A 144179-nucleotide genomic window follows, 5' to 3' on the forward strand; every position below is an offset into this window, starting at 1 on the left:
TGTGTTACCAGAAAATTAAAGCTACATTCTGGGCGTATTATGGTCGCAGAATTTCGATTAGTTGGTACTCGTGGGTGCCAAACTTGTAAGTGAATAACGAACAATTCATAATTCGACACGAGTCGTGGCATACATGGACATTCTTGCTTTCCATATTCCTTTATTGTAGCTACGTATGCTTTCTCAATGCGTTATTCACTGTATTTTTATAATTATAAATTATGTAAGGGTTCACAAGGTTTCAACCAATTTCTGGTGACACACTGTGTGTCTTGGTATTTGGCAATGTGTTGGACAGCGACAACAGGAGAGCAAAGGACAGTGCCTGAAATTACGTTAGTGGCCAGGCAGAAAAATCCGCTGGTGCACTTGAATTGTAGGCAATCAATATAATTAATTCCACCGCATAGCGGCTAAATTTTAGCAATCAGACACTCGGTGTTGCTCACAGGAAAACCTCCCCAACAGCGCACCACCGAAAGGAACCACCCAACATGAATGGACGTGGCTTGGGTACTTGAAACCAGTACTCAACTTTGACGTCCTGGCTCGGTGAACCACGAAGCTCATAGCGATCGGACAGCTCCACACACACTCCGACACTGCGCAGGGACCGTCAGCGGACCCAGCCGACTGCACCACGCGGAGATAACTTCCCTGGTCCGCAGCAACTGACCGACTGCCTCAGAATGCCGACAACATCTAAAATCGTCGTGAGTGGAAATAACGCTAACTACACACACAACCTGACAAACACCTGCACGAAGACCTGAACGATACCCAACAATAACTAAGCACACACGAAGAAAAATCGGGAGTCGATGCACAGACAGACAGCTGACTCATGAACGATCGGCGAGCCAAAAAGCGTCGCCCGGTAGGACGACCGACAGACGGTCCACTAAGACCGTGGCCCGGCTCAAGTGATGCGTGGCGGCAGTGGTCGGGCGAGCCATGTCGACGCAGACCTCACAGCCCCAACCCGACTGCACTAGTGCCGCATTGCAGCTCCCCGACTGGCACGTCCGGACTGCGCTCCAGACGCGTTCCAATTGACTGGGAGCCCAAACTTCCGACCCGAACTCGCTTACGACAGACAACGACCGGGAAGTAATCGCAGTCAAGCAAAGATACTACGAGAGGGGATATACCGAAACGCGCTGCTAACGCCGCTCACAGTCAGGCAAAGCAGCAACTCAGTGATAGTAGTAATTTAAATTAACGTAGTGAGGAGGAAGTACGTTAAAAACAGGGTGTAAAATACATGATGGCGGGAACACTAGCCGCGCACGGCTCACTATGCTCTTGTCAGAGAGTATATTTAATGCAAAGTAAACCTTTAATAGTAGTTCATCAACTATCCGGAGAAGTTGAAATCGATAGACTATACTCCAGTAGGCTGTAGTTACACGGTTGTTGCACTTGGTCGATCAGTACAGCGACGGTTAATCCTGTCTGTGGATGACGCTGGAGTTGTCGTTTCATGATATCCCGTATGTGCCCAATTGGAAACAGTCCTGTTATCCTCTTAGAAAACACCCCCTGGAATGCTGTCCGTGAATGGCGGGATATCGGTTCGAATAACTAGACTGGATCTGCTGTCATACGAAATCGAACGCCGGACGATATAACTCCAGGTTGTAAGTCCAGTGTGTCTAGCACTTAGACAGGCTAGGTGCACGCCCTCAAATGACCTCCTTATAACCAACACTTAGCGATCACTGGCACCGTAGTAGAACCAGTTTTCATCACAAAACCCATCAGACCTTCACCATAACTTTCAGTGAACTCTCACTTGAAGTCTCAAATGGCGGTAGTTTGGGGTCGGTGGAATGCGCGCTACAGGGCATCTGCCCTTGAAGTAACCGATTTGTAATAGTTCATTGTGCCGCTGTGGTGCCAACTGCCGCTTATCTTGCTGCTGAAAATGCAGGATGACGCGCCAGACGCATACACCGAAAACGATGGTCCTCCCTCTCGGTAGTGCCATATGGCCGTCTGGAGCCCGGCCTTCTTACCATACATTCTCGTGACCACCGCTGTCAGCGATCATGTACAGTGGCTACATTCCTACCAAGTCTTTTTGCACTATCGCGAAGGAACATCCAGCTTCTCGTAGCCCTATTACACAACCTCGTTCAAACTCAGTGACTTATTGATAATGGCTTCGTTGTCGCCTTAAAGGCATTACTGACTAAGATTAACTCCAATTTCAAAGGTAATCAACGCTATCAAAGTCTTTCATTTGCTAACTATGCCTATCAGCATTTTGTGCCTTCAGCAGTTAGAACCTTTTATTTAGCTTGCAGTATTGGCGCTCTCTGTATTGCAGTAGTTCGAGTAACGAAGACTTTTGTGAGGTAAGTGATTCATGAAGTGTATAAGTTATTGTTAGTCAGGGCCATTCTTTTGTAGGGATTATTGAAAGTCAGATTGCGTTGCGCTAAAAATATTGTGTGTCACTTTATTGTTGATCAGAATAAGTAAAGAGAGAAATGTCTGAGTACGTTCAGTTTTGCTCAGCTGTTTGAAAATCAAATAACGTACAGTTTCAATCTGCCAGGAAGTTTCATTACGTTCATTTTCAAACCATCCTATAAAAGCAAAGTTAGAATAGATGTTACAGAAATTAGACGAAAGAGGCTTGAATACAAGTATTAGTTCCCGTTATATGAAAGGATAAATGGTAGGTTGTATACCATGTTCATAACTAATTACAATACAGTTAAATACGCATGCTTGGGAAGAGCCATGGGAGACAATCCAGAACGGCAAAACAGATAGTTCAACACACAGTAACAAACTATGCTGAACAGTAAAGGTGAACTATTGTCTAAAGACTCAGCAGTTACCAGCTAAAAGTGCCAGAGGCGGCTAGTAATGGTGCTTGCAAAAGACCAAACTGTTTATCTCAACAAATGTTCTTTTAGTTGTAATGATAACATTACATAAAATTGCACAATCACAAATAAATTAAATTAAACCACTCTTTGGTCTTAATTGGCTCAAACTCCAAAACACAATAATGTCAAATGTTTTTTATTCAAGTCTTTGATCACAATATCAATTCCTTTGATGATGACCGGTTTCAGTAAATAATGACCATATTCAGATCTGTTCTGCACCATGACCTAGATCTGAAGATAGTCATTATTGACTGAAACCGGTCATCGTCAAATGAATTGATATTGTCATCAAAGACTGGAATAAAAATCATTTGACAGTATTGGATCACTGTTCATATTCGCAGGTACATCGCAGGCTGGTGTAAAAGATAATGAACTAGAATTAGAATATAGAATTTAATAAAATACAGGTATCTCCATTTTCAAAATCTTGATGATGGACATGATTTTGTGCAATATTTCACTGTAACTACATGTTATATGTCTATAGAGTCTTTCATGAATCTGTGGGCATATTTGTATTTTGTTTTATTCTGTAATGTAATTTTTTTAATTGTTTTGCGTGCTGGAAATTTTCCACTGCATCATGGTTATGTAACTTGCAAATTACGCTGTGTGTGGGGCCATATTATCAAATGGTTCGTTGCTGTTTTAATGGAGTTTGTGTCGATTAAGACCAAAGATGGGTTTTAGTTTATTTCGTTTGTCAACGGTAATTAGTACCATTATCATACAATTAAGGAAAATTTGTTGAGATAAACAGTGTGGTCGTTTGATAGCATGGCTGCTAGGCGCTTCTGGCGCTTTTACCTGATAACCGCTGGTGACTTTGAGCAACAGTTCTGTCTGTACTATTCAGCGTACTCTGTTACTGTATGTTGAACGATCTTTATTGCCGTTCTCAATTGTTTGCTCCGGCGCTTTCCAAGCATGCCTATTTGACTGCATTTTAATTAGTTACTAGTACGATATGTAGCCTTTCAAGTAGTTTTTCATATAACAGGAACTAACGCCTGTATTCATGCCTCTTCCGTATAATTATTGTAACATGTACTTTATCTTTGCTTTTCTAGAATGCTTTGAAAATTGACATAATGTCCGAAACTAATCATCACCAATAAATATAACTTTATACGGACTTCCAAACCTTTTTTTCAATAAACGAAAAGCTGATTACCTATTTCGCCTGCAGCATACTGGAGGTTCGTTAACAAGTCTCTCCCTTTAATATTCCAGGCTATAATATTATTATTTACTGGATTACGTTACATTCTTGCCATCGATTACATAAGCATATTTGTAATTTGTGCCAGTACTTTTACATATCACTTACTTTACAGCCGTCACTGTTAAACCTGTATATGTATGTTTATTACCATTGTGACTTGTACTGATCTGACTTGAGTTATTCACTATCTTTTGTCGATCGATTTGCTTTACATGGACCAAATAATGAAGAATTGGCTAGACTCCCCACGGAAGCCTCTCCAGGTGGCGGATAGGGTATCACGGGCACTTGGGGAATAGGCTACCTCTGTCGGACCGAAACTATCTCAACATGAGCGCAGATCTTGAAGCTATAGAGAAGGTAGCCTGTCAAGGACAGATCAAGTCTGAAACGAAATCAGCTGGGACGCAAGCTTAAAGGTAGCTGCCCCTAAACTATCTCTACCCTGCGCAGCGTTTGAGAGGCGGCCAAAGGACGCTCAAATAAATGGAGTGTGAGAGGACTCAGAGATAAAGAAACAGAACTGGAACAAGAACTCGGTAAAGCTAAAATCGATACTGCTGCCACCACTGATACGAAAAAGAAACTACAGGAAACGATTGGAATTTCAGATTTGTGCGACTATCTGTTGCCGAGTATCACAAGAACAGATAGTTGCTGTTCTGGGTGCGGAAAGCGTTAAAGAACAGAATACTTTCCTACACTTTTATGAATGAAAGATTAATAGTGCTACGTCTTAAAGATGTGAAGGGATACGTCTCTACATGGTCTTTGTACGCGTCGGATGAGGGAAGATTTAAAGATAATAATGAGTTTTATTACCTTTTGCAGCAAACAACAGGAAAACAAATAAAAATATTATATCATTTGAAATGTATATTATTGACAATAGTTGGTTAATGAAAGCACTATAGAGTAGACAGCTTTTATTTTGCATTCCAAATTAATTTAGAGAATCATGCATTTTATTAATGACAGCAGTTACTTAACTTCGGCAGCATTATCTGGATGGTGATTTCTTTTGTTGACTTGATGTTAATAGTCGTCCTGGTTTTTATCAGTTGCTTCAATAAAACGCAAGCTCTCTTTCTCGCTGTTTATTAAATCCAAGAAAATAATCTCTTTGTGTACCTTTGACATAAGTGATACATTCTATTTTCATCATAGCAACAGTGAAATATAATTTTCTCCCGTATAATCCGAATAAGCAATAACTCTCTACAGCCAACAACCAGCTTGTCCCGAGTTACAAGCGCACTAATATGGTTTTTTTCTCGCACTTCGTTGCATACATGCCGATTCGACTAAACTTCCAAAATCAAACACACACGTGTTCTAAAGATTGTCTTCCAAGAAGTTGCATCGTGTGAAAATATAAAAAATAATACAAAATTTTGTACATGGAAAGGCAGAAATTTATAAGTTGTTTGTCTTAATACATGGTGTCCCAAGAGGAGTCGTCAGTATTGAGGGATATGACAGGAATGATCATTCGAAGCGAAAAATTCTAGTAAACATAGCTTCTAAAATGTATAGGTTAAGAGGTATGAGCACTTCTTCATCTTAGATTGTACGAAACCAATCTCCTCTACAGCAGGCTCTTTGCTTTCCGTATTTTGGGAGGAGCACTTGTTCAGTAGTAGAGATGTGTTTCACAGTACGGAAGATGACCGAGTGGTTATACCACTTACGGTACGCGCTGTAGAGCCCATTTTTACTACACATTTTTTTCTTTTTTTGGTCCATACCTCTCAAAATAAAAGCAAAGAGCTTGCAGTAGAAGAGATTTGTTTCACAGTATCGAAGTTGAACTAGTGCTTGTAACACCTACGTCTGGGCTCGATTATGTAATGTCTGTGTTTCCTATAGATACTGTACTACCTGTGTTACACAAATTCTTTTGACTTGAACCGAATAAAAATTACTTTTATCCTTTATGTAATAAGAAATATTTTTGTAAATGTCCTTTTTAAAGCTATGTCCTTTTATGGTATACATATTTACTAAATTATTATGTGTATAACTGGTTCATGCTTGGAACCTGTAGTATTGTATACCAAGTAAATGTTGGAAGGAAGACTCTCTGCAAAGAAAAGGCTTAACCGGAAATGTAAAAAATGGTTTGGTGCTAAGCGACGTGAGAAGACTTTGCAGTACTTACAGTTTGTGGACGGCATCTGACGAGCTAACATCCCGAGTACTTACCGAACTAAAGATTGCAGCAGAAGCGGAAAAAATATATGCCTCGCATGTGGATTATTATTTCTGTTATGTCATTTAATGGTTTCATCTGAAACGTGAAATTCCGATGCCAAGAAGATGTTTTACAGAGCATATGATTTCATCATACGACTTTATTCTGATGCCATAAATGAGCACCCTGCAGCCACCTGCAGGCTAAGGAGATATTAAATTTACATTTACATAGAGCGACCATAAGTTTCCCAGTGCTACAGAAAACAAGTGTTCAAGTTTATGTCGTGAATCCTGCTTTACCCTTAATCATTTACCTTGAATGGGTACTTTTCCTGTTGCTGAAATATTCCGAGCTTTTTTAAAGCTTATGAACTATACAGTCAATATTGATTAAAAGTCTTGCTAAATGTCGTGGACTAACAATTTTCTTAAATGGTTTGTTAACTTTTCCTTTGAAGTGCTCAGCGTGGTTATCAAAATGCTAAAAAAGAATAAGCTTGTAAAACTATATAATTGAAATGAATTTCAGTTATTATTAAAATTACTGCATACTACATATTTTCTGCAAAGTAAAACTTTGGTTACAAAAACCATTATTGTCCTTCAAAGGCCTACAACGCAACAGATTCTGCGTTCCTTTGTGTTGAGTTACTTGGTTAGTAATTTTACAATGAAAGTTTGTGCACGAAACATTAATTTTTTTAGAAACATTTATACATTTGAAAGTACAAGTGACCTTTTTTTTTTTTTGAGTTATCAGTCTTATGACTTGTTTGATGCGGCCCGCCACGAATACTTCTCCTGCGGCAACCTTTAACTCTTAAAGTAGCACTTGAAATCCTCGTCCTTAACTTATTGCTGAATGTATTCCAGTCTCTGTCTATCTCTACAGTTTTTAGCCTCTACAGGTCCCTCTACATCCATGGAAGTCATTCTCTGATGTCTTAACAGATGCCCTATCATCCTGTCCATTCTTCCATTCTTATTGTCAATGTTTTCCACATGTTCCTTTCCTCTCCTGCCGGCCGCGGTGGCCGTGCGGTTCTAGGCGCTGCAGTCCGGAACCGCGGGACTGCTACGGTCGCAGGTTCGAATCCTGCCTCGGGCATGGATGTGTGTGATGTCCTTAGGTTAGTTAGGTTTAAGTAGTTCTAAGTTCTAGGGGACTGATGACCTCAGAAGTTGAGTCCCATAGTGCTCAGAGCCATTTGAACCATTTTTTCCCTCTCCGATTCTGTGAACTTCTTCATTCCTTAGCTTATGAGTCCATCTAATTTTCAACATTCGTGTGTAGCACCACATCTCAAATGCTTCGAGTCTCTTCTGTTCCGGTTTTCTCACAGTCCTTGTTCCACTACCATACAATGCTGCGCTCGAAAATTACATTCTCAGAAATTAAGGCCTATTTTTGAGACTAGCAGACTTCTCTTGGCCAGAAATTCCCCTTTGTTAACCTGCTTTTGATGTCCTCCTTGCTCCGTCCGTTATTGGTTGTTTTTCTGCCTAGGTAGTAGAATTCCTTAACTTCATATACTTCATGACCATCAATCCTGACGTTAAGTTTCTCGCTGTTCTCATTTCTGCTACCTCTCATTACTTTCATCTTTCTTCGATTTACTCTCAACTCATATACTATACTCATTAGACTGTTCATTCCATTCAGGAGATCATGTAATTCTTCTTCTCTTTCACTGAAGACAGCAATGTCATCAGCGATTCGTATCGCCGTGCGAAGGTAGGACAATCATTAGTCTCTTAATTAGTGGCTGAATGAATAACTTGTCAAGAAATCAACCGTATCTTAATAAATTTTTGAATTTAACTTTTAATTCAAAAGGCAGGTGGTACTGTCGTTTATCGTCAGGTGAAGTCATCACAAGATCAAAACCAATTACAAAACGATTTAGAAAAGATATTTGTAGGGTGTGAAAATTGGAAATTGATCCTAAATAATGAAAAGTGTGAGGTCATCCACACGAGTGTTAAAAGGAATCCGTTAAACTTTGGTTACACGATAAATCAATCAAATCTAATGGTCGTAATTTCAACTAAGTGCCTAGGAATTACAATTACGAATAACTTGGAAAGAACATATAGAAAATTCTTGTGAGGAAGGCTAACCAAATACCGCGTTTTATTGGCAGAACACTTAGAAGATGCAACAGACCTACTAAAGAGACTATCTACATCACGCCTGTCCGTCCTCTTTTGGTGTACTGCTGGGTGGGGTAGAATCCTTACCAGATAGGATTAACGGAGTGCGTCGAGGAAATTCAAAGTTGGGAAAGACGTTTTATATTATAGAGAAATAAGGGAGAGAGTGTCACGGACGCGATACAGGATTTGATGTGGACATCACTATAAATACCCGTTTCTCGTTGCGGCGGAACCTTCTCACCAGATTTAAACCACCAATTTTCTGCTCCGAATGCGAAACTATCTTGATGACGTCGACCTACATAGGGAGAAACGATCATCATAATAAAGTACGGGAAATCAGAACTCGTACGGAGAGATATAGGTGTTCGTTTTTTTCCTCGCGCTATTCTAGAATGGAGTAATAGAGAATTAATGTGAAGCTGGTTCGATGGACCTTCTGCCAGTCCTGCCAGACATTTAAGTGTAATTTGCGGAATATCCATGTTCATGTAGACGTAGACTTACCAAACAGATTTCGAATTGAAGTGACATTTAACCCAGTAATTATTTTACTATGTTTTCTATATATTTACTTGAAATTAGTTTTGCCTAATTAGGTTGTAGACCGTATTTATTTGCATGAGACAGCTTTTACTTTTCACCTATAACACTGTTCGTTCGATTCGCGGTAGAATATCTGTTCCATGCTTTTCAAAACATAAACCTTCATTAGAAAAAAATTACAATCCGGTTACCTTTCCGTTAGTACTCACCATCACGATCAACATCAAATCCTACCAAAGGGGTACCATTTTAGGATGGAAATGCTATTACCGTAAAACCCACACAGTGTTATATGCTCATAGCTCTAAAGGCATGCGTTTTAGAGCCCATGGTTACTAGCCTTTTTTTCTTCGAATGATCGTTCCTGATATGTCCCTGACCATTACTTCTAGAATCCTCTGTACATTCAGTTATTGTTATTATTCAACTCCTTTTTGAAAACAAGTTGTAAAGAGCTTGAATGAGCTACAGCGTTACGTATTCTGAACATATAAAGAAAATGCGCAAACTTTAAAAAAGAAACGAGCCAGCATATAACCGAAAGTAAAGCGGAAGCAATGGGCTTCCCTGCCAAAACCCAACCACGTAAAGTTCGCAAAAAAAAGAAGCAAAATCTTCGCTTTAGGAATAAGGCGTCAACAGTTCAGTACCAATCACGGGTTATCAGCCTAGCATCTGTACAACTTCTGATGGGAGACTTAAACGCCCAAGTGGGTTAGAGATCTGTTAAGGATACGATATGTATAGAAATTGAAACAATGGTGAATAACAGTGGAAAGGAACTAGTAGAATTTGCCAAATGTAATGTACTATGAATAACAAACACGTTTTTTTAGACATCTTGACATCCATAAATTTACATTGGCACCTCGAGGTACAGCTTTAATGGTAGATTATACTATATTCCTGCAAATAAAAAGAGAAAGAATAAAAGACACAACTCTACAGAAGCTTGCATGTTTCGTTCGTCAGATCACTTTAGTAAGAACTGACAATTTATTAAAACAGATGGAAGAAACCTCCGTCACACACTCAGTTGAATGTAAGAACTTACAAGGTGCACCTAATCCAAGAATATAGTGTATAACCATTATATCAAAGGAGACTAAATGATAAATGATAAATGAAACCAGAAAATAACGACATAGATGCAGAATGGAATACTATTAAACAAAGTACAGCGCATGCAGCCCCTGTAACATCAGGAATGAGGAAAAAGAAATATTCTAAAACTGGAATAACGATAAGTAAACGGGAAAGTTGGGATCAATATGTGAGGGAAATAGAGCATTATACTCATGGAGGACAAAACAGACCATACAGACTAACGAAGCACTTGAAAAAATAAGAACGAGACACTTTGCAACGAAGTATAATATCAGAAAGAGAGCGGATAAAGTACTTTAAATGTTTATGGATTGATAACGAAGTAGAACCAGAAATAAACACCAGAACTATTGACTCTGCGGATCTGACAAGAATGGAAGAAAATCAACATGTGATCCAAGAAAGAAAAAACAAAAAGTCGCCGAGTACTCGTAATGTAAACGTGGACGTTATTAAGTATGCATCTGACCAATTATAGCATAGACTTTTAAACTTTATGAATATTTGCTGGCTGAGCGGTAATGTGCCAGACGAATCGAATGAAACTTTGGTATGCCCTATTTACAACAAAGTAGATAAATCACAGTGCGAAAGTTACCGAATAACTGCCAAATTCCTGTTACAAACCGTATGCTAAAACTTCCTGGCAGATTAAAGTTGTGTGCCCGAACGGAGCTTTTGCGTTTCATGGACAAATGCTCCACCAGCTGAGCTACCCGATCACGACTCACGACCCATCCTCACTCCTGTACTTTCGCCAGTATCTCATGTCCAACCTTCCAGACTTGCTGGAAGGATAGGTCGCGAGTCGTGCTCGGGGAGTTCATCGGATAGAGGACTTTCCTGCAAAAAGCAAAGATCCCGCCTTCGAGTCCCGGTCCGGCAAACAGGTTTACTCTGCCAGGAAATTTCATGTCAGCACACACTCCGCTGAAGAGTGAAACATTAGTTCTGTATTACTAGACGTCGGTCGTTTGTGACATGGTTGAATTTCCTTAGGCCCATGTCAGTTAACTGAACTGTGCGCAATGGATAGATCCATACTTACTATAAAAATGGGTCATGAATATGGATATACGTATGTATGTGTGTGCGTGTGTATGTTCCACATCTCGTCCTAAGCCACTGGAGCGATTTCACGTAAACTTGGTACGCATATCCTTTAATGACAGACAACAATCGGTTTGGGGGTAAGAACCACCTATCTAACATACACAGATCAGATATGACGTCATAAATACCGAGAAGTGTGAAACACTGCTACATTGTGGTTGACGTTTAAATTTATTTCTGCTTTTATACTAAGTTTATTCTTAGTATATTTTGCAGTTAGAATCAAAATATGCCGCTGAATGTACCTACGAAGTTATACCATTCTATGACACAAAGTTCAAGAGATATGATGACATAAACAATGAGATGCGAAAAAATTGCCGCGTCATGCATGATGTTTTGATTTTACTTCTAAGAAACGGGAACAGACGAGTAAATGTACGGATTTTTCATAATGTCATAGGTTTTTTCACGAATACGGGGAAATGAAATTTTTTCGATATTTCACCACAAAAACACTATTTTTTTGGTTAAAACGGGCAAAATCAATACCCGGGCAATGCCAGGTTTGCCAGCTAGTTTAATTAATAAAAGCGGCCCTAATGAGACACGTGAATGTGGCTGACCATTTAGTAATATATTTAATTAGTGCCAAGGAGGTTATCTAATTATCAAATGTAACAGAATTCCAAATCAAATTAATTTAATAAAAATGGTGGTCATAAAATATAGAGATGAATTCAATATGCGATCTGACGGAAGGTCAGAAATTGCCAGTACGGCGTTAAATGATTACTGAACATGAGTAATACAGAAGTTTCGGCAAAGGCCATAATAAAAGGGGTTGTGAAGGTTTATCACCTCATAAACAATCTGTAGAATTGATATTTGTGCAGTGATTGCATGACTACACTTAAAGGTTGGTTATCTAATACGATCATAGTACATCAAGAAATAAGCCTGAATGTGCCCCCGAACTCTCCATCAAATAATAAGGTCCGAAAGTTGATCAATCCTGAAATCATACCCACCATTAACTTCTGACTCTCCTCACTCATTTTCCTAACCTTGCGTCTCTTTACCGGCCTCTACACGTATTGGAACAGAAGTCGCGATCTGCTGTTAAGTGTTGCAAGGGGGGGAATAAGTAGACCCACTTTGGTTCTCGGTGGAGAAGTGTTCTACAGGGTTCTCGGCGGAGAAGTCATGTTCGCCTTGTTCTCCAGACCGACTTTCTATTCGGTGTCTATGTGCCTTCGGTGCGCCAGTCAAATGGTTTTATAAAACTCATTGCTAAGGTCGTAAATAAATCAATAGTTTCTGAGTTTGCAATGTTTTTCCATGGAAGGATTCAGTCCTGAAGAAGTCTTCCTTACTTCCCCATCCTGATATCGAATTCTCTCTCTGGTGAGCCTGCTGGCTCCACGTTTTGGACTTTCTTTAAGCCAGCGTACGGTTTCGTTCCTCTGCTACATTAACACTGTTAAGCAATAAGGAGTCTCGTTCTGAATGTACAACAAACTGACTGAACTGTCGCATGTGAAGACTCGGACCTTGCGTTTTGTCATGGTCCCACAAGGTGCCCACCACCTCACACCACTTGCTTCTGGGAGGACGTTGCAATTTGAAAACAAATTTCTTTTGTGAACCAGTTATGCTTCGCTGAGCCGACCTGCTAAGCTCATCGAGTCGTCCGATCTGAAGTGATCTCCCGCTATGTTGTCTGATCTACTGGAAATGCACCGAACTGCATGTGTACTGCGTTCATCATGAGAATAAACCTGATGTAAACATTACGCTGTGTATTCTTCCGCGTTTGCTAGAATCTTATTGGATTCCGTTTCACGTGGAGAGGCAGCCAAGCTTTCGCGAATACATTCAAGTGCGAAAATAAGGATATGTTTTATGCTATGAGTTACACGTACATCGACTCAGCGATAATACGGGATAATAGCTTATCAGTGCGTTTAACTTGGGCAACATTGGTGAGCCAGCTGTCCTAATAACCAGCAGTGATGTGAACAGTAGCAGTTAAGACGCAAGAAAGAGACGAGCAGGGAAATTATATAGCTTTGAATGTCATTCAGTTTGTTAACAGAACGAACTACTGTACGGCGCAACTCCGACAATATGCTTCTTAGGGCACTAGACTGAAAACATATCATGCTCTCATTCTTAGCTAACACAGTATTGTAATTACAGACAAGAGTGATGAAAATTCCTAACTTAAACACAGGGCAATTTTTCTGCGTGAGCCAAGTGTGACGTAAAAGCCTATTTTAGGGATTTCATCGTATAGTCAAATACTGTAGCCACTGGATTTCTTACAGGCAGTCGTCTAGTAATCTCCGAACTCCTGATGTATCCTAATCCGAGGAATAAAATTCAGTACCGGAACAGTCATCTGCTACGTTGATAACGAGGAGATCTCAGCAACAGAATCCACGAAGCCACCAGAGCGTCACATTTTCCCCTTTTATTTTAAGAAATGCTGTTGTGTACGTCGCCAGTGTTTGACAATGGCGCGTGACGAAGCTACGTGCATTACTTCTATTACGTGTTGCAGCTTAAATGTCCTGTTATTTCTCCCAACAAATCCATTAACTTGGGTCTACATCAGTTTAATTCGTTACTTTTGAATACATTATGGGAGTGGCAGTGATCAATGTCTTACAAATATTTACTATTAAAAACAGTCTTGATCACGATTTATTTATCAAGGTGACCGGTTTCGACCACTACTGTGGTCATCTTCAGACAATTGAGTAGGAACCTCTTTCTGTTGATTCTCCAACAGAAAGAGGTTCCTATTCAATGGTCTGAAGATGACCACAGTAGTGGTCGAAACCGGTCACCTTGATAAATAAAGTACACACAAATAGTGATTCTCCAACAGAAAGAGGTTCCTACTCAATGGTCTGAAGATGACCACAGTAGTGGTCGAAACCGGTCACCTTGATAAATAAATCGTGATCGTTTTTAATAGTAAACAATTTTATTCGGTTCAGATTGCAGTGGTGCAATGGCAACTGTAAAGATGCAGCATGTTTACATTGTGCTCGATGCCGTGAAAATGATTGTTTTCCATGTTTCTACGGTGATTATCACTCAGGCTCTTGTGAGACCACATCTGTGGTGTAAACAACGGAAACCATACAAATAAAGCATATTTGAGTTTCTATTTTTTTTCTCGAAAATATACGTGGTAATATCTTCTTAATCTGAATAACCTTTAGTAACAACCTTCTGTCAAATGTCGATAACTAGAAGTTCATATTTGCAATGAAAACTGGAAGTTTGTGTCTGGTATATTATTATAAATACGCATTTTCACAAAGAACGATTATTAGATACGTGCTAATTAGCATCTATTTGATGAATAATTATATTAAAATGATGTAGGGATTGTAACTGAACGAAAAAAACACATTGTAAACGAAGGAAACACCAGAGTCAGATTCGAATTAGAGATGCACAGAATACATGATTACCAATTTTCAGTGCTACCGATATTTTCTTTTTGTTGAGAGCTCATTTGGTTCGTTATTGTTTGTTGCACTTGTTCTTGACAAACATCCCATGATACCTGTTAAAGTTCATCGTAGATGCATTCACTCAGTTTTTTTTATCTTTTCATTTATTCTTTTACTATAGAGGGTAGCTAATCCTCTGATCGAACACGCTGAGCTACCGTGCCGGCATGAAACCATGCGTCTAGTCTAGAAAAAGCCGATTTTCTCAGTAGTCATGTGAAAAACGTCAAGAATAACCCGTTTCACTTCATTTTCTAACGGTGTTGCGCGAGTGCGTTTCACTACGGAGCCATTTTCCCAATACGTACGTACTAACAGCGTCACGATCAGAGTAGAACTAGAGTTTGCAGAGATCGCGACTGTACATTTTTTTTTCAAAGAAAAACTACGTAGCTTAACTACTATTAAGAAAAACTTTGATGGCTGTTAATGCAGTAGAATATCTTAAAACTTCATTTACAGTAACACAATAATAAGATATATAATACGTAAGTGGGACCCATTTCCAACACCGTAACATTACTGCTGTACGTGTGCTGCGGCTGCAAACCAATCATCGGATTTCTGTTTGTTTTCATCAGGTTTATTCTTATGAAAAACGAAGTATAGTCACAGTCCAACATATACAGTCGCGACACTCACTCCTGTGAAAATTGTTACCATCTGACAGTTGGTGCGACACTAACGCCCCAAGCGGCGAGAAGGCAGCCGTAAAATTAAAGTTTGTTTTTAATAATTTTCTAGTTAATTGGCGAAGTAATAATTAATTTTTTGTGTTCCAAGTGTTATTAAATTGTCAGACATGAATGATCATGAAATACATGTAAAAACAGCCGAATATCCTTGATTCAGTGACATAAGCTACAGTTTAATTATGAAGAAATACTTTCGAATATGTGTATAATTGAAGCTTACTACAGTGCAAACAGTGTTCAGATGCAGCAACAATTGTGGAATTGGTTTCTTATGTGTTGGGAAACAGCTTTATTGGATTTGTTCTTTTATTATCACGCCTGTGTGATTTTTTTCTTCAGCAACAGTTGTGGTAGCTTGTCTGATACATTAAATAATGTAGGCATTGCATTCTATACACGTTACCTAGTTCCACATTCTCTGATTTGACTGAAGTCTAACGAAGAAAACTTCGAGTTTTTGGATAGATACATGACGCCTTTTCGAAAAATGTCAGGCCTTCAGCTGTTTACTAGAAATTTTTCTGTTCTTAAAGAACACGACATTCTCTAGTAAATATCCGAAGGTTACAAGAAAATCGTAAATAAACTGTTGTGCAGTGAAGCGGTTCACACCTCCTTTGTTTGTTAAACCTAAAAAGAAGGCAAATGTGATGTCTCCTTCTTGTTGCAGCAATTTATTGCGTTTGTAAAAACAATTCTGCAGACTATTGTATACAATTACGATTCGCTTTCACAAGATCTCGCCGAACTCAACAGTATAACTTCCTTGTCGGTTAGCGCGCTGCAATCGCAGTGGGTGACAAAAAAGAGACGGAGAATCGCGACTGTTGTGTCAGACTGTGGTACATCGAGAAATACTACCCGACCTTAAGCCACGAAGCGTCGTCGCTCTTAAGGGCAGAACGAGACTTGTCTCAGTTGAGGAAAAACAAAATCCTCAGGTGGTGCTTAGGTATGCGGCCCCCCATTCAAGAAAGTTACCAAAAGATTTGCGTGCAACTATCAGTATATAGTTAGGTGGAAGTAAGATGCTAATTGACATCCTAATCTTTGCAATCACTGAATGTTGCTTCCTCTGTTCGTGAGCATACAAGAACCAGTTTCAATCAAACTCAAACCAAATGAATAAAAGAACATCATGGGAACAAAAGGACAATCTTGTCAGTCCAGCAATTAACTGCCGCGTATCACATGCTAAAATTGTAAACGAGAGATTGACACCGATAGAGGGAGCATGTATTTTAGAGGTATGACATGGTTTTTAAAAAAGTAGATCATGTTGTGATTGTCTTTCCACTTCCACACAAGTAACCGGAAAACGAAGACAATTTAGATTACCGCATTTTTATGTTTTTATCGATTATGAAAAGGCATTTGACAAAACGAAAAAAGAAAACTGCTTAGGAATCACTAAAAGAAATGGGTGTTCTAGCACGTCTGACTTCGACAATTCAGATGTTATGAAAAAATAACGATTCGTATTGTGTGGAGAGGGACCAAATCTGCCCATATTAATCAAGAAGTTGGACATGGCTGCCCACTGTCCCCTGTCCATTTCAATGTTTGTATTAACGATACAATTCATAGATCGTTGATTATACTAAACTGTACATTACGAAATCATGATTTTAATTTTATGACGATGTTGTTTGATGGAGATCAGTGTATAATAGGAGAAGAAGGAGTTCAAATTACAGAATATAATTAGAGTGAAATTAGCGCTAAATACGGAATGAGAATAACGACAGATAAAAGTAATGGCATTTCAATGATTGGAACCCAAAAGAGCCAAAAATGTTATTGAGGGACGAATAACTGAACAAGAAAGCGATGTTCAAATGTTTAGGGCGTATTTTTAAATCACCCAAGTCAAATGATGCATTGCTCAGATTCGGGTGTTTATGTGGAAATATGCAACGTACATTAAAATACAGAATGAAACATTAATTAAACTTTAAACAGCCTTGTTCTTTGCTGCTCATTGGAAGCGAATCTGATCACTGACGACAAATCGAGTCATCAGAGGTGAAGTTGCACCGCTATGTGGCTTGTGGTGGGATATTCATTATTGGACCACAAGAAAAAAAGAAAACCGAAATTTAAACAACAACTAATTTTGGAAACCATTACAAAAACAACTGAAAAATACCATCTGAACTGGAATGACCATGTCCAACGTGTCTAACAATAGGCTAACTAAAGCTGGAACACAATATAAGCAAATAGGAAAGAGAAACGTTGGACGTCCCCCACAGAGATGGGGTAGGTCAAAGGGCCTAATCCTTGAAGAAGTTGTTGATGATGATGATGATTCTAATGAAATAAAAACAATAAACTTTATTTTTATATGGTGGTAGTAGGATAGTGAGAAAAATACGTTAGGCACACTTGTAAATAGTCAACACGCAGGGTGATTAAAAAAACATTAATCCGGTTTCACAAGAACATATCTTCTACATTAATGAAGATGGAAACTTCGTGTGAATTTCGGTTTACACACAAGATTACCAAGTTTTTATTTACAAAAGAATCGTCGGGTTCTACTGGGTTATATCTTTTTACAGGGTGACAATTATTGAATTACATGAAATAAAATGGTCATAACTTCAGAACTGTTTGCGTTAGGACGTTCAAACCGCACGGTTGGCCGCGGGGCATGATGGGAAATAGTATGATGGTTCAGTGACGAAACCCACTTTTATTTGGATGAGTTCCTCAATAAGCAAAATTGGCGCGTTTGGGAGACTGAGAATCCGCATATCACGATCGAGAAGTCTCTTCACCCTCACTGGGTGACTATGTGGTGTGCAATATCCGGTAACGGAATAATCGGTGCGATATTCCTCGATGGCACGGTGACTAGCGAACGGTACGTGATGGTTTATGTTATCCAAAGTGACACTGACTTCGACAATATGTGGTTCTGAGCTCAATTCCAACGAATCAGGAGAGAGTTTGATGTCCTGGAGGAGCACTTTGGGGACCGCATTCTCTCTCTGGGGTAACCAGAGGCCACTGGCATGGGCCTCACTTGACCGCCATATTCTCCGGATCTCAACACATGCGACTCCTTTTTGCAGGCCTGTATTAAAGACAAGGTGTACAGCAAAAACCCCGAAACCATTGCTGAGCTGAAACAGCCATTCTGGATGTCATCGACAGCATCCATATTCCGACACTTCACCGGGTCATGCAGAATTTCGCTATTCGTCTGCGCCGCATGATCACCAATTACGGCAGGCATATCGAAAATGTCACAACCTAATGACGTTTACACGGTGAAACAATTGAGTTTACACCGTAATTTGTAACTAATTTACGTTTTTTTTTCATACAGTTCAATGAAATGGATTGTTAGACTGACTAATTTTTGGGAAATGACAAAAATAATCAGACAAAAAAAAAAAAACCAACAGGGGGCGTAAGAACTCTGCTTCATACTTACCAGCTTGGCTGAACCTGTAACTTCGAACACTAAAAGCTGTTGCTGGGAGCAGGAAGCAGATGCTTTATCGGCCGCATGTTTGTCGAGCACACAGTAGAATTAGGCAACAAAGATGGCCTTGGCACAGTGTGATACTATCATTTTAAAGATCTTAGTTTGCCAGTGTTCGATATGTCCAAGCACAATGAGTGAAAGAAGGTACCAAAACTAGAATCTTTGTGTGTGATAAAAAGACGAGAGAGGAAATTAGAGGGTATGAAACTGGTTGCTGTTACCCTTTGAGTCACAACAATTTGGAAAACAAATATAATTTTAAAATTTTTCACAAAATTAACCTTCATTATCATAACAAGAAGAAATTGGGAGAAAGTAAACATTCTCTTGCTTTAAGAAGCTGGTTTCAATTTGGAATCTAATTTTAATATTTTGGCGATGTTAACATGGTAGACAAAGAATACAGAGACAGAAGTGGCAAAATTTGTTTGAAGAGGTGATTTCACTTTGGAACCACTAGGAGATATAGTTTTCAACCACCCATCGTTTCACAAGATATATTTGAAAGCAAATTCGCATTTTCGTAGACACAATCCCACATCTCGAAACTTCCGTAAATTCATAAACCCTGATGCAAATTATAGTTCTAAATAACTAGCAAAAATGGGCCTATAATTTAACAAATTTATATGAAATCTACATGCTGCCTCAGTGGTTTCCTTTCCGAACCATTCATAAAATTCAAATTTTCGTTACAGTAACTTAAGATATACTTATTTTCGCTCTCAATGATCTCCTCAGTAGGCCCACTATAAAAAATGCCGCCTGTCACAACATCTTACAGTCACGTAGCACAATCTCCGCATCGACAGTTGCCTAGAATGCTGTTAGTCACTGCTTCAATGCACTACTTTCATAGAAGTACCACAACGTATCACTACTTGTCTCTTTCTTGCAACAGCATAAGGAGTTTCATGCTTAAGGCACTGATACTTCAACATAAAGTTTATACTAATAAAAAAGCGGTTTCAGACAGAAACAGGTTAAACAGCGAACAAAAAAGGAGATGAAAACTGCAGACAGCCAGCGAACGCTCTTGTTTGTGCTCTTGAAGAGCTTAGAATTTTCCTTCAGTTTGTCTGGTTGGTTAATATGCACTTTTTTGCACCAGATCAGTATTTTATATTAAGAACTGTATTACTAAACGTTATAAACTAAGATGAGATCTTGATTAAAGCAGTGGGATGGCTATTTCACTTATTTTTAGTAGTTTCCCTCACATATAAGAGAGTTTTTAAGCAGGGCCTAATTGACGAAATTAATCTGCATACTTACACGAAACTTAGTATATAAGTAGCTGAGGAAGAACACGTGACAAAATGGTAACATTATTTTCAGAATCCTTTGTCTACTCTCTGAAAAACATTCCTGGTAATTTTAATTACATGTATGCCTTTCAAACTTCGGCACTTTGTAATATACTGTAAACATACAAAAATTTTCAAATTTCGTCCATCGTCTGCAAATCACTGCAGAGCTTATTTTGTAGGTTTTCTGCTTTTCGAGATGTAACACTTTTGAAGTAAATCTTAATTTCGTTATGTTCGTTCACCAAGAGTCGCCTATAGAACAGCAGGTAAAAGATATAGCGAATATTACCAAGTTTGATGGTAATTTTTCAGGAAAAAAATTTTTTACCATTGACATCATGACTGAGCAACACTCACACGTCAGAAACAAAATTTGGAAGAGTAACGGTGGTGTAGCATATAGATTCATCATATTTTTTGAAAAATAAACACCTGAAAAACTGACCAGTCAGTTTCATCAAAACTGTTTTTGTTCTACGTTAATACGTGGAAGCAAGACATGGATACTAGAAGGGAGCGAAGAAAGTAAAATAAGGGCTGCGTTGTTGACCTTCTCGAGATGGCAAAGGATGCAATGGGCGAATACTGAGGCCAAGAGTACGCAGGACCTGAGAGAGGGACAGGGAGACGGGGTGGGGAGCAAGGGGCAGAGGTGGAGGAAGGGAAGCAAAGTGCCTTAAAAAATTAAATTCGAAGGTATTTAAAAACTGTGTTCATTAATAACGAAATATACCAATACTGCCACTACATAAATTTCTGGCCAATAGTTGCGGTAAAGATTGTCCGGTTTGAACGTGGAATGATAACTGGCGCAGGATACATGGTTCACAGCATATCGGAGACTATTGAAGGATTGTTTCAGAAGTCATCAGAGACTGGGGTGGATCTTCAACATCTACGGAAAATTCTCCACATTCGTAAACCACCTGAAAGGACGACCATAAATGTTTTACAAACCTTCACCGAACCATTAGTGGCAATTAGCGGTCAGCTGTGAGTGGCATCGTCGCAGATTTGGATGTGAGACGCCAGGAACCCATTCCTAACAGTTCAGAGACAAATGCACCGTTTAGGTTTCAGCATACGACGATTGAATTGCAGCCGTTGGTTTTCATGAGACAATGTAGAGTATTTAACTGAGGAGAGTATACTCGTAGTTTTTATTCGTATTAGTAACGTAATATTCACATTCATAAGAATACATTCTATGTTCACATATTCAGTAGGTTTTGACGTCGGCTGGTAAAGTGAGTCAAAGGTGTCGACCACAGCTGGCCCACGGCGCGTCGCTCACAGCTAGGCGAGAGAGGTCACTTTCACACAGTCAAGTGATATTAATGTGACCGCCTGTCAGAAGCCTGAATAACCACCTTTTGCAAAACAGACCACGGCGAGATGTGCAGGAAGAGAGTCAGCTGGGTTCAGAAGGGACCAACAGGGATGTGGAGACATGCCGCCTGCAATACCCTGGCCAGCTGCGCTGGATTTCTCAGTTGAGGATCGATGGCGCGAACAGCCAGACCGATGTGGTCCCATATATTCTCAACTGGGGAGTTTTGTGCATAAGGGAACACGTTAGAGTCATCCTGGTACTCTCCGAACCAAACACGTGCACTGAAACCTGTGTGAAACGTTGCAATTTCCTGCTGGTCGATGCCATCGCACTGAGGAAAAACAAAATGCATGCAGTGGTGGACATGGTTCCTAAGGGTAGATACATACCTATGTTGGTCCATTGTACGAGATTACACAGGGAATTCCATGAAAACTTTCCCCAGACCATGGCGCTCCTTTCTCCGGCCTGGACCCTTGTTGCAGGGCCGTACACGCAAAGGCCATCTGTCCAATGGAGCGTAAAAAGTATTTCATCTCAAAAGGCCAACTGTTGCCACTCAGTGGACGTGCAGTTGCCGTGTTGACATGCAAATTGCAGCCTTCATAGCCGAAGGACAGCAATCAGCATGAGTGTATGAATCGAGCACCTGCTGTATAGGCCCATATGCAGCAACCTTCGTTGAACAGTCGTTGAGGAGACAATGTTGGTAGTCCCTTGATTCACCTAGGTGGTCAGATACTCAACAGTTGCATGGATACTCACCCGTACACATCTCCGCAGCCATCGTTCACCCCTGTCACCAACGGCCTGTGGTGCACAGCAGTTGCCTTATGGCCGGTTTTTAAATAGTGCCGTTTTGCCATGACGGTATAATTTAACGAACAGCTTATAAACTAAGTCGTTTCGGAAAAGTTTCCACTCTTGGCCCGAAAGCAAATGATTATGTCTTTTTTTGTTAGATAAATCGCTCCGTTTCCGCATTACGACAGCGATTGCACCGTTTTCCGCTTCCTCCCGACGTGCTTTATATACCTCCACTACTAGTTCTGCCACCTGCCGTTTGTGAGGGGTTATTGCACGATGACGTCGAATATGGGTGGTGGTCACATTAATGTGAGCAGACCGCGCAAATCTCCCAGTAACGCGCCGGTGGCAGAGGCCGCCCTTCCATCGCTCGCTGTCTGCGATGAGAGGCGCCACGTACGTATATACGCCACCAGAAGACGTGCAATTAAAATGAACCTCACTGCAAGAAAATCTGATAGGCGGGCACATCCTTTTAGGCAGCCGCCATTCAGAGCTCGCTCCAAGGTCAAGTGTATCTATGGGCTTAACGAATATTAATGTTGAAGACTGCAGTGAAGAACATTTCATAGAAATTTGCATCACAGTACAAATGATTATCAATGTTCAAATACATGTACATATATTTGGACGAAGAGGCCAACTAAAGAGATTTAAAAAGACATAGAATCAATAACAAACACCATTAGAAAGAGAAGGATCAAATTTTATGGACATATCAGCAAGATGAATAAAACCAGGCCCACAAGGCAAATCTTTGAGATAGTAAATAAGACCAAAAGCAAGACAAAATGGATCACTGAAACAGAAGAAGACATTAATGAACTGGAAATCACACAAGTCAACATAAACAGTAGAGAAAAGTTTAGAAACATCATAAAGAAACACACACTCACACAAGAACACACGGAGAACAGAACAGCAAAAAGATCGTCGGAATAACGCAAGAGATAGCACAGTGAACGAATGAAAAGAATTTGTGAAGAGCGAAGAAAGAACGAGAAATCATGACTACTCAAGTTCAATCGCTCTCTCAAAAGACAATAATCGAAAACAAAAATAAAATAATTGATGTGTCCTATCCCAACGCAACTTCAGCCAACTCCCTCTCCCAAACAATGGATCCGTCCCATACTTTTTCCATTCCACATCAGCGCTCTTCTCTCAATCTCCATCCACCTCCATCCCTTTCCTCTGTATCCTTTGCCCTACCAACACAGAATACTACTTCTCACCCTCTGTCTTTGACACCTCTACTCCTGCCTACCCCTCCTCCTACCCATGATCCTATGGAACATATTCCATAACACTTCTCACCCAGTGCAGGTCTTTAAGACTGTCAGACTGTAAGTGAAAGTGCAATGCCGCAGAGTTCTTTTTATTTTTTATTTTTTTAATCAGAAGAATTTCGACATTTTGCGATGTGTTGCTTGGTTGAGGAGCGGAATGTTTATTGTATCGTTGGCACCCTTATGGGGCGAAGGGAGTGAAATAACAATTCTGGAAAAAAAGAACACTACTATCATTTGAATGAAACTAAGCTCCACAGAAAGACGTTAAATATTCAAAGATACGTAGAACTCAGTTATAAGTGTGCTTAGTGTAAGTACACTTACTAATGTGTTACGGTTTTGCAGATGCCCTCACTGCTTATACAGCACAACGTGCTTCGTCACAACGTGTTACTCTTCGCGTATGACGGCGTGCTCAGTATGTCTTAGCAAATACTTTTTTGTTTGCGTAGTTCAATTTCTTTAGCGATGAGAACTTAAAATACACGACGCGTGCACGGCCTCTGTAATCATAAATTTGTTTCACGGGTTAGGTTAGGTAGATGCTGATACAAACAATGGACTCACCGTATATGGTTTATTTTGCCCACATTGCCAACACTTTTCGTATGCAGTACAATCGATTATTTATAATTTACGCTTAGAACTTGCTTTACTCAAGGGTCTATATATTTCAACGTAAACAATGGAAGTACTCGTGCAAATGGGAAACACATTATCATCTACATTAAGTTTCACGTCTCTGGCATGAAATTGTACTGAATAATAGGAGGGTCGTTCAATAGGTAATGCAACACATTTATTTCTGAAGGCAGATTGGTTTTAATCAGGATTCCAATAAACCATATTATTCTGCACTCTTATGGCTACAAAACCCTATTCCTCAACATAATCTCCGTTCAATGCGACGGCCTTAAGCCACTTAACTGGGGGGTCCTGCACGCCCGCATGGTACCACTCTACTTGTTGACCTTGGAGCCAACGCCTTGCTGCATCAATAACCTCCCCATCATCCAAGTACTGCTTTCCGCGGAGTCAATCTCTTCATTGGTCCAGCCAGATAGAATCCGGAAGGGGGCGAGTGCAGGAATGTAGGCTGGATGAGGAAGAGTAGTTCAATGAAGTTTTGTGGTCTCCTTTTGGGTGCGCAGACATGGGTGCAGCATTGGGTTGTCATGGAGGAGAAGTATGCTTTCTTGTGGCTGGCGACGAACACACTGAAGTCACCTCTCCCATTTCCTGAGGGTATTACAACATACTTCAGAGTTGATCGTTGTACTATGGAGCACAACATCAAACAGCATAACCCCTTTAGAGTCCTAGATGACTGCCGCCATGACTTTGCCGGCTGCGGTTGCTGCTTTGAATTTCGTCTTCGGAGGAGAGGTATCGTGGCACCGCTCCATGGATTGCCGTTCTGTTTCCGGTTCGAAGCGATGGACCCATGTTTCATCGCCTGTGACGATATTCGACGAAAAATTGTCACGATCAGCCTCGTAACGCTCAAACTATTCCGCACAGATGGGCTTTCGTTGCCCATCACGTTCTTTTGTTAGGCGGCGAGGCAGCAAGCGGGCACACACCTTTGAGAGCCCCAGCTGGTGGACGAGTGTGTCAGAAATACCAAAAAAGACGTCGTTTGTTGTTATCCGTCGCTCACCTAGAATGGAAGTGGCCTCATGTTCGACCATTGCAGGAGTCACAGTTGTGTGCAGCCGGCTGGTATGCGGGAGATCGAAGAGGTATGCACACCTTGCTGCGACGATGACAGACGCCTCGCCCAACGACTCACCACGCTTTTGTTCACTGCCAGGTCTCCGTAGACCTTCTGCAAAGCGCCTATATATATCTGAGAAGCTCTTGTTTTCTGCCCAAAGAAACAATGACGGTTCCCTGCTGGGAATGCATCCCCCTAACAGACGCCATTTTGAAAGCTACATATCGTGCCACCTCGTACTGTACCGTCATGAAACTAACGGACTGAAGCGGGTTTCCACAACAAATACCACTTTTTGTCAGCCGACTTTGGCCGAGAAAAAAGATGTGTTGCACTACCTATTGAACGCCCCTCGTATCTAGCGACTGACAAAATAGCACAAAACTTACCGACATAACAAAATATAACTTCTGGGTTATTAGGCCGCATCATGTTTCCCAGCAGAGGGGTCGAAACGTCGATCATTTTAGTAGAAATATGAGGCGGCCCAATAACCCAGAAGATTTTAACTATAGTGATAACGAATCTTTAACATATTGCAGCGTGTCAGCAACTGTGAAATGTACAACAATTAAACAATTTTTTCAGCCTTCAGTTGCAAGGAAGCCTTGCAACTGAAGGCTGAAAAAATTGTTTAATAGTGATAACGGCCACGAAAGCCTGCAGAATTACATAAAATATAACTTGACGAAGTCGTGCTGGCTATTTTACCGCTTTAGTAATTCATCTGAATTACGTCCCCACTGGTATGGAGGATACCACAAACGTTGCTGGATGTATACAATCTTTGTCTTCCTCTACGGTTTCTGCCCTCTACAGTTCCCTCTAGTACCATGGAAGTGATTTCCTGATGTTTTAATGGATGTTCTATCATCCTGTCCCTTCTCTTTGTCAGTGTTTTCCACATATTCCTTTCCTCTCCGATTCTGCGCAGAACCTCCTCATTCCTTACTTTATCAGTCCAACTACTTTTCAACAATCGTCAGTAATACAGCATCTCACATACCTCGATTCTCTTCTGTTCCGGTTTTCCTCCAGTCCATGTTTCACATTCGTACAATGCTGTGCTCCACACGTATATTCTCAGAAATTTCTTCCTCAAATTAAGGACTGTGTTTTATAATAATAGACTTCTCTTGGCCAGGAATGCCCTTTTTGCCAGTGCTGGTCTGTCTTTGATATTCTCCTTGCTCCATCTGTCTAGGTAGCAGAATTCCTTCGATTCATCTACTTCGTGACCATACATCTTAATGTTAAGTTTCTCGCTGTTCTCATTACTACTACTTCTCATTACTTTCATCTTTCTTCGATTTGCTCTCAGTCCATATCCTGTATTCATTAGACTCTTCATTACATTCAGCATATCATCCTATTCTTCTTCTCTTTCACTCAGGGTTGCAAGTTTTCAGCGAATCGTATCATTGACATCCCTTCACCTTAAATTTTAATTCTACGCAAGAACCTTTCTTTAATTTCCATCATTGTTTCTTCGAAGTACAGATTGAAAAGTAGGGGCGAAAGACTTCATTCCTGTCTTACACACTTTTTATTCAGAGCACTTCGTCCTTGTCGTCCACTCTTATATTCCCTCTTGGCTCTTGTATATATTGTTTATAACCCGTCTATCCCTATAGCTGACCCCTATTTTTCTCAGAATATCGAACATCTTGCACCATTATGAATGAGATTTTCACTCAGCACCGGAACAGCTTCTGTGAAGTTTGGAAGGTAGGAGACGAGGTACTGGCAAAATTGAAGCTGTGAGGGTGGGTCGTGAGCCGTGCCTGGATACCTCAGATGGTAGAGCACCTGCCCGCGAAAGGCAAAGGTCCCGAGTTCGAGTCTCGGTCTGCACACAGTTTTCATCTGCAAAGAAGTTTCATCTTGCACCATTTTACATTTTCGAACGCTTTTTCCAGTTAAACAAATCCTATGAACATCTCTTGATTTTTCTTTTCTCTTGCTTCCGTTATCAACCACAATGCAGCACTGCGTCTCTGGCTGCTTTACCTTTTCTAAAGCCAAACTGATCGTCATCTACCACCTCCTCAGTTTTCTTCACCATTCTTCTGTATATTGTTCTTGTCAGCATCTCGGATGCAGGAACTGTTAAGCTGATTGTGTAGTAGTTCTCACACTTGTCAGCTCTTGCAGTCTTTGGAGTTATGTGGATGATATTTTTACAGAAGTCAGATGGTACGTCGCCACATTCATACATTCTACACATCAACGTGATTAGTCGTTTTGTTGCTACTTCACCAGTGAGTTTAGAATATCTGATGGAATATTATCTATTCCTTCTGCACCTGCTCTTAAGTCCTCCAAAACTCTCTTAAATTAGGATTCTAATACTGGATGCCCTATCTCTTCTAAATCGACTCCTGTTTCTTCTTCTATCACTCTAGCAATTCTTACCTCTCACAGAGGCCTTCTGTATACTCTTTCCTCTTCATTTAACATTGGAATTCCCATTAAATAAATTTTTTTCTGGTTTGTGACCGCACTGTCAATATATATATATATATATATATAACTACCAAAGTTTTGTTTAAGTAAAACACCCTGAAGAAGGTCGCTTGCAACAGGGACCGAAACGTCGGTAGTTTTATATATATATATATATATATATATATATATATATATATATATATATATATATATATATATATATATATTGACAAAGTGGTCACAAACCCAGAAAAAATTTATTGAGTGTGACAATGGCCTCGGAAGCCTACGTTTATTTGGAGTTCCCGTTGCGCTCTTAATGTTACCACCCTTGCTTTTAATTTCACCGAAGGTTGTGTTGACTTTCCTATAAGCTGAGTCAGTCCTGCAGGCGATCATTTCTTTTTAGATTTCTTCACATTTTTCATGCAGCCATTTTGCCTAAGCTTCCCTGCACTTCCTATTTATTTCATGCCTCAGCAACTTGTATTTCCGTATTCCTAAATTTCCCTGAAAACTTTTGTACTTCATTTTTTCGTGGATCAACTGAAGTACTTCTTCTACCCATGGTTTCTTCGCAGTTACCTTCCGTGATTGCCCGTAAGATGTCCATTCCTCTTGAACTATACTGCCTACTGAGCTATTCCTTATTGCTGTATCTAAGGCCTCAGAGAACTTCAAGCGTATCTCGTTATTGCTTAGTAATTTCGTATCCCACTTCTTTGCGTATTGATTCTTCCAGACTAATCTCTTAAACTTCAGCCTACTCTTCATCACTACTGTTTTGTAATCTGAGTCTATATCTGCTCCTGGGTACGCTTTACAATCCAGTATCTGATATCGGAATCTATGTCTGACCATGATGTAATCTGACTGAAATCTTCCCGTATCTTCTGGCCTTTCTCATTCAAATTTTCTTGCTTCCATACCACACTAATGTTCTGAAATTCCACGCCCAGACTTGTATAACTTTCGTTGCTTATTCAATCTTTTTTCTCATGGACACCTCCCACTTTGCTGTCTCCTCACGGAGATCCGAAGTGGGGACTATTCCGGAATCTCTTTCCAACGGAGAGATCATCATGACACTTTTTCGGTTACGCATGTCCTGCGGATACAGGTTATTCGTCTTTAATGTAGTGGTTTCCATTGTTTACTGCATCCTCATGCTGTTGACAATTGTTGATTCTTCAGAATTTAGGGGCAATTTCCCACCACAAGGACAAGAAAGTGCCGCTTCTCCGCCCTCTTTGACAAGGCCGTTGGCAGAACGAGGATGAATTCTTATGCCGGAGACCTTCGGTCGCCACCGACCGGAGTGGCCGAGCGGTTCTAAGTGCTTCAGTCTGGTCTGGAACAGCGTGACCGCTACCGTCGCAGGTTCGAATCCTGCCTCGGGCATGGATGTGTGTGATGTCCTTAGGTTAGTTAGGTTTAAGTTGTTCTAAGTTCTAGGGAACTGATGACCGCAGATGTTAAGTCCCATAGTGCTCAGAGCCATTTTGAGCCTTCGGCTGCCCGTGCTGATTATTAAATTTAAACGGTGGCGAGTTTCGAACGCGGGAGTGAGGACGGTTTAGTTACTAACCAAAGTCGCTATCCCTACGCCACGGGTGAAGATTGTTGTAAAGATTACTGATCTGTTAAGGTGGTCGCCACATAACCGTGACTATAATTTCGTTGAAAAATTGTTAAGATCACTAATCCTTTATTATTCAGTAATATTATATTCGGGGTTACGTGGCAACCACCTTTTGTCGTAATTTTACAGATAAATTCAATGCTCTTCTCTGAGGGAGAGCGGATGGGGGACCCTGTAAATCCTAAGACACTCTACTGCTACATGAATATGAAGATGGTGTCTGTTCTTTCGGTCATGTCCGAAAGAACAGTGCGGACAGTTGAAAATGTGTGCCCCGACCGGGACCCGAACCTGGGATCTCCTGCTCACATGGCAGACGCTCTGTCCATCTGAGCCACCGAGGGCAGAGAGGATAGTGTGACTGCAGGGAATTATCCCTTGCATGCTCCCCGTGAGACCCACATTCCCAACTTAATGTTCACACACTACATTCGTAGTGTCTCTGCCCATCACACTCGTTATTCGCGGCAGACAATCTTACCGAGACCCGTAAGAGTTCGGGCAATGCGTGTGCATCTGCACAGAAGAAGAAGGTCAATGGCCGGTTAGCCTTAACTATATGAAGATGGATGGTATCTGTTCTTTCGGACATATCCTCGGTGGCTCAGATGGATAGAGCGTCTGCCATGTAAGCAGGAGATCCCGAGTTCGGGTCCCGGTCGGGGCACACATTTTCAACTGTCACCGTTGATGTATATCAATGCCTGTCGGCAGCGTATGTTCTTGATTTAATTGTCATTTCTACAGGCGCATATTTGACGGTTCCCCTTAGGAGTTAGGTTGGCACTAAATGCCAAGTAAAGCGTGCTTCTCTGAGCTACAATTGTTCTGCAGACGACCCCACAATCAAAACAAACACGCGTACTATCATGTTTAGCAACATAATTATGTAGAAAACGAGATAATTTACTAAAAAAGACAGTGGTGTTCATTCCCTTTCCAGAGGCTCGCTGTACCACGCTACACTTACAGTAATGACTAACACGTCATATAAAATCATTGTCACAGGTTACAATGTGACACAGAAATGAGGCGGAACCAATAGCTCCGCCTCAATGTAGTCATCTTCGGCAACTTTCGCCAAGATGTGCAAGGTGTATTTGCCCTTTCCCTCACACAAAGCAGCTGAGCGAACATCTCAGAGTCAGAGTAGACCCTTGAAGGTTCTAGTCTGTAGATGTGACCTCGATGTAATCATCCAGGCAATTGAAAGGTAGGTGACGAACTAGAATCGCAGATTTGCACGTGCAATAGCTGTGCGCAGGGGAGTAAAGGGTTGCTCTGGGATACAAGCAGAGCTGGAGTCGGGGAAAGAACTGTAGGAGTGTTGTGAGAACTTGTGCCAAGAGCTAGTCGACGCCACCTCTAAGCGATGGCTGCCTAATGGAAATGCTGTCCCTGGCACGTACTGCCCGCGCCGACTATGCGCACCTGAAAGCTCTCTAAACCGGCGGGGAGCAACGTCGGCTAATGGAGGCGCTGCGAGGAACTCAACTACATCTCCATCTACGTGCACACTCTGCAAATTAGTGCGAGATGCTCGGAAAAGGGCGCTTTGTATTCCACTTTACATGGAGGATTCTTCCTTTCTGGTCCATTCGCAGACAGAGCGTGTGAAACACTTTTGCTTCCTAGTAGCTAATACGGAACCACACTACTGGCCATTAAAATTGCTACACCACGAAGATGACGTGCTACAGACACGAAATTTAACCGACAGGAAGAAGATGCTATGATATGCAAATGATTAGCTTTTCAGAGCGTTCACACAAGGTTGGCGCCGGTGGCGACACCTACAACGTGCTGACATGAGGAAAGTTTACAACCGATTTCTCATACACAAACAGCAGTTGACCGGCGTTGCCTGGTGAAACGTTGTTGTGATGCCTCATGTAAGGAGGAGAAATGCGTAGCATCACGTTTCCGACTTGGATAAGGGTCGGATTGTAGCCTATCGCGATTGCGGTTTATCGTATCGCGACAATGCTGCTCGCGTTGCTCGAGATCCAATGACTGTTAGCAGAATATGGAATCGTTGGGTTCAGGAGGGTAACACGGAACGCCGTGCTGGATCCCAACAGCCTCGTATCACTTGCAGTCGAGATGACAGGCATCTTATCTGCATGGTTGTAACGGATCGTGCAGCCACGTCTCGATCCCTGAGTCAACAGATGGGGACGTTTGCAAGACAACAACATCTGCACGAACGGTTCGACAACGTTTGTAGCAGCACGGACTATCAGCTCGGAGACCATGGCTGCGGTTACCCTTGACGCTGCATCACAGACAGGAGTGCCTGCGATGGTGTACTCAAGGACGAACGTGGGTGCAGGAATGGCAAAACGTCATTTTTTCGGATGAATCCAGGTTCTGTTTACAGCATCATGATGGTCGCATCCGTGTTTGGCTACATCGCGGTGAACGCACATTGGAAGCGTGTATGCGTCATTGCCATAGTGGCGTATTACCCGGCGTGATGGTATAGGGTGCCATTGGTTACACGTCTCGGTCACCTCTTGTTTGCATTGACGTCACTTTGAATAGTGGATGTTGCATTGCAGATGTGTTACGACCTGTGGCTCTACCCTTCATTCGACCCCTGCAAAACCCTACATTTCAGCAGGATAATGCACGACCGCATGTTGCATGTCCTGTACGGGCCTTTCTGGATACAGAAAATGTTCGACTGATGCCCTGGCCAGCACATTCTCCAGATCTCTCACCAATTGAAAACGTCTGGTCAATGCTGGCCGAGCAACTGGCACGTCACAATACGCCAGTCACTACTCTTGATGAACTGTGGCATCGTGTTGAAGCTGCATGGCCAGCTGTACCAGTACACGCCATCCAAGCTCTGTTTGACTCAATGGACAGGCGTATCAAGGCCGTTATTACGGCCAGAGGTGGTTGTTCTGGGTACTGATTTCTCAGGATCTATGCACCCAAATTGCGTGAAAATGTAATCACATGGCAGTTCTAGTATAATATATTTGTCCAATGATTACCCGTTTATCATTTGCATTTCTTCTTGGTGTAGTAATTTTAATGGCAAGTAGTGTATGTCGACATTTACAACTGTCCTCCTCGAGTGTAAAGTGTGTTGATGGCAACATGCATCAGAATTATTCCTGACCCCAGCCTGCCTATCCCTGGGAACTATCCAAAATGATGATTTGAAAGAACGTTGGTGTCTAATAGTCTTCTGTTTTCTTTTTCAGTATATCTGTTTTACGACAGGACGTTCTCCACTTTTCCTCTCCTCTCTATCTCTTCCTTGATCTGCTGGTAACTTCTCTCCCGAAATGTTTCCTTCTGTCACCATTAGTCGAAGGCAGTTTGCTAGGAATACGTTTCCCAGTTGAGATCTATTGGTCAGTATTATCACTTCCACCAGTTTTCTTTCCTTTCCTTGTCTTAGGAGTACTTCTTTATTCGTCATCCTCACTTTTGGTATTTTATTAAACAATTAATTCTAAACTATCCAAGTATTTTTTCTCAATCTTTTTGACTGCTCATGATACGTTTCCGTACAGTATCATACTCCAAGATATACACATGGCGAAACTCTTTCATCGTTTCATCGGAATAAAAAATCCTTCACTTTTTCACTCTACACGCATATACTGAACTACTTACCTCCACCACTCTGTTTCCGTTACCTGACAGCAAATTTCTTTAGCACCGGTGTTCTTTCATACTTTTTCCTGCAAGTGATACTCTGACCAATCTTTCATGTCTACAGATACTCGTCACTTGTCTTTCCTGTATTCATCCTCATTTCGTACTCTTTTTCCACCTTCTCTGATTTAGTCAACGCTCCTTAATCAGCTTTACACTGATGTGATAAAAGTCATGGGATACCGATATGCACTTATAGAGATAGCGGTAGTATCGCGTACACAAGGTATAAAACGGCCGAGCATTGGCGAGATGTCATTTGTACTCAGGTGATTTATGTGAAAAGATTTCCGACGAAACTACGGCCTCACGTCTGGAATTAGCAGACACTGAACGTCGAATGTTAGCTGGAGCCAGACGTATGGCACATTCCAATTCCGAGATCCACAGTGTCAAGAGTGTGCCGACAATACCTCATATCAGGCATTACATCTCACCTCGGACAACACAGTGGCCGACGGCCTTCATTTAGCGACCGAGAGCAGCGGCATTTGCTTGGAGTACTGGTTCAAATGGTTCAAATAGCTATAAGCACTATGGAACTTAACATCTGAGGTCATCAGTCCCCTAGACTTAGAACTACTTTAACCTAATCAACCTAAGGACATCACACACATCCATGCCCGAGGTTGGATTCGAACCTGTGACCGTACCAGCAGCGCGGATCCGGACTGAAGCGCCTAGAACCGCTCGGTCACAGCGGCCGGCCCCACATTGTTAAAAGCACTGTGCAAATAGATGGTGGTTCCATAATTGTGTGAGCTGTGTTTGTAAGTGATGGAGTGGCTCCTCTCGTACAAATGAACCGATCATTGATTACTTGGAAACCATATACAGGCATTCATGTACTTCATGTTCCCAAACAACGATGGAAGTTTTATGGATGACAATGCGCCATGTCACTGGGCCAGAATTGTTCTCGTCTTCTTGTTGCTCACTACGCTGGGAAAAAGGAGGTCTGGCACGATATTAAGAGATATCCCGTGACTCACGTCACATCAGTGTATATTTCACTGCCTTTATTCTTGCTCCTCCTGCTGTTAGACCGTTTGCAAGTTGCTTAGCATAAGAAGTGAAATGCGTTGGTGACCGACTCAAACATTAACTGACAAATATTTATTCAGTGTCTATCGCTACGAAGACAACTTTCCATCAAGCATTGCCGTATGTGTTTATGTCAAAGACCTTGTGATAATAATGTATAGCCGGATCTGTTGATGACCAAAGGACTTGGTCAGAATAACTAATACGAAAATATTTTCTTTACTATGTTACTTGGTTTTGCAATGCATGCTTCTTAGTTTTGCCTTCCTACTTCGTATCATTTAAACGGCCAGCCATTCAATTATAATAAAATCTCTGTGGTGTAAAGTGTTCTTTTCGACTATGAATCGATAACAGAGAATATAATTTACAATATTACGAACGTGTGCTGTCCCATACTTCGTTGCTGTTCGTCTTATGATGAGACGTGTAAACCAGATAAACAGTGGATATGCAGGCTCTGCTGTTGCCTTTCACAGCTGTTAGTATATTTGTATGCGCATAATACTTATCAAAGGTTTAATTTATTTCTGCCTCCTCGTATACCGCGTGACCGCGGATGCTATGTCGTTGGACTTCTGACCTGTAACTGTCACTGCGATCTGTTTCGCGTCCCAATTCGGGAAAAGAACAATAATGTGCCACACTGGAAATCATACTGCCATTCTCAGATGAACACTGGACACCCTGCTAAGTGTTTCAGGAGCTTTCTCGAAATGTTACCTAATGTCTGCAGTTGTTATAGGTCAGGTTAAATATCGTATGCCGATAAATTCGGCAAGACGAAATCTCTTAAACACAAGAGTGGCTCAGTTGCTGAATGGCTGGAAGACAATGATTTGGAAAGTCCTCGTAATGGTACGTCTTACGACGGATTTATCAAATCAGGTCCAGTGTAAAACGTGCAGTTGTACTTCAGATCACAAGAATTATTTTTGGAAAGTATTACACACTGCGAATTCAACCTCAATGAACTTTTTTATGGGGTTGTCAACCACAAGATACTGAAGAAGGTACTTTTAAAATAATAAATTATTGCAAAATGTGTATTTTCACGACCAGAAATGACACACTTATTAAACTATTCCGGGCTACTATGTGCGGTCAAACTAATTTATTAGAGGAACCCAATGAATCACTGTGAATCGGACGCGCATGCAATCTACAAATCCTTTTGATGATGTCCTGCACAGATGATGATGAAACATTGGGTATCTCCAAGAAATCCACTCGTCTACTGCATAACACAAGATTTTAGTACGTGTCATCCGATAATTTACAGATGTTCTACTCCGCTTTCTGCAGCGTTGTCCAGACTGCTTGGAGTAATATAGTGAATCATGTGCACAGATTCGGAAGTAGATATGTGCAAAGAGTTCATTCTGTTGAAATGGCAACAGAGCCGTTGTTGGCTCAAGCAGATTATTACGACAGCACTGGGAACCAAGAAAGCAGTGAAACTGATAAGCAGAGCTCTTTTGTAAGTTTATTATTCTGACCACTAAAATCGTTGCACGTAACCTTTATTTTCTTCCAAGCTCTTCAACTCTTGCGGATTCCTCCTTCTGCGACAACTTTTGGAATAAATCTTCCTCTCGGAAGTGATAGCAACAAAAATCGTAGTTCAAGTTTTAATTTACCATTAGGAACTGCGGCGTTACGTCTGGTTTGCGACGATTTAGTTTAGCCGCTACGACCTGGGAATGTAGAGCAATAATTTTCGTTTTGTTGAAATTTTTCGTTTATTGTAGTAACAAAAGGGCAAATTGCCAGTCCCAGTAAGTCTCATGTAGATGAGTCATTTTTCTTGGAGAATGCATTTCAGTCTGTTTGCAGAAATACTCTTTGTACTTCTTGTTCCACAGGTATTTCTCTGTAGTATTTATAAAAATATTTAATTTAAGCGTGTGTACTTCGAAGGGTATTATCATCCAGTATATAAAAGCACTTAATTTTCATAGGATATATCATCATAGCATAGCAGAAGCTCTCTCAACGCAATATAATTTATCGTCGTCACATATGCATACATACATACACACACACACACACACACACACACACATATATATATATATACTGTAACACGTAGTAACAGTGCATCAATTACAAGTGAAGCGATACTACATGACGTTTTGAATTGTGCGTACATAATAGTCTTCCAAAAATTTAAGTTTTAGAGTTGATTTATCTAATTGAGACTGGAGTCTGAGGTCTGAAGATTGAATAGCAGGATGTTCTTGCAGATGCTGGCTATCGCGTAAATTGTGGCCTGTGGCTGGCAGCGTCTACGACTGCCACAGAGAAGTTCGGCTGTCGACGTCGATTGCGATCTTGACACGAAACTGAAGAATAATATGAAATAATAGTAACATATTAAACAAAAACATTAAAATCAAATAAAAGTTTTGTAATGTACATTGAGCAAAAAGTAATTAATGTAGAGTAGTGAAATTTCGGGAATTCATTTATCTAGGTAACATATTTTAAGTGACTAACATCGCAAGATCGTAGGATAAAGTAAGCGCGAGACAGGTCATTGCAAATGTGACACGGTAGCACATTAACGACCGGTGTTGCTGCCGGAATGTTGAATACAAGCATGCAAGAGCGCAAGCGCTGTGTTGTACAGGTGCCGGATGTCAATTTGTCGGAAAGAGTTCCATGCCTGTTGTACTTGGTCGGTCGATAGAGAGACGGTTAATGGTGTTTGTAGATGACACTGGAGTTGTCGTGCTCGATTGGGTACAGATATCGTGATGGAGCAGGCAAAGGCAACATTCTGACATCCTGCAGAGCATTTTCGGTTACAACAACGGTATGTGTGCGAGCGTTATCCTGTTGGAAAACATTCCCTGGAATGGTGTTCATGAATGACAGCAGAACAGATCTAATCACCAGACTGACGTACAAATTTGTAGTGAGTGTGTTTGGGATAACTACGAGAGTGCCCTGCTGTCACGTCAACTGGCCTTCTTCTAACCCACACACAGCCATCACCGGCAACGAGGTAGAACCCAGCTTTCATCTGAAAACCCTGTATTCCAATGAGCTCTCGCTTGACACTGCTGAGGTCGCAAATGGTGGTGGGTTGATGTCAACGGAATGCACGCTACAGGGCATCTGACTAGGAGCTCTCCTTGAAGCAACAGAGTTGTAACAGTTCATTGTGTCACTGCCAACTGCTGCTCACCTCGCTGCTGTAGATGCGCCAGAGCCATACACTGAACACGATGGTCTTCCCTCTCGGTAGTGCCACGTGGGCTTCCAGAATCCGGTCTTCTTGCAACCACACATTCTCGTGACCCCCGCTGCGAGCCATCATGTACAGTGACTACATTCTTGTCAAGCCTTTCTCCAGTATCGCAGAAGGAGCGATCAGGTCCTCGTAGCCCTCTTACGCCACCTCGTTTAAACTCAGTAAGTGTTAATAATGGCTTGTTTGTCACCTCAAGGGCATTTTTAACTGACATCAACCGCCCACCTCCAGTTTAAAAAGTAACTTTCACTCACGTCCGTTAAAGAGCAAACGAATTGCATCGTCGTAGTGACGCTACTAGCGCCACTATTCTACATCGGGCCGAAATCTGAATAGGCATTATCATTCAGATGTAGGAACACGCTTACAAACTTTCATTAATGTCGCAAAAATCCTTCTTGGTGTTGTGATTTTTCCTATATTACAATTATACATTATTTATACTACATTACAAGTAACGTAATGTGCTAGCTGCAATATCTTGTCACATAACAAAATTCCCAATACATTTCATCGCTTATTTATTGGAAACAGTTTATATATGGAGTAAAAGTGAAATTATCATTTCACTGTTTCTTAAAAGCTACATTCTTGCCCTCTACACGCGACGTGGAATGAAAGTAACAGTACTGTATTGGAACACGAAAGTAACCATTCTTCACTGGTACAAACAGCTCTTGTCGTGGGTCACACCTGCAGCGGCCGTATTATAAGACAATCACACTCTTTCCCAGCTTTGCATAAATTACAGCTAAATTACAGATACTACAGCAACTGCTACATAAACTCGAATTTAGAAACATCGTAGCCAGAAGGAGAACTCATAGCCCCTCGTTATGAAATTATTATAAGACATAGAAGACAGTTTAAAGCCTTAATTCTCAAACACAAAGTGAACGTACTGGAGTTTAGATATGTACTAAAATAACTTAATGTCATTTTTATTCTCTAGTTTATTTCTTTCGGTGGCCATTGCCTCAAAGTTTACAATTACATAGTGTACATTAATTTATCTACTGCTTTGGCTATGAGTGTGATAGTATTAACCGCCTGATTCTCACCAGCAACATTTTGTTTGCATAAAGACTGATTTTTGGTTCAATTACTTAATTACTATAATGAGATCACAAATTATTGGATGACGAGTTTCAGTAGTCGATTTAACTAAAACACTTTTTTTGTTGTTGTTTTGATCTTCAGTCCAAAAACTGGTTTGACGAAGCTCTCCAAGCTGGTTTAACTTGTGAAATTCAAAATATGGTTGAAATGGCTCTGAACACTATGGGTCTTAACATCTGAGGTCATCAGTCCCCTAGAACTTAGAACTACTTAAACCTAACTAACCTAAGGACATCACACACATCCATGCCCGAGGCAGGATTCGAACCTGTGACCGTAGAAGCAGCGCGGTTTCGAACTGGAGCGCCACAACGCCACAACTCCACAACCGCTCGGCCACAACGGCCGGCTTGTGAAATTCTTCTTATCTCTGCATAACTACTTCAACCTTTTTCATTTGTATGTACTTATTGTATTCATCACTGGTTTTCCCTCCTCACACTTAACCCCTACAGCCAAACTGACGTTTCCTTGGTATCTCAAGACGTGTCCTGTGAACTGATCACTACTTTTAGTAAAGTTTTCCCATAAATTTCTTTTTCCCCAATTCGATTCAGTAACACTTCACTAGTTATTTGATTTATCCAACGAAATTTCAGCATTCTTCAGTACATCTACATCTACATCCATACTCCGCAATCCACCTGTCGGTGTGTGCTGGAGGGTACTTTGAATACCTCTATCGGTTCTCCCTTCTATTCCAGTCTCGTATTGTTCATGGAAAGAAAGATTGTCGGTATGTCTCTGTGTGGGCTCTAATCTCTCTGATTTTATCCTCATGGTCTCTTAGCGAGATATACGTAGGAGGAAGCAATATACTGCTTGACTCCTCCTCTGACGTCGACTGGTACCATGAGGGCCCTTTCAGCAATGTGGCGTAAGGTTATGGTCTTGAACGGAGATTATTCAAACATTGAGTTCTGTAGTCAAAAGAGTGGGGACTGATATGCCATATTGGAATCCTGAATACTAGCAACCTACTTTCAGAAAAAATGAAAGAGTTGCATTACTTATCGACCTCCCCTAATACTTTTTGTGCCCAGTAATATTTAGCGCCCATGTAAAAATCTACGAAGATTGCGCCTAGTATTCTGGGAAACTGTCTGCTCATTACGTCACAGCCAAACTGCTCCATGGAAGTTCTCGTCCATAGCAAACGCTCCGTATGCCGGAAGTGAGGTGCTGAGACGTCCGGTCGGAGCCCAGCCGTCGCCGCCGCGCCAATAACCAGCTAAGTAAACATCCCGCTGCCGCAAGAAGGGTTCCAGCAAACTGCCGATTAACGTTCTACGATGCACCCCTTGCTCGTGCTTATTGCACTGGTTCTAGCAGTTTTAACGTTCAGATCCTGCCTTCCCTGTTTTATGACGCAGTGTTGTTTGTTTCTTATTATATAAGTTAATTTACGGCGTATATCCTGTCATTTTAAAGCATATCTCCCTTAATATACAATTCTATAATGCTCATATCTCTCCCACTCGGCAATAATGGCAGGTATATGAAGGTTTATATTTACAACTAACGTTTTGAAGTCACATGTTGGGAATATGCGTTTGTAGTAGTAGTGTTAGTAGAAGTTCTGTAGCTCATATTACCTATATATGTGCATACTCATGGCCCTTACATGTACCGTATTTTATTCACACACTTTCCTTTTATCGGTTTTGTTGACCAACTAACATCAGGTAACCATTTCATCATCACATCATCTTTCTTTGTCGTTGTTTCCATTTTTTTCAGTACTCCTTCACTTTCTCCACATATTGTCTTTCCCTTCCTTCTCTCGTTCCCGATTTCTTGTTTCTTCCGTCTTGAAAGCCTTTTAAAATTAGTATTTTAAACATAAAAATATTTCTGACATTCCCGCCGGCCGGAGTGGCCGAGCGGTTCTAGGCGCTACAGTCTGGAACCCGCAACCGCTACGGTCGCAGATTCGAATCCTGGCTCGGGCATGGATATGTGTGATGTCCTTAGGTTAGTTAGGTTTGAGTAGTTCTAAGTTCTAGGGGACTGATGACCTCAGCAGTTAAGTCCCATAGTGCTCAGAGCCATTTGAACCAGTTTGACATTCCCGATTCTACAATGTTGCTTCTTTCTAATTCTTTCTTTTCTTCTGTAATCCAGGGTTTCGTCGATTCCTCTTTCTGTAAATACAGGAATAATTGTAACAGTAGCCTGTACTCATTCGTTCGGTAGAGCTGTCGAGAGAAGATTAATCTTCGCTTCCCCATTACTTCCGATATTTTCTCTATTTTTCATAGATCTCCACGTTACTTCTCATTTTCCTGCCACCCGCAATTTGTATTGCACCCATAGTTTTCTAATAATTCATCTTTCGAGTACCTCTTCTGTCTATTTTGTGGTTCATTGTTAAGAATTCGCATGAATATAAATTTAATAGTCTTACCATTGCGGTACAGTGTTTCATTTTCGTTTCTTTGGATATGAATTTCTAGTTCCTCATATTTCTTGTCAAGCTGTAGGCTTTTTTCTGTTTTATTAACTCTTACATTTATTGCAAATTTTTACAGTCCACTTTACTGTATAGTTTAGCCAAAATATTAGTGACAGTGTCTACTTTACCTGTGCTTAATGTACCTCCGGGCGTTTTTTAAATATTTGTATTTCATTCAACTGAAATTGTTTCACGCAGCTTTATTTGAGTAACTGCGTTTACATTACGTATTTTACAGATTGCTTGTCAAGTATAAGAGACACGATTTTTAATTTTCGCATTTGTAATTTCGTTTCATGTTTTACTTTGTAAATTCTGAAAGTTTTGTGATTGCGACCGACAGAAAATACAATACATTATGATAATTTCCGGCTGTAAATATTTGGTCTTTACAGTTTCTACTTAAACGTCGTCAGTGTTCTTCATCAGTAGTTATTATAAAGTAAAACACCCCGCAAGGGACCTCGGGTTATGTACTTGCCAGGAAAGTCATGGAGTTCGGACATGGTGATTTTTAGTGCACTTTCTTCAATTTTTTATGGGTGCAAATTTCACTGGGCGCAATTTACTAGACATCTTTTCAAGACACTATCCATTACGTTTGAATTACTTTTCCAAGTCTTTTTCTCTTATAAGATTACAATGGCGTTGGAAGATCTCAGAGTGTTTATTTTGTCTCCCTGAACTTTAATTTGTTTTCCAGTTTTCCCCTTGTTCTCCTTTACTGCTTGCCTAGTTTACAGACTGAATAACATTTGGGCAATTGGAACCCTATCGCACTTCTTCCTGAACTATTACTTTTCTTTCATGTCTTCCGACTCATAACTGCAGTTTGGTTTGTCTAGAAATGCAGAATGAATAAATTTTGACTCTCCGTATTTTATACTGTTTCCTTAAGAATATCAAAGAGTGAAGAGTGTATTCCAGTTAACATAAAAACTTTCTCTAAACCAGCTGAGCCGTTCGCAGGATTATATTGATTCCTGTGCTTGTAGGGACTCTTTGCCTAGCGTTGCTCAGCTACCGTTTCCTTAGCGTCTCAGGTGGTCTGGGGTTTGTCTGTTTTCTTAGAGCCTGGCGTGGCATCGGCTTTTACCTGAGAGCCGTGGTTGTTACTCATCTATCTGTACGGCCGATGTTCACATCGAGGCCGAGCCTTCACCTAGTGGGAAGTTTCGAGTTGTCTTGCCTCTGCGATGACGAGCCATATTCTGGAGTCGGACCTCGGATGTGCTCCTGCCACCTTGGCTGTTGGACAGGACCACATAACCGTCCATTGTTCCCCTTAACCTGATACAGGACCGACTAGTAGTCCTTAGGTGTTAGCCAGGCTTCTGCTCCACCCCTCTTGCAGTTACTTCTGTGTATCATTTGTTATTTAACAGTGAACTAATGCAGATCGTATTATTGGCCCTGTTTGGCCGATGATTTCATGTAGATCATGCTCGCGGTAAGAAACTATCTAAATCAATTAATTATTAAGAGGGCATCGGTTTCGGAAGGCGTATATGCTTTGTAAATCAAAGCGTCAGTCCCAATTTCCTGTATTTAAGCGTCCTTTGTATATATTTCAGGTTTTGGAACTAAGGGGCCAAATCGACTCATTTGTTTGCTCTCATGTCTCTGTTGTCATTCGAGTCCGCGTACTGCCAGCCATTCACTTGCTGTGTAAATGTAATGTGTACTATCTGTATATGTTTTAGAATATGTCGAACAGTTATCTGAGTGATCGACTGATTTTGAGCCGTTACTGTAATTGTCTGATTCACGTTGTATAGGTCCTTCAGTTGCCTGGGATTTTGTTCCTCATAAAAGTCGTTGGTAACGCTCTCAGTTTGGTTAACAGACAGTAAATTTTCTGTTTTCTGTGATTACGCATTCAGTGAAACAGTAAGTCCCTTTAGCTGCTTCACAATGGTGTATATAATTTTCTCATCTGTGTGACTGATATTTGTTTACGCAAAAATCTACTTCACAAACTTGGACATTTGAAATTTTCTGCTGGATTGTTCAAACTAGTGACACATCAATCACCGCTTGCTTTAGAGCTGTACTTGTATTATTTATTTTTACTAGTCATTCTGTCCACGCACTTGGTAATTGTTCATGTTGTAGTCTGCCCTTTCTGCTTCATAGGCGTGTACATTATTTTATCTTTCAGGGACCTTTTAAAGCATATTACAGAAAGTGCTGTTAAAAGGAATGATGGAAATGATCGTATGGTACCGCCACCGGAAGGAGGTCGGCCGCCGAGTTGTAAGTCTTCTCAATTAACGCCACACTGGACAACCTGCTTGTCAATGATGGTGAAATGATGATGAGGCCAACAGAACACCCAGTTCCCCACAGAAAAATCTGCGACCCGTCCGGAAATCAAACTCGAGACGGCAGTCAGACGCGCTGACCACCCAGCTAAATGGGCAGACATACTGTTGGCTGGTGTTACAGAAATTGTTGTTTAAATTTTTTTGATAAAAGTTGGGTACGAAAAAATTTTACTTACTTGTGTTTATTAAAAACGGGCCTCTGTGGTAAATAAATAAATGATTTTCTTTCAGACATTACTTTCTTTTGTTTCAGCACTTAACTAAGCCCAGATCCTAGCTCCCCTCCAGTTCACTAACTACTCCTATATAGATTTGCTTTTCTTTAACCTATAGCCTCGCGTCTTCCTACATTTCTCAGGGTCTCAAACTGATCTTCGCCGACGTTGTCCACTACCAGTGTTATTCTCCTGTAAGTAATTAGTGTCAGTTTTCCTGCAACCATGGCTTACTAAATTGATATAGTTTCATTAATGTTCACACATTAGACTTTCCTTCTTTCGAATTGGAATTATTGGATTCTTCTTTAGGTCTGAGAGAATTTTCTCAGCCTGATAGCTCAGCGATTTTCAGACGTCGGTACCTATATGTTTTAGAAATTGAATTATTACATTCTTCTTAAGATACGAGGATTTTTCGCCAGTCTCCTGTACCGTCATACCAGGTGCAATACTTTTCTAATGGCAGGCTCTCCCAATGATTGTATAATTCCGAGGGAATATCTGCTACTCCAGAGGCCTTGTTTCGATTTACTGAAACAGTGTCAGACTCAAGTCAAACGAAGTACTTTCATTTACTTACTTTCATATTATCTTCAATAAACAAAATTTCTTTAGTATCAATGTTACTCACACTTTCAGTCTGCAGTTGCTGATACCTGTGTCACACCCACGATTGTTACCGACTGCTGCCTCCTACATATATTCGTTTCTGTCCCACAGAAAGCGTTGTACACATTTTTAGTTGTCACCGCCATTTAGAATGGCGGCACCTCACATAACTTGCTGATACAAATATTTTAGAGCCAGATAATGAATTCTGTTGTCGTCGTTGTTTCTGCGGTATTGAAAGGTGAGAGCTTTAATTTCTTTCATCTACGACTGTGCTACTGGTGAAAAGCAGTGCGGCATTTTTCTTTTTGTAGGGGATCATGCTTTTTCTTAATATTTTTACAAATACGGTGTAGAACATTTCAGAGGCACGCTCTGTCTCATAGAGACTGGCAAGGTCGTAAATTTTGCATCTTGTTCATTATATTTTGTAAAAGAACATATGTAAAGACAGCGTGCAACACTAGAGACAGACCGGACATGAACGTTAGTGCAGCGTAGCGGCAATTAGAGGTAACATCCCAGGGACACTGTTCCTTTGACCTATTCCGACACAGCCATGGTTCACTGGTTTTGTGTGGCCAAGATGGTGACAACGCATTACGAACATCCGTAGTCCAGTACTAGTCGCGAACGATATTGCGAAAAATGCTACAGAAATATTTCGAACTCTTGAAGGATATAGATATCGACAGCCGTAATTTTATGAATTATTTTATATGACTACTAGTTTCTGCGCCTCATTGGCATCGTCTTCAGGCCCCTGTAAAAGTCGACAAAATCAAGCTTACAACAGACAACAAATCTTATATGCAATCAGTTGTCACTATTTCAAATAAATTAACTGTAAATAGAAATTAGTAAAAATATGAAAAGAGAGACCAAAGATACGAAGATAATAATATAAAATGTTTTCCAGACAAACATTGATGACATAATTACCATGTACCCATTAACTGTATTAACAAAAACAACGTACAATACAGTGCAATCATTCCATACGAAATAAGTACGAGTTCTCATATTGTAGTAATTAGGAAAAAATACGCTGACTCACGTCATGCAAACAATGGAATCATATACATAGGCCGTACTGTAACGAAATGTCCTGAAGACAGACTGTGTCTCAATATATCAATGTTGAATGATAAGGAACCGAAATAATGAATGGATAAACATGGCAAAGGCAAACCAACGCTATCAGTATTAACTGAATTGTGAAGGAATGCAAAAACCATTAAAAAGACTAGAAAACAAGAAATGCACCCTGCATTTATGTCAAAATAACAGCCACAAAATCGAAAAAGTATTTTTTCGTAGTATGTAGCTGCGATTTAGATGTCCTATTACAGGTGCGTCATATCAACCAAAAATCAAGTTTCAATAATAAGGAAAGGTATAAGACACGAAAATATAAAATCAGAAGTTATCAAGAAAGTAAACTTATAAGCTGTGTGTGCTGGTGTAGAAGCGTAGAGGAAATGAACTCTAAAACTCAGTCAACCCTTGCAGTGGCCATCACTATACAATGTAATATGAATATCATGGTAATAAAAAGCTTGTCTGTGGCTATAAACTTTAATAGCATCGAATAAAATAGTTTACCTATTCTTTCGGGAACAGATACTACTTTCATATATAGTTAAAATATGGCTACCTGGCCATTGACCTTTTGTGCGAACGCACACGCTATGCCCCAACTCGTAGGTACTTGATAGATTAATCTGCCACGAGTAATAAGTGTGATGGGCAAACATCTATTAGGCGCACTACGAATGTAGTGGTGTGGACATGTTGGGAATGTGGGTTTCACGGGGAACGTGTAAGGGATAAATCCCTGCAGATACACTATCCTCTGTGCCCTCGGTGGCTCAAATGGATAGAGTGTCTGCCATGTAAGCAGGAGATCTCTGCTTCGAATCCCGGTCGGGGCACACATTTTCAACATGTCCCCAGTGATGTATATCAACTCCTGTTTGCAGCTAGGGTGTCGATTTAATTATTATTTCACTTTATGAAAAACACTGATATGTTAAATGGTTCAAATGGCTCTGAGCACTATGGGACTTAACTGCTGAGGTCATCAGTCCCCTAGAACTTAGAACTACTTAAACCTAACTAACCTAAGGACATCACACACATCCATGCCCGAGGCAGGATTCGAACCTGCGACCGTAGCGGTCGCGGGGTTCCAGACTGAAGCGCCTAGAACCGCTCGGCCACACGGGCCGGCACTGATATGTTAAAATATTGAGAAAAGATCCTACGCAAAATATGAATGTACGAATAAAGGACCGATAGACTGAATAAAATAAATAAGACGGGATGTGAACCAATATCAGTCAAATAGTAGAAACGCAACATAGATATGGGAGATGGGACAAGTACGTGCACATATAAAACGTGTGCAAATAGAAACATGAATAGCGTGCTAAGGCAGTCAGTTCCGCTTTGAGATAGAAGTGGGACAATATCCCCCAGTGACTCCTCAACAATTTGGTAACCAGCGTGAATAACAGGAGCAAAATGTGCATTAGGGCCCAGCATTTCTTAACTGTGAGCCAGATACCGACCTTTATGTTGGGAGTCTAATCAGTGTCGAACAAGAACGTTTTTATGTCTGTTATCCTGCTTCCACGTGTGGTTAAATGTGTCCATTTTCCGATACAAATATACTACTTTACCTCTATTTCATATATACTGTGTTACGTCGTCCTTCATTGCCCATGATTATTACTGTCCAACAATGTTGTCTCTGTTCCTTAGCAGTTGTCAAGCAGTATAGTTGGCAGCCATGGTTTCACTAACGTGGAGTCACTTTATAACCCTTCTCATTAGTTCCGAAATACAATAAATAAATAAGTTGTTAAGTAGACACGGCCCTTATATGGTTACTCGACAATGTTATTACCAGCTGTTCGCTTTATTGATAGAAATGACTAGAATGGTGCATTTCTGCAAGATATCGAAAAATTCTCCTTAAATAAACATCTAGTTGTACTAATCACCACTCGAAGAACACCTGGCGCCAGTCGCCTTAGTGCGAAAACTCAGGCCCTCTGAGCTGCTGCATCAGAGCTGTGAAACTGGGCAGGACGACCGCTCCTCTGCTGGCCTCCACGAATCCTCTCCCGCACGCGACGGCCACGGCCGCACAGAATTTTTCTGTGGTCTCTCTCACTTCAGAATGCCTCTGAATCGTTTATTTGCTCCGTGGGCATTGTACCGCGTAATGGAGTTAGTAGCGACGTGTCGGCCGTCGGGTGACCCTAAACCAATTACTTTTAATACCAGCTTCCAATCACAAGGGATATTAAAATTTGCCTCTGCGTTCCGTTTGTTTCGGGTAATCAGATTACGAGAGCCGACGGCCCAAAAATCTGAATTTACATTGGGAATTCTGTAAGACTTGGCCTCTCCCAAAAAATGTGACTCTGCAGCTCTCACTTTGTTGCCTGAGTCCAATATCGACAGTAAAATGCTCCCCAATTGTGTTATACGGTACCTATTGAATGAACGTAGCTTTTCAAGAGGAAACTGCTGAGTCGTAAAAGGAAAGAAGAGGATATGGCGTTTCTTAGTGATTTCATTGGTACAGCTGTTTAAGTCCATTACAAATGAGGATGGTGCAAGTGATCATGACTTTACAAACAGATACTCATTCTCTTTTATCGTCAATTTGTCTACGGATTTTTAGTTCAAAATGCTACGGCCAAACATAATGCATTTTTCATCTCTGATAGGTATTGAGTTTTTATGTTTCTAGTTTCACTCTTGTTCTGTGTTTCGAGGATATTATGACTCTCAAGTCTATTTCAAGCAAGTGGAATTGAATTATTGACCAGCAGAGCTTACATACAGGTAAACTTCTGAAGATGTGCCTAATAACCCCCTCTCACTCTCTGCTTCAGTGTAAACACGGTTGTTGTAGACCTCAGTCCAACGCAGCACTCCACGCTATCCTGTGCGAGTCTCTTCATCTTTACATATTTCTGTAACCTACATAAATCTGAGCCCACTTCCTGTATAGTTCTTATATATACGATTCCCTGATGCCTCAAGCTGTGTCACATCAACCTATCAGTTCAGTTCAGTACTTATTCATCAGTTACTCGATTTACATATCTAATCTTCAGGATTATTCTACGGCCCCATATTTCAAAGGTTTCTATTCTTTTCCTGTCTCCTTCTCATCGTCAATTTCCGCACAACGCCACACTATAGAATCATATCTTTCGGAAAGTCTTTCTAACATTTAAATTTATGTTAATTGTTAGCAAATTTACCTACTTCAGAAATTCTTTTCTTTCTGTTGTCAGTCAGGATTTTGTATGCTCTTCAGTTCCTTATCCGCTACTTTTAATGTCTCACTTGCTAATCTAAGTTTCTCTGGATCGCCTGCTTTCATTAGACTATCTTCCATTACCCTTGTTTGGTTCTATTGATATTCCGATTATAATTTTTTGCAAGACAATGTCCACTCCATGTAACTGCTCTTCCAAGTCCATTGCCGTCTACGAAAGAATAACGATCTGCAAACCGCAAAGGTTTTATCTTCTCGCTGAACTTTAATTTGCTTTCCAAATTTTTTCTTGTATTCTTGGAACGTTTCTACTTAATACCTATTTTGTTTAACTTTTAAATCTGAAGGGAGTGGAAGGGCTGACCCAATAAAGTGAACATTTCAATTCAATGTGTTTATTAACTACCAGAAACAATCTCACATAAGAACTGACAGACGCCACTCAGGCAAGATTATTTACGGAACACTGATTACATAAAATCATAAGCAAGCTAATAAATTATTAGCCAACGATCTCCCATAAACATTGAGAAATGCCACTAAGGCTGAATTTGACCATAACTTTAATCTGTTAGTTAAGACACGTTATTTAAGACCCTTTCAATTCCAATACTTTAACATTACATGTAAACTAGCAGTGGACACACAGCCTCAATTTTAACTCGAATACTTAGATGATATTTGTCAAAACGTAACTTGGGCAGTCTTGCAAATTACTGGACTAGAGAACCTTACAGAGCGAACAACGAAATTATTCAAATGCCCATTGTCTTGTAAGATGGGCTTTTAGGGCATAGAAAGTTACAACTTTGTACAATCATAAATGTGTTATAACAGAAGTAAGGTCCAAGCTTGTAAGGCCGTAATTTAACTACGAACGGTGGAGCCGCATGAGGGAAGTAATACTTCACTTTGAACCAAGACGTGGCTCCGTTTGCAACCCCACATCGGGTAGGCCACCGAAATGTGAACCCAGCAAACGATACCGAAGAGGAACACACGAGATCAGGCGAAGTCCACCGCCCGTAGGCCAAACTTGTAATCTACAGGGAAGCTCTGCGCTTCGATTGCCTGCTGCCTCAGCTCACTGAAACACAGACCACACACGACAACAGGAGGCCAAAAAGATTTTCTTAACTTTAACATTCACGAGCGACCAGTCAATTAACACTATAAAATCAAGGCTAAACAACAATTTCACTCGCAAGTCCTTTCTATAAGTGAAACAGTACCTGATCAACAAACGGTAAGAGTGGAAAATGAACTGGCTCACGAGAACCAACACTCACTAGAACTTGATGACACACATATTGGCCACCTATGTGGGCTTGCAAAGTTCAACACGGTGATCTTTAGAAATAAAAACTCAGATTGCCCGCAGAGAACGTATTGACATGGATTAACCAATATCGTAAGCAAATTAAACACTTGCTAAAAATAGCTAATGAACTAACATTCTGCAAATACATCAGTGTTATGTGGAAGCAGAGCACACGCTTAGTAAGAGGCATCAAATAAAATCGAATACACATAACGTCACGCTTCCGGCAACGGTTTACTATACCAAGAGCGATTACAATCACAGTGAACTAAGCGCTCTTAGTAATTAGAGTACTTAACTATGTGTTCTGATGCTGGGGCGCTTTTGCGAAGATGTCATACCATCACTTCCGTAGACCTTAACAGCGTATCCCTCCAAGGAAGCGGGCACAGCCGCAGCTCACGGGGTTGCCGGAGAATGCACAGCGCCGGCCAACTCCCGCCGCCTCCAGTATAGCCACGTGATCACCGCCTCCCGGCCCAGGCACGCCGCCTTCGCTTCTGCCCGCCAGCCAATCGCCGACTCGCGCACCGCCGCCTTCCGTTCTCAAAGCGTTGTTTTCCTTTACTCGCGGTCGGCACTCGCTTATATCCCGAGACGGCCCAAGCCCCAAGTAAAACCTGTGTACTAGGAAATCGATCGTACTCACGTCAGAGATACTGCTGGCGCCGGTCCCGTCACGGCTCAATTCCTTTGGTGGTTGCAAGATGTGCAGATTCAGTAACATCAGTGACAGGCCTCCCTTCAGAATTACTACTTTACTATCATATTCTTCGCCTCTTATAACTATAGTCTACTTTATGAACGCTTTGTGGAAAACTTCTCGGTCTCTTACTTTTATTCCTGACTTCTCCAGATTTGCAAAGAGTGCGGTGTACTGTTACCAGTCACTGTTTATTTACGTCAACAATGCGTTCGAAGATTTAATCCTTCATCATCAGATGAATTTACATGTGTTAGTATAACATATGTGTGTGAGTTGTGTTGCAATTTTGGGATAACTTACGGCACTGTGTCATATTTTGTGAAAAAATGCCTTTATGTTCGCTACGAAATATTATATTTTCGAAAACATTTATAAATATTAGTAAAAATTTATAAAATTAGTAGAGTTATTGACTGTAAGCCAGGGTCTAAAACAAATCTATGGTCTCTCACCAATCCTTTTTGATATGTGAGGAGGTGCTGAAATGTAATTCGTATGGATTTTTTGTGTGTAAACTCTTAAGGTTTTCGAATGAAAACAAACATTATTAACATTCTATACCTTTGTTCTTCATGTCCACATATTTATTTCACACATAGCCATCCTGACGACGAATACATTTCTCCCAATGAGAGACCAGTTTGTTCATCCCGTCTCTGTAGAATGTCTGACTTTATTGACGGATCCACAATTTCATCTCTCCTTACACCGCTTCTTCGCCATCGAAGTGAAGTCCTCCAAGATGTTTTTTACGTGTTGGAAACAAACGAAAATCGGATGGGGCTGTATGGAAGATAATCGGTGACAGTGAATCCAACGTGTAGGAATGTTCCAGGTAGTGCATCGTTTCTGTGTGGCAGGCATTGTCATGCAGAAGGAGAGGGTACATCAGGTGTGGGCGAACTCTTAGAATCGGAAACTCGCCTATAGCACGCTATTTCTCACGCCACGACATACCTGCATTACAGGCTATAATTCGGAGCGCTCTAGCGGGAGAGGATTGCAACTTGTGCAGCGAGGCGGGGAAGTCGACCGAGTAATATGCACGACTTGCAACTACTCAACCGATATTGAGAACAGAATAAAACATTCGCAGGCATTATTTTCCAACACACCGAGCAACAACACAGAAACTAAAGAGTAACTAAATATCTCTACAAATCTTACGATATCAATTTCACCCATCGCTGCTTCGAGACGTCGCTACCAATGTTGTACTAGAATACTAAGAAGTCCTGAACCAACTGGGCGGTCGAGTGATTCACCGCTCCACGTCATTCAAATACAATTCTTTGCTCTTCACTCTTCTGTCCCACCCATTAGCAACCAAACCCCACAGCTCAACTGGCCCACGGAACTGAGCAATGTCTTCCATCGAATGACACACATTTCCATACCGGAATGGTGGTATGAAGCGGTCGCAAACACTGTGCCCATGCGTGAGGAACTGAACAGAGATAACCTTGCACAAAGCCCACTCTGTAACCACTGTCAAATTTCCGATACTATCGAACGAAGTTTCTTCTATTGCGACCAAACCGTCGTTACCAAATTGGTTTGGAAGGAATGTGACTCTCAACACCACGGCAGCGTCTCACGTATTCACGATATCGCACTTGCTGCAGCCTGACTGGGAATTCTTCCTGCCTACTAAGCCTAAGAGTTACATGTGGATGGCTGGTCATTTCGCGAACTATGCTCTACAGATAACACATCCCGGCCTTGAAGACTTCACGGTTCACCTTGAAAACCATAGGTGGTATCTAATGATGTGCCTGCGAACAAGGTGCATACCAAAAATTCATAATTTCATTCACATTCAATTAACCAAAGACAGATCTCCCGTCCATCTCCATCCCATTTTCAAAACCCAATCACCCTTCTCCTTCTATATACTACAGAGGAGGATGAGCAACTTAAACGTTTTGAGTTATAATCAGTCTCAGTAAAGTACAGAACAAGCCAATGACTCAGGAATCGATAAGGGTGCAACGCAGTTGCGTAGTTTAAGCTTATTAACAGAGAAAACATTATGACCTCTGCCCACCTCGAGTTGGAATGCCATCTGCTGACGCGATAAGGAAAGTACACTGGTGTCCAAAATTAAAGCAGCGAACTGCTGTTTCTCCGTCCTGTGTCTGATTCACGATATAATCATACAGACTCTCAACGGATGTCGTCACGATCGTGTTCTGCACGGAAGATTGCATTCCGATCAACGGACGACCACGCCAGCAATGACGTCAGGGCACCTATCGAGCAGGGTACACAGTCACAGGAGGTGCAACATGACACAGACAAGACACCTACAGACTCTCTGCTGTGGAGGGCCATAGGAGGAATGGAAGCAGGAGAGCCGGAAACTGTTGTGGCCCGAAGGTTTAATGTAAATCGTTCTGATGTTTCTCGTGTGTGGCGACAGTTTATAGAGACCGAAACACTGTCCCGGAGACCAGGACATAGCCGACCACGTGTGACATCAGACAGAGTGGACCGTTATCTGGCTGTAAGAGCACGACAGTACCGCCTTACTACTGCACGGAGACTGGCATCTGACCTCGCAGAATACCTGCACGTGTTGTATCGAGGCAAACGGTGTACAGAAGGCTTCGGCATAGTGACCTTTATTGTCGGAGATCTGCTGTCTGTTTACCTCTGGCGTGTGTTCACAAAAGGAACGTCTAGAGTGGAGCCATCAGCATGCCACCTTGACGGTCAAACGGTGGGCAAATGTTCTTTTCACAGATGAGTCGCAATTTGGTCTGGAGCGTGATTCTCGACAGATTCACATCTGGAGGGCACGTGGAACACTATTTCCGGATCGCAACATTGTGGAAAGAGACAGATATAGAGGTGGATCCCTAATGGTATGGGCAGGGATTCTGCTGATCACTCGAACACTTCTTCGTGAAATTGTACCGGTGTACGGTTTTAACTGCTATCAGGTACCGTGAGAAGATTTTGGGATTTCAGGAGCGGGTGTTGTGAGGTGCTGTGGGCCAAGTATTCGTACTGGTGGACGATAATGCTCGACCTCATTGAGCATGTGTCATTGATGTTTTTTTGGAAACAGAAGATTTGTGTCAAAATAAAACAACCTTGCGAAATTTCCGTTTGTTGCTTTAATTTTGGACCCCAGTTTATATAAGTGCAGCAGAGACGAACGGGCAATCATTTCTGAGACGAAACGGGCCATAAATGGGGTAGTCCACTGACAAAGAGCTGATTGTTATGGCCAGATGCCAAGAAAAGAGCATCTCGGAAACGGTGAAGCTGGCCTGCTGACGCTTGCTTTTGTCGTGTGCATCTACAGAAAGTGGTTGAAGAGCGGTGAAACCATGAGTAGGTGACAAAATGCTGGACGTCAACGCATCATCGCAGACTGTGGAGGTAGGAGGTTTGGCCATAGCGTACAGCAGGATAGGCAGATACAACGACAGAGTTTAATGCTGGTGCGGGCCCAAGTATTTCGGAGCACACTTTTCAGCGTGGGTATTCATATTGACCCAATGACATCGTCAGGTACAACTCCAGTGGACACAACAGCATGGAGATTCGGCTTTGGACCAATGATCGGATGAATCACGTTTCATTCGTACAGGTCGATGGTCATGTCAGGATAGCTCCTACACCAGCATCCAGGGGAACGGCTACACGATAAATGCATCGCATCTCGGATGAAGGCCGGTAACGGCAATATTATGATATCGCGGACATTCAACCTGGGCCACTGTCAGACCTGTGGTAGAAATGGAAGTCGCTGTGAAGAGAGAGCTGTAAACCAACTGTAGACCACCTGTGAACTACGTGAAGATTGTTACGTAACATATGAATCCCTTCAGGCTTCATCACAAGGTCGAAATCGCTCAAGTGATGTTTCAGCAGCGTACTAATGAACTCACGTTTATGTCTTGGTTATCATATTAGCCTGATCCAGACACATCCGGAATGCAATTAGGCGCTAGCTCCGCTCTCTTAAACCATCAGCCCGTAATTTAAGGCACTTGCGTGAAATGTGCATGGACATCTGATTCAAAATGCCTTGGGAAACTTGCTGAGGAATTTTAGATTTCATGCTACGCAAAAACACTGCTGCATTACGTTCTAAAGGTGGTCCCACGCACTATTAAGCAGAAAGTCATATCAATATGCGCGCGAGTGTGTGTGTGTGTGTGTGTGTGTGTGTGTGTGTGCGTGTTGCTAAATGCTGTTTTGTTGCAGGTCCATAGATTGCAACACTCTCAGCCTCGTAGACAAGGGCACCCATCGAAACTAGTGGAATGACTTTTATGCGGATGATGAATCATTTAGGGAAGCATTGCGTTTAAAGTGATTTACATGGCAGAAGAACCAAACGGGCTAAGACGACTTTTGTAAGGGAATGGTAGGCTGTAGCAACAGGAAGAAAAAAATTGTGTCTTAGTGGTTATGTGCCTGGTCTCCATTCAATCAGTGATTAGTTCTTACATTTTTATCTCTCACTTCTCTCTTTCACCTCTGATAACGAATGTTAATGTGAAAAATGCTCAATTGCACCATAGTTCGCAGTCCACTCTAAGCTTACAGCCTCGTATAACTGCCTAAGTAAGTCAGTTCAGAGTTGGATGTTCTTTATGATGCCCCTCAGTAACATTGCTGAGAATCGTGTTGCAAAGTAGATTAAAGTATAGACTCCCACGTTGCAATGAAATGGCGTTAATAGACGTATCTTTTGGATATGAAAATCAACTTATATTAAAAGAACACGCCTTATTTGTCTACAATCTTATGAAGCAGATCCTTACTTGTCAGTGGTAAGAAGAAACAAAAAACTGAAAATAGCATTTTCTACCTAGAAATAATAATTGTGCAGTACATTGCTCAAGGAGATTAAAGTGATAATCAAAACAAACTTATATCTAAGGACTATGAAGAAACAGCTGTTACGCAATAAATTTTACTTAGTGATGATTACGAAGATAAGACAGAAGAAAAATTTAAAACAAGTAAATAATAATAACAATTTTTATCATTTGTCTTAACACTTCCGCACTACGTTTGCTTTTCTCTCCTGGAGAAACTTATTGTGTAGCTCTTCTCGTGTTAAATATTTCACATATTATGGAGGGATACTAACTGAAGTTTGCAGATAGCCAACGGGAGGTTTCGGTTCACAAAACTGAAATCAGTCGTTGTCCTCTAAGTTCTGCTGTCAACTGATAATATCTGCTGTAAAGTGCATTCTGAAATTTTGTGTATAAGGCATGTCTGGTATTCGAATGTGAGTAATGAGACAGCAGTGTAACATTAGGTTTTTACATGTTTAATCAATTTCTTTGCAAGAAGTATAATTAAAACAGTATTGGACAATATGGATAAACTGAATGATGTTACGCTGCTTGAAACGATATTGTAAGAAGCAGGAAGGATTCTGTAGCCTCAACAGATCATCTTGATTTAGGTTCCCCACTTTGCGTCAAACAGATAACAGGATCATTCTTGACGTGTTGCGGAAGTTCCTCCTGTATTGCCGCAACCATTTTGACACAACAACGTCGCGGGTTGCCTAATTTCGACGCAACCACTCTGCACCAGAAAACAGATTCGCAGCAGTTCCACTAGGCGGCCGTAGCAGTGCTACCAGGGGTCTCAGACTGCGGGGAAAGGGGGGGGGGGCTATTTGCATCCACGACCCATGAGACCTAGAATAGCTCCTGCGATATCCTGTCGCGAGACAGTATTTAGGCCCACACACCACTGTACAGATCGATTTCACGTCGAGCCAGAGGTACAGATGGACATCCGCTCCATTGCGACGTCGCTGCCTGCTGCCGTCCAGCTGTCTCCTCGACGTACACCACCTGGCGTCTGGATCAATTCTGATGGTCCATTGTCCGTGGGTGGATGTAGTAACCTGGTTCATGGACTATGGTGGACCGTTGACTGTATTTTGTTTTTCCAAGGATCTGCATCACTGTGCACGTATTAAAAGGGAACTCTTGTGGAACTTTTCAAATATTAGTGTGTGAAGAAATGGACCAAGTACGAGACGCGGGTTGTTGAACGAAGGCCTTCAGTCTGTCAGTCACTTTTTTAGTGTTAATTGTGTTTGGTTCGTCGGAGTAGAAGAGCATACTATTTTTTCTCCAGTAAACTATATTTGTGGAAAATTAACGACTTTAGTTCTGCCTACGGCAGATTCTTTAGTTCGTACAATAAAACCATACGCAACTATCTGTCTCATCCTTCTCAATCTAGACCTGGTTTTAATTATCAGATAGAAATAAAATGAAATCATGCATTAATTTATTGTTTTTGTTTTCAGGCAGTGCTGTAACACTGAATCCCACCCCTCGGTATCATAGCAAGCTGTAAGAGAAGATAAAAGAAAATGACGCAGCCCATTCACAAAGGAAAGAATTATCGAGCACGGCGAGAAGTCAAGTTGGAACTGACGGAGCAGGTCGATCTCACAGCTGTTATTAAAGGCGACCGTCAATGCAGTGTTAACACATTGTACAATAACCAGCTAAAGAGAAGGCGGAGTTTCACCTGGTGTCATATACGGTGAAGCGTAGCAGCACCAGGGAACATAATAAATGCCACTACGTTCACTAAAGCTAAACAGAATGAAAGACCTTTCATATGCCACCGATATCGACTTTGCTTTACTTCAAGACGTAAAATACATCGAATTAAATCACATAAGAGAGTATAATACTGTTTTTAACTCGGGACATGGAAGATAACTAGAGAATTCAGTAGTATTCATAATTAAAGATGTTGATACTTTACCTAGTGGTGGAGATGTTATTTGCTTAATCTATAAGACGAGTGTCGTTAATAAATAAGCACTGTCTGGAAGTAGTAATGCACGCAATAGAGCAAAGTTTTTCAAACACGCAATTGTTCCCCTGTGCGGAGAGCACCATGGAAATATCATACACTCCAGGAAATGGAAAAAAGAACACATTGACACCGGTGTGTCAGACCCACCATACTTGCTCCGGACACTGCGAGAGGGCTGTACAAGCAATGATCACACGCACGGCACAGCGGACACACCAGGAACCGCGGTGTTGGCCGTCGAATGGCGCTAGCTGCGCAGCATTTGTGCACCGCCGCCGTCAGTGTCAGCCAGTTTGCCGTGGCATACGGAGCTCCATCGCAGTCTTTAACACTGGTAGCATGCCGCGACAGCGTGGACGTGAACCGTATGTGCAGTTGACGGACTTTGAGCGAGGGCGTATAGTGGGCATGCGGGAGGCCGGGTGGACGTACCGCCGAATTGCTCAACACGTGGGGCGTGAGGTCTCCACAGTACATCGATGTTGTCGCCAGTGGTCGGCGGAAGGTGCACGTGCCCGTCGACCTGGGACAGGACCGCAGCGACGCACGGATGCACGCCAAGACCGTAGGATCCTACGCAGTGCCGTAGGGGACCGCACCGCCACTTCCCAGCAAATTAGGGACACTGTTGCTCCTGGGGTATCGGCGAGGACCATTCGCAACCGTCTCCATGAAGCTGGGCTACGGTCCCGCACACCGTTAGGCCGTCTTCCGCTCACGCCCCAGCATCGTGCAGCCCGCCTCCAGTGGTGTCGCGACAGGCGTGAATGGAGGGACGAATGGAGACGTGTCGTCTTCAGCGATGAGAGTCGCTTCTGCCTTGGTGCCAATGATGGTCGTATGCGTGTTTGGCGCCGTGCAGGTGAGCGCCACAATCAGGACTGCATACGACCGAGGCACACAGGGCCAACACCCGGCATCATGGTGTGGGGAGCGATCTCCTACACTGGCCGTACACCACTGGTGATCGTCGAGGGGACACTGAATAGTGCACGGTACATCCAAACCGTCATCGAACCCATCGTTCTACCATTCCTAGACCGGCAAGGGAACTTGCTGTTCCAACAGGACAATGCACGTCCGCATGTATCCCGTGCCACCCAACGTGCTCTAGAAGGTGTAAGTCAACTACCCTGGCCAGCAAGATCTCCGGATCTGTCCCCCATTGAGCATGTTTGGGACTGGATGAAGCGTCGTCTCACGCGGTCTGCACGTCCAGCACGAACGCTGGTCCAACTGAGGCGCCAGGTGGAAATGGCAAGCCGTTCCACAGGACTACATCCAGCATCTCTACGATCGTCTCCATGGGAGAATAGCAGCCTGCATTGCTGCGAAAGGTGGATATACACTGTACTAGTGCCGACATTGTGCATGCTCTGTTGCCTGTGTCTATGTGCCTGTGGTTCTGTCAGTGTGATCATGTGATGTATCTGACCCCAGGAATGTGTCAATAAAGTTTCCCCTTCCTGGGACAATGAATTCACGGTGTTCTTATTTCAATTTCCAGGAGTGTATTTGTAGGAGACTTAATAAGTGTGATCTGTGTTTCAAAGATTAAGTCATAAATTTTAACACACCCATAGTGTTAGCATACCCAGAAAAGAAGTTTAGCCTACCTGACATATGTGAATACAGAAGACGGCCATTTGCCTGGCTTTTATTACGAATACCTCAGCGACTCCACTAGACAAGATCTACGCCACTAGCAACTTGAAGGACAGGATGCTGAAAACTTGAGAGTGGCCAACAAGCTGTCCCGACGATGCCGCTTATGCAACCACATTAAATATGGGACGACAAAAAACCCACTGAATACAATGTTCTGGAAATTAAATGCTGCACACCTGCGAGATGCCATGAATAACACGAGCGTTTTAGCAGTTCATTGGAGGAATGTGAGGGGAAGTTCATTTATTATAACTCGACTTTCACATCGTGGCTTCAGTACACCAAATCGAGATTAAGAGAAAAGATTTTGGCATAAGAAAACCATTGACTTTTACTACGCGACTGATACGGTCGCAGGTTCGAATCCTGCCTCGGGTATGGATGTGTGTGATGTCCTTAGGTTAGTTTGGTTTAAGTAGTTCTAAGTTCTAGGGGACTGATGACCATAGATGTTAAGTCCCATAGTGTTCAGAGCCATTTGACTTTTACTACCAGTGTTTGCGAGACTTCCATAAACTAGATGGACCAGCGATCGAAAACTATGTCCAGATGAAGAAAATAACATCGATAATCTTAGCTCTTAAACTCAAACATTAAGATCACGAGGTTAGCTCGAGAAGGCAGGACACTGGTTTTGCTAGGAAACATCAAGTTCTTACGTTCCACTCAAAAATAAGTCGGTGAAAAGGAAAACAGAAGTTAAAGTGAACAGAAGCGTTTTAAACACGCAAAATGAATTTAAAGAATGAATATTGAGATATTTCGCACAAGTAATCTCTCTTAGTGCTGTTGATAACAATGCACGGGTAGGACTGGTCAGAAATCTTCAAAGGAAACTTAATGTTACAGCATCTGACAGTCTCACAGAGTAGATTAACGCAGATGATCTACCTGCCAAGTTTTAGCAGGCCTTCCAGGTGCAAATTACTCGTAAATTATGGAAAATATACATCGAAATTATGAATGAAGAATTAGTGCAACACTTTTTTTTCCCGGCAAATTTCGTCTGAGTAATTGTGGAAACTGTTACGAGACATCGTAGAATACTCCTGCTTTAGCCTCTATAGTTTCATGAAGCTCCGATAGGTGGTGACCTATACATAGCCTTCAAAATGGCGTCTGTAGCAGGGGATTCAGTTTAGTTCGGTATAAACCCAGAGCATCGCAGATATTCATAAGAGCTTGCAGAACATCTACAGCGGTCTGGCAGTGAAAAAAAAAAACATCTGACATCATGGCAACAAGGTCGCGATAACCTGTCCGATTTCCCACTTGCCTGCCGGCCACACAAAGCTGTGACTTCTGCAATGTTGGAATGTGTGGACGCTCTCATTCCAGGTGATGGACGCATGCTACCCTCAGGATATTGAAGGAACCACTTCACCATGGTCATTGCCCTAGAAATGGAAATTAACTTCTTCTCCATGACAACACAAGGCCTCAGACAAATCTGCGCACCCGAGAAGAGCTCACAAACCCTCATTGGACTCTTCTTCCTCATCCATCCTGCTTCCATCTGTTTGGCACAGTGTAGGATTCACTTCGGAGTAAGCAGTACGTGCCTGTCCGGTTAGCCGCGCTGTCTAACTCACTGCTCCCCGAGCAGGAAGGTATGCCGGTCGCCAGCACCAATCCGCCTGGCGGATTAGTGTCGAGGTCCAGTGTGCCGGCCAGCCTGAGGATGGTTTTTAAGGTGGTTTCCCATCTACCCCGGTGAATGCTGGCTGTTTCCCCTTACCCTGCCTCAGTTATATTACGTCGGCGACTGCCGTGCAAACAGTGTCTCCGTGTACACGTACACCATAATTACCCTATCACACAAATATTTGGGGCTACACTCATCTAGTATGAGACATTTCCAAGGGGGTGGGGGGGGGTCCACTGAGAGCCGAATCGCACAATAACCCAGGGTTCGGTGTGGGTTGGCGGTGGGGTGGGTGGACTGCTGTGGGCTGTTGTAGGGTTGTGAACCACTGAGGGCTATGGCGGAACGAAGCCTCTCCTTCGTTTCTAGGTGTTCGGTTTAATACACAATAAACAAGCAGTACGTGGATGGTGGGGAGGTTATTGATGCAGCAAGACGTTGGTTCCGTCATCGATCATTAGAGTGATACCACGTGGGCATACAGGCCCTCCAAGTACGGTGGCGTAAGGAAGCCACACTGAACAGAGATCGTTGAAAAATAGGGTTTCCTTTTAAGGCAAAAGACTGGGCATAATATTGCGTGTTATAATCCTGAATAAAATCTACCTGCTTTTAGAAAAAAAAATATTTTGCATTACTTATTGAACGTCGCTCGTATATCAGAATTCAGTGGAAGATAAGAATAGAAATATGATTGAACAAGAATAGTCTCATTACGACGCGAAGGAGATTTGGAAATGTATTAATCACGGGGATTTACCTTCGAATCTGAAAGCAACTTGGTACAAGGCCATGAATAAGAAAATTTCTGCCAACTTCAAACCTCAAGCTATCCACCTAACAGAGTCGCCGCCGTGTGCTTCTTGCGGCTTAATGGTTACTGATGAGCAGACTTCTTTGTGAAAAAGTAAAGGCAATCTGGCAAAAAAAGTCGAAAACTAGCTTTTATATTCAGGATAGCAACAAAGAAAGTTAGACATACAGACGTTTTGCAGTCTTATGGAGTTGCACAACAGAACAGCAAAAGAAATGCCGTCAATTGGCAACCTCATTTACGTTACATCCTTACACCAGATACCAGATAAAAAATGACTTCTGTCTGTATCTACCACGCTGTATCCCAACTTAGCCATGACAAAGAAACAGAAGGATATTTATGGCAGTTTTTTTAAAAAATACAATTGCTGTATGAAGTTGGAGACAAAGTTTAAATCACCACCAGTTTGGCGCTAAGGAACAGCGTGTGTTAGTTTCTTCTCTCTCGAGTCATTTAGGCTTCGTTGTAACGTCCAAAATGAACACAGACAATCAACAACAACAGAACAAATGTGATTAGCTTTGGGTATTACATCATACACAAACAAAATAGGAAATTCTAGTCATCATAAGAAAGAACGCACTTCGGTTCATTTTATAGGTGGACCTCTTTTTCACAATTTTCCATTCAAAGAGATGGCATTTACTTCTTTAATGCAAGGCTTGAATTATAATTTATATGTCTTTTGTGTTTGTTTTCAAATACCTGATTTGAGGATTACAAAAAGATCAACTGAAAACTTAAAGCCTAATGGATGGCGGAGTGAACATTACATGGGAAAAGAATACCGGAGAAGAAAAATGAAATAAAAATAAATAAATGAATCGACAGAGCGCTTACCAGCGAAAGGCAAAGGTCTGAGTCTAGGTTGGCACGCAGTTTTAATCTGGCAGGAAGTTCCAAGTCATTCGTTTTTAAGAAAAAATGAGTCGCGTCCAACGGCGTATACAATCTCTGATCTGGGCACCTGTTAATTGACATTGATATCAAGTGCGTCCTCCCTTTTGCTTTACAATCCTCGGGCATTACTGGGCGCACTTTTAATGAGGTGTCGGAACGTTTGTGGACGAACGGCCGCCTATTCTTCCTCAAGAGCCGAAATCAGGGAAAGTAGCGATCTTTGACGCTAGGGTCTGAAGCATAGTAGACCTACCGACACATCACAGAATGTTCAGTTTGGGACTCTGTGATGGCCAATCCACTCCAAGAAATTTATTCCCCACAAGTCATTGGCTTATAAACGCTGAAATGTTAATACAATCATCGTCTCCGAACTGTAAAATGAGAGTATATCCTTCCTCATTTACCACTTCCGAACTGTAAAATGAGAGCATATCCTTCCTCATTTACCACTTGAGCATAATAGAGGGGCCACACCACAACCCCGTAAAACACACCCATACCATAGGAAGGACCAACTCTTATTTACTCGTACATCTTTGTTGCCACCACACATGATGTGACGTAGCGTTCTACAGGTATCTGCCAAACTCAAACCTTTCCATCCGACTGCCATAGTGTATAGCGAGATACGTCACTCGTTTCCAGTGTTTCGTTGTCCACTGGCTTCATTCTTTAGACCACCTCAAGTGTCGCTTGACATTGGCAGCAGAAATGCGTGGCTTTTGAAGAGCTGCTTGACCATTGTATTCCATTCTTTCTAACTCACTACGCATAGTCGCGTTAGCTGGATTGCTGGTGGCACTTTATATCTCTGATTTCTCCAATTGATGTCGTACGATATTTTACAACTACCTTCCACAGTGCTCGTCTCTGCTTGCCCGTCAGTATATGGTGTTTCTGGCTTCGATTTAACTGCTGTTGTTTCTTCGCGTTTCTAGTTCAACATCACATCAGCAACAGTCGACTTGGCCAGCTTTAGTAGAGGTGAAATGTGAGTCCGTATGTAGTGGCATCTAGTCCTCTATTCAGCATTACACTGGGTTTCCAGGCAGTTCTGATCAATATACTCTTTGCGAGATATCCACAACTGTTGCTAAAAATTTTCGTGACGAACAAATACGCTCGATTTGTACTTGACAGATCCTTTGTTTCGTACAAATTGTACACACGACCCGAGTTTCAGGATGTAAATCCCATTTTCTGGTGCTACAAAAAAAATGGAAAAGTAAGAGGGAGTCTTCATAAAATTAAATATCGTTAGACATGCTCATTCAAATGTGAACATCAGGCAATAGCGTAATTGTGTACAGTACCAGTTACATAAAAAATACAGAAAATTTATCAAGTAGCGTGGTAGATCCCTTGGGGGGTCAGGCATAAGAGATTCTCTCAGTCTTCGTACATCCATACTTAAACTGGATGAAGGTGGGACACAGCTGGTATAAGTTTTATTAAAAATTAAATTCCTGCAGCTGTCCTTAAGATTTTTTGTTTACTTCGCTACTAGTTTCCACGTTGCGTCAACGCCGTCTCCAGGCCCGTACACTTTGATGAAATCAGTTGTGTGGGGCTCAGTCTAGGAGTCCGTAACTAGTCCCAGTAACTAGTTACTGCCCGCCGTCCATGTGTAGCACGTGTTGATCTCACAGCGGACTTCTAGAATGAGCCACACACTACTGATTTCATCAAAGTGTACGGGCCTGGAGATGGCGTTGACGCAATGTCGAAACTAGTAGCGAAATAAACTAAAAATCTGAAGTACAGCTGGAGGAATTTCATTTTTAATAAAAAGAAAAAAAAATTTATCTCATTGTCTGAGTGTCATCCGGGTAAACGGAGTGTAAAACGAAAACATATGAATGCAAATAAGCATACATTACCAGCCTAATGTAACCAGTGAACCAACTGCAAACCACTAAACACGTGAAATAGGCTTAAGAAATAAAAATGAAGATATAAAAGTCTTAGATTGGCAATTTGTGAACTCAAAAGTAGCTTGCCATACAAGTGTCATTTCGCCGCACATCGTGGAAGGCCAGCAAAAGCAGTCAAGACTCCAAAGAAACCGCAGTGAGACTCCTGTGTACGAACTTTCATATTCAGAAAAAACATAACACTTGGACGACTAGAGATAGGAAGTTCATATTCAAAGCATATGTACATTAGCATATTCTGCAGAAATGATTACCATTTGAACCACGTCGGTCTGTGTGTTCAAGGTCAGCATCGATATCGCGGCGCAACACCACCTTTTTTTTTTTTTTTTTTTTGGTCATCAGTCTACTGACTGGTTTGATGCGGCCCGCCACGAATTCCTTTCCTCTTCATCTCAGAGTAGCACTTGCAACCTACGTCCTCAATTAATTGCTTGACTTATTCCAATCTCTGTCTTCCTCTACAGTTTTTGCCCTCTACAGCTCCCTCTAGTACCATGGAAGTCATTCCCTCATGTCTTAGCAGATGTCCTATCATCCTGTCCCTTCTCCTTATCAGTGTTTTCCACATATTCCTTTCCTCTCCGATTCTGCGTAGAACCTCCTCATTCCTTACCTTATCAATCCACCTAATTTTCAACATTCGTCTATAGCACCACATCTCAAATGCTTCGATTCTCTTCTGTTCCGGTTTTCCCACAGTCCATGTTTCACTATCATACAATGCTGTACTCCAGACGTACATCCTCAGAAATTTCTTCCTCAAATTAAGGCCGGTATTTGATATTAGTAGACTTCTCTTGGCCAGAAATGCCTTTTTTGCCATAGCGAGTCTGCTTTTGATGTCCTCCTTGTTCCGTCCGTCATTGGTTATTTTACTGCCTAGGTAGCAGAATTCCTTAACTTCATTGAGTTCGTGACCATTAATCTTGATGTTAAGTTTCTCGCTGTTCTCATTTCTACTACTTCTCATTACCTTCGTCTTTCTCCGATTTACTCTTAAACCATGCTGTGTACTCATTAGACTGTTCATTCCGTTCAGCAGATCATTTAATTCTTCTTCACACCACCTACCGGTAAAATGTGTCTGCGGCGCTCGTTGTCGCTGTAAACCGTAGGTAATGGATCTGTGTGACATGACAAGACGTTTAGGATGCCTCGCAGACGCATGCGCGAACTGTACCTTCAAATCAGTGAGTTTGAAATAGTGCGCATTATTGACATGAGAGAATGTGATGCACCAATCAGGATCAGGGAAATTACTGCTCGTGTGGGACGAAATGTTACGGCAGTGCGACGGGTGCGTGCAGAATGGTTCACTGAAGGACGTAGAACACGACGAGATCGGTCGTTTCGCACCACCCAGACCACGCCTTGAGAAGATCGACAAAATCAAATGGTTCAAATGGCTCTGAGCACTGTGGGGCTTAACATCTGAGGTCACCAGTCCCCTAGAACTTAGAACTACTTAAACCTAACTAACCTAAGGACGTCACATACACCCAGGCCCGAGGCAAGATTCGAACCTGCGACCGTAGCGGTCGCGCGCTTCCAGACAGAAAATTAGGTTGAGTGATAAGGTAAGTAATGAGAAGGTTCTCTGCAGAGTCGGCGAGGAAAGGAATATGTGGAAAACACTGACAAGAAGAATGGACAGGGTGACAGGTACACAGGCCATATGTTAAGAGATCAGGGAATAAGTTCCATGGCACTAGAAGGAGCTGCAGAGCGTAAAAACTGTAAAGGAGGCCAGAGAGTGGAAAATAGAGATTTAGATACATCTGGCAAATAATTGAGGATGTAGGTTGCAACATCGAACACTATCAGGGGTCTGTGTAACACATCGTATGCGATCATGGGCGACAGTTCGTCACTCTTTTTACAGCATGGGTTAAGTGCGCTTCGTCCACTTCTCCGCCTACCTTTGGCGAATGGGCAGAAACATGGTAGAAGGCAATGGTGTATGGAACGACGTCACTGGGGACACGAATGGCATCAGACAGTGTTTTCGTACGAATCCACATTCTGCTTGTTTGAAAATGATGGCCTCATTTTGGTTCGCCGCAGACAGGGGGAACGCCATCACAGTGACTACATTCGCACAAGACATAAATACATACAGCGCCAGCTCAAGGAAATACGGTGTGGATTAGTATTGGGTACAACCCCAAATCAAAGTTGGTGCGTATCCAGGGCACTGTGACCAGTGAGGCCTCCTGCAACACGTATCCATACCTCTTCTGCACAACACCCCAGACGCCGTTTTTCAGCAGGACAGTGCACATTGCTGCACGAACACGTGCCTTCTTGGTGTCACAGAATGTCGGCCTTTTTCCCTGGCCCTTCACCGGTCTTGTCGCCAATCGGCCCTTCACCGGACCTGTCGCCAATCGAAAATGTATGGTATATGGTGAAATTACGAGTGCAGCGCTGTGACCCAGTGTTAACCACCAAAGATGAACTTTAGAACCAGGTGAATACAGCAAGAATGGCTATACCACAGAATGTCATTCGCGCCTTATACGCGTCGATGCCATCACGCGTGGAACTTTATCAGGACCCATGGCGGACCCGGTGCCTACTAGACAACAGAACACGTGATGAACCGAGGAAATTGAAATGCTAATCATTTCTGCAGAACATACTAATGTAAATGTCCTGCTAACGTGAAAGTACATCCTCTAACTGTCCAAGGTGTCCTGTTTCTTTTGAACATGAGTGTATATATGTCAGAGAATGGCCGCCACTTGAACTAATACCGAGGCTGGAAGGGACCACCGAAGAAATTATAGCTAACAATACAGCCGCACCCCCGCTTTTCCTCACAAAAACCACCCGTTACTAACAGCGCTAAAACTGCTTAAGCTTAGCATGAGCTAAGATAGATTTAAACAGAGCAAACAATAAATCTTCACGTTAATTTCTTAAGCCTACGCCTCATGTCTAATCGTTCGCAACTGGGTAATAGGTTACATACGGCTTACAATGTGTGTTTATTACATTCCCTGATTTTTCGGTTATGCGGCATTTACTGGTACTGGTTGACTCAGAGAGACCTTTCAGGCCTCACGCGCATCGGATCTCGCATGCAACTTGATACATTTGCTGGATTTCTTAGATGACAGATACAACTTTTTCGTACGCAATCAAGGTCTTACCTGATGTTCACATTCGCATGTGCCCTTTTAATATTAATTAATTTTATGAAATTTAGTTTCCCTTGATTTTGTAGTGCCTGAAGATGGGATTTATATCCTAAAACCGTAGTTGTTTGTACGATTAATTAATTTTATGAAATTTAGTTTCCCTTGTTTTTGTAGTGCCTGAAGATGGGATTTATATCCTGAAACCGTGGTTGTTTGTACGATTTTATCCAAACAAAGTACAACGCTACCGGATTTATTCATTATGAACAACTTTGGATCAAATAGCGGATATAGTAAAGACATTAGTCAGTTTGATTTTTTCGAATTGTTAAATAAAATTTGTGATTGATCCTCGATAGTATTTAATTGCCTATATGGTATGTATGATTTTTTTTCCTTTAACTGTGTTACCAAGCCCTGTACAGTAATTACGGTCGCGAAATGTAACGACATTTTGTGGTCTAGCTAACAGCTCCAACCAGCAACCTGATACTGTTGTTTTGCAAATCGCATTCTCATCTCCCCTGCTGTTTCTTTGAAAAGAGAATGAGAGGGACGAAAAATAAAAAGTATCTCCGGTTTTCGGGGAATATCAAACGAACGCTGCCGTACTTTTTGCCCGGCGGCGCCTCAGCTGCGCTAACTCCCTCGTCCGCTTCCAACACACCAACCCCCACCCCCCGTCTCCCCTACCTCCTTTGGCCTCGGGTGGCCTAAATAAATCAGCGGCGTGTTTTGCTAATGCGCGCTGTGCTCAGACACGCTCCAACACCGGCTCCTCTCTGCCTACCAGCCTGATTTATCATTCCGCGCCAGAAAATAGTGATTTAGCTGCGAGTGCGAAAGCCAACGCGCCGCCCACGCCATTGCCAAATGTTTTCCATAATAGTAAGCAACTTTTGGTTTTCTGCTTTCGGACCACTCGAGGCTCTGAGGTGAGCACCCAACAACGGCGAGTCTTCTGTGTTTCCAGCCACAGGTGGGAAGCGGGCGAGTGCCACCGCGTAGTGGACGATTCGACACAATGGGAACCTACTTGCGGTGGCGTGGTGGTTTCAGAGGCACGCTTCAGGTGATTCCTCGTAAATTATGTGAGTAGAGTGGTTTTGCAGGCGACGAACGTGAGTGTTACGTCTGCGCACGGATCCTTTTATGCGTCAACCCCAATCCGTAGTACACTGCTGGGCACGGGAGGGGGCGGGGGGGGGGGGAGGGGGAAGGGAAGGGGAGGGACGACGACGAAAACGACTCAATAGATAGGATACACATCACAAGGGGGTCTAAACGTGAGTACCCTTGAAAAGATGAAAAACTTAGGACTTCACTTTTTGAACATTCTGGGTATTGCACATCATGTATCACGATGGTATGTAAATTCGTAGCATTTTTGTTCTGCATGTTAGCATTCCGGTTGGTGTGGTTTCATTTTTCGATTGTGATTTTTTATTTGTAGTTCACTGTTGCTGTTTGTGTTTACATTTTGTCATTTGGAGATAGGGAGAGCAGGTGTGGTCGTAAGAAAATGGAGTGACAAGTGCAGAAAACGGAACATTTCTCACTGTTTGAGTACAACAAAGTGGGTGACAGTAGCGAAGGCAGCCAGAAACACTTGCGCTGTATATGGAGCTAGTGTCTCTCCAAGTACAGCCGGCCGGTGTGGCCGTGCGGTTAAAGGCGCTTCAGTCTGGAACCGCGTGACCGCTACGGTCGCAGGTTCGAATCCTGCCTCGGGCATGGATGTGTGTGATGTCCTTAGGTTGGTTAGGTTTAATTAGTTCTAAGTTCTAGGCGACTGATGACCTCAGAAGTTAAGTCGCATAGTGCTCAGAGCCATTTGAACCATTTTTTCTCCAAGTACAGGAACACCTTCGGGGCTTGATGAAGGTCGTTTAGACGCTTTAATACACAATGATCCACGTCATTGTACTCGAGAACTGGCAAATTTGAAAAACTGTGATCATTCCACCTTCGTGTGACAGTTGCATCAATGTGGAACGTTCAGAAACCAGGTGTATGTGTACCGCATGCTCTAACCCAAGTTCACAAAAATCAGGAGATGACCACATGTGCATATCTGCTTGCTCGTCGTCAACGGGACCGTGAACAATACCGACCATTTCTATCCTGTTTCGTAACTGGTGAAGAGAAATAGTGCCTTTATCCCAACGTAAGAAAAAGAAAGGAATGGCTGTGTCCACACAAAGCAGCGACTCCCCGTACAGACGCCTGAATGCAGCCATAAAAAAAAAAATAATGTGATACATCTCGTCGAAGAGTAACGGTGTTTCGTCCTAAGAATTGCTTTCCTGTGGTGTAACCATCACTGATGGCATTTATTGTCAACAACTGAGACGTCTTGCAGACACAAACCAGGAACAACGACAAGGAAGACTGCATGAAGTGATGCTACTCCACGCCAATACCCGCCAGCATTTTGCTAGACTGACAAACAACACTATATAGGAACTGGGTTGGGAAGTCATTCCACACCCAACTAATTCACCTGATCTTCCACCCTTACATTTTCACCTTTCCCGTTCTCTAACGAGCAGCCTTCAAGGAACTTCCTTTCCGGATGACAATGCGCTGCGAACATGGCTGGACGAGTTCTTCACCTCAGAATCACGTGATTTCTACAGTCACGAAATCGAAAAGTTTCTCCAACGTTGCCAGACTGTTGCAAACATTGAAGGAGAATATACAATTGAAAACTAAATTTTCTGTTATGTATATCTGTTGCTTTTATTGAACTTATGGGAAAAAAGCCAACCTAATATTTCAGTGGCACTGGAAGCTCCTAAAGAGTGCCAGTTTAGCCCTGGATTAAACGTATTTGGCGATTATCTAATATAAAAAAGTAATATAATATTAACGGGCAACGGCCTTGCCACAGTGGATACACCGGTTCCCGTGAGATCACCGAAGTTAAGCGCTGTCGGGCGTGGCCGGCGCTTGGATGGGTCACCATCCCGCCGCCACGTGCTGTTGCCATTTTTCGGGGTGCACTCAGCCTCGTGATGCCAATTGAGGAGCTACTCGACCGACTAGTAGCGGCTCCGGTCAAAGAAAACCGTCATAACGACCGGGAGAGCGGTGTGCTGACCCCATGCCCCCCCTCCTATCCGCATCCTCACCTGAGGATGATACGGCGGTCGGATGGTCCCGATGGGTCGCTTGCGGCCTGTAGACGGAGTTAGTTTTTTTTAGTTTAATATAATATTAACATTTAAATTTATCGACAATGTATGTATGATTATTATTAATATGTCCCAAGCAATCGTGAAACATATTTCACATTGAGTAGCTTTCTATTTTAAAAACTGCTTTCCTTTTATTAGAAAGGTAAGAAAAATAGACTGCTACGTGCACAATTTTATACAGTTTATTTTTCAATCATAAAAAATACTTTTACAACTCAGACGGAAAACAATGAAACCTAGGAATATAAATGTAAGCAGTTAAAAAGTCAGAAAAGATAATTAAACTATAGTTTCGGGACCACAAGAAAAATAATTTTACAAAGGTCAACCCGTTGATCCAGATTCATTTCTCCTGTTTTCACAATTGGATACAAATATTCTAGCAACACTACAAACTGCTAAATAACTGACCCCCGCTGAGTCATTGTTCAAGTCAGATAGTTGTTCAGTTACAGTAAAACTGCGCTCCGCTTCGTAGCTTGAAGCTGAGTACAGAAGCAAAAGTCTTACCAGTGCTTCAGCATTAGCTAATAATTAATACTCGTACTTATTTTTTCACAGAAACCAAAATATATTTTGTCTGTTTCAGGCATTTTACGCCCTATCCTGCTTGAAAGAGTGCAAGATCTGTTTTCATAGATTGTAGATAGACTTCCTGGTGTGGAGCTATACTTTTGTCCCTTTTTTCTCCAACAACGCTTTTAAGGAAAATTGGGGACATGTTAGATGACGATCAGTCTGCCCTTAGGAAAGGAAGTACCAGTGAGGCAATTCTAACGTTGCGGTTGATAACAGAAGCACGACTAAAGAAAACTCAACACATCTTCATAGCATCTGTCAACCTGGAAAAGGCGTTCGACAATGTAAAATGGGCCAAGGTGTTGGAAATTCTGCGAAAAATAAGGATAAACTGTACGGAAAGACGCGTAATATACATTAAGAACACGAGGAAAGGGGGAACGTAAGAGTGGAAGACCAAAAACAAAGTGCTCGGGTTACGAAGGGTGTGAGTCAGGGATGTAGTCCTTCACCCCTATTGTTCAATCTATACAACGAAGAACCGACGATGGAAATAATAGAAAGGTTCAAGAGCAGGATTAAAATTCAAGGTGAAAGGATATCAATGATAAGATTCACTGATGACATTGCTATCGTCAGTGACAGTGAAGAACAATTACAGTATATGCTGATTGGAATGGACAGTCTAATGAGTACAGAATATGGATTGTGAGAGTAAACCGAAGAAAGACAAAAGTGATGAGAAGTAGAAGGAATGAGAACAGCGACTAACTTAACATCAGGATTTCTGATCACAACGTATATGAAGTTAAGGAATTATGCTACCTGGGCAGCAAAGTAACCCGAGGAGGACATAAAAAGTAAACTAACAGACAAACACTGGAAAAAAAGTGCTTTTCTCTTCTAGAGAAGTCTACTAGTATCAGACATAGACATTAATTAGGGGAATATATTTCCGAGAATGTGCATTTGGAGCTCAGCATTGGATCGTAGTGAAGCATGAACTGTGGGAAAACCCGAACAAAGGAGAATCGAAGCACATGAGATCTTGTGCCACCGACGAGTGTTGAAAATTAGGTTCAAATGGTTCAAATGTCTCTGAGCACTATGGGACTTAACTTCTGAGGTCATCAGTTCCCTAGAACTTAGAACTACTTAAACCTAACAAGCCTAAGGACATCACACACATTCATGCCCGAGGCAGTATTCGAACCTGCGACCGTAGCGATCGCGCGGTTCCAGACAGAAAATTAGGTTGAGTGATAAGGTAAGTAACGAGAAGGTTCTCTGTAGAGTCGGCGAGGAAAGGAATATGTGGAAAACACTGACAAGAAGAATGGAAGAATGGACAGGGTGACAGGTACACAGGCCATATGTTAAGAGATCAGGGAATAAGTTCCATGGCACTAGAAGCAGCTGCAGAGCGTAAAAACTGTAAAGGAGGCCAGAGAGTGGAAAATAGAGATTTAGATACATCCGGCAAATAATTGAGGATGTAGATTGCAAGTGCTACTCGGAGTTGAAGGGGTTGGCACAGGAGAGGAATTCGCGGGGGCCACATCAAATAAATCAGAAGACCGATGACCAAAAAAAAGAAGGCTCGTCAAGTATTCTATATTTAAGACGTTAGAGCACATATCATTGATTTAAATACATTCCTACTTCTAAAGTTCAATACGTTCTACAGTGTTTTTTTTCGTCAACTGAGATTAAAAAGCTGTAATTATGTTTTAAAGGAGAAGGAGATTAGTGTTTAACGTCCCGTCGACAACGAGGTCATTAGAGACGGAGCGCAAGCTCGGGTGAGGGAAGGATGGGGAAGGAAATCGGCCGTGCCCTTTCAAAGGAACCATCCCGGCATTTGCCTGAAGCGATTTAGGGAAATCACGGGAAACCTAAATCAGGATGGCCGGAGATGGGATTGAACCGTCGTCCTCCCGAGTGCGAGTCCAGTGTGCTAACCACTGCGCTATGATTTAAAAAATACGGCGGGAGGGACAGACCTGCCCCCTCTTTCCGCCCCTGCGGTGATGCCCATATTAAAAATAACGCAATTTTATCTTTGCGTATATAACGGTAGTAAGAATACAATATTAAATTTGTACGTGATTTGGATGTGCAGAGGAACATTTAGTACACTGAGTTTACACTTACAACTACAAAACTGGCTCCAACTAACCTGGAATTCGAGTTGAGCTTGCAAGGGTTCGTCGTTTTATACTGCTCCAAATTTATGGCAAAGTTCATCAATAGTAGTGGCTGGCTAGTGGTGGCTGCCCGTCTCTTGGCACCATATGACTAGGTGTCATAGGAGAGAGGTCTGGAGGATTTGCTGGGATGGGCAACAGTCGAATACCCACGCTATCGACGTAGATCAGGATGGAATGTGCAACATGTGCTCATGCATTATCTAGTTGAAAAATAACGTCCCAGAGTAATCTAATACAGGGCAGCGTAACGGGCCTTAACGAGTCAGTAGCGTAACAGCTGCCGTTCAAGATAATGACTATACGAACCGGAGGTGATCGCACCAGGTGCTGGGTACATCTGAGGATGATGAATGAATGTGGCAACGTTTTCGCTATTCGAATTCTCCATACACGGGTGTGTCCATTGTGATGCTATATGGATTTTTGGGTGTGTTTCTATCTATGTTTATGGGTTCGGTGATCTCTATGACGAGGTTGGCGCCCACACGAAAATTAGTACCGAATGTGGTTAGAATGTAGAAAATTCGTTCAAAGACATAAAAACCAATCTGAGATAAAATCAGACTCACTTTCTTTCAGTCTCTATCACACTATGTAAGAGACCATTAAAAATTGTCATATATTCCAAAAGTGTCAATAAAACTGTGGTGTCACCGCCAGACACCACACTTGCTAGGTGGTTGCCTTTAAATCGGCCGCGGTCCGCTAGTATGCGTCAGACCCGCGTATCACCACTATCAGTGATTGCAGACCGAGCGCCGCCATACGGTAGGTCTGGATTAGAGAGACTCCCTAGCACTCGCCCAGTTGTACAGCCGACTTTGCTAGCGATGGTTCACTGACTACATACGCTCTCATTTGCAGAGACGACAGTTTAGCATAGCCTTCTGCTACGTCATTTGCTACGACCTAGCAAGGCGCCAGATTCAGTTACTACAAGAATGTATTCTGAACACATAATATTGTGAATCATGTACCGTCAAGAGCGACGTTCATCATTAATGGATTAAAGTTAAGAATGAAACTAATTACGTCCGCTTTCTGAATTCTCATTCCTTGTCATGTTCCAGACCTCACGTCAGTATAGTTCTTCCCTCCTCACGCCAGCCTGCGTGAGCTAAAACGCGTGCATTTCGGCCTCCACTAGTAATGTTGTGGATTGGCAAGAGGGCCAACCCACTAATATAAGAGGAAGCCGAAAGGCACGCGTTTCAGCTCACGCAGGCTGGCGTGAGGTCTGGAACAGGACAGGGAAGTTAGACTAGAAAAAACGATGTAGCTGGTGGAATACTTAACTTTAATCCATTAATGTTGAACGTAGCTCTTGTCTGTACATTCTTTACAATATCAATAGCAACTGATAATGGCGCCTTGCTAGGTCGTAGCAAATGACGTAGCTGAAGGCTATGCTAACTATCGTCTCGGCAAATGAGAGCGTATTTTGTCAGTGAACCATCGCTAGCAAAGTCGGTTGTACAACTGGGCGAGTGCTAGGAAGTCTCTCTAGACCTGCCGTGTGGCGGCGCTCGGTCTGCAATCACTGATAGTGGCGACACGCGGATCCGACGTATACTAACGGACCGCGGCCGATTTAAAGGCTACCACCTAGCAAGTGTGGTGTCTGGCGGTGACACCACATTCCTCCCCCGCAAATCGGCGCACGGTTGTGGCAAAAGGCTTCCGCCCGCCGTGGGGAGGACCCCATGTTGGCGTATGCGACGAGGTGGGGAGCCTAACAACAGGCGAGGCTGTGCCATCCGCACCCTGCCATTTGGTCCGACGGGAGCTAGGAAACGCCTGAAAACCTGCTCCAGGGTGCACGCCAACATGCGGTGTATGCGCCCGCAGAGAGACAGGAGGGGCTGAAGGGTCGACCTCCATCGGGTCGGGGCACCCGACGGGCGAAGACGACATATGGTCCGGCGCGGGCAATAGTTCCATGTCGGAGGACATCCGGTCACGGGAAGCGATCGGCGGCGCGTGATCCAGGGAGGCGCCCGGCGGTTGCAGCGACGCGTCCACTGCGGGCGTCGCCGGCGGGAGAACAGGCGGCGGCGGCGGCGGCGGCGGCGGCGGCGGCGGCGGCGCGTCACCATGGGGAAAAATGGAAGGCAGCGTCGGTAACACCTGGGGCTGAGGCGAGCCAGTAGATGGGTCCCCAGGGCGCTGACCGGACGGCACCGTCGCTGAAAGCAGACGGGGAGCGGCAGATCCCGTGCGACGACAGAGGCGCAGCTGATTGAGATGCCGACGCACCTCACCAGAGGCCCCCAAAACCAGATACATTGCGCGGCCGAGGCAGCGAAGAATGCGCCCTTCAAGCCAACGCCGTGAACCTCGATAGTGACGATAGTAGACAACGTCGCCTGGAGCAAAAGCAGGTGTCTGCCGCTGCAGAGGAACCTGATGCGGCGGATGTAGCAAAGACATCAAGGTTCGATGAGGACGACCGTGGAGCAACTCAGCCGGCGAGCGACCATCTCGGGACTGAGAGCGAGACGAGGACAAAAAGAGCAATAACGCGTGCTACCGAGAATGCGACTCTTTTAACTTCAACATCTGTGACTTGAAAGTCCGGACTAATCGTTCAGCGGCACCGTTTGAGTGTGGCGAAAACGGCGCGGACGTCAGATGTTGAATACCATTGGCCTTGCAGAGTGAGTGAAATTCTGCGGACATGAATTGTGGGCCATTGTCGGAAACAATAGTCTGTGGAAAACCTTCAATGCATGAGATAGCAGATAACGCTTGGATGGTGGCAGATGACGTCGTGGAAGACATCCGGACAACAAAAGGAAAAGTACTGATTGAATCAACCAGAACCAACCATCGAGCATTCCAGAATGGACCAGCAAAATCTATGTGTAAGCGTTGCCAAGGGGAAGTGGCTTTTGGCCATGCAAAGAATTTCCGCGGTGGTGCAGATTGTTGTTCGGCACACGCCATTCAAGAAGAGCACATATTCGTAATCGCAGCATCGATTCCGAACCAAGTACAGTGCTGACGAGCAAGTTGTTTCGTTCTCACTATACCCTAATGTCCTTGGTGGAGAAGCCGTAAGACAGAGGACTGTAACGAACGTGGTACCACGACCCTGGACTGATCATTATCTGAACGCAACAGCAAAACACCACGTTGTACAAAAAGTCTCTCCTTGTGAGCAAAAAATCGGCGAACCAACGGATCCCCGATCCGTGACTTTGACAAGGGCCATTGCGTAGCAACAAAACGCAGAACGGTAGCAAGGACAGGGTCGGCAGCTGTGGCTGTAGCTACACGACGAAAATCAATCGGAAACGGTTCGACCACGTCATCGGTTTCCGCATCAATGAACATGCAAGCAAGTTCGGAAGAATCGAATGCTCTATCCTCAGCAACAGGCAAACGGGACAACGCATCGGCGTTTCCGTGCTTAGCAGTGGACCGATACAAGATATCGTAGCGGTACTGCGAGAGGAAAATAGACCAGCGAATGAATTTCTGCGCAGTACGTGGAGGTACCGGCTTGTTCGGATGAAAAAGCGATGTCAAAGGTTTGTGGTCTGTGATGATGGTAAAGTGACGACCATACAAGAAATCATGAAACTTAGTAACACCAAATACGAGAGCCAATGCTTCTTTCTCGATCTGTGAATAATGTCTTTGCGCAGACGAGAGCAATTTGGACGCAAAGGCAATAGGGCTATCGTGCGATCCATCTTTGTGCGCAAGCACAGCACCGATCCCGAAATCCGATGCATCCACCATCAACAAAACGGGTTTCTGGGGATCGAATGGCGTAAGGCAAGTATGGCAAAGCAACGCCGATTTCAACTGGCGAAAGGCGAGTTCGCATTCCGTCGTCCAGACGAACGGAACACCCTTACGGCGTAAGCGATGAAGCAGAGCTGAAATGGAAGTGGCGTGGCGCACATAGCGATGATAATAATTAATTTTTCCCAGCACACTCTGTAGCTGCTTCAAATTCTGCGGCAAAGGTAAGTCCTGTATGGCACGGAGGTGCTCGGGACTGGAATGTATGGCTTGGGCATTGAGTACATGTCCCAGGTAGGGTAAGTCACGAGCAAAAAACACACATTTGTCCTTCCGCAAGCGAAGACCATTTTGTCGCAAGACCTGAAATAATGTTCTGAGATTGGCTAAATGTTCTTCTTCCGTCTTTCCGGAGATCACAATATCGTCCAGATAGTTTGCTGCAGTAGGGACCGACGCACAAACAGTTTGCAGATACTGCTGAAACAATGCAGGGGCGGATGCACACCCGAATGGCAGTCGTTTGAATCGATACAAACCAAGATGCGTGTTAACCATCAAAACGCGCTGGGAGTCTTCGTCCACTGGTATTTGCAAGTGCGCATCTGCTAGGTCCAACTTCGAAAAATATTTACCCGGGCACAGTTTGTCAAAAAGATCTTCCGGGCGGGGTAAAGGAAAAGTTGCAATCACTAGTTGTGGATTCACTGTTGCCTTGAAGTCCACACAAAGTCTCAATTTTCCGGAAGGTTTTAGCAAAATTACTAAGGGTGATGCCCAGAGAGAAGCCTGCACACGTTCAATTACACCTTGCGATTCAAATTCGTGTAATGTTTTTGCGACCTCATCACGCAATGAGTGAGGAACATTGCGCGCTCTGAAAAATTTTGGTTGCGCGTTTACTTTCAGTTCCAAATGTGCTTTATACACTCCTGGAAATGGAAAAAAGAACACATTGACACCGGTGTGTCAGACCCACCATACTTGCTCCGGACACTGCGAGAGGGCTGTACAAGCAATGATCACACGCACGGCACAGCGGACACACCAGGAACCGCGGTGTTGGCCGTCGAATGGCGCTAGCTGCGCGGCATTTGTGCACCGCCGCCGTCAGTGTCAGCCAGTTTGCCGTGGCATACGGAGCTCCATCGCAGTCTTTAACACTGGTAGCATGCCGCGACAGCGTGGACGTGAACCGTATGTGCAGTTGACGGACTTTGAGCGAGGGCGTATAGTTGGCATGCGGGAGGCCGGGTGGACGCACCGCCGAATTGCTCAACACGTGGGGCGTGAGGTCTCCACAGTACATCGATGTTGTCGCCAGTGGTCGGCGGAAGGTGCACGTGCCCGTCGACCTGGCACCGGACCGCAGCGACGCACGGATGCACGCCAAGATCGTAGGATCCTACGCAGTGCCGTAGGGGACCGCACCGCCACTTCCCAGCAAATTAGGGACACTGTTGCTCCTGGGGTATCGGCGAGGACCATTCGCAACCGTCTCCATGAAGCTGGGCTACGGTCCCGCACACCGTTAGGCCGTCTTCCGCTCACGCCCCAACATCGTGCAGCCCGCCTCCAGTGGTGTCGCGACAGGCGTGAATGGAGGGACGAATGGAGACGTGTCGTCTTCAGCGATGAGAGTCGCTTCTGCCTTGGTGCCAATGATGGTCGTATGCGTGTTTGGCGCCGTGCAGGTGAGCGCCACAATCAGGACTGCATACGACCGAGGCACACAGGCCCAACACCCGGCATCATGGTGTGGGGAGCGATCTCCTACAGTGGCCGTACACCACTGGTGATCGTCGAGGGGACACTGAATAGTGCACGGTACATCCAAACCGTCATCGAACCCATCGTTCTACCATTCCTAGACCGGCAAGGGAACTTGCTGTTCCAACAGGACAATGCACGTCCGCATGTATCCCGTGCCACCCAACGTGCTCTAGAAGGTGTAAGTCAACTACCCTGGCCAGCAAGATCTCCGGATCTGTCCCCCATTGAGCATGTTTGGGACTGGATGAAGCGTCGTCTCACGCGGTCTGCACGTCCAGCACGAACGCTGGTCCAACTGAGGCGCCAGGTGGAAATGGCATGGCAAGCCGTTCCACAGGACTACATCCAGCATCTCTACGATCGTCTCCATGGGAGAATAGCAGCCTGCATTGCTGCGAAAGGTGGATATACACTGTACTAGTGCCGACATTGTGCATGCTCTGTTGCCTGTGTCTATGTGCCTGTGGTTCTGTCAGTGTGATCATGTGATGTAACTGATCCCAGGAATGTGTCAATAAATTTTCCCCTTCCTGGGACAATGAATTCACGGTGTTCTTATTTCAATTTCCAGGAGTGTAGTTCTTAGCGCAACTAAGGCCCGGTGCAAAAATGTCTGCAAATTCGTCACATAGACGAGAAACACTGTCTGAAGGTACAGCCTGGTTCACTGATAGGACCTGATTGACTATAGACAAGTTAAACAACTGAAATAAATCGAAACCAAACAAGTTCACTGCAGAAGATGAACGAAGTACGTACAATGACACAAGTTTTGTTTGTCCTTTGTATGTTGCAAGAAGGCTGCACTGTCCTAACACAGGGAGCCCGTGACCTGAATATGTAGTTAGCTTAACATTTGGGGCATGCAACGGAGGTGTGCCCAGCTGTTTGTACGTGTCTTGATTGATCAGTGAAACTGCAACTCCGGTATCGAGCTGGAACAGTATCACTTTGCCGTTAATGTCCAAGTCGACAAAAAGTATATTGTCCTGCTGACGACAAGAGCGACTGTCTCGTGCAACGTGATCTGACAGTGGTACAAAATCACTTGCGACATGACGGGATTTCCGGCGATGTCGACGCACACTATTTGTAGGACGAACACAGTCACTGTTAGAGAGAGTGGCACTGGGCGGAGTGGAATGAACTGCATGAATTTCCATGGGCGAAGTTTCGCGAGCCTGATTATCCTTGGTTCGATTCCGATTCCGGCGCGAAGCAAAGGGCCTGGAATGGTTGTGAGTGTCCAATCTGAGCTTTTTCTGGCAAACACTTTGAACATGTCCTTTTTTATTACAGAAAAAGCAAATAGCCGGGCGTGACGGGCAATTCTCACGCGAATGTCTAGTAGCACACCGCGGGCATGAGTTTAGCACTGCATTTGCTTGCCTGCGCGGCACACGCAGCTGAGAGCCTGGTGGCAGCTGCACGGATGGGCGTGAGGGCTGTTTACTGTCCGTGCAGCGCCCCCGGCGGGCCGGTTAATGTGACACACAGCTGGTGAAGTTTCAAATGATTTCTGAGCAAAGTCAAGTGTGTCCTGCCGATCCAATATGTCCATCACTTGTTGAAGGGAGGGATTGACTAGTTTCAAAATCTGTTCCCTTATAAGAACATCAGAAACGTTCTGTGCAATTGCATCACGCACCATAGTATCTGAATAAGGGAGTCCACATTGACACTCAAAAGCACAATTCCTAGTAAGGCCTTGCAAGGTTGCAACCCACTCCCTATTAGTCTGACCTGCCGTACGTTTTGTACGAAAGAAGGTATACCGTTTGGCAACTACATTGACTGAGTCTTTGAAATATGCATCTAATGCAGACAAAATTTCGTTGTAGGACGGAGTTGCTATTTCGCGTCAGAGAAATAATTTCACTATCACACGGTACGTTTGGACGCCTACGGAGGAAAGGAGAAAAGGCTGCCGCTCATTACCTTGAATTCTGTAGGCGGCGAGATGGAATCCAAATTGGCGTGACCACTCTGTCCAGCTTTCCAGTGCTGCATCAAAAGGACTAAAAGTTGGTGCAACAGCGTGTTGTGGCTGCGGTAGCGGTGGAGCGGCTGCCGCCGCATCGTTTTGCATTGCACGTTGACCCTGGACGAGCTGTCCAAGGGCATCCGATAAGGCCTGCGTCTGCTGATTCTGCAAGCGATAAAATTCGGACAGTACATCTGGAGATTGTGGCGAAGCCATTACACAAGTAAATCAGGGCAATATCAATAAGAACTCGGAAAACCTCGTCGCCAAAATGTTGTGGATTGGCAAGAGGGCCAACCCACTAATGTAAGAGGAAGCCGAAAGGCACGCGTTTTAGCGCACGCGTGAGGTCTGGAACAGGACAAGGAAGTTAGACTAGAAAAAAAGGATGTAGCTGGTGGAATACTCAACTTTAATCCATTAATGTTGAACGTAGCTCTTGTCTGTACATTCTTTACAATATCAATAGCAACTGATAATGGCGCCTTGCTAGGTCGTAGCAAATGACGTAGCTGAAGGCTATGCTAACTATCGTCTCGGCAAATGAGAGCGTATTTTGTCAGTGAACCATCGCTAGCAAAGTCGGTTGTACAACTGGGTGAGTGCTAGGAAGTCTCTCTAGACCTGTCGTGTGACGGCGCTAGGTCTGCAATCACTGATAGTGGCGACACGCGGGTCCGACGTGTACTAACGGACCGCGGCCGATTTAAAGGCTACCACCTAGCAAGTGTGGTGTCTGGCGGTGACACCACAAGTAACACGGTGTTGGCTCTTCTGCCAACACAACAAAAACCGAATGTAAGACAAGAGGAAAGTTAAAATAGTTTCTCAAGGATAGTTACAAAGAAGATGGATGACCCTGGTAGTACATTAAAACTGTTGCCCTATTAATTTTAGGGGAAAAGATAGACACCGCACAAATCTGTGTTATTTGAAACAGAGCGCAACTGCTTGACAAATGATCTGTTGCCTTCTCCTCTGAATATAAAATATAGTCTACTAAAATGTGACGCCATTATCTCCGCGCCACAAGTGCCACACATGAGAGTGTCCTCTCACTGGAAAAAAAATCCATGCATCGTAGGACCGTGTACCATGCAAAGACGACAGAGGAGGACCTCATCCTGTCTGCATGGCTGGAAGAACGTACACCATGGACATGTTGAGGACTTTGCTAGACGCAGCTAATTATCTGTTACTCCATGCTTCTTCCCATCGATGCATGACTCTGTACCTCAACAGTGAGCCGATAGCATGTTGGGTGTGGAACATTTAAGTATCTGAGAAACATGGCACACCTCCTTGGCTGCTACTTTCGCCGATTCATTACCATTAATACCCATATGCCGTGACACTCTCCAGTTTGAAATGTATGTGGGGGATTTATTTAGCTGCGTGGTACTATACTGTTGCAATAGTGCCTGACTGCTGGTGTGTGGAACCTGAGTGATGTCGAATGGGTTGCCTGCGAGCGGGAGCCTATGAAGGATCAAGGATTCTCTCTGTATAGGTAAACTTTCAAATTGCTCAACAAAGGTGTGCAACTGGCACTGAGGATGTAATCAGTGTGGGGGGGGGGGGGGAGAGGGGAGGGGAGTGGGCGTTCTAACAGGGACCCTTCGCGATTTTATTCACATACATGTCATTGTCACACAACAGAATTTTGTGTCTTTTTTTACAGTCATTAAAATCTCCCAGTTTCTTCTCAAAGAGATGCTCTGTATTAGATTTTCTCCACTTTCCGCTTTGGGAGTGGGTTTGTACACTTTTGAATTGGTCTTATGTCCTCGAGTGAAACGGAAATAATAGTATCACACTAGGAAAGATTTAGCATTAGCATTAAACTCAGCTGAAACAATTGAAAGACATGTGTACGTAGGTAACACAAACTGTCTTCACAATAATGTGTACCGCAGCCATACATTTATTAAATGAATGCGAGGTTTCTCGACTTAGGCCGTATTTAATGAAACTTCTTCTTCTCTCCATAACAAGTTTAGGGTTTTTAAACCGTTACCTAGCATATAGTTGTACAAAAAAGCGCTCTACATTATCATCGTGAAAGGGGAACACAGTAGTACGAACGTAAATTAACGGAAAGATAGTTACCAAGAGAAAGGTGCCACATGTGTGATAAAATGGCAGCACACTTACAAAAAATGGTTGAAATGGCTCTGAGCACTATGGGACTTAACATCTGTGATCATCAGTCCCCTAGAATTTAGAACTACTTAAACCTAACTAACCTGAGGACATCACAAACACCCATGCCCGAGGCAGGATTCGAACCTGCGACCGTAGCGGTCACGCGGTTCCAGACTGAAGCGCCTAGAACCGCACGGCCACACCAGCCGGCAGCATAATTACATTTTATGCTTTTGGTCATTTCGGTTTACAAGCTGAACTATTCCTGATGGTTTGACACACAGTTCGGACAGATAAGGTGGGAGATGTGCAAAGATTTAACGTCGTTCAAAGAATAAAAAAGAGGGATGTCTAACAAATTCATATCTATTTATATTAGGGTAAACCATAACTCAAGTACAGACTTTCAGAGGTCGCTCAGTGATACCTTCTGAGTATTTTGGTAAAAGACACCTACTTTCTCTGGCAGCTCGTTACAGAGTTTCTGCATTTCGTTTGTTTTCTTTCCCCAATTAGCTTTGTATCTGTTTTGCACTGAAAACAATCCGCAACAGTCCAAACGTCGGTATTAAAGGATAAAGAAGCGTTGTGAATAGAATTTCGCTGACATAGCATTAGAATTCCTGGAATTGATGGTATCAGCATCTCCGATGTCAGCATCCAGTGTTCAGCAATCATTATATTTCCCTGAAGGTAGCATCAGCATTCCAGGATTTCTGTCATCATTGCTTCCATCAACGGCACAGACACCATGACACCATAACACCATGTCACTGCTCTGTGAAGATAAACATACTTATTTATCAGTAGAAGTAACAGAATAAAACTAATTAATCTGTTGATTATTACTTTAAAGTCACTATGACAGTGAAGAAAAGAGCACGCTGCACGCCCTGTTTTATAATTTTCTCATATATACTTTTAAGTAAGATGCGTTACCACGAAGCTTCCAAAACGGTACTGATTTTTGATTTTCCGTTCCACAGAAGACTGACTGAATCGAGGACATAAGAGTCTGCACGTAATCTGCAGAAACATACTGGGCACCGAACACTTTCTTTTTGAAGAGCCCGAAGCTTTCTCGAGATTGGTATTCAAAGACCCAGAAATGCGAACATTCGCAAGAAGAGAATATAAGCACCATTTACAATCAAAAAATCATCTAAAGGAAAAAAAAAGATTATATTGCAAGCACAGAATTAAAGTATAAACTCAAGCAGATATTAATCAGAATCCTGGGAATTCGTCTCCAAATCAACAACAAGAAGAATACCTCTACGCCTAAAAGAAAGACAACGTTACGGTGCCCTCCTATTCTTAATATTCTGAACTTGGCACTTTCCTATGGGAATATTGGAGATTTTTCGTCCTTTCTATCTTCAGGCGCGTTATTATTGTCGCGTCTGCTGGAGGGAGCTACAGGCCTCACCACAGGACCAGTGTGCAGTTTCACTATCGAGAACTAACAAATTTGAATTTATGGGCTCATTAAATTACTAGTATTTTCGTGTTCAGAGTTTCGGCCTTCAGATCCAAGTCCACCGTGAAGCGAAGTAAAAGAATCGAGAAAATGAAATTATTCTTGTACACTGAATAATCAATAAATTTTGGCTGAAATTAAATTGTCTAAAATGAAATTTGCTCTTCATCATTACGTTAACATTCTCTCCATCTATTTTTGCGCTCTTCACTACGCAACTTGTGGGAGATTGTGCCCTCTGTTTATGAGTTGCGTCAGTCTGTGTGATCGTACTTCAGCTGTATACGTATCCCCTACTCCGAGACGAAAAGAGAGTACCAGCCCAGGATTTGCCTAAACGAGCGAGGGAAACTGCCTGAAAGGCACACACAGGGTGGTTGGTGCACCAGCCACAGTAGTTAATTCTCTGCCTAGATTATATCTTGGTCCGGCTCACTTTCACGTGTAAAACGCCTTTGAAAAACATATAAGCACAAAAACAATGCTATATACATATCTACAAAACGTCAAGACATTTCCAGTACTTGTATACTGCCAATAATTCCACTTCTCAATTGTTTGTCAAAAATATTTGCCGTCCCCTGTGGTCGAATGGTTCTAGGCGCTTCAATCCGGAACCGCACTGCTGCTACGGCCGCAGGTTCGAATCCTGCCTTGGCATGGATGTGTGTGATGTCCTTAGGTTAGTTAGGTTTAAGTAGTTCTATGTCTAGGGGACTGTTGACCACAGATGTTAAGTCCCATAGTGCTTAGAGACATTTGAACCATTTCAAAAATATTTAACGATATTGACAGCTTACAGTAAGTTACAGTATTTTCACACCTAAAATGTTCGTCAAAAATATGTAAGCACACACACAATGTTATTCCTACGCCTAAAAGTAGTGAAGACATTGATAATACTTGTGTACTTTTAGTATTTTCATATCTAAAATGTCTGTAAAAAAGTATTTATGCTTGTTTATGTCAAACGCCACAATATTATATCCACGTCTGAAAAAATACACAAGTGGTGTAACTTTCAATTGTTCCACATCTTCAATGTCTATCAAAATAGACTTTACTCTTCTGTTCTAAGCGATAGGGTAAGCTGCACTGTACAGTAAGGGAAGTTCGATAGTTGTATCACATTCACTGTAAGGTATAATGGAGCGCACAGTTAATTTTTTCCACATCTAGATTGTTTATGTTATTGTTCTAAAGACACGTGTTACCTAAAGAAATGTATCACATAGTGGGAAAGTGCAATTATTACGCCAGTTACGGATTAAGTTATACTGTACTCCTAAACATGACTGTGGGCTTTCAAATTAAGTATCACAACCCTACATTCTCGTCTAACCTGACTATGTTATTGAAACATCCTGGCAGATTTAAAACTGAGCGCCGTGTCGAGATTCGATCTCAGGACGCATGATTTCGCGGGCAAGTCCTCTGCCGACTGAGTTACCCAAACACGTCTCACGACTCCTCTTCACACTTCCATCGATATCATCTCCTACCTCCCAAATGGGACAGAGGAGGAAGTAAAGCTGTGGGGAAGGGGCGTGAGACATTCTTGGATAACACAGTCAGCAGATCACTTTCCTGCGAAATACAGTTTTAGGGCGAAGAAGATTAGCGTACCGTTGTACACTAGACAAATATTATTTATATTATTGCCTGGCTAATACTGCTTTTTTAATAGCTTTTTATATTGGACACACATGCGGTTTTGTTCCACTGGTGTTCTATGCACTGGCATCACATTGTTCGACACTACACCACATACACGGGTAGCTCGATATCGGTGCACGCTTCGGAGCTTTAGAAGAAATGGAGAAACACAAGAAGCCACCAGGCGGCAGACCTGCCTACGGAAGAGAAACACAAACTAACGGTAGGCGAGCAAAACGTGACAGACAGAACGGACAAGGAAAAACAGCCCAGACGACAATGAGGCTCAGTACAGCAAAGATAGATCCGACAACATTGAATGCCAGCACTGAAATGACCCGTTACATGCTGGGCAGCTGTCTATACACCGGCCGCCTGGGACGCTATTAGCCGCCCTATTTACGCGGGCAGATAGTGGGCTCTGGCCGTGCGAGCACACCGCTGTGCGGCTGTGATACCCCCATAACACCCATCTAAGTGAATCAGTCTCCTGCGGCGGGCCTTCAACGTCCGCAGTGCCAATACCAGATGGTGCATTTTGGTGAAATCGTTTATGTATTACACCACATGAAGCACATTTTTTCGTGATACACAAGGAGAACTTTGTAATACGCCTATTCAGAATGCTTGCATGTAACAAACCTCATCAGAGACAATGATGGAACAAGCTTCCACACTGATATGAAATGCTGATGTTTCGAAAATACCATCATTACACCAAAATAAAATTATTTAAGATAATGCGTAATAATTTTAAGTTTAGAAAACACGCAAGTTGAATATGTATAAATTCAGGTCTTTGATCATGAACAAAAATTCGATCTTGCACCAAGGTGCAAGTATTTCTCAAACTACGCAAAGTTTCAAGCACAAAACACATGTGGCACAATCATTGCAACTTAACTGTTCATGCTAACATATTGGTATTACTGACAACATTTACAGGTCAAGGAGCACTTGTCAAAGCCTAAACTGCAGTATCTGCACGACACGTCGCTAGGCATAACGACTCTTAAAATTAAATATTTCTCCATCTAAACTGCATGTATTACTTACCAAAATACATGTGGCCTGCATAATAGCACTACTTATGTCACTTACAGGTTTGTCAGGTACTGAAGTTTGATATCTGTACCACACTTCGCAATACAGAATTGGACCCCTGAATTAAATATTTCCATAGGTAAGTTATCTTAATTAATTATCGAAATATGTGTTGTTCATTTGGCAGCACTACTGATAAAACGAACAGTGGAACTAGTGAAACTTCCTGGCAGATTAAAACTGTGTGCCCGACCGAGACTCGAACTCGGGACCTTTGCCTTTCGCGGGCAAGTGCTCTACCATCTGAGCTACCGAAGCACGACTCACGCCCGGTCCTCACAGCTTTACTTCTGCCAGTATCTCGTCTCCTACCTTCCAAACTTTACAGAAGCTCTCCTACGAGTCTCGGTCGGGCACACAGTTTTAATCTGCCAGGAAGTTTCATATCAGCGCACACTCCGCTGCAGAGTGAAAATCTCATTCTGGAAACATCCCCCAGGCTGTGGCTAAGCCATGTCTCCGCTATATCCTTTCTTTCAGGAGTGCTAGTTCTGCAAGGTTCGCAGGAGAGCTTCTGTAAAGTTTGGAAGGTAGGAGACGAGATACTGGCAGAAGTAAAGCTGTGAGGACCGGGCGTGAGTCGTGCTTCGGTAGCTCAGATGGTAGAGCATTTGCCCGCGAAAAGCAAAGGTCCCGAGTTCGAGTCTCGGTCGGGCACACAGTTTTAATCTGCCAGGAAGTTTCATATCAGCGCACACTCCGCTGCAGAGTGAAAATCTCATATTGGAACTAGTAACTGTAACTAAAGTTCGATATCTGTACCAGAATTTGCGAGGCACATTTGGTACTCAAATATTTCCACATCTCATTGGACTACATTATTTTTCAAAATACTGTACATGTGGTTATCTTACTGGCAATATTGATAGAACTGACATGTTAGGCGGCGGAATGTAGTCCTATCATTGTAACACACATTAAATTTATCGAAATATAAATAGAATAGTTCTACAACATTACAAAACACAGTTGATACTATACGAAATGTATTCGCAGCTGCAAATACACATAACCTGCAGCTGTATTAGGGAATAACGACAATGAAAATTTGTGCCATGTGGGACTCGAACCCGGATTTCCTACTTTATACGAGTTGCTCTGGCTATCTGCGCTCAACCCATGGCCAGACCTACACTTCTGTATGTCGTCGTTCTGGCATCTCAAGCTGTACTCGTGCACGCACTGTGTAATTCCCATACAGGGGAAGCCATTTTAATTGAAAGTCGCTACCTTATATCAGCAGATAAATACGATATTGCAGTACAATCTATTACACATCGCACTATTGCCGATACAACTTACATGTTTAAATGCACTTGCCAATGACAATACTTCCATCATGTCACTGACTTGCGATTCTCACATCTAAATTGTCTGTATTATTTGGAAAAAAACTCGTGTTACTTCTGCCAAAACCGTTATCAAAGTCAAACAGATATTATAGTGATCGCTATGCTACGGTATTAACTTTATCTTCTAGATCGTAACATTTGTCATCTTCTGCTGATAACGCAAACCCATTCTATCGTATAATGGAAACAATATAACACATTGATGAAATAATATACTGAACAGTAATAATATGCTTTTGTGTAGGTAAGAAAAAACACAGCCAAGAAGAAGGGACAGGATGATTCGAGATATGTTAAGGTATCAGGGAAAACCCAAAAAGGCACTAGACGGAACTGTTTTTTACTCTGCGCGACGTTTACTTCAAGACCCGGAACTGATACAGTGCCAACACGACTCAAAAGGAAAGCAACACTTGCCGTAGAAACGTCTGCATCCTACAGTGTTGCAGTTTGTAAGGATGGTCATTATGTGATTCTATAAAATAATGTTGAAAGTACGCACTGAGTGGTGAATACAGCTAGTAAATAACGATGCCTTTGAAGAAGGGTATGAACATATTGTACAGGCTATCAGCCACCTCCTGGGACTCAGGAAGTCAGAATTTGCATCAAGTGTGGTGCATACTGCGTTATGACAAAATCAGGACCATTCGAATATGGAGTTTGGTGGTCTGTCGCACTGCAATTAGTTTGGTGTGCCCAAGGTCTGGGTTCGATTCACACTGAAGCGTCAGTTATCAACAGGTACCAACAGGCCCTCTTCGCCTCTGGTAACCCGAAATGAAGAACGTAGGGTTGAATGTGGTTCCAGATCCACATAAAACAAGATATGCTTACATTTCTTACTTGAGCAGAGTCGGTTTACACTGAGGTGACTAAAGTTATGGGATACCTCCTAATATCTCGTCGCGTTGTTGTGTATCAGCTCGACGTGGCTTGGACTCAACAAGTAGTTGGAAGTCACCTGCAGAAATAGTGAGCCATGCTGCCTCTATAGCCCTTCATAACTGCGGAAGTATTGCTGGTGTAGGATTTTGTGTACGAACTGATATCTGGATTATTTATCATAAATGCTCTACGTGATTCATGTCGCACGATTTGGATGGTCAAACCATTCGCTCGAATTGTCCAGAATCTTCTTCAAACCAGTACCAAACAATTGTGACATGGAGCAATGTAATGGGAACATGAAGTCCATGAATGTTTCAAATGCCGAACATAACAACTTCCAGATAATGATCGGTTCAGCTGGATTGGAGAAACCAGTCCATTTCACGTAAGCACCAACGTGGAGTCACCACCAGCTTGCACAGTGTCTGATGACAACTTCGGTCCACTCCTTGTGGGGTTTGCGCCACACTCTAACCCTGCCATTAACTCTTATCAACTGAAATCGGGACTCATCTGACCAGACCACCGTGTTCCAGCAGTCTAGGGTCCAACCGATACGGCCACGAGTCCAGGAAAGGTGCTGCACGCGATATCGTACTGTTAGCAAAGGCGCTCGAGTCGGTCGTCTGCTGCCATAGCCCATTAATGCCAAATTTCGCCGCACTGTTCCAGCAGGTATGTTTGTCGTTCGTCCCATATTGATATTTCATGAAGTTTTGCTTGTCTGTTAGCAGTGACAACGCTAAGCAAAAGTCGCTGCTCTCAGTGAAGGCCGTCGGTCATTGCGTATCCGTGGTGAGAGGTAACGCCTGAAATTTGGTATTCTCGGCACATCCTTGTCATTGTGTATCTCGGAATATTGAATTCCGTAATGATTTAGGAGATGGAATGTTCCATGCGTCTAGCTCCAACTACCATTCCGGGTTGAAAGGCTTTTAATACTCGTCGTGTGACCACAATAATTTTGGACACATTTTCACATGAATCACCTGATTACAAATGACAACTCTGCCAATGCACTGCCTTTTATGTCTTGTGTACACAACAACATCACATCTGTATATGTGCATATCGCTATCCCATGACTTCCGTCACCTCAGTATAGAATGGGCCGTGACAGTTTCAGAAGTCGCGGCAGGTAAGAACTTTGTCACCAGTAAGCTTCCTTACAATCAAAGTTTTATTTCAGTTGACGAACTGATGTTCACGTGAGGTCTGAATCCAGTACCTCCCTATTTTATATGAACGTGAGATGTTGAAAATATCCTTGCTGGACTGGAATGCGCGCTAGGATCTCCCTTTCGCGGGATTTTTACACCATCATTTGCCGGTTAGTTAACAATTCTAAGTGTCGTCATTACAGGTTCAAACATCTCGCAACTGGTGAAAAACGTCGGCCTGGAGGGTGTCTGTAATTAATCTTTCGCTATCTTGAGCCAGTGTAGCACTCCGTTTTATAGGAAAGATGTTGAGTCAGTATGCTGCGGGCTTTGCGTTGTCAATAGTGTTAATGACATGGCTTGCCCTTACGCGCCCTTAGTGGTACGACGACGTGGGAAGAACTCAGACCTCGTGCGGCATGAACGGAACACGTTACTGTGATCTGCCTCGCCAACATGAGAGCCCCACTCTACCGGAAAGAGGTGCTTTGGACTCTATTGTTTTGATGCACTATGGAGCTCCTCCTCACATTGCTCATGAGGTCACTCGGTTACTCCGTAACATATCTGGAGGAAACAGAATCATCGACCGATGGTTCCAAACTGCATGGCCACCAAGACCATGAGATCTGAACCCGTGTGATTTCTGTCTGTGGGGTTACCTTTAAGTCAGGATTTATCAATGGGACACTAACACACGTTCGAGGTAGAGAAACATAGCGAGGGCGGTAGACATCTCACCTGAAGTATTTCTGGCAGCAATAGAGCAAGCTCTAGAGTAGTTCCAGGCCATCATGGATGCAGATGGTCATCTAATGGATCAACGCTTATAACGTGGATCATAAACATGGTTTCCAATTAACAAATATTATCTTTCTCATGTGGAAATTAAAATGTGTTTCCTTCAAGGACTCATTCGTTATTTCTTTTCTGCACGTCCTACAAATGTTTCCACAAAATTAATTCTCCTACAATCACTCACCTATCATGAGGGTCCTCTCATGCAGCGAAAGTTTAATTATAACCACTCTGTATACAAGTTTATCTTGTTCAGTTACTAACCTATTACTTGTTTGCTTCGAATCCACGCCCAAAACAAACCTTTATTTTACATTATTTCAAGTAAAAATATGCGCACCCACTGACATGATGAGTACAGTGATTTTACTGGCAATATGCTATTGATGTTGAGGTTGTCAAGGAGTGTAGACGCTGTTAATAGATGATTTGCTAACTAGTCAGAACATAAATCAATTTATGTAAAACCATTCGCCAAGAGAACGACGGGTAATAGCTGGCTGGGAAATCTTTTGTAATACTCCGAATTATCATAGATCTTTGGAGTTCAGATATTCTTATACAATCTGTTATTCACCAAAAGACTAAAGACTACTAAATTATTAGTGTGATACAGTTAAAGGTATTAGTTGTCTTCTATTAATGAGAGTGGTAACATTTTTTAAACGTCAGTTATTTACTGGCATTAAAGAAGGTCTTATTGCTAACAACGTGCTTTTTGATGTTTGGAATATCATGATAACGTTTGACGTCTAGAATCATTGACACGCAGAGTAGTATTCTCCAGCAGTCAATTGTGGTAACCATTTTGTGTAGCTAATCCTCTATACCGAAAAGAGCTTAGAGGAAGATACGTTACATGAGCTGGAAGAAAATGAGTTGGGATGTAATTCAGGTCATTCTGATACTTTTGAGTATGATGTTGTGTGCCATGTCGGTAAAATGCGCTCCATATATATATATATACTGGGAAAAACATGTACACATATTCCATCAGAACAATCAGCATGTGTTAAAATGTCGCTCGCTGTTACGAATGGCCGGCCGCGGTGACCGACCGGTTCTAGGCGCTTCAGTCCGCAACTGCGCGACCGCTACGGTCGCAGGTTTGAATCCTGCCTCGGGCATGGGTGTGTGTGATGTACTTACGTTAGTTTGGTTTAAGTAGTTCTAAGTTCTAGGGGACTGATGACCTCAGATGTTAAGTCCCATAGTGTTCAGAGCCATTTGAACCATTTGTTACGAATGTCAGCTTCTCCATAGATATCTCCGGAGATGCAAAATAAGACTGTACCTTGATTGTAGACATTTTAGGGTACATATAAGCCGTTTCTGTTATAAAAATCTGAAGAAAATGATTGAAACCAGTAAGCGTTTATTATTACGTATATCTCGAGTTAAGTTTGTAACGTAAATAAATTTCCAGAAAGTTGCAACTGAGCACAGAAAGATAAAGCCTGTGATTCATCTACAGTATCACAAATTGGGTTTTTACGTTCTGTTGATGTTCGTTTGATGGGTATTAGGCCGCGTCCCAAGGCATATTTCACTGCCTGACATTTCGTCTTCCAATGATGGAGACGTCATTGGAGGCTAAAACTACTCAGAAAAAATGTACAATCTCAAACAAGTTCAGCAAATCGAACTGTTTAATCGCATCCACGCAACAATCTGATCGCGATGTGTTCACATCTCTGCCTAAGATCACGGACTCATGCCGACGTTATTTATGGAAATTTACACTCCTGGAAATGGAAAAAAGAACACATTGACACTGGTGTGTCAGACCCACCATACTTGCTCCGGACACTGCGAGAGGGCTGTACAAGCAATGATCACACGCACGGCACAGCGGACACACCAGGAACCGCGGTGTTGGCCGTCGAATGGCGCTAGCTGCGCAGCATTTGTGCACCGCCGCCGTCAGTGTCAGCCAGTTTGCCGTGGCATACGGAGCTCCATCGCAGTCTTTAACACTGGTAGCATGCCGCGACAGCGTGGACGTGAACCGTACGTGCAGTTGACGGACTTTGAGCGAGGGCGTATAGTGGGCATGCGGGAGGCCGGGTGGACATACCGCCGAATTGCTCAACAAGTGGGGCGTGAGGTCTCCACAGTACATCGATGTTGTCGCCAGTGGTCGGCGGAAGGTGCACGTGCCCGTCGACCTGGGACCGGACCGCAGCGACGCACGGATGCACGCCAAGACCGTAGGATCCTACGCAGTGCCGTAGGGGACCGCACCGCCACTTCCCAGCAAATTAGGGACACTGTTGCTCCTGGGGTATCGGCGAGGACCATTCGCAACCGTCTCCATGAAGCTGGGCTACGGTCCCGCACACCGTTAGGCCGTCTTCCGCTCACGCCCCAACATCGTGCAGCCCGCCTCCAGTGGTGTCGCGACAGGCGTGAATGGAGGGACGAATGGAGACGTGTCGTCTTCAGCGATGAGAGTCGCTTCTGCCTTGGTGCCAATGATGGTCGTATGCGTGTTTGGCGCCGTGCAGGTGAGCGCCACAATCAGGACTGCATACGACCGAGGCACACAGGCCCAACACCCGGCATCATGGTGTGGGGAGCGATCTCCTACAGTGGCCGTACACCACTGGTGATCGTCGAGGGGACACTGAATAGTGCACGGTACATCCAAACCGTCATCGAACCCATCGTTCTACCATTCCTAGACCGGCAAGGGAACTTGCTGTTCCAACAGGACAATGCACGTCCGCATGTATCCCGTGCCACCCAACGTGCTCTAGAAGGTGTAAGTCAACTACCCTGGCCAGCAAGATCTCCGGATCTGTCCCCCATTGAGCATGTTTGGGACTGGATGAAGCGTCGTCTCACGCGGTCTGCACGTCCAGCACGAACGCTGGTCCAACTGAGGCGCCAGGTGGAAATGGCATGGCAAGCCGTTCCACAGGACTACATCCAGCATCTCTACGATCGTCTCCATGGGAGAATAGCAGCCTGCATTGCTGCGAAAGGTGGATATACACTGTACTAGTGCCGACATTGTGCATGCTCTGTTGCCTGTGTCTATGTGCCTGTGGTTCTGTCAGTGTGATCATGTGATGTATCTGACCCCAGGAATGTGTCAATAAAGTTTCCCCTTCCTGGGACAATGATTTCACGGTGTTCTTATTTCAATTTCCAGGAGTGTATTTAGTGCTGTTGCCTACAACATGTCCAATTTCAACCTTTCTTTGCTGATAAAGTTGTTCTTGTGTTTTAAAATTTATGTAGAATCGACATATCCTAGCACAGTAATAATTAGACCTTGATAAAATCGTGGTAAGAGAGAAACAAATTTGGTGGTTCCCTGGATTCAATGCTACTTCGGACTGTGAAAGCGTGTACTGTTTGGTTTTTAGTGTTGCACTTTTTTATTCCCTCAGGCTGCAAGATCTCACTATATACTAAACCTCCATTTGTCTTTTTCAAAATGGGCACGAGTCCTTGGAAGGTGACTTAGGAGATGTTCGGGAAGACTGCTCTTTCCTTTTCATTCCAACCCCAAGAAAAAGATGCAGAACGAGGAGCATAAGGTGAACTAAATATTTTGAAGTAGCGTTGTCCAATGGATTTAAAAGTCGTATAGTCAATTACATTTTCAAAAAACTTATCGTTCTCCAGTATCATTGCCCCTTTTCTCAAAAACTAATACACATATTTCCGAAGAAATGTGGAATTGCATTTCCACTGAAACACAGATCAAGTCACAAAATTGTAGATAAAGGTAGGAGCAAGAAATCAAAGTATGGAATATTAGGAGTATATAAGCCACAATTGGATAATGCGAAAGCTATTACATTGCTCAAACTGACCGAAGCTTATTAATAAGGTATAAGGAGCACAATCGCTCTAGTAATAGGACTGGTTTTGGACAGTATTTAATTGCCACAAAATGTATAACAGGTAATACAAAGAACCCTTTGGAGACGTTGCATAAGGCATCTAAAGGAATGAAGTGGATTTTTGGAAGAATGGAAAATTGCTCAGTGACCAATCCGGTCACTGATATAATAAATACTTTGGGCTTTCCAGGAGGAAAATTTAGGGTAATAAGGTGCAGGCGTATTCAGACAGCATTGTAATAAGCTGCGGGTTGGGGCAGCCATACTTCGTTGTGTTTCATTAAATCAGTACACAATATATTAAATACAGTACACTTTAATATCCTTTTGAGTATTAGGTTTAAGTCACTTGCAAACGACTAATATTAGATGTTTTCAGGGATGCAGTATTCGAATACCGCTAAAAAGTACGCGTGCACTGCATACGTAGTAACAGCAGAAATCAGTCAAACAATACTGCAAGCGAATGTCGCCCAATGGAATTCAAATACGGTGGAGGGACTGTTCAACACTACGAGTCCATAGGGCAAGCAGGTAAATTTGCATATTTACCCACGCCAAACTTAGATCCGTACAGAATTTTCCCTATATATGCCCAGTAAGCTGTTATTTCGTGACATACTACGCAGCATGTGAGTAATTTTATATGGGACCATAATTTAGCTTTGACTTTGTCCCCATGTATATGGCCTGTAGCAGGTATAAGTGCAGATATTGTTGTATATGATGCCTTAATGTACACACATATCAGACTGTTGATTGTTTCTTTCTCTGCATCCAACAATATTCCTGCAAACACGTCACATAATTTACGACCTGATGTTTTTGCATAGTCATAACAGCACAACTAAATGGACTACGCCTGACTGTACAGATTAACCATTCTGCATCCATGTGTCCACACTTTAACATCCGACCTGCTGCCCAAGAGAAAATAAGCGCTAATGGCTTGCTCTTGCCAAATGTACTTGGTGGTATTAAACAACCTAAAACTATACGACTCATAGTAGCTATAACTATTAGTCTGCAAATAATGTAAATACAGATAGATGCACACGCACAGACACAGACACGCACGCACACACACACACACACACACACACACACACACACACACACACGCAGACACACACAGTGAAATCGATAATGACAGCGGTATACGCTCGATACTACACTCCAAGCCAGTGTCCCCCAATAACATTGAGATATGATGTATAGCCAACTGGGTATTGTCTGTCTGCACAGCAGGTATGACGTTAAAATTTCTACATTCACTCATGTTGAACTTTTGTCTGCAGATAAATTTACGTGCACATGGTATGGCTATTCCATTTCGACACACTTGCCCCCTATCCGTCCTGGGACTAGCACGTCAATTTTTTTCCAGGATCTGATAGTGTGAATAAAGCAGTACATACAAAATGCTAAGCAATACATTATACGCATATGTGGGAGTGATGACATTAGCGGCATCATCGTCACTATAAACTCGACGACTACTTATAAAATATGTTGCATAAGTGAATAATGACACAAGGTGAGTCTTACAGTCCGTAGCGTTTTATTGTCCGTAAAAAACGATATTAATGTTTCACAGTAATGTTTATTTAAGAGCTCGTTATGAATCGACTTTCGCTTGTTTGGTCATTATCAGATGACTTAGTACTAAACAGATGGTCCACGCAGCTTCAGAAAGACTTCATAGCTGTACAAAGATTGTTGTGCAAAGATATGTCACATTTTATGACTATATCGATACAAAGTACTAGCATAATGTTTTACTCAATGAGACCCTCAACAAATAAATCAAATATTACAGTACATTCAAATACTGAAACTACATGAATGTATAAACTATATATGTTTACAAGTGAATAATAGCACAGACTACTATTTAATATAGAGAAGCTGGTGAATGTGATGAACAGGTCGAAAAAAAGGGCGGGGAGGAAAAAGAAGTCTACGGAATGAGGGTATGGAACACTTATAACAAGTTTGTTATCTAATGACTGGTTGCCGCAAAGGTGAGTAATGGCGCTGTGTTTTGCCATTTAGGACCAGGTTCCATCACTCACCCTTACCAAAGTAACAGCAGTCACCATTCCATAATAAGCTTGCTGTAACTGTCCCACACCCACGTTCCATAGACTTCTTTCTCCACCTTCGCACCCCCTCACCCCCCCCCCCCCCCCCATCTCTTCGGGATGTTCATCAAACTTACTAGTTTCCTTATATTACATAACAGTCTGTGCCATTATTTGCTTGTCCAACATATTTGGCTTATACATCGTGCAGTTTTAATATTTTAATGTACTGTTATATATGATTTATTTCTTGAGAGTCTCTTTGACTAGTACATTATGCTTGTAATGTGTATCGATATAGTCACAAAATGTGACATATCTGTGCGCGATAATCTTTGTACAACTATGAACTCAAGCTGAAGTTATGTGGACTATCTGTTCAGTATTAAGTTATCTGGCAATTGCCTAAAAGAAGTGAAAGCCGGTTCGTAATGAACTATTAAATAAATATTATTGTGAAACATGAAAACCGTATTTTACGGACTATAAAACACTACGGACTATAAAAAGCTACGGACTATAAAACTCACCTTAATTTTTAAGCAATTTTTTTAATAAATAATGCATTTACAATTTTTATTATTAGATTTGCAAAGCCATACTAACAGAGATTCTTAGTTCATAAAACCGAAATGGCTTTTAAAACCACTGAAAATCGTCATCTGACCTTTCTTCTTCTTCAGGTTCTTCTTCTTTTTCATCTTCTCCTCTCTCTTCGTTCCAACGTTGTCCTCTTCATATATAAGATGGTCCTCACTGCCATCGAGAGCGTTACGTATGTCGCACTTCTTGAAAGATTTAAAGATAGTGTCTTCTCTCACTCTAGACCACAACTGTTTTATCCAGTGACACACTTGTTTGATTGTAAGTCGTTTAAAAACTCCCTTCGGCATGAGTTCATGTTGGGTCTCATTCATCATCCATTTGTTCCGTTCCTCTCTCATGTACACTTTAAACGGTTTATTTATCGAGATATCAAGAGGTTGAAATTGTGAAGTAAATCCTACCGGAATAACAGCATACTTTGTATTTCCCTGTCTCACTTTCTCTTTCACAGATTTTTTCAAATGACTAATAAACTGACCTAGTACAAGAAGACAACACTACTTCAATAAAGTACCTTTCCTTCTCTACCACACTATGTTAATGCATAATGTCATACCAGCCTCATCTACCCAACCCTTGTCATGTACGTGAACAACAACACCTGGTGGTATCTGAAGGTTTTGGCATTGCTTTGCGCTTGAAAATCATCACTGGGTTAAGTTTAGTACCGACAGCATAGCATGAAAGGACGACCGTGTGGTGCATTTTTCATGTACACTTACTTGATAGTTACAGGTTTAGCACCTTTTATTGCAACAGTTCTGTTGGGCGGCAGAAGAAATGCCAGAGGACTTCCGTCCATATTCGCTATTTGGCTTGTTTCCATACTGGTTTTCTTTTGATGTTGAGTAATAAACCGATGAAAAGATAATGCTTTCTTTTCATACTCTTGTGGCATTTTATGAGATATTTTGGTTTTGTTCGCATGCTAAGTTCATGACGCATCATAAACGTGTAGCACTAACCAATTCCAAAATTAAATTCTATTAAGTCTCGCTACTGAGCTAGCTTACGAACGTGTATTTGAATCATTTTTGTATTAATTCAAATCCCATTTTCACGCTGTCCTTGAATCCATTTCTGTACTTCATCTCCTAATTTTGAACACTTGCATTCAGTCCTCTATTTGCGCATTTAATCTTCCTAATTTTTTTCACTTGTTTTTTTATGAGACCGTGAATCGCGAATAGCTTTTTCTGTTGGTGAAGGGCCAAATGCCGCTCAGCTGCTCTATTTCCATGTTGTTCTGCATATGCTATTAGTTTCAATTTATAGCCCGTATCATATGAATACCGATTTTTTTTCATTATGAAACTAATTACTAACAGAAGTATTGTGGTGTTACCGATAACACAATTCACTTTCAATTGAAGTCCACTGGCACCGTAGACTGCAAACAATGTTCTGGATTTGTGATGGCAGGGCGGGAGGGAGGCAGAGTTAGCAAGCTTGTGAATCCCCGCAACTCACGTTCGTCGCATCGGTGCACTGCTGCTGCTAGTAGTATTCAATGTTGCCAGATAGAGAAAGGTTTCCCGCAGCATCGAATACATTGTCATTTTTAAGACTAGCAGTAATTTTAAAGCAAACACAGGGCATTTTAATATCAATTTCGAGTAGAAGACGCACCTGAATTTTGGAGGCAGTTTTTCGAAGAAAAATGTGCGTCTTATAGCACGTAAAATACGATACTGTGTATTGAAGTTTTTAATACGCCTTATTTCCTCCATGAACCGACGGAGTATTCTATAAATATTTTTGCTGTTAGTTTACAACAGAAAGAAGACTATGTACAGACATCAACAGGGTCCGTGGCACTGAGGTTTATGGTTCAAATAATTTTAAAAACCAGACTGTTCATGAAATTGTAACGTTCTTTTAAAAAAGAAAAAGTTTACGATTACGTTGAATGAACTGCGCACATAACAAATAAATAAGGTTCTTTAAATGAACTTTTTGAATAAATGTCTGAACTGTGGACTGGATACATAACTCGAGTAATCGTGTAGCGTGTTGTATGTGGAAGTGGCGCCCTTTGTAATATCACGTCTAGAGAATTTGATATTTCATTGTATTCTCTGTCTTACGATGCCTGTGCGAAAAGTGATGAAAGTGTCAACGCGGCGGAATTTTTTTTTCCAATTTTGTTAAGAGCTGGTAGTGGTCATACTTGCATGTTTACTTCGCATAAGTTTTGTAATGTACTGCATACTTGTTCTTTTGTACATCTCATCTAGATAGACCGATAAAGCTACACATTGTTTCATACATTAAAAACTGCGACGGTAATACTGACACTCAAAGATATAATGGCTGAGAGTGGCAGCAGCGATGCTAAAAAGAGACTGTTGTACATTGCTTCTCTGGATTTGTTAGCCGACGTGGATGTAATTTCTATTTTTTTTGTTTTGTTTTGTGTTGTCTTCCCAGCGGGAGTAGAGTGAGGAACACGTTGTTGTATGAAAGGGATAGTCCGCCATTGCAATCAGAATTGTGACTTTAATGTTTGGTGTCTATGTAGAAAAGATGGAAGGATTAAAAACCATTGTAATTCCAAATAGCTCATCATGATCAATAAAAGGTGAATGTAATCATCGTCAAAGACAGCAGAACAGGAGAAAGTAAATCATTCTTTTAAAAAAACCAACAATTCCCATTAGACATTATGTATGTTTAAGTTTTACCAGCAACATTTATCCTGTGGCGAAAATAATTTCAAGATCCTGCATCGAATTTATAACAACACGGATCAAAACCACCGACGAGCGACGTTACCGTCTGTCTCAAAAGACCCAGACGTGGATTTATTCTCGCTACAGTGATTAAGGATCTGCCGCCATTTTCATTCTTCTCCCGTTTTTCTTTGAGATTGTGCCGAACCATCAATACTAAATCGTCGATCGCAGCTGTGGAATCCCGCGATCGACATCGCCGAGATTCAGAAGAAGAATTCTTCCTCCAGCGAATCTCTATTTCTGGAGATACAATAATAATAATAATATAGAATACATCACATACATTCAGCAACAGAAAGATTCACATTAAGCAGAAAGGAAGGAGGAAGGGGATTTATCGATATAAAAAACCTTCATTATGGACAGGTAGACAATTTAAGAAAATTCTTTATAGAACGAGCAGAAACTAGCAAAATACACAAAGCAATCACTCATATAAATACATCGGCTACACCACTACAATTTCATAACCACCTCTACAACCCTTTAGACCACATAACATCAACAGATACGAAGAAAGTAAATTGGAAAAAGAAAACACTTCATGGCAAGCACCCGTATCATCTAACACAGCCACACATCGATCAAGACGCATCCAACACATGGCTAAGAAAAGGCAATATATACAGTGAGACAGAAGGATTCATGATTGCAATACAGGATCAAACAATAAACACCAGGTATTACAGCAAGCATATTATTAAAGATCCCAATACCACAACAGATAAATGCAGACTTTGTAAACAACAAATAGAAACAGTAGATCACATCACAAGCGGATGTACAATACTAGCAAATACAGAATACCCCAGAAGACATGACAATGTCGCAAAAATAATACATCAACAGCTTGCCTTACAACATAAACTTTTAAAACAACAAGTTCCTACATACAAGTATGCACCACAAAATGTACTGGAGAATGATGAATACAAATTATACTGGAACAGAACCATTATAACAGATAAAACAACGCCACATAACAAACCTGACATCATACTCACCAATAAAAAGAAGAAATTAACACAACTAATCGAAATATCCATACCCAATACAACAAATATACAAAAGAAAACAGGAGAAAAAAATTGAAAAATACATCCAACTGGCTGAGGAAGTCAAAGACATGTGGCATCAGGATAAAGTTGACATCATACCAATTATAGTATCAACTACAGGAGTCATACCATACAATATCCACCAGTACATCAATGCAATACAGATACATCCAAACACATATATACAACTACAGAAATCCGTAATTATTGATACATGTTCAATTACCCGAAAGTTCCTAAATGCAATATAACACATACCGTACAGTTAATAGGAAGTGACGCTTGATCAAGGTCCGCGTCACTTTCCATTCTCAACCAGACTTAACGTCTGAGAAAGTAAAGAAATAATAATAATAATAATAATAATAATTATTATTATTATTATTACTATTTTCAGAGAATCTTCAAGATTTTTGTTAGGAAAAGTCCTGCGATTAACTTCACAAACATTCATAATATTCTTGGTTTCTTTTTTTTAATTTTTATCTGCGCAGTCGCCCAGTACAGTACACATTCATTCAAGAGGGAATAAGTACATTATTGCAATTAAATTGGGGAAGGTATATTATGGCTTACTCTGTGTTATTGTTAGCAAAATCTTTATACGAACTGTTGGGGCAATGCAACCCCCAATACCAATAAAAAAATATAGTCACTGCAAAATACATTCAGCTCCTTAGGCACTGATCCTCTGACCCTGTTCAAAACTGATAACTTTGGACCACGTGCACATAAAAATAAATTAAATTGTCTTACCTCTAAAGCCGCAACGGTGGAACGCAATATATTCTGGTCTCTCATGAAAAAAATAAAATGTGTTAGCTACAGGCTGAGCGGTGTGCAATGCTGGCTGTAATACTTTGAAATGCACATGAAATTGCTTTAGCTGATAAATGAAAACATTTATGAACAGTCCAATTTCCTTGAAAAACATATGAGCTGGACAGGGAGGCGGTACTGATTGTAGTGAATTACTAAGACTGATTTTTTTAGCAAAATTGTATTGCAAGTGAAGTTTGTCTTTTCAAAACATTTGACAATTGAATTTGATCAGAAAAATACATCTTTTTCCAAACTGATTCACGAACAATGAGATTTATTCAACCAGTATTATCTAACCTCACTAATCCAACACAAATGCAAATCATCAATTTACCCATTGCTCTGTTAACAAACCTTAGAAGCATTACAAAAGTGAAATATCTAACTAGCCCTTTTATCAAACCAGTTTACGTACATTCTGGGGTTAGTCAACAATTACAAATTATCAGCATCTCATCTATATTAACGCGCTGGCAAAACAAAAATCATAATTATTTAACATCTTTACCTTGCTTGTGAGAAGACCTCTGCTTACATGTTTCGTAAGTGGTTCAAATGGCTCTGAGCACTATGGGACTTAACTGCTGAGGTCATCAGTCCCCTAGAACTTAGAACTACTTAAACTTAACTAACCTAAGGACATCACACTCATCCATACCCAAGGCAGGATTCGAAACTGCGACCATAGCGGTCGCTCGGTTCCAGACTGTAGCGCCTAGAACCGCTCGGCCACACCGGCCGGCGTTTCGTAATTCCTACATTAATCTAACAGTTGGTGGATTCACACAGCACGCCACAAAAAGTGCCTACTCCATCGTCCTACACTCACAGACAGCAACCCACAAGCGTGCACCAAGCGCTCTCTTACTCAAACACTACAATCTTAAACCAGAAACAGTATCTTTGTCTCTGCAGTCGTGCAGTCAGCGATCCGGTTTATAAAAGGAAACGAAAGCGACAGCCCCGGACATTTGCACAAGCCCCGCCCATTTACCCCTCTCCACACCAACCAAGAGCGCATCAATATGATCTTTGGTAGTCCTCGTCGCTGTCGTGTTTTTGTTCGTCGTTTTTTGTTTAACTGCGGTTGTTCATACTAGCAGTGTTGTGCTGTTAGTACTTCTTAGCAGTTTGTGTAATTAAAAGTATTTAAAATGAGTAAATCTAACAGACATTAAAGTACGATAAGATGTGTTGGAATGACACTGACGAAATTATGTACATATGTTTAACAATAGGCAGCTCTAAGGCTCTCAAACACTGAAGAAGAACTCAAAGTAATCTTGTGTCTGCTATAAGCAAGCAGTCATAAGAGATCACAAGTAAAAATTCACCCATTACACAGGCAAGTGTTAATGAAGAATGTCACTGTATAAATATCTGACTGCTTACATTACGCATTTCTACATTATCCCACTCTTATATTCTTTAGTCTTAATGAGGTAATCAGAAACAAACCAAGACATCGACTTTGTCTTGTTTATGCACAACATTGACTTTAGACAATCGAGATCATGGACAGCATCCTTGGCGATACTACCAATTAATATTTCCCAACAGAATTTCTTACACTATGCGAGGTGACGGAAATTTGCTCTCACTGCAGTTAACAAATATCAGATTTTTGATATAGTGCAGATGAAAGCTCATGAAATAAAAAAGACAGTATGGATACCATTTTTATTTATTATTGATGATTTTTCAACTCGCATATTCAATTAACATATTTCTAATTCTTTTCACAATGGTACCGGAAAAACTGTATTTCGTACTAACTACTGATTTTCTCCCTTGTTACGACTGGCATATCTGTGATACGCACAACTTTGGTGTTGGAACATGCGGCAGACCATGGGCGGAACTTCGGATATGGATTGGAGTGGAGGGGGGTGAATGGGCGGGACTTGTGCACCGTCCGGGGCTGTCGCTAACGTTACGTGTTTATAAAGCCTATCAGAGACATACATCGTTTATAATATCATAGTTTCAGTTTAGTTTACATTAACATTCTTATCATATTCGGGTGTCATATACAAGTGCGCCCCAGTTGTTTCCTTGAAACATGTAGAAGATATGACATGCAGGCCTAATGTAATGGCTAGTTTTCATTCCACGATTTTTAAAGTCAAGTGCCGAAACCGGGTTTGGAACTCTCGTTGTGGATAAGTAGTAAAACGCTGCCCATTACCTAACCTATGGAATAATATTTCACGACGAGAGCGCACTGTGAAGGATGTAACAGCACTTGAATGCGATGTGTAACAGATGAGAACATGCAGCTAAAAATTAAGTCTGATCATAATGTTAAAATACTGACATGTGTCTTAATTTATGAATAGTTTTTTGATCACACATTATGGTTGAATTTATGTAAAATTCCCAAGTTTACGTATTGCTATTTTCCCCTCAGTAATAAACCACAATTTGTTCACTCGAAAGAGATGTGCAATTAAATGATAATAAGACATGAAGATCCTAATTTTTTCGCGCATAACAAAACGTTTATAATAATTCAGTGCTGTAAGATGTCGTTTTTATTACTAATGTGTTACTGCCATTTGTATTACATTAACGGCAAGACGAGCAGTTTTCCTTGTTTTTTTTTTATATTATTCTAAATATGTATACGTTTTGATGATAGCCATTAGTACGCACGACATAAGCCGTTGTATTTGGGTAACAACTGTATATTTTCTTATTGTCATGTATCATGATGCCTCTAATGATTGATAAAGATGCTCTGAGACTTTCTCAGTCAAATGCGACGCGCCCATTGGGCGCGGACGCGAGCTTGAATACATGTGTAACACTAGCGCCATCGAAAATTTCCTTTTATTGGTGTTGGCTATGTTTGCCTTCCGTTTGGTTCTAACTTGTACAGTGAGTAAACGTATATTGTGATATTAATCTGCCGTCCTGTGACACGCACATATTACCAATTTTAGATGGTTGTCATTAAGTGCAGGCACTTTCATTCCTCGTATACCTTAATCAAGTAGTTAACTGGAGTTCATAATTGCCATTCCTTTTTTTTAGGTGGCAGGCGTAAAATTCAGGGAGCGAAAGGCTATTTACAATTTGTACAGAAACCAGATGGCAGTTATAAGAGTCGAGGGGCACGAAAGGGAAGCAGTGGTTGAGAAAGAAGTGAGACAGTGTTGTAGCCTATCTCCGATGTTATTGAATCTGTGTATTGGGCAAGCAGTAAAGGAAACAAAAGAAAAATTTGGAGTAGGAATTAAAGTTCAGGGAAAAGAAATAAAAGCTTTGAGGTTTTGCGAATGGCATTGTAATTCTGTGAGACAGCAAAAGAATTGGAAGAGCAGTTGAATGGAATGGACAGTATACTGAGAGGAGGACATAAGATGAACGTCAACAAAAGAAAAACAAAGATAATGGAATTTAGTCTAAATCAGATAATGCCGAGGAAATTAGATTAGGAAATGAAGACACTTGTACAAGTTGATGAGTTTTGCTATTTGGGAAACAAAATAACTGATGACTGTCGAAGTAGGGGGGGGGGGGGATATAAAATGTAGACTGGTTATGGCAAGGAAAGAGTCTCTGAACAAGAGAAATTTGTTGACATCGAGTATAGGTTTAAGTGTCAGGAAGTGCTTTCTGAAACTATTTGTATGGAGTGTAGCCATGTATGGAAGTGAAACATGGACGAGAAACAGTTTAGACAAGAAGTAAGTAGAAGCATTAGAAATGCAGTGCTGCAGAATAATGCTGAATATTAGATGGGCAGATCACGTAACTAATGGGGAAGTACTAAATAGAATTGGGGAGAAGAGAAATTTGTGGTGCAGCCTGAGTAGAAGAACTGATCGGTTGCTAGGTCACATTCTGAGGCATGAAGGGATCACCAATTTAGTACTGGAGGGAGGCTTGGGGGATACTGAATGCCGTAAGCAAATTCAGAAGGATGTAGGTTGCAGTAGGTACTGGGAGATGAATAAGGTTACACAGGATAGAGTAGCATGGACAGCTGCATCAAACCAGTCTTTGTACTGAAGACCGCAACAACAACAACATTTTACCGTTAATTTAAGATCTATTACTGTATTGTAGTGTCTATATATCAGGCTCGAGAATGAACTAGTTCGTTCGAATGTACTGCAACTGTGAAAGATTTGTAATGAACTCTTCATGAAGATCAATCTTTCATGGATCACAAAGGCGAATCGACGCATAGAACTAGTTCTGTGCAGTACAGTCGCTGATATCGTCCCACGGAGCAGACACCGCAGCGCGCAGGAAGCGTTCGGAACTGCGAAAGTTATAATATGTGGGAATTTTTGTATGTGCAGGTAGCAAATCTATTCTTAATAAGTTTTATAAATACTTTTACGGTGTGTTTATTGGTAAACACAGTAAAATCACAGTTACTCAATTTGATGCTCTTAATTTCATAGAATACTGAAAACCGGGAACTTGATTGTCACAGATTGATCAGGTATGCATCCTAAATATGATTACTTGCTTCGCACCAACAAGAATTCCTAGCAAACTTCGTACGACATCGGAAGGATTCGTACTTCGTCGGTACTGAATGTACGACAGTTTTTCTTATGAAATTTAGGCCATATTATAGCAATAGTAAAGAAGTCTTACCGAATCTTTTACTGCCCCTAGCACTTATTATTTTAAAAGTGGATTCCAATAATTAACATTTTGTGCAAAGAAAGTATTACATCCGCGCCTAAAGGTCGCATGATGCTCAGCATGTACTATTGCTGCGATAGATACTATCGGCGCGATAGACACGCTGTCATCTCTTGTTCGGTTCCTCGCCCCACAAGCGTACGTATAGTGATATAAGGCATGACCAGCCTCAATATTTGCTTGACTACCGTGGGAATTCCCACTCTACGTATTGCTGTGCCGATTTGGTATCACCGCACACGGTAGCAATTTATTCAGCTTACACGCAGCTTTCAAATACAATATAATGCTTCCTGTTATGCGTTCCTCGCGAAAAGACTGTGAAGGTAAAAAATAGGGAGAGTCGATCTCATACGGGGGATTACTAGCAATCGTTTCCACTGCGAAACACTCGTGACTGGAATAGGAAAAGGAGCAAAAGTATCCTCCACCACATACCATGCAATAAAGTGAGTTAATATTGAATTGTCACCCAGTTCTGAGCTAATTCGGAAGTTCCAAGTCTTTGCAACGATGACACAAACAGACACACAAGAGAGCGACATTATATATATACCTGATGCATTTTATATAAGTTGTGATCTTGCAATATTAATCACTTAAACACGTTGTCTAGACAAAATAATGTATTACCGAAATGTCACTACTCCACAGCAATTTTTTTCGGGTTATATATACGAATTATTGTCTGATAGAATAATTTCACAAGCTGCGACATCGTCGCGAAAAAAACAGTGACCCCTATATGTAATCAGTTTCCTTTAATTTACGTTTAGCGTCACAAACTGTTTGATAACAGATTACCGGTTTCGGTCTTTAATGACCATCATCAGATCTGCAGCAAATGTGAAAAACATAAGTACACTCGCATACTGTATACACCTTAAGAACAATACATAGACCACAATGAAAAGTAGTACTGACAAAATTTACATTTGTGCGTTTTAAATATGAAGAGGCATACCTCTTTCATAAAAACAAAGTCCTAATATACTGCAGCCATAGTAGCATCGTTAAATGTTGAATGTGGAATCAGCACCAGAATCGTCAAATACATATAGATAACATCACATGCACGAGTCATGTTGTCAGTAGTACTACTGTTTAAAACAAGCTGCCCTACAGTAGCCACAACATGTTTGTGTTGTAAGTTCACCAGATGTCGGCATACACTAGTTTTCAATAATTAATTGAAACAGCGAAAATAAAGGGGGATACAATAGTTGAAGTCTATAATAAGCTTATAACGTATAAAAGGCATTTCAGTAATAAAATTTATAAAGCAAAACATAGAGAACCAACTAAACTGCTTAACAAGCAAAATGACTCTGCGCCCAAGGCCTACTTTGCGTTGTTTGACAATGTTTTACTCTGATCACTGCACGCCTCTGTTATATGTAGTGTGTCGATAAGTTTCCCTAGTACTGAGTGCATCACGTATTTACTTCGTTTTCATACATTTTACGCATGACTCTAGTATGTTCTCGCTCCTTCTATATTCATTTCATAGACTTCATTAATCAGATAATGTGGATCATCCACTGTTACGGAATTTTATCATTCTTTTGGTGCAACGGAGTACTGCAGGGTACGAGGGGCCCTCTATCGGTCACGTTCCTCCAACTACTTTCCACCTGTGCGGAATTCTGAATTTAGCGCTAACAGAGGGCGCTGATTATGTGCAGCACTATGTTTTCTGTCATTTGTGGCTCCTTTAGCGATTTCAAAAAATGGCTCTGAGCACTATGGGACTTAACATCTATGGTCATCAGTCCCCTAGAACTTAGAACTACTTAAACCTAACCAACCTAAGGACATCACACAACACCCAGTCATCACGAGTCAGAGAAAATCCCTGACCCCGCCGGGAATCGAACCCGGGAACCCGAGCGTGGGAAGCGAGAACGCTACCGCACGACCCTTTAGCGATTTGTTTTATGGTTGTTTAATGTTACCCGGTATACTATCAACAGTGTTTAATATTTATGTCATTATCTAGAATATTGGCACTGGAGCACATGTCAACCACTGTTTTTTAACTCTTCCACTTTTTTAACAATATTACTTTTGTCGTGTTTTTCTTTTTATTGCTTTTTATTACTGTAATGCCTTTTATATGTTATAAGCTTATTATAGACCTCAACTATTGTATCCCCCTTTATTTTCGCTTTTTCAATTAATTATTGAAAACTAGTGTATGCCGATATTAGCGACATCTGGTGAACTTACAACACAAACATCTTGTGGCTACTGTACGGCAGCTTGTTTTAAACAGTAGTACTACTGACAACATGACTCGTGCATGTGATGTTATTTATATGTATTTGACGATGCTGGTGCTGACTCCGCATTTAACATTTGACGAAGCCACAATGGTTGCAGTATATTAGGACTTTGTTTTTATGAAAGAGGTATGCCTCTTCATATTTAAAGCGCACAAATGTAAATTTTGTCAGTACTACTTTTCATTGTGGTCTATGTATTGTTCTTCAGGTGTATACAGTTTGCGAGTGTATTTATGTTTTTCCCATTTGCTGCAGATCTGATGATGGTCATTAAAGTCCTAAACCGGTAATCTGTTATCAAACAGTTTGTGACCATAGACGTAAATTAAAGGAAAGTGATAGAATAATAACATTTCGGGAATACGTTTCTCTAGACAACATGTTTAAGTGATTAATATTGCAAGATCACAGGTAAATGGAAGCGCGCGATACGTCATTGCACATGCTGGCACATTAATAACCGGTGTAACCGCGATACTGTTCAGTGTAAGCATGCATTTTGTTGTACAGATGTTGGACGTCAGTTTGTGAGATGGAGTTCCATACCCGTTGCATTTGGTCAGTCAATACGTGGAGGGTTAACGTTGTTTGCGGATGACGCAGAAGTTGTCGTTCGATGACGTCCCACACGTGCTCGATTGGATCAAGCAGGCTGAGGCAACAAGTAGAAACTCTTATAGAGTACGCTGGGTTACAACAGCGTTATGTGGACGAATGTTACCCTTTTGTAAAGTGAACTCTGCAATACCGTTCATGAATGGGCGCATGAGAGGTCGAATCACCAGATTGATGTACAATTTTGCAGTCACGGTACATGCGATAACTACGAAAGCGCTCCTGCTATCACACGAAATCGCACCCAAGGCCATAACTCCAGATGTACGACCAGTGTATCTAGCACGCAAGCGAGTTTGCAACACAGTATATGTTCCAAAATCCTATTAAAAATCGATGGCGGTGATATGGATCTAGAATCCAGTGGATTACTTATATTTCCTTACTTGGATATTAGTGTGACCTGGGTCACGTAGGTACGGTTCTTTCGTCGAGCGAGCGTTGATAATAATTGCTTGAATAGAGCTATTTCATTAGCACACTTCAAATGGAACGTAATTGGCATACAGTGTCGACTAGAAGACTTTCCTTTATGAAGTGCCTTAAGTTACGTCACCCCACCGAGGGTACCTAGTTCTAAATTAATCATGTTGTCAGCTTTTTTCATTCGAAATCTGGAATTCCTTTGGTCAAGGATTTCGGTAAGTAACTCCGCTTTGGTGCCGCTATCATCGGTAACATAACCACAGCTATCGCGCACTGAATGTATTGATTGTGTCTTGCCACTGCTATGATTTACATACGACCTAGGTCTCTACCAATTATGTTTCCACATAATCCAACCCATTTCCTTACTAAAACCACCCCTCATCGCGAACATTACTCCCTCTTCTCTTGTGTCGGCGTCTTATCTGTTCTGATATTCTTCCGCTAATAATAGTGAAAAAGTCATTCAGGTGGTTTGCCAAAAAATGTGGCACGTATCAAGCAACATTGGATCTACAGTCACTAGGCTCCGTGGAAAACTATTATTCACCTGAAAGCCACCGTCACTATTTTCACGCTCAACAATTAATTTGCACGACTTTACGAGCAATCTCGGAAATTATTAACGCTATTGTTACGTTCTGCGGCTATCGGAGAGAGAGTGGCAAAGATTGCTGTGCTACATATTGTAAGGAAAATGCTTAATTATTCCATAAGCAAAAGTGACTTACCTCCGAAGCAGCAATCAAAAGAGAATAAACAATTTCCAAAAGTGGATAACTGCGTGTCAGAATCGCACTCTAAACGTTTCATACAAACTTCATTCTGTATATATAAGCTGCAGTCAAATGAACGAGAGATATGGGAAAAAAAATGTAGGTAAACTGTTTTTTATTTCAAAAGTCAGTTTCCTCACAAGTAGTTTCTCTGACTAGCTCTTCCACATCCTCCACACAGTCTCGATCTTTCCCCATGTGATTTCCTTGTTTTTGGGTAGATGAAGAAAGAGATTCGTGGCCGTCAATTTACTTCACACGTCGAGGTGTACGCCTGGCGTCAACCACGCAGAGATTTTTCTCTCCGTCTTGACTGGCAATGGGATAAATGTATTAACAACTATGGAGATTACTTTTGAAATAGTTAACAGTTTACTTATTTTTTCATATTACTGCGCCTTGTAGTTGTTCAACTATAGGTTCTGATGAGTGTGTTTGCAAATATCAAAATCCGAGACGCGTTCAATATGTAATGCAACCTGTCTTTTTTTCTCTGCCAAATGTAAAGCCCGCATCTCGTGGTCGTGCGGTAGCGTTCTCGCTTCCCACGCCCGGGTTCCCGGGTTCGATTCCCGGCGGGGTCAGGGATTTTCTCTGCCTCGTGATGGCTGGGTGTTGTGTGCTGTCCTTAGGTTAGTTAGGTTTAAGTAGTTCTAAGTTCTAGGGGACTTATGACCACAGCAGTTGAGTCCCATAGTGCTCAGAGCCATTTGAACCATTTTTTTTGTAAGTTGTAAAAAGGCGGAATGCCTTGTTGAACATCGTGGACAATTTCCGCTTCTGCTCCTATAGTTTCATGAAGTTCCGACCGCTGATGGCGCTATATGTGGGTCTGGAATTTCGTCTGTAACGGAGATGCATTCCAGGCAGAGAGTTGTTGCTGAGTTTCTCTTGGCGAATACCAGAGAATCTCTAATACTCATAGGCAGTTGCAGAATGTCTACGGAGACCCAGCAGTGAACAAAGACACGGTGAGCCGTTGGGCGAGGCGTCTGCCATCATCAAAGGTCGCGCAGAATTGTCTGATCTCCCGTGTCCCTGCCGGCCGCACTCAGCTGTGATTCCTGCAGTGTTGGAACGTGCGGACACTCTCATTGTAGGTGACCGACGATCACAGTCAAAATCGTCGCCGCACAACTGGACGTCTCTACTGGTGGTGACTCACTCGCACTCTACTTGAGATACTCAAAGGTGTGTGGTTGTTGGGTTCCTCGCCGCGTAACAGAAGACCATAAAGAACAACGAAAACCATCTGTGCGGAATTAATTGCGCTTTACACGGCTGATGGTGACAAATTTTTGCCGAAAACAGTCACAGGCGTTGAAAGGAAAACAGCAATGAAGTCGCGCAACAACACCTTTCCTCCGAAGAAAATGTTCAGAGCCACGCCCTCAGTCGGTAAAGTCAAGGCGAAAGTCTTCTAGGACTATGAAGGGGTTATTCTGTATTATGTCGTCTTTCATGTTGCAATGATCAGCCGTTAACTGAAGAAACGACTTCAGCGCGTTCGTCGCCACAAAAATGCAATCGAACTTCTGCTTCTCCACGACAATGCAAGTCTCACGTAAGTCCGCGCACCCGAGAGAAGCTCACAAAACTTCATTGGACTGTTCTCCCTCATCCGCCATACAGCCGGGATCTCGCGTCTTCCGACTTTCATCGGTATGGCGCAATGAAGGATGCACTCCGCAGGAAGCAGTATATGCATAATGGGGAAGCTATTGACGCAGCAAGACGTCGATATGAAGAAAGGTACAATATGGGTAAACAGGCCCTCCTAGTAAAATGGAGTCAGGCCGTCCCACTGAACGGACATTGTGGTAAAAAATAGGGTTTTATAGCCAAAATAATGTGGAATAATATAGTGTATTGCAATTCTGAAAAAACTAACACAATGCCAGAAAGAAATGTTGCATTAGATATTGAACGCCACGCGCTTGTCACATAAATGGCTGTATTTTTGTTTGTAGAAGCTTTAATTTTATACACCGCCAAGGAATAGTAAAGATCAATATGTGACAGAAATTTCAATCTGATATCTCTACCTGCATCCGAGAAAAAACGGGTGTTAACAGAGGGAAAAACAGTCAAAGTTACCCCACAATAATTCCGTTATTGCCGACTGAGATACGGAGCCGTAAAAATCTTTGTAACAGACGAAACAGAATACCACAGTAACAGAACACTGTGATGAATAAGACCGCTTCAGCAGTGTGATACATCTTTATTTCTGACCAAACTTGTTCCGCGGCGCTAGGGCGACAACCTCAGCGATACAGACTTACTCCGAATGATAGGGAACAGTACAGCAAAACTAGGACACTGATTCATAATGAAGAGGATTTAACTTCCCAAAAGTGGAGGCAACAAGACTAAATTGAACGTACTAACTCACACAATAGTATCTGTACGTGTATCTATGTTCTGGATTGTAACTGAAATTAATTATTACCAGTGTATGAGTCAAGATGAATATTACATACTTTAGTGGGTGATGGCATCCATTTATTTCGATAGAAATTAAACGATTTTCAGTGCAGAGGCAGGTCTTGACGTTATCTTGGCACTCGGAAAACTCTTACATGCTTCGTAATTCCACTGGTGGTAAATAGGTGGCAACCGCAATCGACACCCTTTCCTGAAGTGAACGACTCTGGTGTTTAAGCGTAATTGCCCCTGGTCAGACGAGTACAGGTTAACAAACGTATACCTCAGAGCATGCGAAGGCTTCTGAGCGGAACCTTAGAGGAAAAATTACTTCCGTCGATAAAGAATCTCACTGAATTTGGAATGTCATGTACCTTGCAGCTCTGAAGTATGAATCTCTTGCTCTTCAATACAGTGTACACTCTTTTGAAACTTCCTAGTAGATTAAAACCATGAGTCAGACGGGGACTCTGGAACCTTACCTTTCGCTGCGAGTGCTCTTACCGACTGATAGTCGGCCTTTTGCGTTCTAAACCTCGTCGGGCTCATAGTTTTAATCTGCCAAGAAGTTGCAAACAGGGCCCAATTCGTTGCCTAGTGCAAGTTTCATTCTGTCATAAAGGTCACAGTTGGTAATAATTGACTGGAAGTCATCTAATGAAACGAAATGATATCAAGAATTCTCCAAGAAAGCGTTAATTGCCCTCTACTCTTCTTAATCTGCTCATATATAAATGGTTTAGGACACAATCTGAACAGCCCTATCAGACTGTGTGCAGAATATGCTGTCCTTTACCGTCTGTCCGAAAGAACAGACACGACGCGGATCCGTAAACTGAAGGTCGAGAGGAGAGAAAGGAAAGGGAAGGGACAGGTGGAATGAGCAGCATCGTGAATTTACATGGAATCCGCGGCGACAAATGAAAATGTGTGCTGCACTGAGATTCGAAGCTGGATTCTCCTGTTTACTAGGCAGTTATGTTAACCAGTGCACCACCCTCTTAGCCGACGCACCTAGCGTCACCCATCCACCGTCCCTGCACATGTCCTCTATGCTCGTTACTTTGAGATTCCCGCAGGAAGTCAGACGTAATTATTCATCCTCAATGAAGGAGGCTTCGTGGCCCTTGAAGTGAATAAATCATACGAATGCGTGGTGTCTGTTCATTCGGACAAGTCTGAGCTTCTGCACAGGATAGCTACGTCCGTTTGATGTGACACACGAGAGGCGTTCAATGAGTCATGTAACACATTTTTGTTGGAAGGAGGTTAGTCTGATCGCTCCGATAGAACATATAATTGATACACCTCGATGGGCAATGAGTCTACCTTTTTCCTTGCGGTAGAACGATTACGTTTGATCTGTGGGAGTCGCAAAGTAGTGTGCATGGAGAACATGGGCAGTCGCTGCTGTTAGTTGACGCTAGGTGGGAAGAGGCATGCCGAAATGTCCGCGCAGTTGCGATAAACACTGCGTCCGGATGGTGCAGTGATTAATGGTACCGGGTTGGAATCCCAGTCAGGCACACATTTTCACTTGTCACCGCTGATTCCACGTAGAGTCCCGATGCAGCCGACATCACTTGTCTCTTCCATTTCCCTTTCTTTCTCCGTCCACCACCTTCAACTTACGTATAATGGAAAGAATGAGAACTTCCACAGGAATACTAAAATGAAGCCACTCACGCTCGGTTACACGATGAAGCACACAAATTTAGGGATCCAAATAAATACCTAGAGAACACAAACAATTGAAACTGCAACCATCACATAGAAAATGTGAGGAAGGTGAATCAACGACTGCGTTGTATTGGTAGAGCACTTAGAAAATTCAGCAAATCAGCTAGACTGCCTACACTACACTTCTCAGTCCTCATCTGGAGTATTGATGCATGGTATGGCATGGTATGACATCGAAAAAGTTCAAAGAAGGGTAGCTCGTTTTGTGTTAAACCAAAAATGGGATAGTGTCACAAATACTATAAGCCAGTTTGGTTGGCTATAATTAAAACAAAGGCGCTATTAGTTGCAGCGAGTTCTTTTCAAGAACTTTCAGTCACCAAATTTCTCCTCCGAATGCAAAAATACGTGGCCTATTCAGAAATTAAGGTCAGAGCGACCGGGAAATAGATACTATCATGAAAATTCGATGACTCTTTGCATAGATCTGTTGGACGGTGTACCTAGTATGCCCGTCAATCGCGTCACATCGATCTTTCCAGTTCTGAGTACCAGTGAGAACGTACGATTTACCTAGAAAATACTGTCTCCCGCTAACTATTAGCGCCTGTGGGAAATTTCGCTTGATTTCATGCAGCCAATGCAACGCAATTGTCATGCATTTTGCTTTTCATGACAATTCACGGCCGCACAGTGTAGGGGCAATGAGAACGTTCTTACAGGGTTCAACCACCGTACAGCTCGGATGTGATCCCGTCTGATTTCCATCTCTGCTCGCATGAATCGATGGATATAAACACATTTTGGCACAGACAAGAAGCTGTAAATTAGGCTGTAGATTATTGTAAAGAATTGGCAGAAAACATAGGCGGCTGCCTTCTACGACGAGGGCATTGGAAAGTTGGTACTGTGCTGCGCCAAATGCCTCAGTCGAAGCTGCAACTATGTAGAGAAGTCGCTGCAAGGTGTAGCTAAGTGTTACAAATAAAACGTATTTGTGTTTCACTGCGGTTTCCATTTCGCCACCGATCGGAACTTACTTTCCGAATAGCCCTCACAATTTGTTGACTCACACCTGCACTACTAGCCATTAAAATTGCTACACCACGAAGATGGCTTGCTAAAAATGATTAGCTTTTCAGAGCATTTACACAAGGTTGGCACCGGTGGCGACACCTACAACGTGCTGACATGAGGAAAGTTTGCAACCGATTTCTCGTACACAAACAGCAGTTGACCGGCGTTCCCTTGTGAGACGTTGTTGTGGTGCCTCGTGTAGGAGAAATGCGTACCGTCATGTTTCCGACTTTGATAAAGGTCGGATAGTAGCCTATCGCGATTGCGGTTTATCGTATCGCGACATTACTGCTCGCGTTGGTCGAGATCCAATGACTGTTAGCAGAATATGGAATCGGTGGGTTGAGGAGGGTAATACGGAACGCCGTGCTGGTTCCCAACGGCGTCGTATCACTAGCAGTCGAGATGACAGGCATCTTATCCGCAGGGCTGTAACAGATCGTGCAGCCACTTCTCGATCCCTGAGTCAACAGATCTCTCACCAACTGAAAATGTCTTGTCAATGGTGGCCGAGCAACTGGTTCGTCACAATACGCCAGTCACTACTCTTGATGAACTGTGGTATCGTGTTGAAGCTGCATGGGCAGCTGTTCCTGTACACACCATCCAAGCTCTGTTTCACTCAATGCCCAGGCGTATCAAGGCTGTTATTACGGCCAGAGGTGGTTGTTCTGGGTACTGATTTCTCCGGATCTATGCACCCAAATTGCGTGAAAATGTAATCACATGTCAGTTCCAGTATATTTGACCAATGAATACCCGTTTATCATATGCATTTCTTCTTGTTCTAGCAATTTTAATGGCCAGTAGTGCACATGGGACATCGAGAGAAATGATCATTGGATACAATAAGGGAAATCAGGACTTGCAAATAAAATATAGGTGGTCGTTTTTTCCCGCATGTAATTCGAGAATCAAATGGTAGAGAAATAGTCTGTAAATCTTTCTGTCAAGCACTTCAGAGTGAAATGCAGACCAGTCATGGGGATCTAGACGTAAATGTAGATGCACATGAGAAATCAAGCCGACACTGACGCTGGACAGGATGAAGCACCTGTACAACACCAGCGTGTACACACGTCAGGCAGAAATACCTCGTTTTGAAACCCTCCCTGGTGGCTGAGCTGCAGCAGAGGCGGACACCGGCGCGGCTGTGGCAGCTGCCGCGGTTCGCAGAGGCGCCACAACATGCGCAGAGCTTCCTCGTGCGTCCTGGTGGCGAGCCTGATAACTAATGCAGGCGCCACGCGCGGATTAGCCCTGCAGCGCGCCGCCCTCTGGCCGCCCCTTCCACAGCGCAGTAATTGGGGCGCCGCCACAGTGTTGCGCTACGGCCTACGCGGCACGTCCGCCACACAGCTGTTGAGGGCAGCTGTTAGTGTCTCTGCTGTAGTATCGCTCAGCACTCCGGTTTGCAGTAGGAACAGGTTTTAGCCAAGAGTTGAAATATCACCTCAAACGCCGCTTTCCTTATAGGTAATTCAAGAAACGTTTTTGTGGATCGTTTTGGAGAGTATAAATCTCGTCTATGAGAATCAACAGCGATTAGGAAAAAAAAATAAACAGATCCTGCGAAACTAATTACTCTTTCTTCACCTTTGAGATCCAGAAGGCTATAGATAACCACGCTGTCGAAGCTACGTTCCTTCCATTCTGGGAGGCATGTACTGTTGCTTTCCTTTATTTGGCTGTAGATTAATGAACTACACTGCCAACAGGTTGTTACAAATACACTAACGAAAAAAAATCAAAGCATAAAGAAGGAGTTGTGTTACATAAACGAATGTTGGTAGGCATGTTTCTACAACTGAAAGATGATGTCTATTAAAATTTCGCTCCAGTTGCATAACAGTGGCGCTTTGACAACGGATGAACCGTGCTGCAGTTCGCGTTGGTGCTGTTTGTAGGTTTCCGCCCTCTCTTGGAGGCCAGATGGTATCGTTCAGTTGGCACGGTTGCAGTTATTTGTCTTCTTCCCGTGTTGACTGCCGCCACTCTGTTTCGTAAGCGTTGCCTGTTCTTTTTCCTGGTCGTTTGAGTGTGCGGGTTTGGTTGGGGTCTCAGGAACAGCCAGGTCCGCACAGTGCGAGAACACACCACGACCACTGGCGGCATGCATGGACTGCTGGATGGAAGGGCTGTGGTCACGAGGGTGCATGACCTCGTGGTAAACTGGATCCAGCAAGCTTTAAGATGAGTGCATTTCAATCCAAGTAGAGAAACCTCCACTATTGTGATATCTCGCCATTGCCCAGTGACGTGATGTTGCTCGTAGTGGCACTGAGGCGAAGAGCAGCAATTGGAGTGCTTGGGGGGAAGTGGATCTGATTAGCTTTCCTCGACTTCTTATTAATATTTACTGCGTTCAAGTAGCTTCAGCAAGATTATCATTAGTCATACGTTAAACTGCCACTAGTCTGAGTTACCATCTTGTAAAGTGAATGCAACTCTTGGCTGCCTCTTTCATCGCTCGCGAAAGTGTTTGTTGCCAGACCTTCTCAGAGGTCGATTCCTGGAGCACCGTCTGTGGCCCCTTGGTTCTTGTAAAAGGAGGTCTGATGGCTAGTAGTTCAGTGTAACGCTCCTTCAGTCCTTCAGCCCACGCCTTCGGTGGGTATAATCTGCCTCAATACCCTTAAGGAACTTATGTACTGGTCCTTGTGTTTTATTATTGTATTGTGTATTACAATACCTTATAATGCCTACATTAAAAGTTATATTTGTCTAGTTAATAGTTCTGGTCGCCTTCTGGAATAAATCTAGTAGTGTAGTGTTCAGTGGATGTTAAGGGTTGTGTAACAAAGTCTACCATCATCTTATTTCACCTGTTTGTTGATCAGTTGCTTGTTTTTTAATTAATCTTTGCTATTGTATTTGCTGTTTTACAGCAGGTTTCTAAATTTTTTATATTGTTGCCGTTCCTGGCATGTAAGGCCTTCAGTCATGATTGTGATCACTTGCCTTAAAATCTGATTTGGTAATTGTCTTTTAGCAGTAAGCCTTAAAACCTTATTTACTGCCATTCCTGGCGTCTGATGCCTTCTGATGTGTTTGTGGCGACTTGCCTTCAATATTTAAATACTTGTAATTTGTAAGTTGCAGCGAGTTTTAAACAATTCTTAATTTATTGTTATTCCTGGCGTGTAAGGCCTTCTGCACAGATCACAGTGGCTTGCTTTTACAACATTATTTGCTGTATCTGTATTTAATGGTGATTTGCTAAGTTGTAACTCACTGAAAACACTATTATTTCCACAGTTATTTGTTCCTTCATTAATAACGTGTGCTATTTTTATTTATTGTTGAGTCTGGAATTACTGGTTTAAAATGAATTGTGTGTAACTGTAAAAGGCAACCAATAATAACTGATTACGGCCCTGTCCACAATCGTAACCGCTTCCTGCCTTCCCTTGACTACCAGGTTTCAATGGAAGTCAGGTTTCCTTTAAATACACAGTGAAACGGTGGTAGACGTTAGTTACCTTTGAAATTGGAAGTGGGGAGTTGATGTTAGCCAAAAGTGCCCTTACGACGACGAAGACGCCCCTCACTGAGTTTGAACGAGGTCGTGTAACAGGGCTACCATAAGCTGGGTGTTGCTTATGCGATATTGCTGAAAGTCCAGGCAGAAAAGTAGCCACTATACATTACTGCTGGCAGCGGTGCTCACGAGAATGTACTGTCACAAGATGACTCGGCTCTGGACGGCCCCATGACGTTACCGAGGGGGAAAACCATCGCGTTCGGTGTACGACTCTGCAGCTTCGAAAAGCATTTGCAACAGCAATTTTAGCAGTAGTTGGCTACATATTGACACAAAAACTTCTACAAATCGGTAACTTCAAGGAAACGCCGTTAGCGTGCATTCCACTGACCCCACACCGCCATCATTCGCGATTTCAAAGGTGTCCAGCGAGATCTCAGTGGAGGGTAGAGTGGAAGTCCACTCTGTTTTACGATGAAAACTGATTCTGCCTCGGTGCCAGAGATGGCTATGTGTTGGTTAGAAGCAGGTCAATTCAGAGCCAGCAATCAACATGCCTGCGTGCTGGATGCACTGGACCTAGAACTGGAGTCTGGGGTGCTGTTTCGCATGACAGCAGAAGTGGTTATCCCCTATACCCCGAAAGAAAACTTGTTCGTCAATCAGGTGACGAGCTGTTGTGCTGCCATTCATGAAGAGCATTCAGAGGGGTATTTTCCAACACGATAACGCTCGCTCACACACCGCTCTTGTAACCCAACATGTTCTACAGAGTCTCGACATGTTTCCTTGGCCTGCTCCATCACCAGATGTCTCCAATGAAGTACGTATAGGACATCATCGGGCGACAACTCCAGCATTATCCATAACCAGCATTAACTGATCCTGAATACACCGACAAATTGCAACAGACATGGAACTCCATCCCAGGAACTGACATCCGACACCTGCGAAAGACAATGAATGCACCTTAGCATGCTTTCAGTCGACGTTCTGGAGGTTACACAGTTTATTAGTGTACCAGAATTTCACTTTCGCAGCGGCTTATCTCGCGTTTACATTAATCTGTGATCTTAGAATGTTAATCACTTAGATGTGTTACATAACAGATGTATTCCCGAAATTTCATTACCGAATATTAGTTATTTTTTGGTGTTGCGATTTTTTTCCGTCAGTACATTAAACATACAGGGCAATTTAAAAGTCATGTTCCATAGAAAAAAAAAAACAGGGTGAACCAGAATGTAACCAACAAAATTTCAGTATCGATAGTATGGACCAAAACAAGAAAATAATATCCACTAAACAAGGGCTATCAAGTTAAATCTTTGGGGTTAAGAGCACTTGTTCAGTACATGAGATGTGTTTCACAGTAGCGAAGATGAACATCTGCTCATACAAGTTGATTTCTTTTAAGTCCACAGCATCCAACAACGCCACAGCTTCCACTAGGTCAGTTTACTCCAGTATATCCACCGAATGTACAGATATGATTATTACAACAGCCTCACTACCGAAGCAGTCTCACTTGTACTCGCCAGATTTGCTGTCTCCAGAAAATTCACCATCACCGCAGATCTATGATCTCCCATCAGTTTCTCCACCTACTAAACACCACTTTGAATGTATTTACAACCTGCAAGAAATACGACGTCCCAAATGTAGTCCACTATCTCAAACAGGTCCATCAGTTTGAAGCTATAAACCATCTTGAAATGATTCACCACCTTCAACTTGTACATCATCTCATACACATCCACAAATCTACTTAAGCAAATCTCACTGCGCGACTCAATTTTTTAATCTGTGGAAACTATCGTTTTCCTTTCGGTTTTAGAAAACTTTATTAAGTTTCATTGTGGAATCAAATTACAGATTATATGCTTATATGTCGTATACAGGGTGTCTCTCCTAAGAGTCATGCGCATTTTCTCTGCTTTTTCAGTTGACATTTGCAATTTAGTTTTTGCAACATGTAGCCGGAGTCATCCAAAAAAATTCTGCTCATTGCTTCTTTCATGCGACACCCAGCGGCGATGGAATGCGTCGGTTTCCCACAGCAAACAAAATGATTTTTTAAGTCGAATTTTACTTGTCTACTTGACAGAGCAATCTAAGACTAGCCTTGTACGACATTCGTTTTTTGGATGTGTATTAACTGACAGGGACAGTAAAACACGAAGAATAACGAGTACTCTAGCAGCGACACGACTGCCCAGGCACACGCTGACTGCAGAGCTGCTCAGTACTCGGTATGTTTCCTGTTTCACTGTTCCTGTTAACACATGTCGATGCAACGAACAACGCACTATACTCATTTGGGACCGCTCTATGAGCATGTTTAATTCCAATTTAAATTCATTTGGATTGTAATTGGCGTCCTATGAAAGACGCAATAAGCAGGGTTTTTTGGGATGATTCCAGCTACAAGTTGCAATAGCGAAACTGCAAATATCTGGGAAAACACTAGGGAAAATTCTTCTTAGAACCCGCAGGAGAGACACACGGTATACTGGTATGCAAAAGTGAAGGGTGAAAGTAACTTCTGTAAAATGTAACACAGCCATGTAACATAACTCGATGAAACTTGGACCACACGTAGAATGAGCTGCTTCAATGTCCTACAAAAGATGTAACTGTTCTGTTTATCATTATAGTTTGTCGTTTGTTTTATATGTAAACGGTTTCCTCTTCTTTAACTTTCGTATGTGTCTGTGTAGCAACATGGACGTGCTTACGTAAGCGCTATATGATAATAAGGAGTCGCTAAATCCATCTGCAACTGTAGAACTGTAGTGCAATTAACTTTTACCAAAAATAATTAGAAAACATAAAACTGCGTACTAAATGAGCTGTCCTATGAAATTCTGTATCGTGCAGTGCAGTGAACAGTGTTATAATGCGTGAAGTCAAAGCTTGTCTCACAGTTCCAACTTTAACACAATAAAAATGATTTTCCAAATTACAGATCGTAATTTGAAACAATAAACTCCAAAACGCGTTTATTAAAATACCCTGTAATTTTACGTACATAAACTGATTAAATAAAATCCCCAACACTAAATGACACACATACGCATATGTAACATGCGTAGTGAGAGCAGGACTGTCTGTGAAAGGATTAGCCGTGCGGTCTAAGGCGCTGCAGTCCTGGACTGTGCGGCTGATCCCGGCGGAGGTTAGAGTCCTCCCTCGGACATGGGTGTGTGTGTGTTTGTCCTTAGGATAATTTAGGTTAAGTAGTGTGTAAGCTTGGGGACTGATGACCTTAGCAGTTAAGTCCCATAAGATTTCACACACACATTGTGAAAGGAAATGAGTTCTGAACTAAACTTTACCGAACTGAACCCGATAATAATTTTAAAATGTAAGGCTTGACTGTTAACGGTTTTACTGTGTCCCAACAGACGCCGAAGTGGCCGTAACAAATCTCATGACTTACCTTGTGAAAAAGAAATTCGGTACTGCGGTAACGCAGTGAAAATTAAAATGCACCGCAGCAACAAAACCAACTAAAGAAAAACCTTGCCAAGTGCAGCACAAGGAAAAGCAACCGTGCTACGTCCATCACGCTTTGTGTTTTGAGTGACTTTAGTCTGCTGTGCAATGCGGCGACACACAATTACGAATCAAAACTCTAGTGAGGAGACGGTGGAAGAAACTAAACTTACTGAATGGTTGAAAAAAGACTAGCAGTCAAAAACAGTATTGTGAAACACTGACTCCTTGACAGTTACAAACATCTTTATAAAAGACACCACTTATAAAGAATGTAAGTCTGTCATGAAATTAATTAATGAAATTGTGAAGGAGTGGTGACTCTGAAATTTTATGCGAGCAATCACGTCTGGACAATCAAGCTAATTGATCCGAGCCAAAACAGAAAAGTAACAATAAATATTTGCCTTTCTCACTTTCATGATAATTCTCCATCTACATCTACATCCACACGGTTACTCTGCAATACATACTTAAGTGCCTGGCAGAGGCTTCATCGAACCATTTTCATGCTACTTCTGTACCATTCCACTCTCGAATTGAGCGTGAGAAAAAGGAGCACCTAACTCTTTCCGATCGAGCACTCATTTCTCTTACTTTATTATTATGATCATTTCTCCCTATGTAGCTGGGTGTCAACAAAACGTTTTCGCATTCGGAAGAGAAAGTTGGTGATTGAAATTTCATAAATAGATCTCGCCGCAAAGAAAACCGCCTTTGTTTCAGTGACTGCCATCCCAACTCGCGTATCATATCAGTGACACTCTCACCCCTATTGCGCGATAACACGAAACGAAATGACCTTCTTTGCACTTTTCTGATGTCCTCCGTCAACCCCACCTGGTAAGGATCCCACAACGCCCAGTAATATTCCAGCAGAGGACGGAAAAATGTAATGTAGGCTGTCTCTTTAGTGGGGGTGTCACACCTTCTAAGTGTTCTGCCAACAAAGCGCAGTCTTTGTTTCACCTTCCCCACAATATTATCTATGTGGTCTTTCCAATTTAAGTTGTTCGTGATTGTAATTTCTAGGTATTTAGTCGAATTGACAGCCCTTAGATTTGTGTGATTTATCGTATACCGAAAATTTATCAGATTTCTTTTAGTACCCTTGTGGATGACCTCGCACTTTTCTTCGTTTAGTGCCAATTGCCACTTTTCGCACCATACAGAAATTCTCTCTAGTTCATTTTGTAATTGGAATTGATCGTCTGATGACTTTACTCGACGGTAAGTTACAGCAATGACGCACGAGCAAGCAATGCAGCAACAACATTGCCTAAATATCTTCACATTTCTGAAATACGTCTTAACACAATCATATTTTTAAAAAAATACAATATTCTCTGCATTAGCATCTTTGTGTTCTTCTAGTTATTTCCAGCTCGCTCAGTAGCGTGAATAACACCCAGCTCTCTCACTCACTTCTCACGGTAATCACAACCTCTGTGGCCTAACATGTCGACTATTATTTTGGAAAATACTCTGTGCACACATATGAAGTACGACAAATCACTTTCACTGAACATAAAAAATTAGCTGGAGACTTTACTAAGGCAGCTAAAAGGAATACACGAATACAATCAAATGAACAGAATCGACTATATACACTCCTGGAAATTGAAATAAGAACACCGTGAATTCATTGTCCCAGGAAGGGGAAACTTTATTGACACATTCCTGGGGTCAGATACATCACATGATCACACTGACAGAACCACAGGCACATAGACACCGGCAACAGAGCATGAACAATGTCGGCACTAGTACAGTGTATATCCACCCTTCGCAGCAATGCAGGCTGCTATTCTCCCATGGAGACAATCGTAGAGATGCTGGATGTAGTCCTGTGGAACGGCTTGCCATGCCATTTCCACCTGGCGCCTCAGTTGGACCAGCGTTCGTGCTGGACGTGCAGACCGCGTGAGACGACGCTTCATCCAGTCCCAAACATGCTCAATGGGGGACAGATCCGGAGATCTTGCTGGCCAGGGTAGTTGACTTACACCTTCTAGAGCACGTTGGGTGGCACGGGATACATGCGGACGTGCATTGTCCTGTTGGAACAGCAAGTTCCCTTGCCGGTCTAGGAATGGTAGAACGATGGGTTCGATGACGGTTTGGATGTACCGTGCACTATTCAGTGTCCCCTCGACGATCACCAGTGGTGTACGGCCAGTGTAGGAGATCGCTCCCCACACCATGATGCCGGGTGTTGGCCCTGTGTGCCTCGGTCGTATGCAGTCCTGATTGTGGCGCTCACCTGCACGGCGCCAAACACGCATACGACCATCATTGGCACCAAGGCAGAAGCGACTCTCATCGCTGAAGACGACACGTCTCCATTCGTCCCTCCATTCACGCCTGTCGCGACACCACTGGAGGCGGGCTGCACGATGTTGGGGCGTGAGCGGAAGACGGCCTAACGGTGTGCGGGACCGTAGCGCAGCTTCATGGAGACGGTTGCGAATGGTCCTCGCCGATACCCCAGGAGCAACAGTGTCCCTAATTTGCTGGGAAGAGGCGGTGCGGTCCCCTACGGCACTGCGTAGGATCCTACGGTCTTGGCGTGCATCCGTGCGTCGCTGCGGTCCGGTCCCAGGTCGACGGGCACGTGCACCTTCCGCCGACCACTGGCGACAACATCGATGTACTGTGGAGACCTCACGCCCCACGTGTTGAGCAATTCGGCGGTACGTCCACCCGGCCTCCCGCATGCCCACTATACGCCCTCGCTCAAAGTCCGTCAACTGCACATACGGTTCACGTCCACGCTGTCGCGGCATGCTACCAGTGTTAAAGACTGCGATGGAGCTCCGTATGCCACGGCAAACTGGCTGACACTGACGGCGGCGGTGCACAAATGCTGCGCAGCTAGCGCCATTCGACGGCCAACACCGCGGTTCCTGGTGTGTCCGCTGTGCCGTGCGTGTGATCATTGCTTGTACAGCCCTCTCGCAGTGTCCGGAGCAAGTATGGTGGGTCTGACACACCGGTGTCAATGTGTTCTTTTTTCCATTTCCAGCAGTGTATTCTAAGACAATAATTACACTGAAGTCGTCACGATTCGTGATGTACCCCCGGACATTACAAAATGCTGGACACGGTTGTTAGTAGTTTGTGCGATCACTACGTACAGTATTGCGTGCTCTACGACACGCTCCCATGCTGGCCACATGGTAGGTAAGAAGTTTTTGTGGTAGGGTGTTTCAATCCGGCACCAGCGTGGTTGACGACTGCTGGATGGCCACTAGTACATATGGACGTCCATTCACCGAATGTCCTCACGTTCCAAGAGCTTCTCCAGCTACGCTGTTCGATGGGATCGCGCGTGCAACGTTATGCCTCCTCACACCAAGACCGCCAAAACGAACCTGTTCGACAGTGCTGGACGTGCCCTCTTATGGCAAAAGATGGTAACACGTAATGCACCCCAGAATATTGTCGCACATGATCCTTTTGCTGCAGAGTGAATATCAGATGTTCCCTTCCCAGTTCACGAGTCCCTCAAGTATCCAGTAAAAGGAAGGTAAATTAAACATGATGTCCAGAGCGAGAGACATAGATCCTGGTCTAAATGAAAGTGTGCTGTAATCGACCCAAGCTCATTTAAGAACAGTCCGACTATTTAGATATGGATTCCACTTCCCGTGAAAACGATGTCACTCCCTGCACCTTTGCAGCCAAAACATAAACGGTACTTTTGGGGAAAAAGGTACGATTGTGAGGTAAGCTCAGGCTCATAAAACACTAACAGCAAAGACAAACACATGCGCCCAGTCAAAATATACCTGTTAATTCATACTCCACAAGCGGTCCTACGGTGTGTGGCGGGAGGTACATTAAGTAACACAGTTAGTTAGTCGTTTATAAGAAGAACTACTCCCGTTAAACCTCTACATGCGCTCTAACATATCTTTTGTACTGCGATGAAGACGTGATATGAATGTGGATGAATTAGAATGTAGCCTGGCTCCTCTTATAATTTGATTTCGGACCTCTAATTGTGATTAACAACGCATTTCTTGCAGCATCTGCCATTGGAAATTGATGAGAATCTCCGTGACGTCCTCGTACTTATTTAATGAAACCGACAAGATGAACGCCGTTCTTCTTTGCATCTTCCCTGTATCGTGTCTTAAACTTGCCTGGTAAGGATCCCTGACTCACACCCCTTACTTTGAACAGGTCTGCGTCTATTATGTATGCCACTTCCTTCGTATATGAATCACGCCTTCCCAGGATTCTTCCAATTAATCTCAGTGTGACTGCTTTTCCTACAGCTAGCTTTATGTGGTAGTTCCAATTTAGTTCTCCGGACAAATGTTCCTATACACACTGACAGACGAGATAGGTAAAGTAATATCATAAAAACTCGGTTGAAATGAATGAAAGTTTGGGAGCAGGTTGTGAGAGGTATTTCGGTCCCGCACAGAAAGCTGGACATGGCGTGAAGTAAGGATGGCTGTAGCGCCAAATGGAGCTGGTCCCACAACATGAGGCACTTGAAGGAACGGGAAAAGACAGCGCGTGTCCATGATCGAGTAGTTATGGTACACTGTGGTGATGATGTTCTTCATTACAACACGGCCCGGAGGCAACATCTGGATGACTTCACAACATCGGGAAACAGGAAGAACGACAAACTGTGACGTAACGGTTGTTGCCCAAGAGTTTGGTATTGTTCACAGTATCGTCTGGCGTGCATGGGGAGCGTTCTGGACCAGAGAAGCTGCTGCCTGAAGGAAAGGAGGTGGTCGGTCGCGGTCAACAACAGCATCCGATGACCGCTACATCGTACAATAGGCCATAAGGGACACATGTCAAACACAGGGCGCAACTGGAACAACCTGTAACAGGACTACAAGGCACGCAATTTCACGTTTCGCAGTCGAAAGGTGACTGCGTGGCAGTGGTCTCTCTGCCCTCCGACTGGTACGTTATGTTCCGTTTACACTAACACATCGGCAGAGCCGATTGCTCTGACGATAACAAGAGGAGTAGTGAAGCAAGGGGGGCACCACCCCAGGAGGACACCACCCCAAAGTAGGTCATCCCAAGTACCGTTATCCAAGATGGCGGCCATGACGCAACTACGTGACGTCACGTGACGTCAGCTGATGACACGATTGATGTCAGCTGATGATGCAAGTACCATTATCCAACAAGGCGGCTTTTGGTGGGAAGATAGCGCAATTGCGCTAACTATACTAACCTAAGAAAGTGCCAAGCACCCCTGGCAGCAAGTTTGAATATTGGAGGGGAGACAGCTCAATTGTGCTCCCTTTACTGACCTCACAAAATTGCGGGAAAGAAAGAGCTACCTCCACTAACCTAAGCCCGCATCTCGTGGTCGTGAGGTAGCGTTCTCGCTTCCCACGCCCGGGTTCCCGGGTTCGATTCCCGGCGGGGTCAGGGATTTTCTCTGCCTCGTGACGGCTGGGTGTTGTGTGCTGTCCTTAGGTTAGTTAGGTTTAAGTAGTTCTAAGTTCTAGGGGACTTACGACCACAGCAGTTGAGTCCCATAGTGCTCAGAGCCATTTGAACCATTCCACTAACCTAAGTCACCTCTTCCTAGGAACTGGACTTAAGACTTTATTTAAACAATTACAGGCAGTACCACCATCAAGAGTGTTCGCCATCCCCTTGCAACAGTTGGATGTTAATTTTGCTCTAAGAGTTTACTCCTACAGCTGAGGCAAGTTAGTATTGTGTTGACTCCACTAGACGCTGCTCATTCAATTCGAATATAATTTGTTTAAATTTTTTATCTACCTACAGCATTAGTGTCGTGTTACCGTTATAAGAGGCTGAGATATCGATAGCTGTATTACATGCACTGGACGTAAATCCCTATTTAAACAATAAGACCCACTACCTGCCATCAAATGTGTTTGCCATACTCTTGTAGAATGTGCATGTATTTTGCTGAGGGAGGTTAGTGTGGTGTCGCCCCCACTAGAGGCTGCTCATTCATATAGGCAAGAAAAGGTGTTCGCTGCCCTTCCAAATACCTAGTTTCAACTACTTTTTAAGGTCGTCCAACCACATCTCCTACATACATCGAATTACGGATCTCACCTAGTTTGTTCGCTGATACAAAACACCCACCATGCCAGCGGACTGGAGTGGAGGAAAATTTGTGTGAAAAAAGCAATCAGCCTGCTCTAGGCTGCTGGAGAGAGGAGGGAGTGTACTTAACTTATTTTTTCGAACAGTTTATTTAGCTACGCATTGCACCTAATTTATTTATTTCGCTGATGCGAAACACTCACCCTAACGTACTTAGAGTCACTACATATCGTTCACAGAACTCGAAACTACTCCTAAATAATAATACATTACACTGATGTGCTGAGACGCAAACAACTCGTAAATTACGAAGACGCACAGTGGCTAGCACTTGGTCTCGCATTTGGGAGGATAATAGTTCAATCCCGCGTTCGGCCTCGTCCTGATTTACTTTTTCCGTGATTTCAAATGGTTCAAATGCTCTGAGGACTATGGGACTTAACGTCTGAGGTCATCAGTCCCGTAGAACTTAGAACTACTTAAACCTAACTAACCTAAGGACATCACACACATCCATGCCCGAGGCAGGATTCGAACCTGCGACTGTAGCGCCTAGAACCGCTCGGCCACACCGACCGGCTCCGTGATTTCCCTAAATCGCTCGAGGTAAATGCCGGGATGGTTCCTTTGAAAGGGCATGGTGGACTTCCTCCGCTGTCCTACCCTAATCCGATGAGACCGATGACCTCACTGTCCGGTCTCCTCGTTGAAACAATACAACTCCTAAATTACCTAAGTAAGCCAGTACATACCATTCAGACTTGCAAATTACTCGTGGATCACCGAAATAATGCATTCAAACAAGCTCATAACGCGTAATCACCAGAAAATAATTCAATGCACAAACACTCAGTGCAAGTAAAAAGCCCAACTTATCAACCACTCGAACCCTGATTCTACTGGATGGAAATCCTAAGTGCAGCCCGCCCCCCCTTATGCATGGGAACGCTCCACATGCAGGAGAGGAAGGATAGGTTAGTGTACTTTATTTATTTTGCTCGGGAAACTGAGCATTCCTTTGCAGAATAATTTTCTAAACTGGGAGGATATTGTTTATAAAGTATGTTTTTGTGTTCTGAGATGTGTAAAGGAGATGACTATGTCCTGTGGTAAGGAGGGCTTGGGTTTGATGTGGAATACTGTGATAGTAATGGGAAGAGTATGTCAAGTGATACGAATGGTACAGATATTTCTATTTCCAGAGCCTCAAGCAGGGTGTATTTCTGATACTTCGCTCATTGTCGAATGTCATTCAATTGTAAGTATAGCGATCAAATATATATGTGTTCGATTTGGTAGGATTATTCTGCTATGCTTATTCTGTGGTGGGAATGATTCAAGTTTCCCACTAACGGCTGGAGACCATCCAAATGGAGACGACTGTTGCAATGCGGGAATGTGTTTGACTTAACCATGTAGTCGTCTAGACGACCCAATAGCGAACTGATACTTAGCATGTGTTGGACAGCTTTCGTGATCAAGTGGGAATTTGACAAGAGTGAATATGGATGTGAATTTGCACTGGCTCATTATTCTATTATTATGTAAATTGTTCGGTCGACTGCTTCTTCGCGTTTGCCTTCTTTATTTAGTTGAGAGGAGGTCGACTGTGCTGTGTGCTTCTAACAGGTGGAAGACACGTTTGCACGTTGTCTAGATATGTCAAAAACATTATTTGACTTTTTAAATTATGGGGTGTGATTTGGAATCTGCTAAATCTCGGAAATCTGTATTCGTGATTGGAAATATCGATTTAGACGTAAATGTGTTCGCATAGGTGATAAGTTTCTAAGTCGAAAGTGAAAATGTACATAGATTTTTTGCTCATAAAACTTCACTTTTTCCTGAAAAATGGGACATTGTGTTTGGGAATATTTTGCTTCATCATAGGAGTGAAGTTAATGTTTTTTTTTTAATTTTGTTTTTTGGTCATCAGTCTACTGACTGGTTTGATGCGGCCCACCACGAATTCCTTTCCTGTGCTAACCTCTTCATCTCAGAGTAGCACTTGCAACCTACGTCCTCAATTATTTGCTTGACGTATTCCAATCTCTGTCTTCCTCTACAGTTTTTGCCCACTACAGCTCCCTCTAGTACCATGGAAGTCATTCCCTCGTGTCTTAGCAGATGTCCTATCATCCTGTTCCTTCTCCTTATCAGTGTTTTCCACATATTCCTTTCCTCTCCGATTCTGCGTAGAACCTCCTCATTCCTTACCTTATCAGTCCACCTAATTTTCAACATTTGTCTATAGCACCACATCTCAAATGCTTCGATTCTCTTCTGTTCCGGTTTTCCCACAGTCCATGTTTCACTACCATACAATGCTGTACTCCATACGTACATCCTCAGAAATATCTTCCTCAAATTAAGGCCGGTATTTGGTATTAGTAGACTTATCTTGGCCAGAAATGCCTTTTTTGCCATAGCGAGTCTGCTTTTGATGTCCTCCTTGCTCCGTCCGTCATTGGTTATTTTACTGCCTAGGTAGCAGAATTCCTTAACTTCATTGACTTCGTGACCATCAATCCTGATGTTAAGTTTCTCGCTGTTCTCATTTCTACTACTTCTCATTACCTTCGTCTTTCTCCGATTTACTCTCAAACCATACTTTGTACTCATTAGACTGTTCATTCCGTTCAGTAGATCATTTAATTCTTCTTCACTTTCACTCAGGGTAGCAATGTCATCAGCGAATCGTATCATTGATATCCTTTCACCTTGTATTTTAATTCCACTCCAGAACCTTTCTTTTATTTCCATCATTGCTTCCTCGATGTACAGATTGAAGAGTAGGGGCGATAGGCTACAGCCTTGTCTTACACCCTTCTTAATACGAGCATTTCGTTCTTCACCGGCCACTCTTATTATTCCCTCTTGGTTGTTGTACATATTGCATATGACCCGTCTCTCCCTATAGCTTACCCCTACTTTTTTCAGAATCTCGAACAGCTTGCACCATTTTATATTGTCGAACGCTTTTTCCAGGTCGACAAATCCTATGAAAGTGTCCTGATTTTTCTTTAGTCTTGCTTCCATTATTAGCTGTAACGTCAGAATTGCCTCTCTCGTCCCTTTACTTTTCCTAAAGCCAAACTGATCGTCACCTAGAGCATTCTCAATTTTCTTTTCCATTCTTCTGTATATTATTATTGTAAGCAGCCTCTATGCATGAGCTGTTAAGCTGATTGTGCGATAATTCTCGCACTTGTCAGCTCTTGCCGTCTTCGGAATTGTGTGGATGATGCTTTTCCGAAAGTCAGATGGTATGTCGCCAGTCTCATATATTCTACACACCAACGTGAATCGTCATTTTGTTGCCACTTCCCCCAATGATTTTAGAAATTCTGATGGAATGTTATCTATCCCTTCTGCCTTATTTGACCATAAGTCCTCCAAAGCTCTTTTAAATTCCGATTCTAATACTGGATCCCCTATCTCTTCTAAATCGACTCCTGTTTCTTCTTCTATCACATCAGACAAATATTCACCCTCATAGAGGCTTTCAATATATTCTTTCCACCTATCTGCTCTCTCCTCTGCATTTAACAGTGGAATTCCCGTTGCACTCTTAATGTTACCACCGTTGCTTTTAATGTCACCAAAGGTTGTTTTGACTTTCCTGTATGCTGAGTCTGTCCTTCCGACAATCATATCTTTTTCGATGTCTTCACATTTTTCCTGCAGCCATTTCGTATTAGCTTCCCTGCACTTCCAATTTATTTCATTCCTCAGCGACTTCTATTTCTGTATTCCTGATTTTCCCGGAACATGTTTGTACTTCCTCCTTTCATCAATCAACTGAAGTATTTCTTCTGTTACCCAAGGTTTCTTCGCAGCTACCTTCTTTGTATCTATGTTTTCCTTCCCAACTTCTGTGATGGCCCTTTTTAGAGATGTCCATTGCTCCTCAACTGTACTGCCTACTGCGCTATTCCTTATTGCTGTATCTATAGCGTTAGAGAACTTCAAACGTATCTCGTCATTCCTTAGTACTTCCGTATCTCACTTCTTTGCGTATTGATTCTTCCTGACTAATGTCTTGAACATCAGCCTACTCTTCATCACTACTATATTGTGATCTGAGTCTATATCTGCTCCTGGGTACGCCTTACAATCCAGTATCTGATTTCAAAATCTCTGCCTAACCATGCTGTAATCTAATTGAAATCTTCCCGTATCTCCCGGCCTTTTCCAAGTATACCTCCTCCTCTTGTGATTCTTGAACAGGGTATTCACTGTTACTAGCTGAAACTTGTTACAGAACTCAGTCTTTCTCCTCTTTCATTCCTTGTCCCAAGCCCATACTCTCCTGTACCCTTTTCTTCTACTCCTTCCCCTACATCTGCATTCCAGTCGCCCATGACTATTAGATTTTCGTCCCCCTTTACATACTGCATTACCCTTTCAATATCCTCAAACACTTTCTCTATCTGTTCATCTTCAGGTTGCGTCGTCGGCATGTATACCTGAACTATCGTTGTCGGTGTTGGTCTGCTGTCGATTCTGATTAGAACAACCCGGCCACTGAACTGTTCACAGTAACACACCCTCTGCCCTACCTTCCTATTCATAACGAATCCTACACCTGTTATACCATTTTCTGCTGCTGTTGATATTACCCGATACTCATCTGACCAGAAATCCTTGTCTTCCTTCCACTTCACTTCACTGACCCCTACTATATCTAGATTGAGCCTTTGCATTTCCATTTTCAGATTTTCTAGTTTCCCTACCACCTTCAAGCTTCTGACATTCCACGCCCCGACTCGTAGAACGTTATCCTTTCGTTGATTATTCGATCTTTTTCTCATGGTAACCTCCCCCTTGGCAGTCCCATCCCGGAGATCCGAATGGGGGACTATTCCGGAATCTTTTGCCAATGGAGAGATCATCATGACACTTCTTCAATTACAGGCCACATGTCCTGTGGATACACGTTACGTGTCTTTAATGCAATGGTTTGCATTGCCTTCTGCATCCTCATGTCGTTGATCATTGCTGATTCTTCCGCCTTTAGGGGCAATTTCCCACCCCTAGGACAAGAGAGTGCCCTGAACCTCTATCCGCTCCTCCGCCCTCTTTGACAAGGCCGTTGGCAGAATGAGGCTGACTTCTTATGCCGGAAGTCTTCGGCCACCAATGCTGATTATTTATCAAAATTTAGGCAGTGGCGGGGATCGAACCTGGGACCGAAGACGTTTTGATTATGAATCAAAGACGCTACCCCTAATATTAAATAAATAATAATCGAGTGCTGGACGGTGGCTCTCGTCAGGCCCTGCTCGAGCGTACTATGTGACGTAAAAACAGTCTGTGAACGAGAGGAGTTGTGGGGCTGTGACAGCGGTGCTTCGTAGCCATTAGGGACGAACAGGATGCATTTGGAGGGAAAGCGGGGCTTTCCCGGCGAGGCAATTCGGCGAGGAAGGTGCCGTGAACAGCGTAGTAGCTCGATCTCATAGTTTGTATATGGATGAGAAGGCAGACTTTTAGGACGAGGATCTCCCAATGGCTTTGGTTAGGGTGATTTTGTAGTAGGTGTAGTGAAATCTGTCGTTAAACAGGGATAGATTTTATAAGCTTGCAGGTAATAGATATTTTTAAACTCATCTCTGTCGAACAGCAGGATCTAGTGAGTTGAACGTTTTTCCACTACCTTGTAGGTATAGGGTAGAGTTTGAGAGCTTCTGTCGCTGGTTTAGAGTGGTATAATTTTTTTCCCAAACAGGATAAAACGAGTTGTCAGTTTTTGTGTAGTATCACGTTCTTGTACAGTGTTATGCCTATAGTTGTGTAATTAAGGTGAGTTGTATAGTTAGTTTTTGCGATTTTAAGCCATCCTTATGCAGCGCTATGCATATAGTTGTGTAATTAGGATCAATCTTGAAACTTCCTGGCAGATTAAAACTGTGTGCCCGACCGAGACCCAAAGTCGGGACCTTTGCCTTTCGCGGGCAAGTGCTCTACCATCTGAGCTACCGAAGCACGACTCACGCCCTGTACTCACAGCTTTACTTCTGCCAGTATCTCGTCTCCTACCTTCCAAACTTTACAGAAGCTCTCCTGGGAAACTTGCAGAACCAGCACTCCTGAAAGAAAGGATATTGCGGAGACAAGGCTTAGCCACAGCCTGGGGGATGTTTTCAGAATTTTTCACTCTGCAGCGGAGTGTGCGCTGATATGAAACTTCCTGGCAGATTAAAACTGTGTGCCCGACCACAGGACAGCTTCTGTAAAGTTTGGAAGGTGGGAGACGAGATACTGGCAGAAGTACAGCTGTGAGTACCGGGCGTAAGTCGTGCTTCGGTTGCTCAGATGGTAGAGCACTTGCCCGCAAAAGGCAAAGGTCCCGAGTTCGAGTGTCGGTCGGGCACACAGTTTTAATCTGCCAGGAAGTTTCATATCAGCGCACACTCCGCTGCAGAGTGAAAATCTCATTCTGGAAACATCCCCCAGGCTGTGGCTAAGCCATGTCTCCGCAATATCCTTTCTTTCAGGAGTGCTAGTTCTGCAAGTTTCACAGGAGAGCTTCTGTAAAGTTTGGAAGGTAGGAGACGAGATACTGGCAGAAGTAAAGCTGTGAGTACCGGGCGTGAGTCGTGCTTCGGTAGCTCAGATGGTAGAGCACTTGTCCACGAAATGCAAAGGTCACATGTCGGGCACACAGTTTTAATCTGCCAGGAAGTTTCATATCAGCGCACGCTCCGCTGTAGAGTGAAAATCTCATTCAGGATCAATCTTTGTGATTAATTATGTAACTAGAATGGATATTTGGATCAGTTTCCCGAACAAAATAAATAAACTAACCTATCCTTCCTCTCCTGCACGTGGGGATTCTCCATGCGTTGGGGGGTGCACAAAGGCTTTCAATCCAGTAGAATCAGGGTTCGACTGGTTGATAAGTTGGTTTTTTTAATTGCAGTGAGTGTTTGTGCATTGAATAATTTTCTGGTGATTAAACGTTATGAGCTTGTTTGCATGTATTATTTCGGTGATCAACGAGTAATTTGCACGTCTGCACAGTATGTACTGGTTTATTTCGGTAATTTAGGAGTTGGGTTGTTTCAGGAAGGAGACCAGACAGTGAGGTCATCGGTCTCATCGATTAGAAAGGACAGGAAGGAAGTTGGCCATGACCTTTCAAAGGAACCTTCCCGACATTTGCCCCTAACGGTTTAGGGAATTTACAGAAAACGTAAATCAGGATGGGACCGAACGCGGGATTGAACTATTGTCCTCCCAAATGCAAGTCCAATGTGCTAGCCGCTGCGCGTCTTCGTAATTTACGAGTTGTTTGCATCTCAGCACATCAGTGCAATGTATTATTATTTAGGAGTAGTTTCGAGTTCTGTAAACTGTATATAGTGACTCTAAGTACGTTAGGGTGAGTGTTTCGCATCAGCGAAATAAATAGATTAGGTGCAATGTGTAGCTAAATAAACTGTTCGAAAAAATAAATAAAGTACACTCCCTCCCCTCTCCAGCAGCCTAGAGCAGGCTTATTGCTTTTTTCACACAAATTTTCCTCCCCTCCAGTCCGCTGGCATGGTGGGTGTTTTGTATCAGCGAACAAATTAAGTGAGATCCGTAATTCGATGTATGTAGGAGATGTGGTTGGACGACCTTGAAAAGTAGTTGAAACTAGGTACACTCCTGGAAATTGAAATAAGAACACCGTGAATTCATTGTCCCAGGAAGGGGAAACTTTATTGACACATTCCTGGGGTCAGATACATCACATGATCACACTGACAGAACCACAGGCACATAGACACAGGCAACAGAGCATGCACAATGTCGGCACTAGTACAGTGTATATCCACCTTTCGCAGCAATGCAGGCTGCTATTCTCCCATGGAGACGATCGTAGAGATGCTGGATGTAGTCCTGTGGAACGGCTTGCCATGCCATTTCCACCTGGCGCCTCAGTTGGACCAGCGTTCGTGCTGGACGTGCAGACCGCGTGAGACGACGCTTCATCCAGTCCCAAACATGCTCAATGGGGGACAGATCCGGAGATCTTGCTGGCCAGGGTAGTTGACTTACACCTTCTAGAGCACGTTGGGTGGCACGGGATACATGCGGACGTGCATTGTCCTGTTGGAACAGCAAGTTCCCTTGCCGGTCTAGGAATGGTAGAACGATGGGTTCGATGACGATTTGGATGTACCGTGCACTATTCAGTGTCCCCTCGACGATCACCAGTGGTGTACGGCCAGTGTAGGAGATCGCTCTCCACACCATGATGTCGGGTGTTGGCCCTGTGTGCCTCGGTCGTATGCAGTCCTGATTGTGGCGCTCACCTGCACGGCGCCAAACACGCATACGACCATCATTGGCACCAAGGCAGAAGCGACTCTCATCGCTGAAGACGACACGTCTCCATTCGTCCCTCCATTCACGCCTGTCGCGACACCACTGGAGGCGGGCTGCACGATGTTGGGGCGTGAGCGGAAGACGGCCTAACGGTGTGCGGGACCGTAGCCCAGCTTCATGGAGACGGTTGCGAATGGTCCTCGCCGATACCCCAGGAGCAACAGTGTCCCTAATTTGCTGGGAAGTGGCGGTGCGGTCCCCTACGGTACTGCGTAGGATCCTACGGTCTTGGCGTGCATCCGTGCGTCGCTGCGGTCCGGTCCCAGGTCGACGGGCACGTGCACCTTCCGCCGACCACTGGCGACAACATCGATGTACTGTGGAGACCTCACGCCCCACGTGTTGAGCAATTCGGCGGTACGTCCACCCGGCCTCCCGCATGCCCACTATACGCCCTCGCTCAAAGTCCGTCAACTGCACATACGGTTCACGTCCACGCTGTCGCGGCATGCTACCAGTGTTAAAGACTGCGATGGAGCTCCGTATGCCACGGCAAACTGGCTGACACTGACGGCGGCGGTGCACAAATGCTGCGCAGCTAGCGCCATTCGACGGCCAACACCGCGGTTCCTGGTGTGTCCACTGTGCCGTGCGTGTGATCATTGCTTGTACAGCCCTCTCGCAGTGTCCGGAGCAAGTATGGTGGGTCTGACACAACGGTGTCAATGTGTTCTTTTTTCCATTTCCAGGAGTGTGTTTGGAATGAGCAGCCTCTAGTGGGGGCGACACCACACTACCCTCCCTCAGCAAAATACATGCACATTTTACAAGAGTATGGCAAACACATTTGATGGCGGGTAGTGGGTCTAATTGTTTAAATAAGGACTTATGTCCAGTGCATGTAATACAGCTATCGATATCTCAGCCTGTTGTAGCGGTAAGGCAACACTAATGCTGTAGGTAGATAATAAATTTAAACACATTATATTGGAATTGAATGAGCAGCGTCTAGTGGAGTCAACACAATACTAACTTGCCTCAGCTGTAGGAGTAAGCTTTTAGAGCAAAATTAACATCCATTTTATGCAACAGGATGGCGAACACACTTGATGGTGGTGCTGCCTCTAATTGTTTAAATAATGAATTATGTCCAGAGCTGAATGAGTGCATGTAATAAATCTATCGCTATCTCAGCGTCTTGTGGCGGTAAAACGACACTAATGCTGTAGTCAGTAAATAAATTTAAACAAATTTAATCAACTGTAAACAAATTTAAACAAATTTATAAAAATTATATTCGAATTGAACGGCAATACCATACTAACTTGCCTCGGCTAAGGGAGCAAGCTGTTAGAGCAAAATTCGTGAACGCTTCCAAGAGAAAGGCGAGTACACTTGATGGTTGTACTGCTTTCAATTGTTTAAATAATGAATTAAGTTCAGTTCCTAGGAAGAGGTGACTTAGGTTAGTGGAGTTAGCCCTTTCTTTCCTGCAATTCTCTTAGGTTGTAGAGGTAGCGCAACTGAGCTATCTTCCCTCCAAAATTCAAACTTGCTGCCAGGGGGCATGGTACTTTCTTAGGTTAGTGGAGGTAGTGCAGTTGAGCTTTCTTCCAATCAAAAGCCGCCATTTTGGATAACGATACTCGCTTCATCAGCTGACATCAAACGCGTCATAAGTTGACGTCACATGACGTCACGTACTGGCGTCTTGGCCGCCATCTTGGATAACTGTACTTGGGGTGACCTATTTTGGGGTGGTGTCGTCCTGGGGTGGTGCCCCCCTTGCTCCACTACTAATGGAAACTCCCCAACGCAGCCCCCTCACATTTAGTGGTAAGAGGGCCCAGTGGATAGCCTGTCAAAAACTGAACACAGATGGAGCTTGAAGAAAATAAGGTGTACTGGACTGTGAAAAAATAAGCATAATAGAAACAGTGAACCGTTCAAGGAATAGAACTACAATAGTATATAGGAGTATGCAAAAGCAATGTCATTGTGGTTGAGTGGTTACGTCTGCTTTCCGCAGCGCTACGGCGAGGAAGTCTTGTTTACGTCTGTTCCGCGCGGTCGCGAGTGCCCGTAGTTGTTTACTACTTCGTCTTTGCTTGTTTAGAGTCCATCACTACCGACGCAATATGGCACATTCATACAGACAAACCACCATAAATATCAGTTTCCAACCCAATCATGCACGACCGCGAGCTTTTCAATTGGAACGCTTTTCTACGTGACGATGTTAAAATGGAACCGCGGGACATAATTGGTATCCATCTCTCTTCACGAGCGGTGTTGTCTACGTCAAATTGGTAAGTGACGAGGTGTGCAAACAGAATCGTGCGCGCACATGCGAACGATCTTAAATTCCAACATTCTGATGGCCATATTGGGGCGGTCTCTATCGATCACGCAGGACTTGGCCTCTGTACGATACGCGTCTTCGAACTCCCTTTCGAAGTACCACCGGTCGTAGTCACCATGGCTTTCCAGCCTTACGGCAGAGTGGTCAGCCAATGGCCGAAAAATGGACCACCTTTACAACGTATCCGGTTCTTAACAGGGTACGACAGATCAAAATTGACTGACCAAACATGTACCATCCTATCTTGTCATCGGCGGATGTAGGGCGATCATTATGTATGACGGTCAGCCACGCACTTGCTCCGGTTGTGGCCAAGAAGGGCACGTACGGTCGGATTGTCTCCGACGACGGCTTACTCAAATCCCGACAGGTGAATCTATGCCTCCTTCTACGGTGATGACCCTTCCTCTCAATTATGACGAGTTTGCACGGGCGGCAACCCTTTCCGATGCTGACCACATTCGTCCGATTGCCGCCCCCGATAGCGAGACCATGATGGACTCTGCAGTATCGGATCCGGCCTCTACAACGGCGCCCCCACCTGAAGATAATCACCGACCGATCTTACACGAATGCATGGATGCCAGGATGGACATCAACCCACGGGTTGTGCCGATAGCAACTTTTCTTCCAGACACCGGAGCTGCTGAAGAAATCGACCCACATTCGGATACTGAAACAGACGTCCGTAAACAGCGTTCCCCGCGGAAACACAAGTCAGAGGAGTGGTCCATCTGACGAGTGTTTACAGCGATCGTCTGACATGGCCTGTGGACACTCCGACGACGGTACCAGCGGTACAGAGGCCGGAGTAACATCCCACCCAACAGAACGCCATGGTGACGGCTTCAGTCCGTCCGACCCCACAGAGCAGCAGGATCACAAACAGACACCTGCCAATTCCCAGCCAGTAGAGCCGATGGAGTCAGCGCCGAGTGCAGCAGCAACCACAAACATCCACCAACAGCCGATAGTATTTCATGGCGACTGGGCGGACGACAGTGAGGAAAACTCCTTGCCCATCGTGTCGGACGACACGCGTGGGAATTTGCCCCACCAGTGTTGATCCTTTCCCGCCATCAGATGCAGTGACAAGACAGCCCTACAAGGGTATTGATGGCCAACACAGGTGCTATGGATCGACCTCAAACTTATCGCCTTGCAAAAATGGTTCAAATGGCTCTGAGCACTATGGGACTCAACTGCTGAGGTCATTAGTCCCCTAGAACTTAGAACTAATTAAACCTAACTAACCTAAGGACATCACAAACATCCATGCCCGAGGCAGGATTCGAACCTGCGACCGTAGCGGTCTCGCGGTTCCAAACTGCAGCGCCTTTAACCGCACGGCCACTTCGGCAGGCCGTTGCAACTACACTCCTGGAAATGGAAAAAAGAACACATTGACACCGGTGTGTCAGACCCACCATACTTGCTCCGGACACTGCGAGAGGGCTGTACAAGCAATGATCACACGCACGGCACAGCGGACACACCAGGAACCGCGGTGTTGGCCGTCGAATGGCGCTAGCTGCGCAGCATTTGTGCACCGCCGCCGTCAGTGTCAGCCAGTTTGCCGTGGCATACGGAGCTCCATCGCAGTCTTTAACACTGGTAGCATGCCGCGACAGCGTGGACGTGAACCGTATGTGCAGTTGACGGACTTTGAGCGAGGGCGTATAGTGGGCATGCGGGAGGCCGGGTGGACGTACCGCCGAATTGCTCAACACGTGGGGCGTGAGGTCTCCACAGTACATCGATGTTGTCGCCAGTGGTCGGCGGAAGGTGCACGTGCCCGTCGACCTGGGACCGGACCGCAGCGACGCACGGATGCACGCCAAGACCGTGGGATCCTACGCAGTGCCGTAGGGGACCGCACCGCCACTTCCCAGCAAATTAGGGACACTTTTGCTCCTGGGGTATCGGCGAGGACCATTCGCAACCGTCTCCATGAAGCTGGGCTACGGTCCCGCACACCGTTAGGCCGTCTTCCGCTCACGCCACAACATCGTGCAGCCCGCCTCCAGTGGTGTCGCGACAGGCGTGAATGGAGGGACGAATGGAGACGTGTCGTCTTCAGCGATGAGAGTCGCTTCTGCCTTGGTGCCAATGATGGTCGTATGCGTGTTTGGCGCCGTGCAGGTGAGCGCCACAATCAGGACTGCATACGACCGAGGCACACAGGGCCAACACCAGGCATCATGGTGTGGGGAGCGATCTCCTACACTGGCCGTACACCACTGGTGATCGTCGAGGGGACACTGAATAGTGCACGGTACATCCAAACCGTCATCGAACCCATCGTTCTACCATTCCTAGACCGGCAAGGGAACTTGCTGTTCCAACAGGACAATGCACGTCCGCATGTATCCCGTGCCACCCAACGTGCTCTAGAAGGTGTAAGTCAACTACCCTGGCCAGCAAGATCTCCGGATCTGTCCCCCATTGAGCATGTTTGGGACTGGATGAAGCGTCGTCTCACGCGGTCTGCACGTCCAGCACGAACGCTGGTCCAACTGAGGCGCCAGGTGGAAATGGCATGGCAAGCCGTTCCACAGGACTACATCCAGCATCTCTACGATCGTCTCCATGGGAGAATAGCAGCCTGCATTGCTGCGAAAGGTGGATATACACTGTACTAGTGCCGACATTGTGCATGGTCTGTTGCCTGTGTCTATGTGCCTGTGGTTCTGTCAGTGTGATCATGTGATGTATCTGACCCCAGGAATGTGTCAATAAAGTTTCCCCTTCCTGGGACAATGAATTCACGGTGTTCTTATTTCAATTTCCAGGAGTGTATAAACATCAGCACTATACGGAGGCGCCCTAAGTTATCCTTGCTTCAGAATATGTTGAATTCTGCTTCCAACGATGTAGCCCTTCTCCAGGAAGTGTACGTTGACGACTTCCCAGGCATGTACGGTTACGATGCTTGCGTCTCTCCAGTTTCCCCCACAGGCAGCGGTGGTCGCTGTTGTTCTTCGCGAAGGAATAGTGGCGGAAGATATCCTCCCTCTGCCTGGAGCAAGAGGAAAGGCACTCACAGTACTGGGTGTCACCCTTATCAATATCTACGCATCTTCCGAGACGGACATACGTCGCGAACGTTCATGATTCTTTGCGGAAGACGTCGCCCCGCTCTTCCAAGTCCGCCACGACCATTTGGTGTTTGGAGGTGACTACAACTGCGTACTGGCGCCCAGAGACCAAGTCCCACGACAAAATCCGTGTCCGGAACTCATGGCGCTAATTCGAGACCTGCAGATGGTGGACACTTGGGAACATCTTCACAGCCACCGACCGGGATTCACACACTTCACGAGTCACTCTTCCAGTCGCATCGACCGGATTCATGTCTCATGATCTATTTCCACTGGAACACAGGTTGCAAAACTGTGGCCTGCAGCTTTCTCGGACCACTCAGCTTAAATTTGTGCCGTCACACTGCGGCGGCAACACATGTGGAGAAGCCGCAGCCCGTAGAAATTAAACATCGCTCACCTGTCGTACCCGGATTGCCGTCAAGCCGTTGAGGATACGTGACATTCGTGTGAAAATCGCCACCGTGCATATCCCACAACGATCCTCTGGTGGTTGGACTGCGCCAAACCGGCACTGAGGCGAACGTAGATAACCTGCGCTCGCGAACACGCTGCTTGGCGTAGCCGTACACTCGATTTTTACTTCAGGGTACTGCGCGACTGCGATGCTATGGTGCCGTCTCCGGAGCAACAAACGGCGGTCCACCGTGCTAAGGCTCAGATCATCGCTAATATGCGACGCCACCTAGAGGGAGTGGTCATCTGCTCGAGGACGCAGGATCGGATACCGAGCGAACGCCCGTCGATGTTCCA

The sequence above is a fragment of the Schistocerca nitens genome, chromosome 2, assembly GCF_023898315.1.
Source record: "Schistocerca nitens isolate TAMUIC-IGC-003100 chromosome 2, iqSchNite1.1, whole genome shotgun sequence".
Taxonomy (NCBI): domain Eukaryota; kingdom Metazoa; phylum Arthropoda; class Insecta; order Orthoptera; family Acrididae; genus Schistocerca; species Schistocerca nitens.